The sequence below is a fragment of the Perognathus longimembris genome, chromosome 21 (assembly GCF_023159225.1).
Source record: "Perognathus longimembris pacificus isolate PPM17 chromosome 21, ASM2315922v1, whole genome shotgun sequence".
Classification (NCBI taxonomy): domain Eukaryota; kingdom Metazoa; phylum Chordata; class Mammalia; order Rodentia; family Heteromyidae; genus Perognathus; species Perognathus longimembris.
The window spans coordinates 7,866,593-7,994,476 of record NC_063181.1 but is presented as its reverse complement, the minus strand read 5'-3'; the positions used below and the strand labels follow the sequence as shown (position 1 = coordinate 7,994,476).

At 53.2% G+C, this 127,884-nt stretch overlaps 5 protein-coding genes across 8 annotated transcripts; 3 read left to right on the top strand and 2 right to left on the bottom strand.

The window, feature by feature from the left end:
* Positions 1–7,594: 7,594 nt before the first annotated feature.
* LOC125339729 (tumor necrosis factor receptor superfamily member 10B-like) lies at positions 7,595–23,131 on the top strand. The gene is made up of 11 exons (XM_048330991.1): positions 7,595–7,831; positions 10,137–10,233; positions 12,796–12,909; positions 13,626–13,737; positions 15,404–15,654; positions 16,397–16,419; positions 16,829–16,999; positions 18,237–18,294; positions 19,278–19,561; positions 22,207–22,326; positions 23,009–23,131. The coding sequence occupies exons 1-11, from the start codon at positions 7,595–7,597 to the stop codon at positions 23,129–23,131; spliced, it is 1,590 nt and encodes a 529-aa protein (XP_048186948.1).
* Positions 23,132–23,157: 26 nt separating this feature from the next.
* On the bottom strand, positions 23,158–26,519 carry LOC125339728 (rho-related BTB domain-containing protein 2-like). Its single transcript, XM_048330990.1, has 3 exons — positions 26,368–26,519; positions 26,026–26,258; positions 23,158–23,923 (listed from the first exon to the last, which is right to left on the bottom strand). Exons 1-3 carry the CDS (start codon positions 26,517–26,519, stop codon positions 23,706–23,708), a joined length of 603 nt encoding a protein of 200 aa, XP_048186947.1. The 3' UTR covers positions 23,158–23,705.
* Positions 26,520–29,630: 3,111 nt separating this feature from the next.
* Chmp7 (charged multivesicular body protein 7) lies at positions 29,631–38,931 on the top strand. The gene is given in 11 exon segments (XM_048330886.1): positions 29,631–30,003; positions 32,114–32,285; positions 34,716–34,901; positions 34,996–35,098; positions 35,101–35,128; positions 35,911–35,959; positions 36,163–36,282; positions 36,531–36,629; positions 36,851–36,911; positions 37,311–37,490; positions 37,662–38,931. Coding segments are annotated over 11 exon segments (1,350 nt in total). The 5' UTR covers positions 29,631–29,704; the 3' UTR covers positions 37,715–38,931.
* Positions 38,932–43,748: 4,817 nt separating this feature from the next.
* On the top strand, positions 43,749–50,212 carry R3hcc1 (R3H domain and coiled-coil containing 1). Its single transcript, XM_048330989.1, has 8 exons — positions 43,749–43,928; positions 44,134–44,261; positions 44,633–44,770; positions 45,966–46,635; positions 47,443–47,615; positions 48,845–48,915; positions 49,131–49,226; positions 49,911–50,212. Exons 1-8 carry the CDS (start codon positions 43,749–43,751, stop codon positions 50,036–50,038), a joined length of 1,584 nt encoding a protein of 527 aa, XP_048186946.1. The 3' UTR covers positions 50,039–50,212.
* A 2,580-nt stretch (positions 50,213–52,792) lies between these two features.
* On the bottom strand, positions 52,793–114,071 carry Loxl2 (lysyl oxidase like 2). Of its 4 annotated transcripts, XM_048330880.1 has the most exons (15): positions 113,936–114,071; positions 101,467–101,887; positions 95,735–95,910; positions 84,570–84,781; positions 82,664–82,670; positions 79,715–79,933; positions 76,554–76,737; positions 70,865–71,016; positions 67,153–67,320; positions 66,372–66,531; positions 61,814–62,057; positions 56,893–57,008; positions 56,248–56,384; positions 54,226–54,337; positions 52,793–53,688 (listed from the first exon to the last, which is right to left on the bottom strand). In XM_048330880.1, exons 2-15 carry the CDS (start codon positions 101,828–101,830, stop codon positions 53,609–53,611), a joined length of 2,331 nt encoding a protein of 776 aa, XP_048186837.1. In that variant the 5' UTR covers positions 101,831–101,887; positions 113,936–114,071; the 3' UTR covers positions 52,793–53,608. The 4 variants fall into 4 exon arrangements, with proteins under 4 accessions (XP_048186837.1, XP_048186835.1, XP_048186838.1 ...); XM_048330878.1 differs by lacking the exon at positions 82,664–82,670 and having other exon boundaries at positions 79,715–79,943; XM_048330881.1 differs by lacking the exon at positions 82,664–82,670 and having other exon boundaries at positions 76,554–76,734; positions 79,715–79,943.
* Between the last annotated feature and the right edge of the window lie 13,813 nt (positions 114,072–127,884).

Genomic DNA, 127,884 nt, shown 5'->3' with positions numbered 1-127,884 from the left:
CCTGTTCCCCAGCCCTGGGGTCACGTGTGTCTGTTACGCCTCCCAGCCTGCCCCGCCTCCCAGCCTCGGGACCACGTGTGGCCAAGATGGCGCCTGGTGGTGAACCCGGAGGCGGTCCTGTGGGCTGTGACGTAGAGTTAGGCCGCCTCTTAGGATTGGTCCCTCGGCTCTCCACCCTTGACGGACAGCTCAGGCCTCCCTTCACAGTCCCAAGATAGGTACGCGTACACCCCTCCCTTTCCTGCCGCTATTTAAGAGCGGAACTTCTTTCAATAAAGCGAGATGTGCACCAGACATTCTCACGGACGCGTCTGATTGTCCTCCAGTGAGGGGGGGCTGGGTGCGGACGGTCCGTGGACCCTTCTCCTTTCTTGGCCCACCCCGGTGGGGGCGAGCTTCCCCATCTCTCCCACAGGTCAGGAGAGCGCTGGGGGCTAAAGACCCCGACACTCATAGTGGACGGATGCGTTGGTTGTGATATAACTTACTTACAAGACATGGGACACACGGCCTCTGCCAGTAATGGAGTTCCAAACAGCCTCCCCAGGTCCCTAGGATCAGGAGAAGTAACCATTTTCTTCCAACTGAAGGTATTAAAGGTCAACTGATCTGTAAAATTCTCTAGTCAAAATTGGGCTGAGACTAGAGTCAAGGACTGGGTGGGCTGAGTCTTAGCCCAGGAAACCCCCTTCCAGCTATCTTCAGCAGAAAATTATGTAGTGTGCTAAAATGTCTTGCAAAAACTAGCGAGCCCTGGTAAATGAGGCTGGAGAATGTTAAAGTCATTTGTTAAAAGTTTTGTCTTAAATCTTGGATGGTTATTGCAAGAATAAGATTGGCATAAATACCTCTTGCCGGGCTGGAAATATGGCCTAGTGGTAGAGTGCGTGCCTCGCATACATTAAGCCCTGGGTTCGATTCCCAAGCACCACATATATAGAAAACGCCAGAAGTGGCGCTGTGGCTCAAGTGGCAGAGTGCTAGCCTTGAGCAAAAAGAAGCCAGGGACAGTGCTTAGGCCCTGAGTTCAAGGCCCAGGACTGGCAAAAAAAAAAAAAAAACAAAAACCTCTTGCTACTGGATGATGTAAAAATGGGTGAGTTTAAGTCTAAACTCAAAGATCATCAAGTTTGAGCCTTAGCAAATGTTTTAAAGGATTAGTGCATTGTTTTAAAGAGGAACTATAGTTGATTTGCAGCTGAAAATATTTGGTATCTTAATGCCAAAGGCTTACACTGTCATCAAGTTATCTGATTTAACAAAAGGCATTGGGAACTTAATTTATTTTCCTCCACTGTTAAAATTTGGGGCTCAATGTCAGAAATTTGGATGTAAAGGTTTGATTATCAGTGTTAAAGAATTGCTTAGATTTCTGAGTCAGAGATCAAGAGAAAAGGACAGGAAACCTTAGGACAAGCCTGTGTGCCTATTCTCAGGAGTGAGGGGTGATCTGGCAAAGGTGCAGCTTAGCCAGTCCACATGGTAGGACAGGCCCTAGTGGGCGGTCTGCATGGTGGCACAGGCCCTGGAGGGAGTCCATGCATGGTGGGACAGGCCATAGAGGAAGTCCATTCATGGTGGAAGAGGGCAATCTGGCACCAAGGTAGTTAATCAAGCTCTTAACAGTCAGATGGTTATAGGCCCATTCTGTAGGACAGGCCAATGGAGGCCTTTCTTAGTCGCAGATGAACACTGGAAACCTGATGGTAAAAATGAATGAGTTGATTGGTATTTCTAAAACTGCCCCTTGAGGTACTAGGAATTGGAAAAGGTTTTTAGAAATGGTTAAAAAGTTTATTTACCTGATGTGATTTGATTCCTGTGCGATTTTTGCAATTTGGATGTACTGAAAAAGCAAAGATGCTGAGACTGGATTTCTTGTGTTTGTTATTCTGGTGAACACTGTTAAATGTACTTTTGTTAGAATTGTTTTGGGTATCAGTTTAATGATTCAGGTACTGAATTTTATGAGTGTATACTGTGATGTCAGAGTAATTGGAATTCTTACTTAAGGAAAAATTATCATTTGAGTTCAAAGGTCTTCATGCAGTAACTGGAACTGAAGAAAAAACAAAAAGGCTCTCAAAGGGTGGTGCCTGGTTTTGATGTGCCAGGAAGAGCCACCCAAAAACTACCAACAAGAGTCATTTAATTAGCTTGAGCCGGTTCCACAACCTCCCATGGTGGCAGCCAAGGGGTCGCGGGCCCCACCTTCATGCTGAGCAGGGTTTTTATTGACAATAGGGTAGGGGGAGGGATAACCATGACAATGGCTTAGTGATTGGGTGGGGGTTCGCGGGCTTACTCTTGACTGGCCAGTTAGTTCGCGGGCTTACACATGACTGGCCAGCGGCTCGCAGGTAAGCTCTGTCTCTGACTCATTGTCTAGGGGTGTGTTCGTTTCCGATGAGGGCGGGGACTTTCTATCTTAGTGGTTGTGGTATAAACCAGATAACCCCGTGAGTGGGAATCTTCCTAGGCCTCTGGGGGGGGGGGGGGGCTGGGGAGACAGTGGAAATGGAGTCAGCTTCTGTCCTCTTTTGTTGGCCAGATCTGACCCCCACATTACAGTTCCAGAATGCCTGTAAGCTTCAGAGTTTCTCCAATGCAGATAAAAGCCAAAGTGTAAGTGTTAAAGCAGAGGTTAGTAAAAGGCTCTGGAAATCAAGAATGCATTTCTAGATAAGAAATTTGGAAGTGAAATTGTCCTAAATGATTGTTGCAAAGTGACAAAAGGAAAATTATGGCTACCAAAACGAGTGTTTAATTGCCATTCCAGTTTGTTTGTAGGTTTTTTGTAACAGTTTCCAACAGGCCCACAGAGAAGGACAGACGATTCCTACAAGTTTGTCAGATGTAACTGTTGTGCCAAGTCCCGAAACAACCACCAAGAAGGCCACCAAGACTCAGGCATTCTGAAATGCAAAAGCAAGGCTTTATTCAGGTGGGCTGCAACTTGGGCCTCGTCCTACCCACCCACAGCAGAGGTTAGGCGGAAGCCCTGAGCTGGGATTGCACAGGGCTTATAAAGGCAAAAAACAAAGTTACAGCCATCAGGTGTTCAAGCAAGCAAGATTAGGACACGGGTACCAATGTGATTGGCTCAGGGCTCGAGGCACTCTGAGGGCATTCCCAGTGGATAGAGTTCTTGACTGGCTGGGCCCTAATAAGCTTGTCCTCGGTTTGCTCACAGGGCCTGCTTATCGCAGGTTCATGTGGTAAAGTGGGGTTCGTGTGGTAAAGTGGGGCCTGACTTCAAAGTCTGGCTCTTCATCAACAACTTTTGAGGGCTAATCAATAGAACAACTAGCCAAAAAAAAAAAGAGAGAGATTTATTAAAATAGCCAGAAGTAATAGATATTTATTTATTTATTTACTTACTTATTTTTGCCAGTCCTGGGCCATGGACTCAGGGCCTGAGCACTGTCCCTGGCTTCTTTTTGCTCAAGGCTAGCACTCTGCACTTGAGCCACAGCGCCACTTCTGGTAGTTTTCTATATATGTGGTGCTGGGGAATCGAACCCAGGGCTTCGTGTATACAAGGTGAGCACTCTTGCCACTAGGCCATATTCCCAGCCCCAGAAATAATAGATTATCAGAAAAAATAACCATCTTCACTTAGTATACATTTATGTAAAGAATGTTCATTCTATCTCTTTGAGCCTGCACTCTCCTTTACCTTTTTCCACTCAAGGTTGGAGCTCTACGGCTTGGGCCACATCTCCACTTCCGTCCTTTGGGTGGTTCATTGGAAATAGTCTTAGGGACTTTTCTGTCTGGTGTGGCTTTGAACTGCAATCCTCAGATCTCAGCCTCCTAAGTAACCAAGATTACAGGTGTGAGCCACCGGCCCCTGACCACAGTATCTACCGAGTGAATGATTACTGAAAAACCTTCATAGAGACACATACACCCCAAATAAAAACATCACCTCTTTTTTTTTTTTTTTTGGCCAGTCCTGGGCCTTGGACTCAGGGCCTGAGCACTGTCCCTGGCTTCTTCCCGCTCAAGGCTGGCACTCCGCCACTTGAGCCACAGCGCCGCTTCTGGCCGTTTTCTGTATATGTGGTGCTGGGGAATCGAACCTAGGGCCTCGTGTATCCCAGGCAGGCACTCTTGCCACTAGGCTATATCCCCAGCCCAAAACATCACCTCTTAAGTGTAGGTGATATTGGTAAATTCTATGAAACACATACAGAAGTATTACTGATTTTGTACAACTCTCCAGAAAATGGAATTTATTTAACAAAAGTCTGAATAGGGATAATATATGGACTATACAGAGATATTACAGAAAAAAATCATAGGCCAAAGTCTGGTGAATAAAGGCACACAATATTAAGAACCGAATACCATCTGGGTGGTAGTGGATAATATTTATAATCTTAGCTGCTCAGGAGGCTGGGATCTGAGAATTGTGGTTTGAAGCCCACCTTGGGCAGAAAAGTCCATGAGACTCATCTCCAACTAACCACAAAAAAAGTAAGTGGAGCTGTGGCTCAAATGATAGAGCCCTAGCGTTGTGCAAAAAAGCTCAGGGACAGCATCCAGTCCTTGAGTTCAAGTCCCTAGACCACAGAACTAAAGACGAGAAAAGAGGAAGGAAGGGAGGGAGGGAGGGAGGGAGGGAGGGAGGGAGGGAGGGAGGGAGGGAGGGAGGGAGGAAGGGAGGGAGGGAGGGAGGAAGAGAGGGAGGGAGGGAGGGAGGGAGGAAGGAAGGAAGGGAGGAAGGAAGGAAGGAAGGAAGGAAGGACGGAAGGACGGACGGCAGGCTTGCCAGCCAAACCAAATCCAGCAATATGAAAGAAAATAATCCATTATGACAAATGAAATATAGCCTAAGAATTCATTTAACATTTGAAAATCAAATTTATTATTTTAATAGCACATAAGAAAAGGAAAACCCATGTAATATTTTGACAAATTTTAACCAGCTTTCCTGGTAAGAATTCTTAGCAAACTAGAAATGGAACTAGAAATTTAATCTGATAAAGCTTGCTTGAGGAAAAACTACTATGAACTTTGTATCCAATTGTCATATTTTCTTCCTAAGGTCAAGAGTCAGATAAGCATTCTGCTTTGCCCACCTTGCCAGTCCTAGGGCTTGGACTTTGGCTTCCTTTTGCTCAGGGCTAGCACTCTACCTCTTGAGCCACATTCCCGGCCTCTGTTTTGCCTCTGCTACATGGAAATACAATGCAGTTTAGTGGGAGCTGGGAATATGGCCTAGTGGCAAGAGTGTTTGCCTCATATACATGAAGCCCTGAGTTCAATTCCCCAGCACCACATATATGGAAAACGGCCAGAAGTGGCGCTGTGGCTCAAGTGAGTCCAAGGCCTAGGACTGGCAAAAAAACAAAACAAAACTGGAGTTTAGTGCACTGTTTGTTTTTTATCTTGTTTATATTTTGTATATTGTTTAAAATTTTGTATGTAAACTATGATTTTTTAAAGTAACAACAGTGACGGATTTCTGAGCAAGACACACTTTGTAAATAAATTTCATTCAATTCTACTAATCAAAAGTATTGAGGGGTGTCTTTACAAAACTGCAGACATTTGCAAATCTATCCTGAAAGTTGAGAGAATCTAAATACATCCATTTGATGATCTGGAAGGCTCAATATGGTGAAGATGTTAATTCCTCCCAAGGATTTCTACATTTCACACAATCCCAATGAAAAATCCCAGGAGGACCCGTGCCAGAGGTTCACACCTATAATCCCAGCTACTCAGAAGGCTGAGTTCTGAGGACTGCAGGTTAGATGACAGCCCAGCAGGGAAGCCCAAGACATGAGACTCTTATCTCCCCCAAACCGGAAGTGGAGGTGTGGCACCAGGGGTTGAGAGCCAGCTTTGAGGGGGAGAACTAAAATGGACACCCCCGGAGCTCAAGCCCCAGTACTGGCACCCCATATGTGAAAAACCCAATAGGCGTTTACAATTTGAACACAATACAATATTCTTGATAAGAAATGAATTGTATATGGAAATACAAACTACAGGAAAGGAGTGAAGGCCCCTAACTGCCTACTTCAATAATGACTATCAATCTCCAGAAACCTGGAGGGGGGGGGGGGGACTTGGAGAAGATGCACGGGACTGGGCCAGGTGCTGACAGGGACCACAGGGGCAGGGAGGACAGCAGGAAGGCTGGGGGTGGGGGGTGCAGAGGAGAGAGTGGTGTTTGGATTTTTCTTCCCCTTTTTCAGCACTGTGACAAGAACTGGGTAATGTGTTGGAAGAAAAGTGTGAACCCTAACCTGGCCCCCTGTGCACATGGGATGTGTGTGACTTGTGGACCTGCGTGCTGTGGTTGGCATCCCTTCCTGGGGGGCCCTCCCCTCCCTTTCTTGGGCTCGCCCTAGCCCCACCCCTTCCTAGTGCCCATTCCACCCTCCTTTGTCATCAACCTAGGGCCTTCTTGGGAGGGGCCCAGCAAGAGCCAGGGCTGTGTGCCTTGATCCTCTGCCCAAGTCCATCGGGATCAGCCCCTGGTAGAGCGCCAGCAAACCCCGGCATCACCAAAACATGAAGTAATAGAGCTGCAAGAAAAAGAGCCCTCAGAAAACGGGGGTTTTCTTGTGAAGACTCCACTGGCAATTTGTGTGAAGATGACGCCGACCCCAGGGCGTGGGCGACCCACAGGGCTCGGGGAAGGCCCTTTGATGGTCCTTCCAGCGACTGGCCAACCTGGCAGGGTAAGGAGGAAGGGGATGGCTCCGCTGAGATCAGAGCCTCTTCTTCCTTGGAAGCGGCTCCACTGAGATCAGAGCCTCTTCTTCCCTGGAGGAGGCGTCCTAGCAAAGTCTGGCCACTGCCAGCCCAGCCAAGAGGACAACAGGGGTGGGTGTTTGAAAGAGGCAGGAAGGCCATTCAAGGGTTTTTGGTGTGGCATGTGTGTGTGCATGTGTGCTAAGATGTGTGCTCCCGGTTGCCTTGCTTTTCTTCCTCCTCCTCACAATCTGGCGCTCGACCACTTGAACCACAAATCCACCTCTGGTATTTTGCTGATCAGCACTAAGAGTCTGGGGCTTCCCGGTAGGGTCTGACCTCAGATCTGCTTCCTGAGTAGCTGGGGCGACGGGTGTGATCCTGTGGATGGATGGATGGATGGATGGATGGATGGATGGATGGATGGATGGAAATGTATGTATGGGTGGATGGATGGATGGATGGAGACAGACAGACGAGAGGGAGAGGAGAGAGTCACAGAGAGAGAGAGTCGGTCCCTGGGCGGGCACCTGTGGCTCAGGCCTTGTGATTCTCCCTTAGCCACTCAGGAGGCTGAGATCTAAGCAGGGGGTTCAAAGCCAGCTGTAAAATGCCACAGGTGGAGCCCTGGCTACTTCAGCCCTGGCCTTGATGAGAAAAATCCACGGGACACCGCCCAGGCCTAGTGTGCTGACAGGAGTGGAGGGGGGGCTGGAGAGGGGGAGGCTGGAAAGGGGAGGAGGGGGGAAGCGGGGGGGGGGGGGGTGCTTCCAGGGGCCTAAAGAAAGTGAGGAACTTTCCTGATTGTTGCAACACTTTCCTGTCCCCGCCCCTCCCTCCGACTATAAAGTCCGGGCTCTCCCAGGGCTCAGGGTTCAAAATGAATTCCTTTGCCCGACGTGCCCGCGCCCGCGCCCGCGCCCCGGGGCTCCGGGCCCTCCGCCTGCCCCGTGGGGACCCGCGCTCCGCGGACGCCGGGCCCGGAGCGCCCCCCGACCCCGCCGGGGAGCCGCGGGTCCCGGAGCCCACCGCCCCGGGCGCCGAGCCCTCCGCCGGGCCCTCCGGAGGCCCGAAGACCCTCACGGTCTTGGTCTTGGTCGCCTCCACCCCGCTGCTGGTGAGTCTGGCTCGGGAGCGGCCCCGCCGCCGTGGGGGGCGCGAGGCGAGCGCGGAGCGGGGACCGGGAAGCGCCGGGCCCGGGGTGCCCGCGACCGCCAGGCATGTCCGCGCAGCGCGGAGGGAGACGGCCGTCGAAGGGTGCCGGGCGGGGGGGGGGGGGGGAGGAGAACAGCCCAGCGGGGAGGACGAGGGGCGCAGGGGCGCAGGGGCACCCTGACACCCCCACCTGTGCGCGGGCTTCCCGCCTGGCCGCGATTTCACAGCCTCCCCTCCCCCCCAGTCCTCCCCGCAATGCCAACTGCTGGGGAGGCCCTGTGGGGGAGGGGGGCGTGAAGGGCCAGTGTGTGTGTGTGTGTGTGTGTGAGTGTGTGTGTGAGTGTGTGTGTGTGTGTGTGCGCGTGCGCGCGCCATGCACCTCCACGGAAGGCTTCTTGCCTATTGTAAAGTGGAGAGAGATAGGGGGTGCTGGCCTCTCCTCCCGACAAGATTTGGACATCCATCTATCCACCCACCCACCCACCCCTCCCTCCCTCCCTCCCTCCAGAGCTCAGCTTGGTTTGTTGGTTTTTCTTTTTTTTTTGCCATGACTGGGGCGCGAACTGGGGCGAACCGAGCCCCTGGCGTGCTTGCTTTGTCACTCAGGATCCGTGCCCCATCTCCTCTGGCTGTTTGCTAGTTGCTTTGAGGTCCCAGTCACCTGGAGGACTTGTCTATCCAGCTGGCTTTGAGCAGGAACGTTAGATTTTGTCATGAGAGCTGTGAGCCACCAACACCTTGGCTAAGTTTCATATTTGTCGCTTAAAAAAAAAAGCCTGTGAATTGTCGTCATAAATTGACACGTTGAATCGAAGTCACCTTGGACAATTAAAACTTTCTCAAAAAACATTTTTTTTTTTTTTTTTTGGCCAGTCCTGGGCCTTGGACTCAGGGCCTGAGCACTGTCCCTGACTTCTTCCCGCTCAAGGCTAGCACTCTGCCACTTGAGCCACAGCGCCGCTTCTGGCAGTTTTCTGTATATGTGGTGCTGGGGAATCGAACCTAGGGCCTCAGGTATACCGAGGCAGGCACTCTTGCCACTAGGCCATATCCCCAGCCCCTCAAAAAACTTTTTAAACCCGCCGCCCCCGCCCCCACCCCCCAAAACCCGGAAGGAAAGGTCTGGCCTGGGGGGAGGGGACACAAGTGAACCCCAGAGGCACTGGAATGCACTGGGGGTTCGGCCATCTTATCACTGGTTAGGGCAGGGTGGGGACTGGCAATCTGGTGACCAGAAGAAGACTTGTGGTTTTGTGGGCAGAAATGAGTCGTCAGGCCTTCCAGTCAGTGCACACAAACAAGGATCCCTCTCTTGATTACTTTACCTAGAACGAACCAGGCCCCCCTGAGAACTTGCCTCAAACCCAAAACTAGTCTGAGGAATAAAACACCAGCCGTAACTGCATGAACACTTTCCACTATATGAGCTAACAGAAAGTAAGCTTTGGGCCCACGGTGTGAAGAAACAGTCATTTAATGAATGTACACTTTCAGTTTCACATAACAAAACGGCAATCCAGATATTGTGTTTTCATTAATATGTGAATGTACCATATATTTATAATGATTTAGATGGGAGTTTTGTCTAATGTATATTTGACAGCAAGTTTTTTTTTTAAGTGTATTTGTTTGACACAGAGAGACAGCACGTGTGGTCAACTAGTAGAACTATATATGATAATACTCCATAAAATGAAATTTCATTTGTGTTACTGGAGATTGAACTCAGGGCCTGGGACTCTAGCACTTATGCTATGCCCCTGTCGTTTTGGTTGTTAGTATTTACTTATTAATTTATTTTGTTGATTGTGGGACTTGAACTAAGGGCCTAGCCACCGCTCTTTTGTTCAAGGCTAATATTCTACCACTTGGAGCCACAGCTTCACCTTGAGTTTTCTGGTAGTTAATTGGAGATGAGAGTCTCTTGGACTCTCCTACCTTGGCTAGCTTTGAACCATGATCCTCACATCTCAGCCTCCTGAGTAGCTAGGATTACAGGTGTGAGACACTGGTGCCTGGCTAAGAATTATTTTTCAAATGAGAAGAGAAAATAATAAAGGGGAGTGTCTATAAATTGATTAAACCTAGAGAGGCAAAGAGACAAATAAATGACTGAAAGTTTTAGAACTGGGAAAAAGATCCAAGTTCTCTGAGATGGTTTTGAAGGCTGGGGGCGGGGTGAGGGTGAGGGCAGCCATGTTGTGAGGTGGAGGTTATGAGGGGAGGCCTGGAAGACGCTAACACCAGGCTCTGTGTTTTCTCCACAGATACAGCCCGGCCCAGCCTCAGCTGTTACACTGTCCCGTCAACCAGCTGCCCTGCAAGACATGAAGCAGAGACCTGCCGAAGTGTCGTGTAAACCAGGTGCATCCTAACTCTGACCCCCAGTTCTTCTACGCTACTCTGGCTCCATGTTCTTCCAGTCTCTGTTCCCAGCGGTTCCCATCTCCTTTGTTCAACTGGCATTTATGGATCCAATGTCAAATCCAGGGTTATGAAGACTTATCTCCATGTCTTCTGCTAAGATTCATCTATTTTGAACTTTTGTGTGTGCACGTGTAGTATCAGCTAAGAGTCTAGAACTTTTTAAAATACTTTAATCTTAATTCCTGTGTGTGTGTGTGTGTGTGTGTGTGTGTGTGTGTGTGTGTGTATGAGCATGCTAGTGGTTGTACTGAGGCTTGAACTCAAGGTCTGGGTACTGTCCCTTCATTTTTTAAGCTCAAGGCTGGCACTGTACTACTTGAGCCACAGTTCTACTTCCAGCTTTTTAAAATTTTTATTCTTTTATTTTTGTCAGTCATGGGCCTTGAACTCAGGGCCTAGGCACTGTCCCTGGGCTCTTTTTGTTCAAGGCTAGTGCTCTACCCCTTTGAGCCACAGAGCCACTTCCAGTTTTCTGGTGGTTAACTGGAGAGAAGAGTCTCACAGACTTTTCTGCCTGGGCTAGCTTCAAACTTTGATCCTCAGATTTCAACCTCCTGAGTAGCTAGGACTACAGGCAGTGTCTGTTCCATGCATACCTTTTCAAGGAAAACAGTGTAATAAAGAGACTGCTTGGTAAGGGTTTTGGTTCTTGAATGAAGTACTCCATCCTGTCTGCTTGCTCTGCTACTTAGGCAAAACATCAGCAGACAGCAAATTTTTTATCCTTATCAAAGGCTAGTTTGTTCCATTCTAGTAGAAATGGCAAACTCAAGAAACTTTTTACTATTGTAATCCATAATTCAAATTGCTTAATGAACCAAATAATAAGCTTCATCTAATAGCTCATTTTTTAAAAAACGTATTTATTTTGCCAGTCCTGGGGCTTGAACTCAGGGCTGGGGCACTGTCTATGCGCTTCTTTTTGCTCAAGGCTAGTATTCTACCTCTTGAGCCATAGCACCACTTCCAGCCTTTTCTGTGCATATAGTACTGAGGAATTGAACCCGGGGCTTCATGTATGGTAGGCAAGCCCTCTACTACTAGGCCACATTCCCAGCCCCCTAATAACTCATTCTAAGGCAAAGAAAAAACACAGGAAAAAAAACTATCCAAATAAAAAAGTGACTGCCACCACCACCCTAAGATTATTCTCTCTTCAGCATGTAAATTGTAATCAGAGTTCTACCAGATCAAACATAAGTGTGTCTCCCCCCATCCCCCAAACCCAGGCAGAGGCTTGACCTCAGGGCCTGGGTGCAGTGTCTGAGTTTTTTATTTCTGTTCAACGCTAGCACTCTACCGTTTGAGTCAGCCACAGCTCCATGTCCAGCTCTTTGCTAGTTACTTGGAGCTCAGGGCCTCATGGACTTTCCTGCTCAGGCAGGCTTTGATCTCAGCTTCCTGAGGGGCTAGGATTACATTGTGAGCCATTGGCACCCAGCTACCTGATCCTTTTTAGCAAGAAGTTGCTACATAGTTACAGTGACTGATTTTACAGGTGTTGAGCCCCTGGCACTGGTCAGAAAATATTGTTTTTTAAAAAACTAGGTATGTTCTAGGAAGTTTAATGCAGTTATAGATTAGATTACAGATGGCCGTCCTTAATTGGATGGGGCACTGAATAGGCTAATTATGGTCACTTAAGTTTCCATCTCCCTTGATCAGATCCTAGATATCTGTATGGATAGTATTTCATAATACTGTGCAGCCTTTCATTTTTGTGATTTGGTAGTGATGGCCTTCCTCTTATTTCTGATTCTAAAAACTTGGATCTTTCAAAATTTTGGCTGATGTCAGTTTGTTGATCTGGTCAGGAAGCTAACTTTTTTTTTTTTTTTTTTCTGGCCAGTCCTGGGGCTTGGACTCAGGGCCTGAGCACTGTCCCTGGCTTCTTTTTGCTCAAGGCTAGCACTGTGCCACTTGAGCCACAGCGCCACTTCTGGCCATTTTCTGTATATGTGGTGCTGGGGAATCGAATCCAGGGCCTCATATATATGAGGCAGGCACGCTTGCCACTAGGCCATATCCCCAACCCCAGGTAGCTAACTTTTGGTTTCATTAGTTTTCTTCGTTGTTTTCCTAGTCTCTCCTTTGTTAATTTCTGCTCCAGTCTGGGTTATTTCCTTTTTCACTGCATCGAGTCTTTGCTTATTTTTTCACTGTGTTACACTAATTCTTGGTTGACAATATCATGAGTAGATTCAATTTTGAAAATTTAGAGTTGAAAGAAAAACCCTCAGTGTTTAACTGACTGTATGTTTACATGGTAACATTTGGGAGATTTTAGGTCAAACAATACATTGTGAAGTGAACTTGGCATTTTGTGCGTGTGTGTGTGCACGCGTGTGTGCGCGCATGCGTGCATGTTGCTACAGACACTAGGAATTTGAACTTCATGTGTCCCTTGCCTTGTTTTCTGGTCCGCAGTGCTTTCGTCAGGTGTAGAGTAGGTGCAGAAGCCATAATCTGCTCACTCGCTGGTTTTCCCTTGCTTTTCAGGGTTCTACCTCTCAGTGGAGTGCAAGTGCTGCTTGCGCTGTGAGGCTGGCATAGAGTTCACCAGTTACACGAACTCCCTGCCTACCTGCATGCGTTGCTCGGAGTGTCGAGAAGGTAAGAACTGGAGGCCCCGGGGCATGGTGGGAGTGGGAATCTCATCTGATGTGTTCTCAGAGGCCTGGGTTCCAGCTTACCACAGGGCAGGCAGGCAGGCAGCACCCCAGGGGGCCCGGCTGTGTAAGGACGGAGGCAGCCGCGGCGTGGGTTAACGTGGAGGGACGCTGTCCAACGTGGCCAAGGCAGGCTGCGGTGGCAAGGACAGCTCGATGGATCAGGGCATTCAGAAGCCATGCCCACGGGACTCGATTCTGGATCTGCCACGAGTCTGCCGCACTCTGCCAGAGATTTGGGATCCATTGACAGCTTCCAAGTCACCTCCAACATTGGTCTGCTTTGCATTTGACCCCAATCCCTTTGGACACAGAGGGGAGGTCAGAGGGTGATAGAGGCCAGAGGGAGTCACTGCCTCTCCTCTGTCCCCGCCATCAGCCTCCAAGTTCTCAGTGGATACTACCTTTTCTTTCTCTGTGGGATCAGGCTCTTGGCTGGCGCTGGTGGCTCGTGCCTTACAATCCTAGCTCCTCAGGAAGCTAAGATCTGAAGATTGCAGTTCAAATCCAGCCCAGGCAGGAACGTCTATGCGACTCTTAGCTGGAAGTGGAACTGTGGCTCTAGTGGTTGAAGGCTAATGGTTGCCAGGCTCTCTGCCGTGAGGAGGGCCATCGAGGCAACCAGAGAAACTCATCCTCCCTGCTTTGCTCTGTCTCCAGATCAGGAAGTGAAGACTGCCTGTACCACAACCTCGAATACAGTGTGCCAGTGTAAAACTGATACTTTCCGGACGACAGAGGCCCCCGAGTTCTGCCAGCGATGTAGAGATAGGTAAGATGAAGGAGCTGGGAGTTCCCAGCAGCCCAGTAGAATCCTATAAGACTCACATCTCCTTGTACCCCTTTCCCTAATCCCATGGAGTTCTTCTGAGCCTAGAACCCACCCACCTGCCATTTCCCTCTAGGCCAAGTGACTTGTTCCTTAGCTACAAGAGGCTAGGACTTAAGGCCCCCTGAGCTTTGATGGGCCCTCAGACGTGGTTTAATTGCTTTCTAAACAGAATGCGTAGAGCTGGGCACCACCTGTAGTCTTAGCTATTCAGGAGGCTGAGATCTGAGGATTGTGGTTTGAAGCCAGCCCCAGCAGAAAAGTCCATAAGATTCTTCAGGCAACCGCCAAAAAGTTGTGGCTCCAGTGGTAGAATGCCAGTCTTGAGCAGAAACAGCAAAGGGACAGTGCCCAGGCAATGGGTTCAAGCCTTAGTACTGGCTGGCATGTGCATGTGTGCACGCGCACACACACACACACACACACACACACAGACACACACACAGAGAATGAGCCGAATGCTGCTGGTGTTCTGTTAATGTGTATACCAATTCCACAGGAATGTGATTTTTTTAACTCTTCCTTGTGTACAGAAGCCTATAAAAACAGGTATGATGTAAGTCGTAACAAAGCCTTGTGTTTACTTCCCTCAAGGTTCTCAGCAGCACCTGATCAGGTGAGCCAGGCTCACTCCAGACTCCTGATGCCTTCAAAAGAGATATCTTATCCCTGTGTTTACTTTAGGGGCCAACAGTTCATTCCCTCTTTCTTGACCCCTCGGTGTTTACTCTGATTGGTAGGAGAATTGGTTGTATTAAAAGTTGACTAGATCGGGGCTGGGGATATAGCCTAGTGGCAAGAGTGCCTGCCTCGGATACACGAGGCCCTAGGTTCGATTCCCCAGCACCACATATACAGAAAACGGCCAGAAGCGGCGCTGTGGCTCAAGTGGCAGAGTGCTAGCCTTGAGCGGGAAGAAGCCAGGGACAGTGCTCAGGCCCTGAGTCCAAGCCCCAGGACTGGCCAAAAAAAAAAAAAAAAAAGTTGACTAGATCAGCGATCAGAGAATATTCTCTAAAAGGACACCTGTCAGGAGCTGTTAATATCTAAAAATTGGTCTTTAATATTCAAAGAAATATGAATGTGAATAAAAATAAGATTTGGTTACATGTGCAAAAAAAAAAAAAAGTTGACTAGGGCTATGCATCAGGGGCGCATGCTTGCAATCCTAGTAGCTACAGGAGGCGGAAATCTGAGGGTTGCTGTTCAAAGCCAGCCCCGGGCAGGAAAGTCCATTAACTCTAACCTCCAATTCACAAAAGCCAGAAGTGGAGCTGTGGCTCGTGTGGTAGAGTGCTAGCCTTGAGCAGTAAAGCCCAAGGACTATGCTCAGTCTCTGAGTTTAACTCCCAGGATAAGTGCACATGCGCGTGCGCGCAGCTTCGAGTGTGCTGCAGAGAAGGAACCAAAGCTTAGGAACCCATGGTGCCCAAGTCCCGAGGAACTCAGACCCTGCTTCCTGAGTCTTGGGGGTCGGGGCAACCTGCAGACAGGAGGAGTCTGCCCCTCCTCGTATGGACATTGGGCAGGGAGGGTGACGTTCTCTTCTGTCCCACTTGGCTAATCTTTGCTCATGGAATCTCACCATTTCCTCCCTGTGTGTCCCCAGGTGTCCTGAGGGCGAGGTTGAGGTGGTCTCTTGTGACTCCTGGCATGACCGCAAGTGTGTGCCCAAGGCTGCTGGGGGGACCGGAGCTCCTGAAAAGCCAGTGAACACCACCACGGAGCCTCCTACTTCTACTTCTTCTCATCTGGGATGGGTGATAGGAGGCATCCTCGTCTTAGTTATTATAGGGTTCTGTGTTGTGGTATGCATTTGCAAGTACCGGAAGAAGAAAACAGGCATCTGTCCAGGTCCAGGTAAGTGTTGCTGAAGTGCTCTCTCTCTCTCTCTCATTCTCTCTCTCTCTTTCTCTTCCTCTTCTTTGCCCCTCTTCCCTGCTCCTTGTCTCCCCCATAAATATCCTCTCTTTTGTCTCAAACCTATGTCCTCTCAGCCTCTCTTTTCTCCGTGATTGGCACATAATCACTACCCAGGAGACACTGTACCAACACCAGAATCTCACCAGACCCCCTCTCAGGGCCCGCAACTCCTTGTCTTTCAGCCAGGACTTCGGGGGGTAGACCGCAGCCAGGTCAGAAAAGTGGTCAATAGATAAGGCAGCTTTGCTCAAAGTATACATTGGGCATGTGTTTATTTATCATTTATTTCTTTGTTCGTTTGTCAGTCGTGGGGCTTGAGCTCAGGGCCTAGGTGCCATCCCTGAGCTTATTTTTACTCAAAGCTAGCACTGTACCACTTGGGGACACAGCTCCACTTCCACTTTTCTGGTGGTTAACTGGAAGTAAGAGTCTCACAGACTTTCTTGCCTGGGGCTGACTTTGAACCTAAATCCTCAGATCTCAGCTTCCTGAGTAGCTAGGATTATAGGTGTGAGCTACCAGTGCCCAACTGTAGATCAACTGGGGCTTGAATTCAGGGCCTTGTCTTCTCCCCCCCCACCCCCCCCCAATGGACTCTGTCTAGGGAGGGGGGCGGGGTCTGCCGAAGCCCCGCCCACTTGCTAAGCCCTTCTTCTTTCCCCCACCCCTTCTGTTGCAGGTGGTTTAGCAGCCCTCAAAACGGTGAGTTTGTCTATGCATCTAATCCTGCATCTGGGGTGTGGGGCTCAGGAACCGCTTCCCGCCATACATAGCACAGTCAGCTCTGCGGGAAAAGCCGGAGACTCTGCAGCTCCAGCCTCGGCTCCGAGGAGGGCCTAATGCCGGCGCCATGCCCCCCCTGTCTCGCGTGGCCTGAAGCTCGGGAGCCTCCCAGCGCCATTTTGAGCTCCCAGCGGCTGTGGTCCTGTCCTCTTGGGATGGGGGAGACACTGGGACACAACCTTGCCCCTGGGAGTAGGGGAGGGAGGGGTGCTGGCTCCCCTTGGCACAGCCCCCGGGGTCCCCGTGCCAGCAGCAGATTGTGGCTGCCGTGGGGACCCTGCAGGGAGCCGGGATGTGGACTTCTGAGTCACCCCTTTGCCTTCCCAAGGCCTTCTCCAAGTGTTCCACAAGACCGGCTGAGGTTCAGGACAATAACCACAATGAGACTCTGAGTCTCGGACCTCTCCCCTCTACCGTGCACGTGGAACAAGAAACAGGAAGACCAAACCGGGCGACACGTGCCGACGCGCGGTCCCCAGGGGAGGCCCAGTGTCTGCTGGTAGGTGGGGGACAGGAGGTGCTGGCTTGTCTGCAGGCAGGGGAGGGACGCGATCACCGGGTCTCCTGACTGGCCGGGGCGGCTGCAGGCGGCGTAGCGGGCGGCCCAGCAGCTCTGCAGGACCATCCACCTCCGGTTTGTCCCACGCCTAGAGCAGTGCACACATGCAGTAGCTCTGGGTGTTTGTTAATCAGTTCATTAACGCTTGAGTATTTGTCTTGCAACTCAGTGAACCCTACCTTATAAAGCTAGATATATATTTTGGGGTGTGCGCGTGCTGGTACCAGGTCTTGAACTCAGAACCTAACACTCTTGCCAGGCTGAAGCTCTACCCCTTGAGCCACACCTACAGCCCAGCATTTTGCTGCTTATTTGGAGATGAAATCTGGGACTTCTCTGCCGGCACGTGCTTTAAACTGAGATCCTCTTGATCTCAGCCTCCAGAGGGGCAATGCATGAACCACCGTGCCTGGCCGCGACTCAGAAGTTTACTCCACGTTTACAATTTACTCATAAGGTTTTCTCCATAATAATAATTAGAATTTTTATTGACATTGACTTCAGTGTAACAAAAAGTAGTGTAGGAATCAGAGGGCTCTTATCCATTTTTAATATTTTTCTTATCACAGAAGACAGCATTTAAAGAATAAAATTACAAATTGTTTTTTTTCTATACATAAGTCATTTTTCCTTGGCACTTTTTTTCTGTATTTATTGTATAACTTCCTTTTGTTGCCAGCAACTGGGGTGCTGCCCCTTAGCGTTTTCTACTCAATCATTTGAGCTATAGGTCTACTTCTGGCTTTTTGTGGTTCATTGGAGATAAAAGTCTCCCAAACTTACCTTCCTGGGCTGGCTTTATTTGTTTTGTTTCTGTTGCCAGTCCTGGGCCTTGGACTCAGGGCCTGAGCACTGTCCCTGGCTTCTTTTTGCTCAAGGCTAGCACTCTGCCACTTGAGCCACAGCGCCACTTCTGGCCATTTTCTATATATGTGGTGCTGAGGAATTGAACCCAGGGCTTCATGTATATGAGGCGAGCACTCTACCCCTAGGCCATATTCCTGGCCCAACTTTGGGGATTTTTTTGAAAGCTACTGGGCAGAACGTTTATCTCTGACTCCAAGGAGCCATTGGAGAGGAAGTTCATATTCCAGATCTCCAGGCTGGCTGGCTGTCAGGGCCAGGCCTGGGCCCCAGGTCATGTGACTAACCAGACCATCTCTGCTGTTGGTTACAGGAGGGACCTGCAAAGAAAAGGTTGCTTGTTCCGGTGGATGGTGTAGACCTCATTGAGAGTAAGTGTTCTGCCTGGGACAATATAGCAGGAGTACAGGGAATAAGAAGTGTCCCAGCCCTCATGCCCATGGCTAACAGGGCCCTCCATGACAGTCAGTGCTGGTGTGAGGGTCCCGTGCTGGACTTTGGGAACCAAAAGTCTCCTGTCCTCCTCTTTCTGGCCCCCTCCAGCTTCTCATTTCACCTTTCCCCTGTGGTTTAGCCTCAGTGAGAGCTGCTCAATTCTCTCTGGTATCACTGTTCCCCAGGAGGCTTCTGAGCTCCTGACCAACCTGTGGCCAGGCCCAGTTCAGGGAGCTGCAAGGTAACCCACAAAAAGAAAGAAAGAAAAACCACCACCTGGGTCACAGTGCTGCTCCTAGGATGGAATGATCACACTTTGCACTGTTGAGTAAAGCAAGGCGTCAGATTCAGATGAATGCCAGTTGTTCCCTGGCCCTGGTTCCGGGAGGCTGTGGGAAGATGTCAGCTTTGTGTCCATACCCTCAGGGGTTTCTGACTTCCCCCGAGTCTCATTTCCTCCACACTGAATGCCTCATGATCCCAAACTAAGCGGACCACTCAACAAGGGGCTCGAACTCAGGGCCTGGGCGCTGTTCCTTAGCTTTTTCAGTCAAGGCCGGCACTCTACCACTTTAGTCACAGCTCCACTTCAGCTTTTTGCTGGTAACTTGGAGATAACTCTCTCATGGACTTTCCTGCCTGGGCTGGCTTTGAACTGCAATCTTCAGATCTCAACCTCTTGATTAGGTAGGCCTGAGCCACCGGTGTCTGGATACACAGCGCTTTTTGTATGTGTGTTTTTTCCTTTTTAATGTTGTCCATGATTCTCGGGGCGCGATCTCCTCAGGGGTTGGGTGCAGGTGTAGCTGGGGAAGAGGTCGTGTCATGGGACAGTGGGTTCAGTGTCTCACGGCACCTGATTTAGCACCCTCCACCCACCCTTAGATGTGATTCCAGCTCACCTGTGTGTTTCTCCTAGCCCTGAAGCTGTCCTTCATCTACTTTCAATCTGTCATTCCCTTGAAGTCGTGGGACAAGCTCATGAGGCAGATGGGCCTGTCCGACAACGACATCCTCCTAGCCCGAGCGGTAGCACCGCACGACGCTCTGTACGAAATGCTGCTCACGTGGCTGCAGAAGACAGGACGGCATGCCTCCCTCAACACCCTGCTCGACGCCTTGGAAACCCTGGGGGAGAGATGCGCCAGGGACAAAATTGAGGACCACATGGTGCACTCCGGGAAGTTCGTCTACGAAGATGATGTGGCTGGGCCCAGGGCCGGGGGCTCCCACCCGTGCTCCCAGCTGAGAGCTGAGGACCACGGTTCAAAGCCAGCCCAGGCAGGAAAGCCCGTGAGATTCTTATCTCCAATGAACCACCAGAAAACTGGAAGTGGCGCTGTGGCTCAAGTGGTAGAGGGCTACCAGAGTTTAAGCCCCACAACCGACCAAAATAAAACAAACTAAAAACCATGATGTGGCCAGGTATGCAAAGTCACAGAGGTGATAGAATTTCTTAAGCACACTCTCTTGTTTGCCTTTTTTTCCCCTTGGATAAACCAAAACCACTATAAGCACTTATTTATATTTATATACAGGTGTATATATATTTATGTGTAGCATTAATATATTTACTGTTGAATGTGTTACATGTTTTTTAATGAATGCTATTATTATTATTATTGCTACATTATTTAAGTGGTTAATTTGCTGAGTGAAGTAACATAGAAACAAGAAGTACAAAAGGAAGATGGCTGCTCTGGAATATCTTACTGCCTTCGTCTGGTTTCTCCTGTATCTCAGCTAGGCCGATGACTGGAGTGCAGTGTTTACAAGCCTGACAGTTTTGTATTGTATTTCTTCTGGGTTGGGGGTGCCAGTGCTCATGTTCTTCCTACCTCAGCCTCGCAGGTGTGGTGGGATTACAGGTGTGCATCACCATTCCACAAAACATGGTGTGCTATTGGTTCACTACCCCAGAGCGAGCTGACATAACTTGAACTCCCACCCCTCCTTTGTTGCTGAGCTGGGAGAATGATTGATCACAGGTGCTAAGGAAACTCCGTTACCTGCTGTTTCTAATGCACGTTAGTGAACTCAGTCCTCTCTGGGCTCCAACAACTGCCTCGGTCTCAGCGGAGAAGCCTTGTCAATGTGAAGCATTTGCCAATACAGGACTAGGATGGTGCCTCCCATCTGAACCCTAGAGCCATATGTGAGGGGATCATAGCCCTCTGTAATCATGAAACTCTGTGAACACTGAAACACCAATTCTTAAATGCTCTGACAGGAGGACTCAGAATGGTGCACGTGTTCAGATACTAACCAGTTTTGCTTTCTCCTTTTATTTGTGCCGATCCTAGGGCTTGAACTCAGGACCTGAGCATTATCCTTGAGCTTTCTTTTGCTCAAAGTTAGCACTATACTACTTGAACCAGAACTCAGAACTCTAATTTCAGCCTCCCCCTCCTTTTTGAGCCAGAACTCTAATTTGTCCCTCCTTTTTGTGTATGATTAATTGCAGGTTCTGACTTTTGTGTCTAGGCGGGCTTTGAACCTCAATCTTCAAATCTCAGTCTTTAGAACGCTAAGAGTCATGAGCCATGAGGCCCTGGCTCTCACTTCTATTTTTACATCTCATTTAGCACTACCTGGAATCCTTGTACGCTGGAGACAGATCAGGACAGGATGGTTGCTTGAGGCTAGCCCAGGCAAGCAATGAAATGAAGCCGGACACAGTGGTGTATACTTGTGGCTCAAGTGGTAGAGAGCAGAGAGTCGGCCTAGAGAATTCAACTCCGGATTCAAACCCTAGTATCACTCTCTTAAAATGAAATCTGCGTTCGGTATACCAGCCGTTCTCGTGGTCTTACTGTTTCCTGGAGATGCTTTCCCAGGGCTTGAGGAACCTTCCCAACCCCAAGTGTTCAAAGCCTGGCCCAAGCTGGAAAAGGCCGACAAGATGCGACCATGAAACAGTATTCGCCTCCGTGGTTGTTCATGCCTGATCAAGCCTCGTGCTTCCCTTGGGAACATGTCCAGGATGCCACACAATACAAAGGAGGCCATTTGTTAAAAAATATGTATTTAGGAAGTCATGACCAAATTAAATATGAAACCTTATATAAAAAGAAGTGTGTTTTTTGTTAATTTTTTCCCCCAGCACAGAGTCTGGGGGAGCCGGTGTCCTGGTGGCTACTGTTCCTCCCCCCCCCGCCTCGCCCCTTTGTCCCTTGTGTCCCTCAGCCTTGCCCTGCACCGGGGCATCTTCTGCTTCTGCCTCCCTGGAATCGGAGCACCCATTGCCGGGGGAGATAGAGTTCCGCACCTCCTCTCTCCCCGCTCTGGCTCCCCGAGGTGCAGGTTGGCTCTGGAGCTGGGGGCGGGGGAAGAGGGTAGTGGGTTCCTGAGGGGGCGAGCTGGCCCCGGTCGCTGGGTGGATGGGGAGTTTTATGGCCTCTTTGGCTCCTGTCAACCGTGCTGACAGCCGGTGAGTCTCCATCTTCATCAGTGGTGCCAGGTTGCTCAGTCCTGCAAGCACCTGAGACCAACCTCCACTCACAACTCCTGGAGGCCAGATGTGTCCCCAAGTCCTCCCCCCCCCCGGGGAAGGCATGGGTGCTGCACTGGTCTCCTTCCTTCCCCCAAGGTCCTGTCCCCTGCCTTGGGTCTCCTTGAAGCCATGGGCAAAGTACACCCGCAGGGAGGCTGACCAGCCAGCAGAGGGCAGCACACAACCAGCTCCGCAGCCAGCCAGCTCCGGACTGGGGAGGCAGCTGTAAGCCTTGCAGAGTTCCCTGCACAGCCACTGCCACCTGCTTAACCAACCACCACCTAGTCCTTCTCCCGACAAGGCTTTAACCTCTGACCTCCAGGTCTTGGCACTACATGCTTCTTGTGTTTCTCAGTCTGCTCTTCCTAGACCAGCCGATCCAGGTCTAGGATCCAGCCTAGTGGGCCTCCTGGGCTGGTACCCACTGCTGGCGGGGGCTCCGTCTCCTGTGTCTCAAAGGATGCTGGGTGGTAAGGTGTGGCTCAGGAAACTAGGGAAAGGTCAACTTTAGCCCTCTTCGTGTCCTTCGATGGCTCAAGCCTCCCTTGTGACCTTCCAGTCCCACCCTGCCTCCTCTTCAGACTAACCTTGCTTTCCTTTTCCTCCTGCCCAGCTATGTCCTTTCTGCTGACATCTGACCCTTGCCCCGAAGTGTATGCCCCACAAGCATTGTGGGATCACTGGAAGTCGGGGTGGGAGTGGGGATGGGGGTGGGGGGGCTGAGCCTGCAGCAAGATGAGCAGACAAGGGTTGTTCTGCTGCTCTGAGCCCGGAAGTCAAGCCTCCCATTGACCCTTGCCGACCTGGTGCCCCAGGAGGCTGAGGCCCGGATCTCAAGTGCCTGAGGGCTAGGCCTGCCGCAGGCCCCAGGGGTGACAAGTCCATCCCGGGGGAGCAGCTGCCCTCATCGGAGGCCTCTGATGGGCTTCGTAAACTTGTGAGCTACACTGGGTCTTCCTTCTTTGCGGAAACAGAGGGCAGAGCGGTTGGGTTGGTGGTGATTTTGTGTTTGGTTTTCATTTGTCTGTCCTTGGGAATTGTGGTTTTTTTGCTCATTTTCCCCCACCTCCTAAGGGGGGGTGGGCCGAGGTGTAGGAAGGGCCCGGAGGAGCCTGGGATTGCTGTGCAGACCCCACCCTTCTTCCTCTCCACCCCAGCTGATTCCTGCCGCCATCCTGTCCACATGTGAGCAGTGCAGGAGGGGGACACTGCACCGGGGGGTAACAGTACCCCCCTATACCCCCCATACCCCCCCATACTCCCTGGGCCTGGTGCTCTGACCATGCCTGCCACCTCCCCCGGCCTGCCGGAGCCGCCGCTGGGAAAGCCGAAGGCGAGTCTTCCACGTGTCCTCCGGCCGCCATTCTCCAGCACGCGGGGCTCCGCCTCGAGCTCAGTCGCCTTCACCTCTCGCCGACTGCGTGGACGTGCTCGCGGAACCTTCCCGACCCTCACGTCCACGGACGGAGAGACACGGCGGGGGGACGGGCCGGATGGTCGCTGCTCACGGGGAAGGGGCCCGGCCCCCCTGCACCAAGCAGAGATCCAAACAGCGCAGCCGCCGCCGGCCGGAGCTCTCGCCCTCTCCCCACGACGGCTGCGGCAGGGCGCCAGCGCTCCGGGCTCGTTCCCGCACCCCGCTTCCCGGCAGGCGGCTCCCCGGCCTGGATCTGGGGGCTGCGCAGGCAGCGCTGTGGGGATCCGGCTCCCCGCTGGCTGGCGAGGACGGCTCGGCCCCTAGGGTCCCGGTTGGGCCCTTGCCGTCGGGTGGAAGGGCTGACGCAGAAGAGCAGAGGGCCGGGGCGGGGGCGGACGAGGACAGCAGCCGCGGGGTCCGGAGGAGGGGGCGGCGCCTCAGACCACCGCCGAGGAGGACGACGGGGACGCCGCGCTGGCGGCGGCGGAGGATGGCGCGGAGGGACTGTTCCAGAACAGCCAGCGCCGCTTGGGCTGCCGCCTCAGGTGCAAGTAGTCCTCCTTCTCCCGCTCCCTCCGCGCCCGCTGGTAGTGGTCCTCCTCTTTCAGGTACCAGACGGGCGGCCACCGGTGCTTCTCGAAGTACTCCTGGTTTTCTGGGGGCGGGAGGCAGGGGGATCGGTCAGGAGGACCGGAGGAGGAGGGGCGGGGAGGAAGAGCACCGGATGCGGACGCGCGCTGCGCGGCAGCCCTGCCGCGGGACCCCGGGCTGGCCCGGAGCCGACCCTACCCCGATCCGGGCCTGCAAAGGATGTCGGGAAGCGGGAGGCACGCTCTCCACGGGGCTGTGCACCTTACACCGCTGCCCGCCAGGCAACCTCTGCCCTGGGTCATGCCCGCAGCCCATGCGCGGTGGAACATGCGCTGAAACCAGGCATGGTCATCACTGCCAGCAAATCAGGAGGCAGAGCCAGGAGGAGCTCAGTCCAAATCTGGGCCTCAGCAAGCGTGGTCAAGATCCTATGTGAACAACAAACCCAACACAGAGGTACTGGGGCAGAGTGCTCACCTAGCAATCCCCAGTACCAAAGACAGAAGAGAAGGCCACGCAGCGCTCCCCTCGCCCATGCGCACCCTGGCTTAGGACAGTTCCCTCGAGAGCATCCCTGGATTCTCCTGGGATCCCAGGAGCCCCGTGGGAGCCGTGGCTTCGACCCAGCATCACCAGAGAGGATCAGACCCCGCAGGGCAGCCTGGGAAAAGATCCAAATTCAAAGCACAGTCTCCACTCAACTCACAGTGCCTGCGCACCATGGGGACCTTGGCATTAAGGACGAGGCAGGCTGCCAGGCACTAGCAACTCACGCCTGCAACCCGAGCTACTCCAGACGCTGAGACTTGACGGTCAAAGCTACCTGAGCAGCAAAGTCCCCAAGACTCTTTATTGCCAATTAACAAGCAAAAGGCCACAGATGGAGGGGCGGCACAAGTGGCGGAGCATGAGCCTGGAGTGAGAAAAACGAAGGAACAGCACTCAGGTGCTAAGTTCAAGTCCCAGTACTGGTACAGAGGAAGGAAGAAAGGAAGGAAGGGAGGGAAGGAGGGAAAGGAAAAGGGAAAGGGAAAGAGAAAGGGAAAGGGAAAGGGCAAAGACACAGCAGAAAGGAAAGGAGCAGCCAGGCACTGGTGGCTCATGTCTATAATACTAGCTACAGGAGGCTGTGATCTCAGGATCACGGTTCAAATCCAGCCCAGGCAAGAAAGTCCGTGAGACTCTTATCTCCAATTATCCACCAGAAAACTGGAAGTGGCACTGTGTCTCAAAGTGTTAGAGGGCTAGCCTTGAACTGAAGAGCTCAGGGACAATGTCCCAGGCCCAGAGTTCAAGCTCCACAACCAACACCCCCCCCCCCCCCCAAAAAAAAGGAAAGGCCAGCAAAGCCAGCAGAGAGACCATAGAATTGGAGTTTCCAAACAGAGCACAGCTTCCTCGGGAAATCCAGAGGCACAGGCAGTCAGGAGATTGCCAGCTCAGAGATAGGGCTGGTCTGAGTCTGGAAGACCCAGGAAACCATGCAAAGCACAGAACCAAGAGTGCAGTATGAACGCACCTGGACTTCAGTGAAGGGAATTCTGGGAGAGTTGTAGCAAATGGGGAGAAAAGGAAAGAAGACAGGGAGAGGACAGGGAGGGTGCAGTGCAGCCCTACAGAGGGGAGAAGGGTCAGAGCCGAGTGGGGGGGGAGCCCCATGGAGCCCTGAGGGGCATCTCTCCCTGGAGCCCCTGCGGGTCACTTGAGAGGTTCATTAAGAGGAGGAAGAACAGCACTGGACCAGGGAGGACATCCGGACTGGCAGGCCAAGCTGTGGACCGTGCCCATTCTGTGGCGGGAAAATCCATTTAGCGGGTGGCCATCTAACACTGCTCAGTGCTTTCTTTCCCGCAGTGCGTGCCCTAGGCCAGATCAATGGATCAAATGGATCTATCTGCAGTGTCCTACTCACGAGTCTGAACATGCTAACAGGACACCCCCTCCGGATGGGTAGAGTGCGCAGCCCCAGGCCCACCTCCCGGCTATCCCCCCAGGGCTCGTCCTGGGCCCCCTCTGCTTGGCTGGAGTCGCCTTGGCAGAGGCCAATGAGGTCCAAGGATCTCTGGCAGCTTTTAGGTCCCTGGGGTTCCGCCAGCGCTGGGGACCAAGCTGAGGTCCCTCCCGCAGGGGCTGGGGTCCCAGGGTCCCCGCGCCGGCCCTGCTCACCTGGGGACATGGCCTTCATGTCTCGGGGGAACTTGCGGCACACGTTGTTGTAGTTGGTGCAGATGTGGTGGAGACACCAGTCAGCCAGCTGGTAGGCACAGTGGAACTGGGAGGGAGGGAGACACCGGTGAGCTGCGGCGACGCCTGTGGTCACCCTCGGAACTGCAGCTCGGAGGGGCCGGGCAGGCCAGTCAGTGCTCGCCCAGAGGTGAGAAAGCCCATCTGTACCTGATCTGGGCTCGGGAGCATCAGTCCCAAGCCCTCCACGGGCTCACCCCGGTCCTGCCCCCGGCGCCCACAGCTCTGTACGGCTGCTGGGCCTCTGCCCTCCTCTGTTCTCACCCCACACTCCTCCCGTCAGTATCTACAGCCGTCTGCACCACGCTGTGGGCATCGGGGCACACAGAACCGAGCTTCCCAGGTCGGTCTATAGGCCTGGCACCAGCCACAGATAAATAGAGACGGAAACGCGGTGGGTGCACCCGCTGGCACATTTTGTTTGGCAAGAAGGGGTTGGTCAGTTAATTTCCGAGGGAGAGTTGATTTCAGGGGTCCCCCCACTCTCAGACCCATTACATTGTGGTCCCCTCCCTTGGGGGGACCCCCATTACATATTTAACTTAACATGTCATAACAGTGCAATGTCTGATGCTTCTCTAAATTCATCTGAGCTAGAACAGATAAAATCAACTAATTTGAATGAATGATAAAAGAGATGTACATTTTATGCATAGATTGCTTAGGTCCAATGTGTATGAAAGTCAAGATTTCAAATGTTGGAGATTACAAAGGATCCTCAGACTCGTTAAAAAAAAAAGGAAGCATGCAATGCATGGAAAATAATAAAAAGCTAAGTTATTATGGACTTTAGTACTATCAGTCATTAATATACAACAGACAGCACACAATTCTGGGAAAAAGTGAACTTCAAATTTCCCCCATTTTTACTTGTGTAGTACAATCTGCATGGCATAGCATATTTATTTAAAAAAGGGATAGACATTACTAAGAAACAGACACTATTTCTAAATCTTGTAAGGAACAAAAAGGTGCCCTTGATGTGAGGTTGTGTTCTGTCATCAATGATAGTCAATTCGGAGTTATTTGGCATGTATTCTAAAAACCACTATTGTGGCTTTATGGACTACGAACAAGACACATTTTTAATAGCATTTCTTCATAGAGGTCACTCACTGTATATGTTGATATTCTTTTCCCACTTCTAGCTAGAAGTTGCTGGGTTTTTTTTTTTTTTTTTGACAGTCCTGGGGCTTGAACTCAGGGCCTGAGTACCGTCCCTGGCTTCTTTTATTGCTCAAGGTTAGCACTCTACCACTTGAGCCACAGTGCCCACTTCTGTTTTTTTCTATATATGTGGTACTGAGGAATTGAGGTACCCAGGGCTTGCGAGGCAAGCAGTCTACCAGTAGGCTATTCTGCTAGCCCTAGTTGCTGTAAGTTTTAAATGAAATGTTGATCATCAACGTGCTTGGATTAGAGCACTGTGAAATCCCGCACAAGCTTAGCGAATAGTAAACAATCATATTCCTCCTCCCTCAAATGCTTGTTCAAAACTAATGACTGATAACATCTAGTGTACCACACCCTACACATTAGGAAGTACAGTAGTCTTGAAAAGGTTACGGGTTGGTTGTGGTCACGGTCAGTGGTGGCATATAGACGAATATTTAACTATAGTTTCTGTTACTTAAAATGAAAGTAACAAGGAGATTCCTTTACCTACTTTTTTTTTTTTAAGTGTGAGCTGGTTTGTTTTGTGAGACAAAGGGTGTGACAATGTGGTTTAAGCTGGCCTCAAATTGTTCATCCTCCTGAGTCCATCTCCTCAGTGTTGGAATTACATGTTGCACCAGCATGCATCACACTTTTCCAACGGTTCTGTTAAAAATAAGTAAATAAAACCAGCCAAATGCCGGTGGCTCATGCCTGTAATCTCAGCTACTCAGGAGGACCGAGATCTGAGGGTAGCAAAGTGGGGTGAGACTGGCCTCTAATTAACCGGCAAAAAAAAGACAGGAGGTGTGGATCAAGGGGCTGATTTTGAGCAAAAAAGCCAAGAGCGTGAAGCTCTGAGTGCAAGTCCATGTGCACACACGCGCACGCACGCACACGAGCACTGGGGAGAACCAAGTGTTTTCAACACGGAGTACAGATCCACTGCTCTGCAAATGAAGAGCGTAGAGAATAAAATTGTGACCAGTATGCCCCTAACAGCTATTTTGCTTCTGTACCTTTGCTTGCTAACCCATGGGGAAGTGGAAAAATACCAGCAGTCTTCCTATAGCTACTCTGTAACCGCGCGCGCGCGCACACACACACACACACACCGCACCCCGTGAACTCTGTACTACCCGAATCTGAGCACAGGAGCTAACAACTATCTGGCGCCAGGAAGTGATTGATTGTCCATGCCTGGAGCCCACTCAAGGTTGGACATGACTAAGTGACCGGTCTCAGACCCCGGCCAGGATCTGGGCACAAGAGACAAGAACCATCTGGCTCCAGGAATGTGGCCACGTGACCACTCCTGGAGGCCCACCCGAATCTGTACCCCAAGGTTAAGGCGTCTGGCCCATACGATCAGCGGGAAAACCCAGGCCAATCCTGAGGTGACCAGTAAACTAGGGCAAATGTCAACCAATCATGTACTTGTAACTAGGGGTCTTCCCCAACCTCCTAGTACTTGTCTATAAAAGCTGTGCTGGAATTGTGCTCGGGGCCTCTCAGCGTCACTGGCAACCAGTGCGGGGGGCGGGGGTAACCGGGTTTGAACTACTAGTAAACGACCCTTGCGGTTTGGCTTTGACTCTGGACTCAGATGGTTGTCTTTGGGGGCCTTGAAATCTGGGCATTACACAAAGCTCCCGGGGATGGCTTTATCCGGTATGCACAAGCTCCACCGGCTCCACCCTTCCATTGAAGGCCCGGGTGGCTGTGGTGGTCCTGGTCCTGAGCCTGGGGGAAACTGAGGCAGGCACCAGGGGCAGAACGGAGAGGGCAGGACGAAGCGTTGGAGGCGGGCTGTATCTCAGAGATTGCATAGAAGACATCGACCCAGAAGAAGAGAGCCGAGGGACCCGCGGGGCGCGGGGCGGGCGCCGGAGGGGGGGGGGCAGAGGCCGAATGGTCTCCACACCTGACAAACCGCAGGCCCACTCAGCCGCACTCCGGAGCGGACGGCAGCTCCTGCTAATCCCACGCCCACCGCGTCAAGAAGACACCGTGGAAGGGTAAAGGAATAAAGCTGCCGGATGGCTGGACCAGGAGCGTGCAGAGGGCCGGGATGCACCTGCGCGGTGCCCGCGCCTCGCCGCCCGCAGCCCCCCGACGCGCTCGGGCGCCCAGCACGCCCAACGGCGCGGCTCGCGCACGCGCAGAGTTCTGCTTGACTCACAAAGGCTGGGCGGGAAAGGGTTCTGCGCAAGCGCGCTGGGTCTCCCGGGCGCTTACGTCATCACCCTGACTCCGGGCACCGGGAAGGCAGCGCGACGCCTGCGCCTTGGGCCCTCGCGGGACTTATTTCACGCGGCGGGCGGCGGTGACGTGATGACCGAAGGGGCGGGAGTCTAAGAACGGAAGCCGGGAGGGACCAGGAGCGGAAGGGGCTCAGGGCCGGGGTTGTGTTCGCACCCTCGGCCGGGCTTGGGGGGGTTTCCCGATGTGGTCCCCGGAGCGGGAGGCCGAGGCTCCGGCCGGGGGAGACCCGGCGGGCCTCCTGCCCCCGGAGTGGGACGAGGATGAGGAGCGCATGTCCTTCCTGTTCTCCGCCTTCAAGAGGAGTCGCGAGGTGAACAGCACCGACTGGGACAGCAAGATGGGCTTCTGGGCGCCGTTGGTGCTGAGCCACAGCCGCCGCCAGGGGGTGGTGCGCCTGCGGCTCCGGGACTTGCAGGAGGCCTTCCAGCGCAAGGGCAGCGTCCCGCTGGGGCTGGCCACCGTGCTGCAGGACCTGCTGCGGTGAGGGCCGGGGCCGGGGGCGCGGGGCCGGGCGGGGCGGGGCGGAGCGGGGCGCACCCCCACCCCCCAGCAAAGGCGCGCCGCGCCCAGCCTGGGGTCTGGCCCTGCGGGAGCGTGCAGGGGGTTCCGTAGGCGGAGGAGGAGATGGACCTATGCCTGGCAGGGAGAGCTAGGGGCCGGGGTGGTGGTGATTGGTGGGTGGCACAGTCCCATTCGGTGGGTGGCAGGTGAAAGGTGACGAGGACTCGCTTGTGTGGACTGGAATCCCGTTATATAGTTACTGTAGAACACACGCAGACACACACATCGTGTTTGTGCAGATGTTATAGTTATGTAGTTATAAGGGTCTCCAAATTTTGGACCACTCCTGGAGCAGCTCTACCAGATGGGGCATTTTTCACTAAGGATCAGAGCTAGCAGACTATTCAATAAGGAAGAGGGCGACAGGAGAGCTAACCCTTGGCCATGCGTCTGGCTTTGCCTAGATAGAGGCTGTTTGGAACAGAGAGGGGGTAAAGCAGGATGAGGTCTTAACTGAGGTTCCTGAAAAGATCTTTAGGCGATAACATGGTCTTTGAGGTGCTTGAGGAGGTGGCATTGCTACCTAGTGGATGTACAGAACTTCTTTGTATGCTGGCACTTTGCACATCCCGTTCCTTCTGACCTCTCAACACTTGTAGCCGGATAATACAGTTATCCTCAGCAGAAAAGAGGACTGACTTTCAGAGAAATCAGGTGCTGTTCACAGTTAGAGGTATCCTTGGGACTGGACCCCTGGTCTTTGGATTCTAAATGACTTGCTTTCATAATGTATATATCACACCAAAACCAGCCCCCAGCCTGCTGCCTCCTTCAGTGCATGAAGGAGAAAGTCAGCTCTTAATGGCTTTATGCTGGCTGTTCTTTTCGGATTAAGTGATCTCTCATCCATTTCTGTTCCTAGTACCTTCCATCGAGTGACTTTGACACAGAAGCCTGTCTGAAATTCTGAGAAAGTATACTGGGGGAAAAGTTCTACTTCATGTAGGAAGTGGAGGACAGGAGACATAGTTGCTGAAGGAAGTCAGTGATGGTCATGACCAAATGACCCTCCTTATTACAGACATTGTCCCCTACCACTTCTAATGCAGCCCTTCAACATCCTGGTGCTCCTTCTCCTGACTGCTGACTCTCTATTCACACTTCCTGGTACTGGACTGGTCCCGAGGGAGCTATTTCACTATGGAAGCAGTATAGATTACATAGCAGTTAAGAGCTTTGCCTGAGGACCACAGGGCTGGCTCTAGTCTTGGGCTTTTCCATTTGCTAAGTTATGTGGCCCTGGATAGATAAGGTTCCAGCCAAGGTGGTGCATCTTTAAACTTTAGTCCAGCCAATTATGAAAAGGTGGTGATGATGATTCCTAGATATAGTGTGAGGATATGATGGTCTTCTTTATATTTCCCTTAATATTGTGACTGCCTCAGCAAGTATTCAGTAGATGTAGCCTCCGCTATAATCCGTACCAGGCGATATTTAGGTCTTATCTCCAGAAAGCCTTGCTTTGGTCATCTTTGTGTTCTTCCTTGGGTTTTGCACTTGATAGCAGTCCACTGCTCTAATTTTCTTTGACACAGGGTCTTACTATGTAGCCAAGACTGGCCTAGAACGAACTTTACAATGTGGCCCAGGCTGACCTTATACTCACAGCTCTCCGGTCTCAGCCTCCTGTGCTGGAATTAAAAGCATGTGTTGTCATGCAAGGCAATTTCTGTTATTTTTATTTGGTTGTTTTCAGCTTCATTTGTAAAAGGAAACCTCAGCACAGGCTCCACAGAGCCTCCTGTGTGTCTGTAGTCTGTAGTCTCAGCAATATGCTGTGTCCAGAGACATATTAACCGTAGATTCTACTGGGCCTCAGTATCCCCACTCGTTGACTTGCTGAAGACAGAGCAGTGGTGAGGCTTAGAGCTGGAATATACACGGCGCCACCTCTGTTGCTGGTGCAGGGTAGATGCCTAGCAAATGGGCATTACAGCACTGGTCAGATGCCTCTCAGGGCGAAGGGGCAGGTGGGGATGAGTGGGCCATTGCATTGCTCCTACATGCCTTTCTCCTCCTCTTCCTGTAGCCGAGGGGAGCTGCAGCGAGAATCCGACTTCATGGCCAGTGTGGACAGCAGCTGGATCTCCTGGGGGGTCGGCGTCTTCCTGCTGAAGCCCCTCAAGTGGACTCTCTCTAACATGCTAGGGGATAACAAGGTTCCAGCCGAGGAGGTGCTGGTGGCCTTGGAGCTGCTGAAGGTGGGTGTGCCGGAGGGCAGGCGTGAGCATGGCGGTGGGAGGCTCCACACACATTCTTGGGAGAAGACGTCTGTTTTTATAGTAACAGTTACAGTCTTCCACGACTGTAGCATTATGTATCTATTATGTCTACGTTTCACGGGTGATACCTTATCTGGGAATTGCCAGTGAGAAGCAGTCGATGACTTGCAGTCCTAGGGATTAATGCTAGGCCGAGTTACTTAATTTTTGTAGTAAAGCAGCAAGTTTATTGAGTGTGAACGAGTAGACTCTCTGTAGAGATGGACCCCCGAGCCGGGAGTCTGTTCTGGCTGAGTTTAGAAGTACTTTGCCTGAAAGTAGGGTTTTTAATTGTTGTTTTCTTCTTTTTTTTTTAATGCCATTCCTGGGGCTTGAACTCAGGACCTGAGCACTCCCTGAACTTTTTTTGATCAAGGCTAGCATACTACTACTTGAGTTAAAGCTCCACTTCTGGCTTTTTGGCTAATTTTTTGGACATAAGAGTCTCATGGACTTTTCCTCCCAGTCTGGCTTTGAACTGCAATCTTCAGATCTCAGCCTTGTAAGTAGCTAGAATTACAGGCATGAGCCACTGGCACCTGGTTGGCCCCTGTTTCCCCCCATCTCCTTTTAAAAAATTTTTTTGAGATAAGTTCTTACTAATATTGCCTAGGCTAGCTTTGAACCGTGAACTTCCTACTCCTGCCCCTGAGTAGCTAGGAGTACAGGGACGCATCACTCATATTTCCTTGGGTACTGCTCAGGCATCCCCAAATAACATGCCCAAAGCGGAATGTGTCACTTTCTTTTCCTATAGGCTGTCTTTCCTGCATTTGTGCACTGAAGTACCGCATGCCAGCCACCCGTCATTGAAGTCAGAAGCTTTTCCTCTTTCTCCTTTGATACTATTCGCCATCACCATGGGCTGCAAGGTTTTCTGGGGGAGGGGTTTGGCTGTTGTTTCGGCAGTACTGAGTTTTGAACTCAGAGCTTCACCTTGGTAGCAGACACTCGGGACTTGAGCCATTCTGCCAGGCCTGGGCTGCCGGTCTATCATCTTGTCAGTTTTGATTTCGCCTTTTCTTTTTCAGGTTTCCAAGATTCTCTAGTTCAATCGCATCTCTTCTCACATCAGTGGCCTCCTTGCCTCGAGTCCTAACTTTGTCTCATCCTTTCCACAGTTAGCTGGCTCTCTGTTAACCCCGCCATGGCAGTGCCTCCAGTGATCTGCCGTTTGCGGGACCCAGGCTGGTGTTAGTGTGGGAGGGGCCTCCCCTTGCCCCCCTCAGGATTGTCCTCTGTGCAGAATGGCCCTCCACCACTTCTCACAACCACCCTCACAACTCTGCGCGTGTTTGTGTGGTTTGGCTTTCCAAGAAACCTCTACCTCCCGGGTTTCCTTAGACAGACAGTATCTCATGCATACCTCAGGAAACACTTGTTCCTGGGGGCTGTTTCTCCTGCTTCTTGCTCTTCCTTCCTTCTTCTTGCCATCCCTCCTTTTGGCCATATACGTTTCTCAAGACTCATGTCTGTGGTATTGCCAGTTGGTATGAAGTTGGAGACACTGGGGTGGGTAGCAGGGAGTAGGGAATTGGGCTTCACCCTTGGGTGAGCCTGACAGGTGCAAGGTTTAGGGCCGACTGGGAACCGTGCTGGGTCCTGGGCTCCAGCCCCTTCCTCTACTGTCTTGCCTCGCCTCCCCATGCACATGACAAGGAGAAGCGAACGTGTAAAGCTCCCGGTGGGGGTGTGCGCACGCAGCTGCTCTTTATAACTTCCTGTCATGCAGGCACCAGCTTTCCAACAAGGTTGAAAACACAGGCCTGTTAGCTGGGCCTGTAATCCCAGCTACTCAGGAGGCTGAGGCTGAGATCTGAGGATCGAAGTTTGAAGCCAGCCCAGGCAAGAAAATGCATGAGGTTCTTTTTTCTTTTTTGTTTTTTTTTTCCTTTTGTCAGTCATGGGGCTTGAACTTGGGGCCTAGACACTGTCCCTGAACTTTTTCGCTCAAGACTGGTGCTCTACCACTTTGAGCCACAGTGCCACATCTGGTTTTCTGTGGTTAATTGGCACCAAGACTTTTCTGCCTGGGATCCTCGGATCTCAGCCTCCTGAGTAGCTAGGATTACAGGTGTGAGCTACTGGCACCCAGCTTTCCGTGAGATTCTCATCTCCAATAAAGCCCCCAGAAAGTCTGAAGTGGAACACTGGCTCAAGAGGTAGAGTGCCAGTCTTGGGCATAAAAACTCAGGGACAGTGCCCAGACTGAATTCAAGCCTCGGGCAGCACAAAACAAAATCCACAACCTCTTTCCTTTTTAAAAGGCAGCCACGTTAGGGCTGATGGGTTGGCGCTCCCAGGCTCTAGCTGGGTGCAGTGCCCGTTCTGAAGGGCATCACGCCTCACGAGCCGCCCTGCCGTCCCTAGGAGAAGGCCGAGGAGGTGTATCGTCTGTACCAGAACTCGCCCCTGTCCTCCCACCCCGTGGTGGCTCTGTCGGAGCTGAGCACCCTGTGCGCCAACTCCTGCCCAGACGAGAGGACCTTCTACCTGGTGTTGCTTCAGCTGCAGAAGGAGAAGAGAGTCACGGTCCTGGAGCAGAATGGGGAGAAGGTAGGGGCGCAGGGACTTGTTGGGCCAGCCCCTGGTTGCCGCCGTGTCTGTGGCGTGGGTGGCGGGGCAGCAGTTGTTTGTCTCTGTTCCCCAGATTGTGAAGTTTGCCCGGGGCCCGCATGCCAAGGTGTCGCCGGTCAACGACGTGGACGTGGGCGTCTACCAGCTGATGCAGAGTGAGCAGCTCCTCTCACGCAAGGTGAGTCCTTGTCCCAGGAAGCTGAGAGGTAACCCGCCCCTCCCGCCCTCCAGCCAGCACGGGGGTGGGGGGGGGGGCTCTATCAGAAGCATAAAAGGAGGGGCTGGGGATATGGCCTAGTGGCAAGAGTGCTTGCCTCGTATACATGAGGCCCTGGGTTCGATTCCCCAGCACCACATATACAGAAAACGGCCAGAGGTGGCGCTGTGGCTCAAGTGGCAGAGTGCTAGCCTTGAGCAAAAGGAAGCCAGGGACAGTGCTCAGGCCCTGAGTCCAAGACCCAGGACTGGCAAAAAAAAAACAAAAACAAAAAAAAAGAAGCATAAAAGGAGCTTAGCTTCAGACTGCTTGCCGAGCGTGCTCAAGTCCCTTGGTTCAATCCCCAGCACTGCAGAAAGAAAACACAAAACAAAAACATGTTACAACAGTTCTCACTGCTCACTGCCGAAACGTTGGGAAACACAACTTGCCACAAGGGAGAAAAATTATGAATCCATTCTCCCTCCAGACATTTCTGTCACCAGTACCTTCCTTCTTTACGCTCTTGTATGCCAGCGTCTGTCCAGGCGGTGCTGGTCGAGGCTGGCATCAAGCAGGCCAGGGCCGCGCCTCCACAGAGGTCACCTGCTCCGCCCTTGGCCCCTGGGAGTGGAGGACGGACAGACAGCACTGGATTAGCACTTGCTCGTCTCAGTGGGAAGGTGCGGGGACCCGTGCATGCCCGTCCCCGTGGCCAGCCTGTACCAGGCTCCATGCCAGAGTTTGGCCTCGGGGAGGCCAGGGCCCCACCACCCGTCCTTTCTTTCCCAGGTGTAAAGAAGAAGCCCGACGTGCATGCCGAACGGGAAAGAAGCAACTGGTGAGTGCTGCCCACCTCCCACCCGGCGGCGTGGTGGCGGCCCGGGCTGTCGGAGCAGCCTGCTTGGAGCTCGCGAGGAGAGCGCTGGCGCCCCGCTTCACGGCTCTTTACAAACGAGAGCAGGCCTGGGGTAGTCCTGCTGTCTTCCTCCTGCCTTGTGGGCTACCCTTCTCATCCTGGCCTCCGTTTCCCCTGTCCCCTAGGCACTGAGGTCTCTCAAGGCTAAGCAACGGACGGAGAAGCGCATCGAGGCCCTGCACGCCAAGCTGGACACTGTACAAGGCATCCTGGATCGAATCTACGCCTCGCAGACAGACCAGATGGTAGCCACCCCGCCGCGCTAGCCAGTCTCTCCGCCACTTGCTGCTCTCCTATGCCTGGGTTCTTCTGGGGGGGACAGGGGTGGGGGGCTTTACCTTCCCAGTCCGAAAGTTTGGCCTCAAACTTCTTTAGAGAGGCAAATCAACCTTGAGCGGGCAAAACAACAGAAATCTCTTTCCGAGAAGGAGCAGTAGCGAGTGTGTGTTGCCAGATGTCTGTGGTGTGCGCTGACCACCTGACTTCCCTTTAGGTTTTCAATGCCTACCAAGCGGGAGTGGGGGCGCTGAAGCTCTCCATGAAGGACATCACCGTGGAGAAGGCCGAGAGCCTCGTGGACCAGATCCAGGAGGTACGGGGAGGGCAGGGAGGAGGGCCAGGGGAGGGCCGGGGGAGGAGGGCCGGGGGGACAGGTGCAGAAGGAAGCCGAGGAGGACAGGTTTGGTTCTGTCACAATCCGCTTTCCCCAGACTCGCTCCTAACTTGGCGAGCTGGAAGTTTCCCTTGGTCCTGGGACGTTTGTGCACACCGGGGCCGCGGTTCCCAGTCCAGAGCTTTGTGTTTGTCTTCCAGCTCTGTGACACCCAGGATGAAGTCTCGCAGACTCTAGCTGGCGGCGTAACCAACGGTTTAGGTGAGTCCCTCCCCTTCTCTCCCCTGCCTTCCTGCCTCGCTGTCTTGGCGGTCTGACAAGGCGACACTCCCTTCCCTTCCTGGGCTGTGCCTGGTTTGGTCATGGACTGGCCGCCCCTCTGTGGGGTGCCCTTGCAGGAGAAGTTGGGGGGCTGCCATCCCCTCCCTGGCCACTTGATCCACCAGCTGCTGACTAGCCGCTCCTCCTCCTCGAGGGGCAGAGCGGCCAGTTTGTGGGGGCAGCATGCATCTGCGGAGCCGCCCTCTGACCCCCCACCCCTGACTCCCACGGCCCTGACGCGGGGCGGCCCGGGCAGCTGTTCGCTGAGCTGAGTGCGGATAACCGGACTCCTCCGTGTGCTCACTCAGAGAGCTGATGCAGGCCATCTCTGTGTCGTAGACTTTGACAGTGAGGAACTGGAGAAGGAGCTGGACATCCTCCTGCAGGACACCACCAAAGATCCTCTGGACCTTCCCAGCAGCCCCCACGAGACGCTCTATACCAACAGTGTGCCTAGCCCGAGGATCTCGGATGCCGAACTTGAAGCTGAACTTGAGAAACTGTCCTTATCAGAGGGAGGTATGGAGCTGTTTTCCAGGGTCCTCTGGCTGACAGAGGAGCCAGGCACCGGAGGAATGGGCTCCTGCCCAAGCACTCAGTTTGCCTGGGTACCGAGGACAAAGGGGTTGTTATTCCTCTGAAGACTCAGTCCCCTGTCGTCCTGCTTAGTGTTGTCATTTCCTCTTGCAGGTTTGGCCCCCAGCAGTAAATCTCCAAAAAGGCAATTGGAGCCAGCTCTCTGAAGCCATCGGAGGACCTCAACGGAAGGACCTCATGTACTAGAGACAGCTCAGTGTGTGTACATAGTAATTTAAATGAGAAGCACTCGGAATCTGTGGGGAGAGGAGGAAGGAGAACCGCTTGGATGTGTCTGGATGCCGCCACTCACGACTGGACAGATAGGATTTTGGAAGCGATGCCGCTAAGGTGTGCTCCACCTGGTGTCCCGGACCTGCCTTCTTGTCTTCTAGTGCCACCGTTGATACAGTTCTGTGTTCGCCCTGTCGTCTCGCATCGCCTGCGTTCTTGCCCTGGGCTCGGGTTTGTCTTCACCCACCAGCCCCGTTCCCGCCAGTGAAGGTGGACGGTTTACCCCTTTGCCGCCCCACCGCCCTGCCCCCCACCCCCAGGCATTCTGAGAGGCATCTGCCATCTGTCATGCCAGGACAACCGCTCCCCCCCTCCGGTCCCACTCTTGCCATTGGCAAAGAGAAGAAGGTGTCATGAGTTTCACTCGCAAGAGGGACTTAACAGCTGCTACTTCGTGGAGAAACACACAGTGCTCCTGATTTTCCTGTAGGGTTGCCCGTCACCTTTTTTCACGTGTGCAGAACGTGGTCAGTCCTGCGTGTCCCTAGCCACAGGGTCAGGAGAGGGCTCCTGGTGGTCGTGTCCATCTTACCCAGAAGCAGACCTACCGATGGGGGCAAGGATGAATCTTGGTCTCTTGAACTAGAGTGGGGAGAAAGCCCAGGTAACCGCGGGGCCCTCAACCTGTCCAAACCATACTTTTTTAAAAGACCTAACTTTTTTTGGCCTGGGTCCTGCCGTGGAATAACTTAATATACATATATATATATTTTTTCCCCCAGAGCAAGCCACACCATACCACACCCCCCTTCTTGAGCAGGGCAGACCCCGACAGGCTCCCCGCGTGGTCCTGCTCAGGGCAGGGGGTCCGAGCCAGAATGTGCAATAGGAGCCGCCAGTTGTGGCCGCCCTCCCGCTCGCCGTGCGCTTCCTTGGGCCCCGTTACGCACGGGGCCTTGCCCGCTGCAGGCTCGTCCTCCCCTTCCTGCTGGGGATGGGGGGGGGGGTGTAAAGGGCAGACGGGAGGGTCCGAAAGTTCCTGCAATGTGGAGAAGAAAGACGACAGCCACACTGCCGCGTGGCTGCGGGAACGAGGACCGGGCCCGGCCGCCCCTGCCCTCCCCTCCCCGGCAGCCCGGAGGACCTGGAGGACCTGGAGGACCGGCCCAGGCCGCCCCCGCCCTCCCCTCCCCGGCAGCCCGGAGGACCGGCCCAGGCCGCCCCTGCCCTCCCCTCCCCGGCAGCCTGGAGGACCCGGAGGACCCGGAGGACCGGCCCTGGCCGCCCCCGCCCTCCCCTCCCAGGCAGCCTGGAGGACCCGGAGGACCCGGAGGACCGGCCCAGGCCGCCCCCGCCCTCCCCTCCCCGGCAGCCTGGAGGACCCCCAGGAGGACCCGGAGGACCGGCCCAGGCCGCCCCCGCCCTCCCCTCCCCGGCAGCCCGGAGGACCCGGAGGACCGGCCCAGGCCGCCCTGGCCGCGGGCGCAAATCAACGAATGCATCTCTCCACTCGACCCTGGTAAACAGAAAGGTTGGGGGTGAAGAGAAACAATCACTATTTTTTTTCTTTTTTATCTGGTGAATAATTAAAAGATAGAACTCTACGGCTAGTGGGTGTCTCTTCTTTAGGGCTCCTGCCCACCTCCCCCATACGGATGTCCATCCCCTGGCTTCAGAAAGTGACTGAGGGAATGGCCGTCACCCTAACCCATCCCTATGGAGTCAGCTCTGTGGGTGACAGCGACTTCTCATAGGATTTGGTTCCCTCCCCCTCCCCTCCTCCCCCCCCCCCCCCCCCCCCCCCCCGCCAGGGTGCACCTTGTCCATTTCAGGTTAGTCCTTCCATGGGATCTGAGCCCCTGGAGACCCACTTCTGAACATTGCCTTGCCGAGCAAGCTTCAACACCTGACTTTGGAGTGTGAGGCCCTAAGTTCAAAACCCCAGTACTGCCAAACCGTAACAGAGAGACTCTTAGGTGATTTTTTTTCAAGGAAAAGCATGTGGGTTCCAGACGAGCATGGGCAAACACACGGTTGTCCCGTGTTTCAAAGCATAGCCTCTTGATACTCCTCCACTGATGGCAAGGACTCATGTCTAGGTTTTGTGGTGGGCACCCTTCTCGGAGTGCCCTCCTGTTACTTGGGACAGGAGTGCTCAGGAAGGGAGACCTTGCGCATTCCTAGTTTAATACACAGTTAATCTAGAAAACATAGCCTGCATCTGGGCATCAGTGGCTCACGCCTGGAATGCTACTGGGGAGGCTGAGAGCTGAGGATCGCAGTTTGAAGCCATCCTGGCTAGGAAGGTCCAGAGACTTTTGTCTCCAACTAACCAGTTAAAAACAACAAGGGGGAAGTGGGAGGGGGGAAATGAGGAAGGAGGTAACAAGTAGAAGAAGAACTGTACTCACTGCCTTTCATATGAATCTATAACCCCTCTGTATCACACTTTGACAATAAAAAAACAAAAACCCTTCAATGGTCAGCTAATGAGAGTAGGGGCAGGAGAGGCTGAGAAAGAAAGTTCTGAGATTGGGTCTTGTGGCACTTATGGGTGTTTTCAGTTCAGAGAAAAGAGAAAATCTCAAGGGATGAAAACCCAGAACGTACGAACAGAAGAATTTAAAAGCCAGCAGGGCATATAAATTAGCAACCACCTAGGGACAGGTGAGTACAATGGTTTGTGGGGGAAAACAACAATAAAAACAAGTCTAACACCAAGATTCACCTATTGCTCCCTCTGGGTTCGTAGGTGAAATCTTAACCTCCAGCCATGGTAATGACTAATGGGGAGGCTTGGTGGGAGGGCGTTATCTCATGCACCGGTTGGTGGTATTATAAAGAAGGACCTTTCTTTACCTCCTCCAACTGTTTGAAGACACAGCTAGAAGGTGCCATTTATGAACCAGGAAATGGAACCTCACCAGACACAGAAACCGCTACTTAGCCTTGTTCTTGGACTTTACAGACTCTGAAAGTGAGCAATGAAGTTTTGCCATTCGGAAGACACACAGTCAGTGGTATTGTATTACAGCAGCCGGAACAGACTACACTACACTACAGTGTGAATCTTACCTAACTTATCCCATACATAGGACTTAGACAAGTTTGTGTGAGTGTGCTCCCAGGGCTCACACTCAGAGTACTATATCTCTGAGCTTTCTTGCTTAAGGCTAATACATTGCCACTTGAGCCACACCTGCATTTCTGGCATTTTGGGTATTTAATGAGATGAGAGTCTCACAGACTTTCCTGCCTTGACTGCCCTTATATCTTTTTTTTTTTTTTTTTTGGCCAGTCCTGGGCCTTGGACTCAGGGCCTGAGCACTGTCCCTGGCTTCTTCCCGCTCAAGGCTAGCACTCTGCCGCTTGAGCCACAGCGCCGCTTCTGGCCGTTTTCTGTATATGTGGTGCTGGGGAATCGAACCTAGGGCCTCGTGTATCTGAGGCAGGCACTCTTGCCACTAGGCTATATCCCCAGCCCCTGCCCTTATATCTTAGCCTCCTGAGTAACTAGGATTGAGGCTTGAGTCGCCCAAGCTCAATCTCAGATTATATTTTTGTGAGAACACAAGAAAACCTCTATAACAGTGCTCAGAGATATTTTAGCTTATCTCTGTCTTTCCCTGAGGTGGGGTTTAGCACTCAGAGTCCTCCAGCCTCATTCTCTTATCTTTTAGTTGTTTTTTTTTTTTTAAACTAGAGAAGCCAGATGCTAATAACTAGCCTTGAGCAAAAAAGCTCAAAGACAGTAAGTGCCCAGACCCTGAGTTCAAGCCCCAGGAAAAACAAGACCCAAGAAAACCAAACCCAAACCTTAACTAAACGAAGAAAAACTGCTGATACCTGTTGTGCTGTATTTTTTCCCCAACTGAAACCTTTAACCAAAGGGACTTCCTGGGGCACTACAAATGTTTACCATTCCTGACTGACAGTCCTTTTTTCCTCCTTGTCCTCTGATGGGAAGATGGAGTTTGCACAGGGCAAACGAAAGCTGGGTTTGGAGGGAAGTCCGTCTGCTGTAACCTCAGCATCTGTAACCGTGGATGGCACAACTGCAGAGTGTGTGGGTGTTCTTTTTTAAAAAAATATTACATATGTCCTGAATGTGTACAGAGCTTTTTCTTGTCATTGTTCCCTCAGTCATACAGTACAGCAAGTAGTTACATAGCACTTACATCACATCGTATGTAAACACCATTTTATAGAAGGAGTTTGGTGTCTGTGGGTGTCCTCACCATCCATAGACACTGAGGACTGACGACAGACAGCCCCAGCATCTGAAAAGTCAAGAAGACCCTGGAAAGAGCTTAGAGGCTGAGATGGGGGCGGTACTGACCCCTGCGGCCCAGTGGGGAGACTCCTAGCCCTGTAGGAAAGGGCTAGAACTCAAGCAAGGCTAGGACTGCGGTCCTGGTGGGAATAAACCACCTGATATTTAGAGGGTGGGGTGGGGATTGTGTACGGTCTCCTTCTGGGCCCTCAGCCTCTCCCAGCTCTTCCCCATACTTTCCTAGTTCTGTCTTTCCTCAGTCTTCCTCTACCTTCTGTCCATTTCTCCTCAAGCCTCTGGGAAACAGATCTTGCGTAAAAGAGTTTCTTGGTTAACAAACAAAAATATCCTATAGAATTCAGGATAATTTGGCCTCATCAAATTTTGGAACTTCCCACTTTTTATTCCTTTTTGTCAATTGACTTTTTGCTAATAACAGGCATTAGCAGATACCCTTGCGCCATTCCCCACTTAATGTGTAGCTATATATAATGTTTCTCCATTGAACATGGTGTGGTGTGTTTGGTACTGGAAATTCTATCCACTCAATGTCAAAATCACAATGAGGACAGGTTTTGGAGAAAAGGAAAAAAAGAATTATTACCTTTGCCAGGCAAAAAGAGAGTGGTATGACCTGCTATCTCAAACAACAACAACAAACAAACACAAAAAAAAACAAAACTTGAGCAAACAAGTTACAGTTCTACGCTCAGGAGGGGAGGAGAGTTTCAAATCAAACCCAGAAGCCTTGGCTTTGGCCTGGGAAAATGACTTTGGGTGGGAGGAAGGCCTTGAGGCTGCCTGGTTCCCGGTGTACTGGGCAGTCACTCCGCCATTCCTGCAGTCAGCGAGATAAAGAGAGCAGGGTGATGGCCTTGCCCAGAGCCACAAAGACTTTTGTCTTTTCCTCTCCTCTCTCTCTCTCTCCTTTCAGTACAGTGTCTTGAACTCAGGGCCTAGACACTGTCTCTGAGCTTTGGTGCTCTACCCCTTGGACAACAACTCCACTTCCAGCGTTTTTTGTGGTTTAATGGAAGATAAAAATGTTATAGACTTTCCTGCCCTGGCTGGCTTCAAACCGTGGTCCTCAGATCTCAGCCTCCTGAGGAGCTAGGATTACAGACACGAACCATTGGCACCCAGCTTTCAACAGAGTTTTGGTTTTTTTTAAGAATACTTTTCAGGCTGCAGGAGTCCAGTTTTATAGCCTCCTAGATTACAATGGCCAGCCCCCACGCTGTCTGCAGACAAGCTTTTCAAGCCTTACTTAGGGAGGGTGCTGGGATGATTTCTGAGAGAGGCAGGGCAGTACCCACAGCCCAGCAACTAACCAACCACTGCTCATGGCTGCTCAGCCCAGCCGCCCTCAGGCTAGGCACACTTTGCCAGGGGCCTTGAGCCGGAGCAGGCTCCAGTTCTTTGCAATTCCCTATCCAGAGATGGACCCAGGGTGCTGCTGGATTGTCCATTGCTGAGAACTTCCTTCCTCTTTACCCCTCTGGGGAAGGGAAACCTACATACACTATACCGTCACCAGTACCCAGCACCTAGCAGGTGCTCCAAAGTGTGTGAGCTTAATCCATACTAGAAGACAGTGATTGGAGACCCACATTTGCTCACACATCTCAAAATTGCCATAGGTACAGGTTTGGGGTCAATCAACCCAGTTTACCCGCCCCCCCCCCTCCTCCCGCATGAACGACAAGAACACGCCCCCTCCGCCCCCCACCGCAGGTGCAGTTCCTCCTCCGCGCCGCGCGGGGGCGCCGCGGCCCCGCGGAGACCTGCGTCTGCGCCGGCCAGGGGGGTCGCTCTGGCCCCCGAGGACCCTGACGGCGGCGGCGGCGGCGGCGGCGGCGCGTTGCGCGGCCGCGGTGAGTGCGGGGTGCGGTGGGCGGTGCCGGGGAGGAGGGGGGGGGGTGTCCGCTTGGGTCCCTCGGACCCCAGGTGGGGAGGGCGAGCCTGGGGTGACACCCGGGGCGGCGGGGGCGGCGCGGGGCGGTGTGGGAGGGGACCCCGGCCGGTCCCCGGATGTGCGCCCCGGTCCTCAGCCCCGCCGGCCCCTCTCCTCTCCCGCAGGCTCCCCCACCTGTCACCCTGGCCCTCCTCTGCTTGGACGGTGTCTTCCTCTCCTCGGCCGAGAATGACTTCGTCCACCGGGTCCAGGAGGAGCTGGACCGCTTCCTGCTGCAGAAGCAGCTGTCTAAGTATGAGCCTGGGAGTCGGAGGAGGGCCGGGGTCTGTCCCCTCCCCCGGGGGCTGCCCAGGGACTGTCCCCAGGGGACTGCCCCCAGGTGACTGCCCCCCAGGTGACTGCCCCCCAGATGACTGGCTGGCACAGGGCCCTGACTTCAGTCAGCCTCTTCCAGCCATGTCTTTTGGTGATGCTGTTACCCCAAGATGGGAAGGGGCTCCCGGTGCTGGGGGGTGGGGACCTAGAGCTCCCTGAGGTTCACTTTGTATGTTTGGGGCCTGCACCCACTGGGGCAGAAAGGGCCTGAGTTAAGCCACACGCCCGCCCCCCCCTCCGCCTCCCCCTCCCCCCGCCTCTTAAGCCCCGCTTCTGGTTCCTTCCCAGGGTTCTTCTGTTCCCCCCATTGTCCAGTCGCTTGCGGTACCTGATCCACAGAACAGCGGAAAGTTTTGATCTCCTGAGCAGCTTCTCTGTTGGGGAAGGCTGGAGGAGGAGGACAGTCATCTGCCACCTGGACATCAGGTGTGTTCCTCCCTCTGCCTTGGGAGGTGCTCAGGGGTGGGTTGCGTGTGTGGCTGGGCCAGCTGGCTAGGCCCCAAGAGGCTAGCTTGTTAGAAATGGGGGGACCAGAGTGCCGCCCCCTCCCCCCCTCCCCCCCCCCCACCAATCTCACCATAGCCTGTTTCCAAGTCAGCTCTCTGTTTAGCGTTGGCAGTGATACAGCTATGCCGGGCTGGTGGATTTCACCTGGCGATTTCAGACCGAAAGGGTTGGGGAGAGCACCAGGGAAGTACCTGAAGGGGGGTGTGCCTCGCATGCTCCCCAGGGCTAGCAGCCGCCTGTCTGCCGTCCTCTGACGGTTGCTGTGTGAGTCTCGAGGGATGAGGACCTTATCCCGGTGGCTCCAATCGTCGTGTTTAAAGCCACGTGGTTGTGCTGGGCGCTGGTGGCCCACCAGTCGCTGTCATAGTCGCTGCTTGGGAGGCTGAGATCTGAGGATCCTGGTTTGACGCCAGCCCGGGCAGACAGCTCTGAGGGTTGTCTAACTTCAGTTAGCCAGCAGAAAGCCACAAAAGGGACGGTGGCTCACGTGCTCCTGTGGGGTGACAAAGCCGAGTGAGATGTGGGTCCCCAGAGATCGAGCCCCAACACCAGCACCCTCCCCCCCAAAAAAAGTGTCATTTTTCCCCCTAAGAACATAATTTCTGAAATACCAAATACTTACTGTACTTCATATGTAACCAGATTCAACTTTCTAATTGATTAAGTACTCAAAGCTGAACTGCCTGCTTTGGGCTTGCAGAGGTGCTGTTCTGCCTCCACCATGGTGCTTTTGTAAGGGGTGTGTGTGTGTGCGCACGCGCGTGTACACACATCCTGGTCCTGAAGTCAGGGCCTGGGAGCTGTCTTTGAGCTGTTTTTGCTCAAGGCTGGTGCTCTAACTCTTGAGTCACAGCTCCACTTCTGGCTTTTTGCTGGTTGATTAGAGATAAGAGTCTCGGATTTTCCTGCTCAGGTTGGCCTCGAATCCGCAGATCTCAGCCTCCCGAGTAGCTAGGATTACAGGCGTGAGCCACCAGTGCCCGCTGTAAGGGTCATTTGGCTCTGTGCTGACATTGCTGCAGACTCAAGAGCATCACATCTGCTGTTTCTCCAGTAAGCCGTTTCCCTGCGAGCCCAACCACGCTCTGATGACCTCCCTCTGTTCCTGCTCCAGGGTACCCTGTCCAGATGGGCCCTCTGGCCCCTGCCACCCTCCTACCTCCCACCCCAGCAAGTACCGCGGTCCAAGGCCCACCTCGAACCAGGGAGCAGCGGCTGGTCCCCGAGGTGCGCGGGCCGGCCGGTGGCATCGCGGGCGCAAGCCGGACCAGCCTTTGTATGTCCCCCGGCTGCTGCGCAAGCAAGAACAGGCAGCGCCCTCCACCCCAGAGCTCAAGGCAGAGGCCCTAGTTGATGGAGTGTCAGGAGAGCCCGCAGGTTCTGGTGCGGGGGACCCTGACACCGATCGGGGACTCCCCGTATCAGTGGCTGAAGGAGCAGAGGACCCGAAGAGCCCAGATCAAGGCCCCGGGAAGGACGTGGAGCTCCCAGAGCCTGCAAGTCCCCCGGGGACGGCGCACGGCCCCGAGTCCCTTGGAGTGGAGATGGCCGCACAGCTTGCGCTCCATCCACAGCCGGCCTTGGAGGAAGAGGAGGGGAGTCAGCTGGAGCAGAGCCTGCTGAACAGAGAGAAGAAGGAAGAGGAGGAGGTGAAGGCGATGGAGATGGCGAGGGAGACGGGGATGGTGAAGGCGGCCCCCGAGGTGGAGGAAGATGAAGAGCTGAAGGAGCATCACGGCCCTGACAGCTGTCCCGATGACGATTTCAGTGAGCTGCGGCAGGAGGTGATGAGGCTCTTGAGCCCCGGAAAAGGGAGGGCGGAAGTGAGGTGGGTGAGGCCCCAGGTGGATGGGGACCAGGGGTTTGGAGGGTGGAGGGTGGGGCAGCGTGCGGGGTCCTTCTGGAACACAGGGGGAAAGGAGTGGATTTAGGGCCCAGGGCCCTGGGCAAGTCATTCCCTTTCCTCAGTCTCAGTTTTCTCATCTAATTTTTTTTTTTAAATGATGACACAAGCGAGCATTTTGCCATCTGCTGTAGAAGAGCACCTTTTTTTTTCTTGGTCTGGATCTGTGTCTGACCTTTCCTTGGAAGCATGTGTCTGTCCCTGAGGTTAGTTGTGGGTCAAGAAGGGAGACGGGCATCTTTGGTTATTTAAAAAAGATATATGATTTTGAGATAGAGTCTTGCTATATATATAGCACAAGCCAGTCTCAACTTTCTGTGCAGCCTAGTCTGTCCTTGAACTCCAGCCCCTCCTGCCTCAGTCTCCTGAGCACTAGGATTACAAGCGTGGGCTTTCATAACTGAACTAGACCAGCGCTGTCTGATTGACCATCTGTGTACTTTTTTGCCCCTCAGTTTCCCAATCTCGAAAGGGTCTGTGGACCTCCATGTGTACAGATACCTTCCTCTAAAACTCGCACGTCCTGACCATGCTGGCTCAGTTGGGGACCACCCTGACTGTTCTAGCCCTGCCGGAGAGCCCCTCTTCCCTCCCCAACCACCCCCCCCAGCTGTCGGAGACGTTTTGCCGCTGTTTTGGGGGCCCTGGGCGTCAGAGCTCCCTTGCCAAAGGATCTGATTGCTTCCAGATCACAGCCAACCTGACCGAGAAGGAAATCCAGATCGAGAGGATCCACGTGGACACAGCCTCCTTCATGGAAGAGCTGCCCGGGGAGAAGGATTTGGCCCACGTGGTAGAGATCTACGACTTTGAACCCGCGCTCAAGACCGAGGACCTCCTGGCCACGTTTTCTGAGTTCCAGTGAGTGCCCCGCGCGGCGGGGTGACGTGGGCCCCTTGCTCTCTGGAGGGGAGCTGGGGTAGCATCGCAGGCTCCGGACGCGTGCCTGTGCGGTGGCGTGGGGGAGGAAACCCAGTGCTCTTCTCCCTCAGGCCGCCCCCTGCGGGCCCACACACTTGCGGGGATTCCCCAGACCCCCTGAGCACCGCGGCCCGCGCGCCCCCCTGCGCACCCCCCTGCACAGCCCCGCCGGCTGCCCAGTGGGGCTGCAGCAGACACGGGAGTTGGTTTCTGTGTGGAGCAAATTGCCTTGGAACCAGCAGCTTGGCGGAGGCCACATTCAGACACAGGACTTCTTTGCACCCAACTGCTTTTCTTCCTTTTCCTTTTCTTTTTAAAAATTTTCTCTTTACCACTTCTCTACTTTGCTGTGTGGGACACTTTTTTTTTTTTTGGCAGTCCTGGGGCTTGAGCTCTGGTCCTGGGCGCTGTCCCAGAGCTTATTTTGCTCTACCATTTGAGCCCTAGCGCCACCTCTAGCTTTTTCCGATAGTTTATTAGAGATGAGAGTCTCACATACTTCCCCGCCTCGGCTGGCCTCAGATTGCGAGTCTCAGATCTCAGCCTCCTGAGCAGCTAGGATGCCAGGCGTGAGCCCCTGGGGCCCGGCTTTTCTTTTCTTATTTTTTTTTTAAAAGGATGGAGAGGGATATGGCGAAAGAAAGGGGAAGCATGCTGTGGTTTTATTTCGGGGGCAGTGTCTCATTAACTTCAGTGGGCTGCCCTCAAAACCTCTAGCTCTTCCCGTCTCCACCTTCTGAGTCGCCACGCCCTGCCCGCGTGGCCTTCCCACTCTGTCCTCCCTGTGCTTCCTGTGCCTGAGCTCACGGGGCTGTCGGGTGAGCAGGGCCAGCAGGGCTGCCGCTGCTTCTGGCCTCCTCCAGGCACAGAACTCGGCGACTTTCTAAGGAGGGTACGCTTATGTTTGGTCCCGTCTCCCCCATCCCAACCCCTACCACACAAGCCCACTGGCCACCGGCCTCAGAGCCCGCATCCAACTCGGCCGTGGCCACCTTGTCGACAGGAGGGACCTTCCCGCCCTTTTTCTTTCTGAAGCTAACTGTGTTGTCCGGAGAAAGCTGGCAGCCTGTGGTCCACTCCCTCCCTGCCTTGCTGGAGGATCAGAGGCGGGAGGGAACTCGTAGAGGCTCCACGGGGATTTGGGTAACTGCGTCTTCGCCCCCACACAGGGAGAAGGGGTTCAAGATCCAGTGGGTGGACAACACTCACGCCCTGGGCATCTTCCCCTGCCTGGACTCAGGTGAGGCTCGCGGCCCTCTGGTCTCTAAGAGGGTGTGGGGGTAGCGCTACTGCTAGGGACTGGGGGGGGTGGCACCCTGGTTTCCCGGGTGGACCGTGTCCATGTACAGGGGCAGCCCATACTGAACCACTTGGGATGAGGGGTGTGCTCTGGGACTCCCCCCAAGGAGTCCCACACAGAAAGGGGACCGCTCCACTTCCGCTTTCTCATTTCAGCCACCGAGGCCCTGACCAAGGAGTTCCCCACGCTGAAGATCCGGCCCCTCACACAGGGGAGCAAGCAGTCCAAGCTCAAAGCCTTGCAGAGGCCAAGTAAGGCTGTGCCTGTCCTGGGGGGGGGGGGGGAGTTTGCATAGAGCCAGGCAGAATCTTCCAGTTTGCTTTTTTGGGGGGGGTTCCCTGGTGGAGCTGCTGTGGCCAGTGGCTCTCCCTGGCGGCCCCTGGGTGGGGTCCCCCTCCCCTGGGCGGGCTCGCCCCATGCCACGGCCTCCCTGGCACCGCTCGGGGAACGCGGTCTTCCCGAGGTCTGTGGCATCCCTGCTCCACGCGCGTGGGAAGGGCTCGGGCGCTGCCGTCCGTCCCGCTCACCGTGGGCGAGCGACAAAGTGGGAGGCCACTTCTTCCCGTGTAAAGTAGGAGGATTTGACGGGGAAGTCTGAAAACGAAGCCCCCGCCCGGGCCGAGGGCAGAGCAAAGGCGGCCCGGAGCTGGCGCTTCCCGCCTTTCCTCCTCTTTTTCCGAAGCCTGCAGGGGCTTTGAGAGGCCAGCTTTCCACGACTGCAAAGTGGTGGCCAGCGAGACAGGCCTAGGGGAGGCCTGCTAAGGCCATCGGGCTGTGGAGGGTGGCGTGGCCCCTGTCCTAGGCCTCTTGGGAGCAGTGGGTTTCCTGTATCCCTCCCCACCCTAATTGGCTTCCAAGGCTGCTTGCTCTTCCCCCGGGAGCAGAGGCAGCCATAGCCTGAGCCCAGGGCCCCGCCGGCGGGGCTTTCCTTTCAGAGCTCCTGCGCCTGATGAAGGAGAGGCCACAGACAGATACAGCAGTGGCCCGGAGGCTGGTAGCCCAGGCCTTGGGGCTCCAACACAGAAAGAAAGAACTGCCCGCCGACCCAGGTGTGCCTCCCTGAGGCCCCGTGCCGGGTCCCCTGGGCAAGCTGGGGTCCCAACCCCAAAAGCCTTTTATGGACACGGGACAGCCCCTTGCCACCGCCTCCCGACCTCCACCCTGGGGCCTGGGCAGGCTTCAGTTGTTCTAGTTCCAGAAATTTAGAACACAATAAAAGCTTTAAAGTTGTCCTCTGCGTGCTTGGGAAGGCGCAGGTCTGTGGAGGAACACTAGGGGGTGCTGTCCCGCTTCCCGCCGCGGCCTTGGGTCCCAGCAGGGCTTTGTGGGCACGTGTGTGAGGCTGGCGCATGCTCCGTGCCCCCCCCCCCCCCCCCCCCGGTCCTCTGGCAGTCAGAGCCGGGCACCGAGGTTGTGGGCTGGTTGCAGTGTTACCTACTGCTCACTTGAGGGCTCTCTGCAGAAGTAATGGGGACAAAGGCTAGCAGTGAGCGCTGATGGAAGGCCAAGTTTGCCCCCTCCACAGGGGCAGGCGTGAGGGCTTCCTCCCTCGTGGAGCAGGCCCACGCCGTGCCCTCCTCTCTGGCTTGGCCGGCGAGTTGGAGGCACAGCGACCCTCTGTGGGACTTGAGGTATCGTGGACCTGATTTCCTGGGCTGCAGCATGCCCCTTACCCAGTGGGAGCCCTGGGGTCTGAGGGAGAGGGGCAGGCGTGGGCTGACCACCCCCCCACCATTGCGGGGAAGGGCTTTGAGCCCCTGCTCTACAGGCGTGCACCCCTTTCTTTGGGCCTTGTGGCCGAATTTGGCTGTCCCATCCAGTCCCGATGGACGTACACAGTGTCTCTGCTAAGTTTCAGTGTAAAGCAAAAGGAGTTCAAGCAAGGCCATGCCTCCCTCTTTGTGGATTTCCATGGCTTCCCTAGGCTGCTGCTCAGACAGCTAGACTTGCTCTCTTCGTAGTCTGTACTGGAGGAGCCCAAAGCCACGTTGGGCTGGGGGCGGGGGGTACATGGGAACCCAGGGCCTGGCCGTGTTCAGATGCAACCTAGGTGCATATCCTGACTCTTTCAGTCTGCAACTCAGTAGGTGAGGATGTGTGTGACCAGTCCCATGAGCATCCTTGCTGCCCGGGGCCGAGCTGTCGCACTCCGAATCATCCCCCCACAGAACTGCAGCTGTCAGTCATTGCCACAGATGGGCTCCATTTCCTTTTCAGCTGGGTTTTTGGTTTGGTGTTTTTTGTTTTTTTTTGCCAGTCCTGGGGCTTGACCTCAGGACCTGGGCACTGTCCCTGGCTTCCTTTTGCTCAAGGCTAGCACTCTGCCACATGAGCCACAGCGCCACCTCTGGCCATTTTCTATGTATGTGGTGCTGAGGAATCGAACCCAGGACTTCCTGTGTGCTAGGCAAGCACTCTACCACTAAATCACATTCCCAGCCCCTCAGCTGTATTTTTAAAGGCCCTGTTTCCCAATGGTAAATGCTCCTAAATAACATGGTGTTTCAAAGGCCGAGAGCATAATAATAGCCTGAAAAAGAAGAGCGTGCGGTGAGAAGTACCTGCGGTGAGCTCACCTAGGCAGGAGACATGGTAGCCTGGCAGTGGTCTTCCCTTGGCTGACAGCTCACTTTCCCGTCACTTCTCAGTTATTCTAGAAACAATTGGCAGCGAAGTGGGCAGGGTGATGGGGTCTTGCACCGCCCTGCTGTGCCGTCCCTTTGATGTACCCACGCGGTATACGCTACCCACCTGCTCGCCACACCTCCATTACCAGGCTCAAGGTTCAAGGAACTCTCACTTTGCCTGCTAATGGCCAGAGAGCACAAGGGTACTGAGGACGGCAACTGTGATATGCCAAAGAAGCTGGAGAGCGCTTCCTTTCAATGAGCAAGACAGAGGTATTTTGATAGAGACCACATTCAGGTAATATTTATTACAGTATATTGTTACAACTTTTATTCTATTAGCTATTGTTGCTTATCTTATGGTGTTTAAATAAAACTTTAGGTGTGGAGGTTAAACTTTTTTTTTTTTTTCCTTTTTTCCTTTCATTGAATGAGGCTTGACTTCAAGGCCTAGGCAGGTAAGGCTTTGCTAGGCAATTTATACCTTTATACTTGAGCCACACTTCAGATGCTGGTTAATCTTGACTGTCCACTTGTTTGGATGGAGAAGCACCTAGGAGATTGGTAAAGCACACATCTGTGTGTGTGTGTGTGTGTGTGTGTGTGTGTGTGTGAGTTGGGGGAGGGGTTTCCAGAGGACCGAACACAGGGAAGCACCTGAATGTGGGCAGCACCATCTTGCAGGCTGGGGGCCTGACTGGAAGGAAAGGGGATGAAGGAGACCCCAGTGCTGCAGTCTCCGGCCTGTACGAGGCCAGCTGCTCTGCTCTACCTCACGTCGTCCACCATGATGGTCTTGTCTCGCCACAGGCCCTGAACTCACAGCCAGCTGACCGTGGATGAAACTGTGAGCTGAAAGAAACCTTCTCTACGGTTAAGCTGTTCCTCTCAAGTATTTGTGACAGGAGATTGGCACCAGAGAAGCGGGGTCAAGGCTGTGTGACCTCTGGCAGTGCTATTTAGGAGAAGCCTTTGGAACTAGCTTGTGGTGGGAATTTGAGGAAGTTTGGAGAAGTGACCTAGGGAAAGGCAAGAGTGCTGTCAGCAGAGCTGAATAGGTAATTCTAGTTGGCGCTCAGAAGAGCAGAATTTTAATAGAAATGCGACAGAAGACTGCTCACGAGGGAGCAGGACTCCATTGGAAACTGGCCCAGGTGCTGGATTCTGGCAAAGAACTTGTCTACATTTTCCCCATGCCCTGAGACTTTGTGGGAAGTTGAGTTTAAAGGTGATAGACTAATTAAGGCAGAGGAGATTTCAAGGCAGCCTAGCGTCCGGGCTGTGTGGCAGGGCTAATTGTGGCCACTTCTTGCCAGGTTTACAATGAGAATCCTTTAAAGCTTTCGGTCAAGTATTTGTCACAGCTAGGAAAAGCAAGCTACCACAGTATGTCTGTATAGGGACAGCATCACAGACACAAGGCCTGGCACTATACACGGATGCAGGCACCCACTGGGCGGCCTGGAATGTATTCCCTGTGGATAAGGAAGGGGAGATACTGCTCTTAGAAGCCTGACTATAGCTGACTAGAGGAGAGGCAGTTATTTTCATTGGAATAGAGGTCTAGATCTTCAAGTTGGTCAGTAATGACCTAAGAGGATGGAAAAGAATGGGATCCAGCTTGACCACCTCTGGGACCGATCGCCTCATTTTCAACATGCAATTTCTGAACAGAATGGCCCATCTGTGCCCAGCCTGGCATGTGGGACCCAGGAGGGGACCGTAGCGTAAGCCGACAGTGGCTGGGTGTGTCCTGGGCGAGCCTGGCCCCCAGGGTCGCTCCCACAGCCCTGTGGACAAGCCCCGCCCTCAGAGGTCCACCCCTGGACTCCAGAGGTCGGGGAGCGGTTCCTGGCGAGCGAGAGCCCCCCCTCCTGAGCCAGGTCTCCTGGGGCGTGGCCGTCGCCTGTGGGCGTGGGAAGGGTGGAGTGGAGGCGGTCAGTCTGCAGAGGGGAGGGGAGGAGATGCAGCATGACTGGGAGACAGGAGATGATCCCGAGGCTTCCTCACTGTGTGGACAGCTGGTTATTCAGGAGGCCGCTGAACTGCTCAAACTTTTGTTCCGTCTCCTCACTGAAGGAGCCGCCTGCAGAGGGGAGGCGGGGGGGGGGGGGAAGTTGGGCATGCGTGAGCTTTGCCGAGCCGGGGCGCCGGCATCGGCAAGGCTGAGGCCCCACGGGGGCAGAACCGGGCAGAAGCCGGCTCCCGGCCAGGCACCCGGCCGGTGCCCTGCCGAACGCCAGGACGCGTGCCTCTGGTTTTCACCATCCGCGACAGGCGGGTCTGTTCTTTCCCTTTTCTCCCCGGGGTGATACAATCTGTGGAAAAGCCTCTACCGGGGACTAGAAGTGAGTCACTCACCCTTAACCCACCACGGGGGAGACACTTGGCCCTCGAGCCCGCGCGCTGCTGCGCTGGGGGTCACAGCCCTTCCGTGGCATTAGGCTCTGCTCTCGCTGGGCCGCCCATCCTGCATCCTCCTCTTTCCCCGACCCCAGCTGGCTGAGGAGCCCCAGCCGCCGCCACCCAGGCCTCCAGCCTCTATGACTGTCCTAGAGCTCCCCTCCCAGCTCCTGGGCTCCAGGGAGGGCCGGGCGGGCAGCGGCGGGGCGGGCGGGCTCACCGATGTGGCAGTTGTACATCCAGATGCGGTAGCCATCGTAGCGCGTCCGGCACTTCATGATGTTGTTGGAGAAATCAGACTCGGGGACCTCGTAGTTGGGGTTGATGACGACCTGTGAGGCGTCAAGGCAGGGGGGCTACCAACTCCACTCCCGGCCACCCTCATTCCCCCACCCCCTGCTGCGGCCAGGCGGCCTCCGGGGCTCGGGGAACCCCAGTGAGGAGGAGCAAAGCAGGCGAGCAGCTGCGCAGGGTCTGCTTCAGTGTTAACACACACACACACACACGTGCACACACACACACACGCGAGCCTTCAATCATACCTCCAGTATGCACTGGACCTTCCCCAGGAAAAGGAGGAAGCAAGCAGCTGAGACAGGGTAGGGAGAAAGGGGGGGACGTGGGACCAGGAGAGAGGTTCCCCGGGGTGCCAGCTACATTACTACATGTGTTCCCCACAACCCCACCCAACTCTCAGTCGATGGCTCTAAAGCCCAGGGGTGCAGACGAAGGGGCTGCAGTCCCCGGATTCCTGTGACTCTGCACAGGGACAAAGCAAGGGCCAAGAGAAGCCTCCCGCCCATCTAGTCTGGCACGGGTTCCCAACTGGAAAGCCGCTTCCTCCCGTCCCAGCAGCAGGCTCTGCGCTGGAAGCCAGCACTCGTGTCCAGTGGGCACGCGGGCCAGGGCTTGCAGGCACCCACAGCTCCGTGCGTACATTATCACGTCCTCAGATAATGTGACCCCCCCCTTCCCCCCAATGAGGCCTTTTGCTGTTCTAACAGTCCAGGCTGGGTCAAGAACACAAAATGGAGTTGGAATGTCCTGAGATGCATACGGCAGTGCTGCCCTCTTCTGGGAGACTCGGTGCCCTCATTCACCCGGCCACAGAGGGCCTGCCCCATCGCTGAGCGTCACACATTCATCCATGAAGTGACAGCAAACCGCCAGCGGAAAGCACCAGGCCGGAGGCCCGCCACCCTCGTTCCCCGCCTCTCCACACCCCCCGTGGGCAGTCTGCAGGTGTCTGTCGCCTCCTCGGCAGAGTCTGAGGCGGGGGCCGCGGGCCAGGCCTTGGGCTGGCTCAGGGCCCGTGTGGGAAGGCTTTCAAGACGGGGTAGCATATTTCTGGTTACCTGCTTTGCCACCCTTCTGGACAAGCTCAGAAGGGACATGGGTGGGGTTGTGTGAAATGAAGCTTCCACAGCCGTGAGCCCGGAGGAGACAGCGGGGATACAGCGTCCCCGATCTCCTACGCCCAGTGGGCCCTGTCCGCAGAGGGTGGGAGTCAAAGGCCTTTGGCTTTTCCTCGAGGTTGGTCACCCCTTGAGCAGGACAAATGCAGGGCCTGGGAAAGCCCTATGTTACATTCTACTGCTATAGTCACAGTCCCTCCCTCTCTTCCTCGTTCTCTCTCTCTTCTCTCTCTCCCTCTTTCTTCTTTCTCTTTTTCTTTGTCGGTTGTGAAGCTTGAACCCAGGGCCTGAGCACTGTCCCTGAGCTCTTTTACTCAAGGGTAGTACGCTACTACTTTGCGCTATAGTACCACTTCTGGCTTACTGGTGGTTCATTGAGATAAGAGTCTTACAGACTTTCCTGCCCAGGCTAGCTTCGAACCAGAATCCTCAGATCTCAGCCTCCTGAGTAGCTAGGGTCACAGGCACCTGGCTATGGAGTCATTCCTTTGCATGAGGACGGCTCTTCTGCCGGGAGGTTGATGAGATTGCTCTCAGCCTGGACGACCCACAGCGAGGCAGGGCGAAGGCACTGGGGACTCGGGGGTGGGGGGGGAAGAAGCTCAAAAGGAGGTCAGGGTGCAGGCCACCGCCAAGCCCACGGAACTGGTTCTGGGCGTGAGGACTGCGGGCGCATTGGGGGTCCCCGCAGGCCCCCCACTCTTTCCAGTTCTCAGGCCCCTGGGCTTCGCTTTCTTAGGGCAGTGGTCACACAGGGACCTGCCTTGGGCCAGCCCGGCCTCCCCCCGCGCCTCGGCGTCGGAGCCTGGCCTTTCCCGCGCCCTCACCTGGAACAGGTAGTCCCCGGGGGGCACGTCCGTGATGTCCACCCACTGGCAGTCGATGTCGTGGCGGTACATGTCCCAGCAGCCCATGGTGATGCCCTGCTCGCCGAAGTTGGCGCACTCGTAGCTCTTCTGGATGTCTGACGGTGGGGACCGAGGGGCGCCGTCACCGTGGAGCCCTGGCCGCCGGCCTCACCTCACCTCCCTCCCTTCCTCCCCCGCCCCCCCGGAACCCACTGCTGCTTTTCGGTGGGACCCCTCGCTCCAATCCACCCCATACACGACCCTTCCCTGCAGGCCTGGCGCAAGGCCTCCTCCTCTGTGAGGCCCTCCCTGGCCTGGGGGTGAAGGCGTGCGTATCTGGGACATGTCTGGGGTGCACGCCCCTCGTCTGCAGTGCCAGCGCGGGAGTGTGGCTCCTTCCGACGTGCCTCTCAGGTGCTGGCAGGTCCCTACCTGTGCCCATCCGCACGACTCTGGGGGACAGGTGACGCTGGAGCGAGATCCAAGCTCCAACTTACGCCCCAGCAGCAGGCGGGGGGGGGGGTCGGGGGTCCCGCATGGAGAGAGCCCACGCCGGGAGTCGGTCGTGGAGGGACCGGCCCCCGCCAAGTCCCCAAGCTCTCCCACACCGCGAAAGAGCCATACCTCCCTCGCACTCCGTGTCCTCCAGGCAGAAGCTGGCCTTGTGGCCCTCAGCCACCTTGGTGCCGTTGAGGTTGAGCAGGTCGTAGTGGGTGAACACTTCCATGCTGTGGTAGTGCCTGGGCGGGGGGGGGGTGGGGGGGGACAGGACAGGGCTGGAGGTCAGCACGGGACGGAGGGGGAGACACGGAAGGAAGGCCGAAGCGATGCTCCGGAGAAGCTTCTGTGTCTCTGACCTCGCCAGGCCATGGGCGGGGTGGGGGGGGGGGGCGAGTGCGCATGGAGCAGCGAGCGAGCGTGGCCAGCGTGAGCAAAGCCTGCCAGCCAGCGGGCTCGCCAGGGCCTCCCGAGTGCTGCCTGCTGTGACCAGCTCAGTCCTCAAGGTGGCGCTGTTGAGAGGCGGTGCACCCCAGGGAGGGGATGCTAACCTGTGCCAGGTTCTTATTAAGCCTTCGGGAGCCGGTGAAAGCCACCCAGAGGGACTGGACACCCCCAGGCTCTTGCTCTCTGCTTCCTGGCCCGAGTCGTAAGCACTCACTTTTACACATGTGTGCACCCACCCCGACGGCCCCTCGCCAGAACTGAGCCCATGTGGCTCTGAACCTCCGCACCTGTGAGCTAAGGAGGCAACCCTTTTCCTAAGCTTGCTGCCTGGGGTATTTGGTTGTAGTCACGTGAGACTGACTGACACGGCGGACTCTCAAAAAATCCCATCTTCTTGTCTTTCGGAGACATTTTAAAGTGGGGATGTAGAAGGAAGAAGAGAGAATGAAGAGGGGAAGGGGGAAATCAGAGTCACTGAGAGTAGGTCACCCCCGAACCCTAGTGATCGGGGAACACTTGAGACCCTGAGGGGTGAGCAAAACAGTGCCCCTCGCAATGGAGTTGCGATGGCAGTGTGGGAAGGGGTGTTGGGGTCCGGGGGGGGAGCTGATGGAGGGGGGGCTGTGCACATAGGCCACTGTCCCCGTGGCTGATGGTTTACACCGTTGTCTGTGTCTACACTTGGGAACAATTGAGACCAGATGCGGTCTTGGAAAGTGAGGCACTGGGCTCGGAATAAACAAGGGCAGCTGAGGGTTGGCGGGGGTGGGGTGTGCTCCAGAATCTTTCTCGCTGCCCAGGCCCGGGGCTGCTCCCTTCCTCCCGGACGGACTGACCGACACGTGTGCATCAAGCACCGGCAGCCATTCCCACAGCGGCAGCGACAGGAACACAGAATACGGGCGGCACCGGAGAGCCAGGCGCCCTGGGCCTTGTGTCCTTCCATCGGAGGGAGCGAGAAGCCTGCTGCCTCCCAGGGCGATGGAAGGATGGAAGGAGAATCGGGGAGGCCAGCCCCGTTATCCCCACAGGGAGGGAAATGGGGGATGGAAGGGATGGGGTTTCCAGAGGAAAGCAGAGGCTCCTTTTCCTTCCTCCCGAGTTTGCTTGGGCTGCGAATAACATCAGCCATGGGCCGAGCTGGGCTTCCCCCGGGTGTCTCGGGTTTCGGGGTGAAATGGGACACTGGTTCACAATGCACACGTTGTGCCAGTTAGAGGGATGACTTCGAGAGAGTCTATTTTGGCTTGCTGCAGGAGCCTAGTGAGACGTGAGGTCTGACTCACCGCCTAAAATATGTCTGCTCGCTCAGAGAGGGGCCTGTGTGACCCCGCCGGCCGGCTGGAAAGACTGAAGAGGAGTACGTTTATGTTCCGTTGTCTAAACAGAGTTCAGACGGAGCCACAGATGGGCTGTTGTGAGGTGATCTCTCCCCCTCCCCCCTCCTCTCCACCGCTCCCAACCCCAGACCTGACTTCAGTCTCCCCTTGCTCCGGTTTTTCCCCTAAGAACGCTGGGAAGGGAGCCCAGCCGCTGGTTTAGGCCTCCCGGCGTTTGTGGCTTCTGAACCAGGGCGTCTCTGCTTTACCTGTGCTGGGGGCGTGGGTTTCCCCTGGACACCCAGGAAATACAGAGCACCCACAAGGTGGGGGGGGGCGGGGGAGAGTTCTGGCCCCCGAGGAGGCCCTCGGGAGTTTAGGAGGGGACATGCGGGCTGGGGAAGAAAGTCCTCAGCCCTAGGAGCGGTGGGTGCTCCGGAAACCCTTAGGCAGCGAAGGGGAGGGCTTCGCCCACGTGAACGGACAGTGGCACCACACAGCGTGGGGGGCAGCGTCCTGCTCTCCTTTCGGGGGTATCGCCCAGTCCCTCCTGCGGGCTCCACCCCGCCGCCCTCGGCCTGCAGGCAGCCTCCTGGCAGGAGCCAAGCCGCCGTCCCCTCTGGGCTCTGGGCATCTGTGCCGCTGCGCTGTCAGGGCACAGGCTGACGGAGGGCGCCTCCGTGCTCCAGCAGTGCCACCTCGACCATGGAGGGCTGTCGCCTACGCCGGGGCCCGCTCCACCGAAAGTCAGCTCCCTACCCCTCACGCCACCCCAGGCTCCTCAGGGAGGGGGGGGGGGCTGGGTCCCCGAGACACGGCTAGGCATCTGCTCCGGATCGTGCTTTGCACCGGCGCCCAGCTCTGTCTGGGCCTCGTCATGCTGAGACGTGGCAGGCCAGGGTGAGCAGGTGTGAGGCGTGTGAGCAGGTGTGATCAGGGTGAGCAGGTGTGGCGCGATTCCCTGGGGTTCCAGGGGCAGGTGACAGGATGCACGAAGGTTATTGAGCCAGGGAGCAGTGCACTCAAGAGAACAACTCTGGGTATTTTCCTCTATGCCTCGTTGGTAAAGAAACTTCCAATCACTCCGTGTGTGTGCGTGTGTGTGTGTGTGTGTGTGTGTGAGAGAGAGAGAGAGAGAGAGAGAGACAGAGAGAGAGAGAGAGACAGAGACAGACAGAGAGAGAGAGAACACGTAGGGCCTTGGAAGGGCACGCCCATGCTTCTTAGTGTAACCTCAGTGAAGTTGGGGTGGTCTTTCTTCCCTTTCACACCAATTCCAGTCAGGGCTCCCTAGCTTGGCTCCATAGCTGGCTTTCAGAGTACCTGCAGATCTGCTGAAATGGGGTGTTAACTATTCTAGAGATGCATTTTGAGGGGAGGGTCAGTTATGGGGCTTGAACTCAGGGCCTGGGTGCTGTTCCTGAGCTCTTATCAACTCAAGGCTAGTGCTCTACCACGTTGAGCGGCAGAACCACTTTCGGTTTTCTGGTGATTATTAACGGACTTTCCTGCCCAGGCTGGCTTTGAACCGTGATCCTCAGATCTCAGCCTCTTGAGAAACTAGGCTTTTTTTTTTTTTTGAGGTGAGGAAGGGCTAGCTTTTATCAGCTTCCCACAGGAACCCCACAGAGACTCTACTGAAGGCACATGGTATGTGTGTGCGTGTGCGTGCATGCGTGCGTGTGTGTGTGTGTGCGCGCGCTGTATAGTCTTAGGACCAGGTCCCAGTTGTGGAGATACAGACCGGGAAGAGCAGCCTGAAGGCACCCACATTTGGCCAGCACCTCCTCCCTTCCCCTCCCCTCTCCTCTGCTCCCAGATGTTGGGTGGTAGCATCTATAAGCCAAGGGTAAAAACAGACCACAGAAAAAGTGGGGGCTCCAGAACACCGCCATGATGTCACCACGTGGCTATTCTTAGAGTAGAACAGAGTAAGCATATGGGTCCTGGGTATGCCTACCATGTAATCTCTGGGTGGGCCGCCATATGCAGGGCTGGGATGCAATTACCTTCCACTTATAGACATAGGCACCGTCAGCCCGCTGCCCCTGGCTTCCAGACACGTCCTCTGAAGGAAACCAGACACCTAGATTGTCACAGCTTTAATTCTCCCTTGATTGATGCCCTCAACATGGAGGTGCTGCAGACTAGAACTCTGGGGTCATTGGGACTCTCACAACAGTCAGTTGTTCAGAAGGCAAACCAACCAGCACCTCTAAATGCTAGCATAGTGTGTGTGTGTGTGTGTGTGTGTGTGTATGCTGTGTGTGTGTGTGTGTGTGTGTATGCGCGCGCATCAGGGTTTGAACTCAGGGGCTTTCCGCCCTAGCTTGGCTTTTCAGCTCACAGCTGGCACCCTACCATCTGAGCCACTCTACCAGAATGGCATTTTGCTGGTTCATTAAAGTTAGAGTCTTGGCAACTTTTCTGCCTGGGATGGGTTTGAACCGTAATGTGCTAAGTCTCAGCCTCCTGAGTAGCTAGGATTACAGACCTGAGCCATTAGTAACCAGGGAATCCTTCCTCTTGAAACAGATGGAGGGCTGGGAATATGGCCTAGCGACAAGAGTGCTCGCCTCGTATACTTGAAGCCCTGGGTTCGATTCCCCAGCACCACATATATAGAAAATGGCCAGAAGTGGCGCTGTGGCTCAAGTGGCAGAGTGCTAGCCTTGAGCAAAAAGAAGCCAGAGATAGTGCTCAGGCCCTGAGTCGAAGCCCCAGGACTGGCAAAACAACAACAACAACAACAAAAGAAACAGATGGAAGGAATCTGTCCTCAAAGCGATTTGGATGTGGCTAGAATGCATGCGCATGGTGCTTCTGTCACCGAAGCTTGGGCTGGCTGTAGAATTTCTCAACAGGCGGATGATCCCACCCTGTCTTCCTAGAGATATTCAAACCACAAGTGGGTCGGCGTATTTCTACACGGGCTCCAATGCAACGACTGCAGATCCGAGTCTCCTGCGGAGCTCGAGGTTGCTGTGTGAGCACCTGGCTACCTCCCAGGGCCCCCAGGGCCCAGCTCCGGGAGCGGTGCGTCTCATCACCCGAATCCCAGCGTCCGAAGCTCGGAAGCCAGGGCCTCAGGGAGGGGGGAAGGGGTGTCACCCCCCCCCGCCCCCGCTGGGACGGAGAATGGCCTCTGGAAGTGTGGAAGGCCAGCGTGTCCTCTCTGTTCTCTCTCGATGACCCTGGCCATCCTGACACCCCAATCCCGGCCCCTCAGGACACGGGGCTGAGCAGCCGGGGGCCCTGGGACGGCGGGAGGGAGGGCCTACCTGTGGCAGTCGTGCCAGATCCAGGCATGGCGGCCGTTCTTGGGCCGGAAGTCGGACTGGCCGTTGTTGTGGATCTGGGAGGAGAAGCGCAGCAGGCGGCGGTAGCCTGTGGTGGGGTTGGTGCTGGCGGCCGAGGCCGCCAGGCAGTTCTCCTCCATGGCGCACTGCAGCATGAACATGGGCCGGTCCTCCAGGTAGGCACTCTGCTGCACGATCTCCGCATTGAGCACCAGGTCAGGGGCCGCTGGGGAGGGGGGCTGGGTCAGCAGGACTTCCTCCCCCCGCCCAGGTCCCACCTCCTCCCTCTAGGACAGGCGTGACTCCCCCACCCTCTTTAGTGACCAGTACAGGTGGGCAACACGCTTGATGCATGTTGAGTCTGGGCACACGGGAGCTTTTATGTAGATGTGCTGGGGCTGGGGCTTGAACTCAGGGCCTGGCTGCTGTTCTTTAGCTTTTTTTCACTTAAGGCTAGTGCTCTACTACTTGAGCCACAGCTCCACTACCAGCTTTTTGCTAGCTAAATGGAGACAAGAGCCTTATAGACTTTCCGGCCCAGGCTGGCTTGATCCTTGGATGGCCGCCTCCGGAGTACCTAGGGCTGCAGGTGTGAGACACGGTGCCCTGCACACCTCACTCTCAAGTGGCTTCAGACTTTCCATAATATGAGAAGATCAACCACAACGATGAGAGAGCAAACAGCTCACCCCTAGGGATTCTTTTGCAAATGACACAGTTCCCAACGTGCAGAATGTTTAGATGGACAGTTTGCTAATACTGTTTACCTTAAAACACTTTTTTTGGGGTGGCACTCTGCTACTTGAGATGGACTTCTAACCACGAAAACAAATCTTTGACACTTGAAGTCTATTCTGTATGTTCATTTGTGGTTACATTATATTTCATTCATGGCTCTACCTTGCCTGTTGTTTAGATACATCCATTGGCGGTTTGAATTTTTTAGCTAAGGACAAATCTGTAACAAACATCCTGAGTCAAATCCATATATAAGAACTTTGAGGGTATTTTTTGTTTTTTTGGAGACAAGGTCTCACAATGTAGCCAAAGCCGTCCTCAAACTCAAGACCCTCCTGTCTCAGTCTCCCTAGTGCTGGAATTACAGACGTGCACCACCACACCTGGGTAATCTTTTCTTTAGGTTTCTGCTAGTGAAACACACATAGGTTTCTGTTAGTTAGGGGAGAGAGGGGCAGGATATTGACTTTAAGGCTCTGCTGGGACACCTAACTTTGACAAAAAGTTTGAATTCTTAGTACAGTGCGCACAGCAGGTGCTAAGAGAATGGCCGATGGGCAGATCCAGTCCATGGAAACTCAGCCACGCAGCAGAAGGCTTAGCTTCCTTGCAGGATGAGCCGTAGGTTTCCGTCTCTACCAGATCCTCGGCTCTGTGTTTCACTTCAGTTTCTAACAGTGCTCTCCAGAACCGCTTCTCCACTGACCCTGCCTTCTTTTGTTGGCTGGCAAGTTGTGTGTGAATGTCTCAAGTGGGCATCCAGAGTTCATGGGGACCTGGGGGGAGGGGCAGTGACTCACCTGTTTCCCCCCTCCCCGCCCCCAGCTGCCTTGGTTCCCAGTGAGTTCCCAATACCTGATGGGGCAGCACCTCAGGAAAGAAAATCCACAAGAATCCAGTTGGGGAGGGGAGGGGGAATGGAAGACACTGGGGAGCCAGAAGACTTCTTTTTGCTGACAAAAAGAGAGGGCATGCCTGGCCTCTTTCCTGCTCACATACACAGTTTTTTTTCCCCCCTGGGGGTGTGGCATGAGTCTCGTCTGTGTTTTCTGTGTCCTGGTGTGCACTCAGGTATAACCCTACTACCAGCCCTGAGCTCGGCAGAGGCGTGGGAGCCCTGGAGCCCGTTGGGGACCGTGACCGGCTTTGCTTGGAGCATGAATGATGCCAGTGGAAAACCCTGGTTGTATGGTTGTCTAGCCTGTGTCTCAGTAAAGACACAGGGCGATGAGCGTCTCAGCTTCCGTGATAATCCTGCCACAGACAGGAGTGCCTGTGTGTACTTGACCCTGCGACTCCCAGTATCCTGACTGCTTACCTTCACACTTCCTGACTCCTTGTTATCTACCCTCTTCTTTGTGTTCCCCATTAACTCCCTTAAGATATCAATGAGCCAATCTAAACCAATAGAAAAAGCGGGGTTTGGGGGGGAATCCCCATTTTAACCATGTCTGCTGGTTAACCCATTCCTCGCCCGGTGGTGCCAACAACATTGCATGAGCTTTTCTCATCGGTTGCCCTGGGATCTTCTGGTCTGGATTTGGGCCCCCTGGGCCATAGGACCTTAACGTCACATGGTCTGTGTTCAACTGATGGCACGGGACCTGCCGTGGAACACTGACTTGATGGCCTCCATAGCCAACATGGTCAGAGGCACCTGAAATGCCTTGTTTCCCACCAGGGCTTGAACTCAGAGCCTGGGTATTCTCCCTTAGCTTAGTCTACTTGAGCCACACCTCCACCTCTGGCTTTTTTTTTTACACTGGTGAACTGGAGATAAGAGTCTCATGAATTTGTCTGCCCAGCCTGGCTTCCAATCATGATGATCTTCAGGCCTCAGCCTCCTGAGTTGCCAGGATTACAGGTGTGAGGCAACCGGTTCAAGTACCATAAGGTGCTGCCTGTAATCTCAACACTAAGGAGGGCTTGCGGCAGGGTGCTCTAGCAAGAGAGACAGACATTAGCCCGTGTCCATTACCTAATTACATTTCCAACGAGAGCTTGCAGTGGAAATATGGGGCTGGAGGGGAATGAAGTCAGGGGGATGTTCCGAGAGAGTGATCAGAGGGACTGGAGGGAGGATAGAATACTTCAGGTAAAACGAGTGGTTTGTGCCAGGGCCTTGAGGCACAAAGCAGCTAGCTCATGGTGGTGGGGACACGAGGATAGCAGGAGGTGGCCCGAAAGGATTATAGGAGCCCCGTGCGTGGCCTTTGGTTCTCTTAAACGTGGTGGAGACATCGGGTGGGATTTGAACACAGAGAGTAGAAGCGGGGCCAGTATTGGCTCCGGCCTTGTGGAGGGAAGGGATTGGAGAGCATTGGGGTTCCATGAGAAGCCACTGCAAGGGACAGCAGGGAAGGTGGCCACGTGGGCTCAGGCAGTCACAGGACAGAAGGACGTGGGCATGGTGGGAGAACAACAAGAAGGAAGGCTGTAGATTTGGGGTGCATGCAGCTGGTGGGTGGGAAGAATGATAAAGGCTGCCTGCAGAATGACTTCCTCTTCCCAAATAACCTCACGGGCACTAGCCAGATAGGTAAGAGCCTGTTTCTGCACCTTCTAGGGACACATGGAGTGGGGCCTTCGGCTTAGGCTGGACGAGTATGCTTAGCAATGGGCTCTTAAAACTCATTTCTGCCATGGGATATGGAGGCTATTGTTCATCTCCAAACTCTCCGTTCTCTTCCAGAGGCATTCCCTTTGATCTCAGTATCCAGAATAATGGACTTCGATTGTCTTGTAAGTTAATTTTCTATTTCATGGGTACTATAAATGATTAGTGAGCAGTTTTCCCTCTTTTCTTGGGTTGCTAGGAAGCCCACTGTGAAATTAACAAGTGTACCCATGGTTAGTGTACAGGATCTCCATGGTACACAGTTTTAAAATCCACGAGATCCATTTGTGTCAGTTCTGATCTCCTTCTACCTGTTTTTCAGCTTATGCTGTCTTGAATTTTGTTCTGGTTCATATGATCTTCGTTTCCTTTTGGAAATAATGGGGTACTGCAAACATAAGTGAAAGGATATAGACACAGCCCTGGAAGAGGTGTGACCATGGCTCTGTTGGCCACATTCCTCCAGGGGAGTTGTAAGGGCAGTGACCTCCTCATGGCTCTTCTCCAACAGGAAGAAATAGCTTGCGATCTGCCCAGGCTATGTGTAGGAGTAGTGGCAAGCATAGTCCCCAGTGGCTAGCTGAGATGGCAGGCCAGCTCCTGGCCATGTGACAGAAGTGGTTTCATGTAGAGCAGAAGACAGGGTTGGGCTCTTTGGGCAAGGGCGGGGACCTTCCTGAGCTGTGACAAGACATTCTATCCTCTTACAAATGCCCCATCTCCAGGGCCCCAGGGAAGTACTAGCTGGCTCCTGAGCGTGAGAACAGAAACTCAATGATCCACAGGGCAGGCTGGAAGGAGGGACGCTGGCCTACCAGAGCGCCCACTGTGCCCTTGATCTGCATCCTGAACCCCAGCCGAAGGGTAGTCTTCCCCACTTACCTGCACGAAGAGGAAGCCCTCAGCCCCGGAATTCTGAGCTCACTGACACAGTCAGCAGAGATCCTGAGACGTGAACCCAAGGCTCCCAGACGTCCCTTCTGTTTCCTCTCCATGTCATCAACCAAGGTCCTATGGTTGCCGCATGAGGCTCAGTTATGCCTTTTGCACCCTGGTTCTTTCTACTTCGTCAGAATTCATGGTGAGGCCTCAGAGCCTTGGGAAGAATAACTACCAGCTCTGTGGGTTCCTCTGGAGGGGTGGAGGGCAGAGTGGGGGGGGGAGGTGAACCCCAGGAACTCTTACTTTCTGAGCAGGCAACTCCAGCACCGTACTGCACCCCGCCCTGGGGGCAGACCACATCCTCATCATGGCGACAATGGGCCAGGGACAGCTCCGTTCCCGAACACTTCACCCCGCTCATGACCACTTTGTTTGCGATGTTTCCATGCCAATACCAGGTCTCCTGGGGAAATCAGCACATGACCCGGCCAGAAAGTCAGCTCGAATGATCACTTGCACATAACGTGTCGATCGACAGCCTCACAATAATCCCAAAGTGTTATTATTTATGATCCGCTGTCCAGATGGAGACAGTGGAGACACACCAGCCATGAAGAACTCATGAGTGAGCGCCTGGCCACCTGACCCTGACCCTTGGTTTCTGCCCCTTTCCCCCAGGGAAAGCAGAACCAAGACTGCAACTGATCTTAAGCTTGCATGCTAAACTCATCGTCCTAACTTCCCTCTCTTCTCCTTTCTCCCTCCCCTCCTTGGAAAAACTTGTTTTCGTGAAGATGGGGCCTGAGGTCAGGTTAGTCCTCGAGGTGGGTCTAGAGCCAGGACACTGAGGACTGGAGATTCTTCATCCCGTGTCACAGGGAGGAGAGTGGAGGCGTGGGAGGGAGGCCATTACGCGGCTCCTGCCGGAACAGGGAGGGCCAGCCCTCTTGACGGGCAGGGGAGTGGGGCCTGGGCCCATCCTGCCCCTGTGGCTGGGGAGGGCTGAGGGATGACGGGGAAAGATGGGCTGGATGGGGCTGGGGGAGGAGGGGGAAGGGCTGGCTCTGAGGCCCGTGCTGCTCACCTGGAAGGCACTGCTGGCGAACCCCAGGCCTAGCTGCCGGCAGACCACCATGGCTTCCACGATGCCCCAGTTCTCGCCACACACCGTCCCCCACACCAGGGACCCGTTTCTCTCCGCCAGCACCTCCACTCGGCCCTCGTAGGGATTGCGGCCCCCGTTCAGGCGCAGCTGTGGACGAGAGGAAGCGGTGCGGTCAGCGGGACGGGAGGGAGCTTCCCGCCATCCTGAGCGGCCGTAGCTGCCCTTGCAAAGCCCCCCGGGGGGCAGCACCGTGCTAGCATGGCATTGCGGTGAGACCCCACTCAGACACCCGGACCACCATACACCACCTTCTTTTCTCGCTGGTCCCGGGGCTTGAACTCAGGGCATAGCGCTGTCCCTGAGCTGCTTTTGCTCAAGGCTAGTGCCCTGCCACTTGAGCCACACTCCACTTCCAGCTTTTTCTACATAGTTTATTGGAGATAAGAGTCTCACTGACTTTTCTGCCCAGGCTGGCTTACAACTGTGATCCTCAGATCTCAGCCTCCCGAGTAGCTAGGATGACAGCCTTGAGTCCCCCCCCTGTGCCCAGCTTCTCCTCCGTAGGCATACTGGACTCCATGGGCTACGGTGGCGTTTCCCTGAAGCTGCTAGATCGGGTGTGTGTTCTCTGCTTTGTGCCGGATCTGGTCCATGGCACGGAGCACACAGAGCGGCACACTCTGCTCACATGAGACACGGCACGCTTGTCCTGGGCAAGGCCCTGCAGGACACGCGCCTGCACGCCTCGCACAGTCACGTGGCGGAGGGACGTGTGGTCAACCCCAGGACCGATCAAGGAAGCCCTCTTGCTACCTCACCTCCAAAGCATCTTGCAAAGCCAGGCAGTGCTGAGCCAGAGCTGCGGCCTGGATGGGGTTGCCAGGCTAAGCCCCGTCCTCGGTGCTCTGCGCCTGGTCTCACCATGGCACTTGATTTTATCCCTCTCAAAGCCCTCTCTCTTGTCTTCAATGGCAGCTCTCTTTACAAGGCACAAGTCAGCCAGCCTCTGGTCTCCATCCCGGTCCACTCCCCCGGCCAACCTCCTTGTGGGCCAGGTGAGGCTGATGTCCAGGCCAGGCCGGGCACCGGGGCATGGTGACAGAGACTGTAGGCATTCGCTCATGTTAGCTTTGGGATGAGCCCTCCACAAACCTGACCTCACCAGCCACAATAGAACTGTGAAAGGCCTCGGGGTGGAAAGCACCTTGTCCATCATCACCCGATGAGCAGGCCAGGGAGGGGAGGCCTTCTCCAGGCCTCCTGTGACAGCCGGGACACTTCTCTTCCCCTGTGCCGTTGGCTCTTGGTGACAGCAGTTTGGGGCTTTGAAGGTGGGAGTGAAATACAGGCAGCCAATCTTTGAACATGAGCTGGGAACATTAAACACTTCCAGGCTTCACCATGGTTTTCTGTTTGTTTTTGTGTTTCTGCTGGGGCTTGAACTCAGGACCTTGTTCTCACTTGGCTTTTTTGCTCAAAGCTGATGGAGCCATAGCTCCACTTTGGCTTTTTGGTGGGTAATTGAAGATCGGAGTCTCAAAGACTTTGCCCAGGCTGGCTTTGAACCGTGATCCTGAGATCTCAGGCTCGTGAGTCACTGGGATTACAACCCGGCAAATGATCTGCCAAGGTTGTGAGTCCAGGCCCTTGGTTCTGCAACATGCACTCAAACCTCCCATTGTCACTGGATTTTCTCATAATCCCACGCTGTGTATGACCCCAGGGTGAATTTCTGGGGAGAATGATCCGGTTTTATTCCCAAACTAGTCCATGCCTGGTATGGGAGGCCGTGGGGAAGGAAATCCAACCCAGATGCTAACATGTAAGGAAAAGGAAATATCCCAGCTCACACCATACAAGGCCAGGCCACAGTTCAGGGTGAACTGAAAGAGTTGCAAGTCAGCTGTACACACACACACACACACACACACACACACACACACACACACACACACACAGATTGCAGAGAGAGCCCCCTGCTGTAACTCTGCTCCGTCTCCCAGTAAGGAAGGAAATCAGGCTTGGCTCTGGCTGGGACAAAAGAAACTCAAATCATCAGTGTTCACCTGCCATTCGGTAGAGGTTTCAACACTGAACAGGGCTGGGAGGAGATTGACGACTCAAAGACAAGTAAATCAGCTAGTTGGAGACTGTGAGGCCTGATTGTGTCCCCGGCAGAAGCCTCACTTCCAACATGAGACTGTATTTGGAGAAGGGGCCTTTAGGAAGGTAATTAAGGTCACATGAGGTCCTATGGGCGGGCTCTCATCCAACAGGACTGATGTCCTTATAAGGAGAGGAAGACACCAGGACCGCAGCAATGCAGAGCGAAGGTCCTTTGAGGACACGGAGGAGAGGATGGCCAGCCTGCACCCCGGTAGCTCATGCCTGTAATCCTAGCTATTCAAGAGGATGAAATCTGAGAATCCCCATTTGAAGCCACTTAGGACAAATTGGAGAGACTCTTCCCTCCAACTAATCCACAAAGAGCTGGAAGTGGAGCCGTGGCTCAAGTGGTAAAGTGCCAGCTTTAAGAGGAAAAAAAAAAAAAAACTGAAATGAGAGAGCGAGGCTCTGAGTTCAAGCTCCAGTGGTGGCACAAACAAACAAAAACAAGAGAAGGTGGCCATCCACGGGCCAGAGGCACAGAGGCCTTGGGAGAAACTGACCCTGCTAATGCCTTGACTTGGGTCTGTAGCCTCCAGAACTGTGAGAAAACCAACGGCCATGGCTCGAGCCCCAGAGGGTGCTAGTTTGTTCTGGCAGTGCTTGCTGAGATGGAGACAAAGCTCAGAAGCACTGACTGCTCGGGGCTGCTGCTGACAGGCTTTGGAGGCCCTGGCTGGCGGCCACACTGGAGTACCTACATCTACCTAGAGGTACACCTTCCGGAAAAGGCATCTGGGAGAGGACCCGGTGCACGTGAAGAGTGCCATCCAAGCAGAGAGCCAGCTGGGGAAGCACCTTGCAGCCTGAGGTGTCTGCATTTGCTCACTGCTTAAATAAGCACAGCCAGGGGGCCAGCTCTGTACCACATGGTGCATGAGACCTGATGGTTTGAGGCCCGGGAGAGGAGGGTTTGGTAGGATTTCCTGGGCATGTCAGTAGCATGGGATAGACCTCCTGCATGACAAGGGGGAGTTCACCCTGCTGGCTACCTCCAAGGACAAGGCCACCCACCGCAGAAGACACGGGGCAGGCTTTAGAGGCCCTGCTGCCGGAACACAGGGCTGTGACCTTGGTTGTAATGCTGTTGATCCCATTATTGTCGCCTCTGCTTGCCCAGTGCTCTCTGCACAGTGCTCACACTGGCAGCCTCTGCAGGCGGCCTGCTATCTGTGTGGATAGCAAGGTCCTTGCAAGGATGCGTGCCAAGCGCATCCCAGGTGTGGTGGACGGTAAGTCCCTTGCAGAGAGGAAAGACTTCCCATCGTACTGCAGCCCAGAGCAGCCATTACCCAGCCCCAGCTGCAGGCTCCATCCTTGGCCAATGTGGAGGTGGTGTTTGTTCCTGTGTCTTCTCACTTGTCACACTTTCAAATGTGAGGGGACAAATGATACGAACAGAGATAGCCGTGTACCTTGAGCCCCTACTGGGTTTATCTCAGAGCATCCTGTAGGATGCTTCGAAGCATCTAGATGCCCTGGGGGTTTCACTGCGTAGCCACTTCTGGGCACTGGGTGTCCTCACCTTCTTCTGGAAGCCCATGATGGGGATGTTGCACCTCACGCCAGCATCTTCCTCGTGGTTGCAGCCCTGCGACTCGGTGTTGAGTTGGCAGTCTATGATGGACTTCTCAGTCCCTGTGCACTGGACCTCGTTGAGGTGGATGGGTCCGATCCCTGGCGGAACGGAGGGGAAGAAACATACACTGTAAAAGCATCTGAAGAAAAGTGTCTGAAACCAGTAAGAAAGTCCTAGACAATAAGAAGCCACCTCTCCCATCCTCAGAACTCTAACTGCCTCTTATGGCTACTTGTTTGAGGACTGATTCACTCTCGCTGTAAGAGCAAAGAAAGTTCTCTCATCAGTGTGACCTTAGCCAGGTCACTCGCCCTCACTGAACATTGACTTCTTTACATCAACAAAGGGGTTGGACCTGTCTAAGTTTCCTCCCCAACTTCAATTCTCCGAGCATTTATGAGGGTCCCTACAGCAAACAGGCTTACACGAAGTGGATGGTTGGAGTCAGGAAAAGGGAGTTGTGAGATGACGGTAGAGATGGAATGCAGGAAATTCACAAAGGGCTAATCGCAGCTGGGCTCAGAGACCGTTCAATGCCCCAGTGCCTCCGCTCTGCCCGGTTCCTGCCAGCTCTGTGTGCACCGAGCCCAGCCAGGCCTGCAGGTGGACATCCCAGGTAGGCGGTGGACCGGAGGGGCAGATGGGAAGACGCTCAGACGTGGCCCTCAGCGACAAGGGAAGGAAGCTTTCGTTGCTGATGCTGGGTAACAGAGTGAGCCTGCCACCGCGGGGGCGAGGGGGGCCCAGGCCCGTCCACTCCATCAGCTCAGCTCACAAAAGCAGCCGTCTGCTGAGCCCCTCGCGCCCGGCCACGTCTCGTCCTTCTCGGGGGCTTGTGGGTACACCAGCCCCCATCGTCTCGGACTCTGCTCTGCCACTGACTCTCTGTCCTTCTGATCTCTTCAACACCTCCTTGTTGGGGTCCTGTCCCTCATCCTCTAAACCTAATTTTCATTACGGTAAAAGACAAGGATGATAAGATTTAACCATTTTAAAGTAGCAGGAGGGTCCTTCTCAATGTTGAGAAACCACTGACAGTACACAGTTCTAGAACTTTTTCACCATCCCCCAAGGAAACCCAGAACCCCATTAAACAGTCACCCGCATTTTCATCCTCTTCACCCCATTCCCTCACTGGGGTTGTGTCTCTCAGTTCTGGCAAGTTCCTCCCATCAGAACAAACTCCGGGCAAGTGTTGCCTGTTGTTTTTTATCCTCTCTGTCATCTTCCCGGGCTGGATTCCCTGCCAGCCCCTCCCGTTCCAGGAAATAAGTGGTACCCTTCAACCACCCAGCTATTCTTTCTTGCCAGCACCCAGAGGTCAACTCTGGCTTCTCCTTCTTGACCTCCTCCATCCTAGACAACCCACCCATCACGTTCCGCTCACTCTTCCAAATCCGAGTGCTCTGTTTCTCCTCTGCTCGACCACAGTGACAGTTCATAACCCTGTCATCTACCTGTGCTAGGACAGCCTGCGGCCTCCAGGCTGTTCCAACGGCCTCGGGCACATCGCCAGCTCTTCACCACATAGCAACCCCAGAGAGGCTTAAATACACGTTGGATTGTTGGGGATTGTGGGATCGTGTTACTCCTCCTCGGGAAGTTTCCCCGTGGCTTCTCGTTGCCCTTAGGGAGAAGTGCGCAGGCTCCGTGGGCATTGATGGTCTCTGTGGCCTGCACCTTCTGGCTCCCCACTTGAATCCAAGCTCTGGCTACTCCACACAAGGCTTGGTGGCTCCTCCACGGACCCAGCCCTCCTTCTACCAGGCCACTCTGCCTCCCGTGGACAGCTAGCTGATTCCCAGTAGGTCTTCATTTCCTTCCAGAAGCTTCTGGCCCCCACCGCACTTTACATTAGGGCTGCTCTGCTTTACGCTGGCCCCTGTCATTGAATGTCTATCTCCCCAGGTCTAAATGATTGGGAAGGGAAGGGACCCTGTAGGTTCCCTTTGTATATTCCCCGCCAGTGCCTGCCAGACAGGAGATATTCACATAGTGTCCACACAGATGAAACTGTGTGCTAGCTGTTGGGAACTGAAAGGTAGATTGAGGCAGGGACAGTGGAAATCAAGACAATCAAATGTAGACAGCTTTTGAACAGGGACAGTGATGTGGAAATCAAAACAAGCTAGAAGTAGGGGTGAAGACAGAAAACAACGAGTACTGCAAGATTGAACACTATTAAACAAAGCACACACATTCCCCACCACCACCATGTCCCATTCTCCATTAATTACAATATGTAGAAAAACTATTTCTCTGATCTTGTCCCAGATGTACAATTGTAAGAATGCCTCAAACAGCCATTCTTCTGCCTGAAGACTGCCCATAAATGTTGTAAGAAGCTGGGTGCTGGTGGCTCACGCCTGTAGTTCTGGCTATTCAAGAGGCTGAGATCTGAAGATCATGTTTCAGAGTCAGTCTGGGCAGGAAAGTCCATGAGACTCTTATCTCCAGTGAACCACCAGAAAACCAGAATTGTCCCTGTGGCTCAAAGTGGTAAAGCACTAACCATTAAGTGAGAAAGCTCAGGGATAGCACCAAGGCCCTGGGTCCAAGCCTCATGACTGACTAAAAAAACAAGTTATAAGAAATAGGTGCTCAAGTCACAAGCTCCTCTGACTAGTCAGATATCCTAACAGCAAAAATGACTTGAAGATGCCAGGTCTTAACACAAAGAAACCACCTGTGTGGAGGAACCTAATTTAGCAAATGTAAGCAACTCCAATGGAAGAGCCACAAATTGTGTCCCCTCCCCCTCCCCCGAAGGGCATTCTCCTCTTTTGCTTCAGTTTTGTGCATGACAGGTTTGCCACAGGTATTTCTCTTCGTGGGCAAAGGGTTGTAAAGTCACTCTGCTGGAGTTGCCCTGCTCAGTACACTGCCTGTGTTAGCTAGTGCAAACACGTGCCGTCAGTGGAAAATACACACCAGATTTCCATGGCTACAGTATAAAAACGTGAGCAATAGCCTTCGTTACATGTTGAAATCATAATGCTTTGAATAGACTGGGTTAAAGGAAAGGTACTATTTGTGTGTGTATGCGTGCGTGCGTGTGCACGCACGCCAGTCCTGGGGCTTGAACTCAGGGCCTGTGCAGTCCCTTAGCTTAGTTCTGTTCAAGGCCAGGCCTCTTAAGCCACTGCTCCACTTTTGAATCTTTGAGGGTTACAGAGTCTCATGGACTTTTCTGCCTGGCTTTGAACTGTGATCCTCAGATCTCAGCCTCCTGAGTAGCTAGGATTACAGGCATGAGCCACCAGCCCCTGGCTTCCTTTGTATTTTTATGTGACTACTAGAGCATTCAAAATTACATACATGGCATGTGCTATATTTCTTTTTTTATTTTTCATGTTAGCCCTAGGGCTTGAACTGAGAGCCTCTCATACTTGCTCAGCTTTTTCATTTACGGCTGGCACTCTGCCACTTAATCCAAGCCTCCAGTCCATTTCTATTGGACAGAGCTGTTCTAGAGTACTGGAACTTCTTCACCGAGTGTTTCTTCAGTGGACCCAACTTACTCCATGGGAATATATTCATTCACATCATCTCGGTACATCTCGGTTACATCTCGGTAACAGACATAGGCCTGTTCTTGTCGTGTAGTTTAGTCTTAGGGAGAAGTAGATAGAGCAACAAGCAATTGCAGCCCCGATGAAGGGTGTCCCGAAGTGCAGAGGTAGAGCTGTCTATGACTAAAATCTGTCCTCTCCTGCTGGAGCCAGAGCCTCACGCACATCACCCATCCAGACACCTGGTTTTACAGTAGAGAGTCCAAGGTCTAGAAGACTGCTCAAGGTCACCAGGAAAGCAGGTAGCTGGGCCAAGACCAGGACTCAGATTACTCAACGTAGCCACTACCTTGGGTGGGGTCACTTGGTCTGTTGGCGACAGCCAGCACCAACGGACTGACCCTGAACCCGACATTGCCAGGGGGTACTTTTCCCATTCTGCCTGCGGGAGTTGCCCACCCAATGTAGCAAGAGACGGCAAATCATTAAGACTTTTTGCAAGGCCAGCACCGCCCCCACCCCCCAAAAGAAAAGCCCAATTTCCCAGCTTTTGGAAAACTTCGGCTGCTAGAGGCAGTGGAACAATGAGGTCACAAAGGCCCGCCCATGACTGATGGAATGTTCCTGTCATCCCAGGCTTGTTTATCCCTCAGAATGCGTGGGCCCTGTAGGCCTTGGGAGCGCAAACACCCACAACCACCAGTGGACTGTGGGGACACAGGAGCCCCAGGACCCCTGACTTACTCACTAGAACGAAGGAGAAAGATTACTACTGGTCCCTGGGCATCTTGAAAGCTGTCAGGTGGCCCAGTGAGCTGCCCCGGGCTCACACCCTTCAGCGCACATTCCCGACCTTTGCCCAGGCTGAAGGATGGAGGTGGAGAGAGCTCAAGTATGAACAAAACTGGGCTAAGAAGCCCTAACTCTAAGACGTAGGGTGTCAGTCTTTCTCTCCGCCAACTATTGGAGAAGTCACAGGTAAGTGCTCCTGAGTCTCAGTCCCTCATTTGGTGGACCAGAGGAGTCGAGGTCCTGTCTTGCACTTCTGTCTATGACCCAGGAGGGTCCCCAGCCCACGGAGTCTCCTCACAGCTCGGGGAGGCATGGTAAGGCTGTCCGAGGCGTGGCCTGCTGCAGAAAACCAGCAGATGGCACTGGACAGATGAGCTACAGGGGAAAGGCTGTGTACTCTTGTGTGAGGCTTGAACTTGGGGCCTGGGTGCTCTCCCTTAGCGTTTCCACCCTATCACTTGAGCCATAGCTTCACTTCTGGGTGGTTAAGTGGAGATAAGAGTCTCTTGGATTTTTACTGCCGGGGCTGGTTGTTGAGATCTGAGATGCTCCGATCTCGGCCTCCTGACTTACTAAGATCACAGGCGTGAGTCACCGGCACCCAGCTGCTGACTGTTAACTGAGCCGGGGGCTACGGGGTTTAACACTGGATCGCAGAGTGTCCCACAGGGAGTAGGGATTATGGTGGCGAGTGAGGACTATTATTTCCCCAGGCTGTGGTCAATGTCCTCACCACCCTCCTTTTTATTTTGGGGGGGTAGAGGTGATAACCCCACATCTGATAGCATGGAACACCCTAGCCCTGTCGGAGGCCCAAACACCTTCTCCCCCACCCCTCCCATCGGCTGCCACTTACAGCTTGCTGGTCAGCTTTGGACAGATACCTTGTTCACACAGAGCTCTCCGGGAGGGAGGGGGAGGGCTGAGTACTCATGGGGCCGGGGGACTCATGCAGGTAGGGGAGGCGATCTGCTCCGGGTCACCTTGAAACAGCAGCATGGTTCCAAGTAGACCTTCCCCCTCACCCCTCCCTCCTCCGCAGCAGCATTCCTTGCTCGGATGAAAGGTTCGGTCAGGACACCTTGCACACGTATTCCTTCTCTGGGCCTCAGCTTCCAAATCCATAAAATGGGGGGGGGGGCTCAGTGCTCTCTACTACCCCTTTTAGCACTGACTGGCGAGAAGCGGGGGTCCTTTCATGGAGGGCCCACTGCTGAAGCGGGGAGCGGAACAAGATGAACCCAAAGAAGTCACAGCCTTTGTGGCTCCAGGTCCCGGGGCTGTATCTTCCCGTGAAGAGCAGCTCGACCAGCGGCCGTGCCGTTCCTTACCTTGCCCCAGCCGGGAGCCAGTGACGGCTTCTTTGGCAGTCCCGAAGCCCAGCTCTCTGCAGACCACGCTGGCTGACACAAGGTCCCACTTGTCATCGCAGACGGTCCCCCATTCTCCGTTCTTGAGCACCTCCACGCGGCCCTCCCCGACCTGGGCACCGCCTCTAAGCCGCACCAGGGGCTGCTGGAAAGAGACAGAGTTCCGGGTCCTTCCCCTGCTCTGCCACTGGCCCGCTCCCCAGTCTAGAAGCTGACGCAAAGCTGGATTTGGGGGGATGGGAGAGGCGGAAGGAAGGGGCTCACACTGCGGTCCCATAAGCCCCCTCTGCAGCTCTCCTGGGACCACCAGAGAGCCCACCAGCGACCCCCATCAAGCCATCTCCCAGCTCATGCCTGGCTCCTGGCTCCCATCATCCGCCATCTCTCCACCCTTGACCCCACAGCTTCCAGCAGTTGAGCTAACGGAGAGAAGCTTCTACCCTACAGGCCTGCGGATCCCAAGTGAATCACAGTCCTCCCCTGCTCATGGTTGTGCAGTGCACCCTGGCAGGAGGCCGGGGGGACCTGGGGCGTGGAGCCTGCCAAGAAAGCCAGACCTGCTGCTGTCCTAGGTGACCGGACCTTCCCTACCTGAGAGCCACATCTGCCCAGATGCTTCCGCATTGAAGCCCAAACCAGCCTGAGTCTTCAAAAGATGCAGTCCCTCCAGACAGGAAATGTCCCTAGTGCTCACCGGTGGCCCTCATCTCCACACGAGGCAAGCCCCTGCGGATTGGGTCTTGTAGGCTACAAGGAATGGCTGCATCTGTCCACTCTGGTTGGCATCGTTTCTCTGTGTGTATGTGGGGGGTAGGAGGGGGGAACCTCAGAAGTCTCTGAGGCTCTGGGATTCCTGACACCTACTGTGTTGACGGCTGTAGCTCTTCTAGTCAGATCAGACTGGAGTCCGTGTTCTTTCCTGGCCCAGGCTGTCCTCAGCCCATGAGTTCCTGGAGTCCCTCCCCCCCGCACCCCACCCCACCCCCGGTGTCCAGGACCAGGCAGGACTGGCTGGAGGCGGTCGGTTCCACACATTCGCATGCACCAGCCACCTGCCTACCGGGAAGGTGGGAACAAGGCCTGTCCCCCATCCTCCAGCCTTATCTGAGAGCACCTCAGGACTGGCCCGCGGGGAAGGGGGGGCGGTTTGCAGCTACAACACCCAGGTTCACAGACCTCAGGGGCCGCCCTGACACTGCCAGAAGGGAGTGGTATAAGCCAGCCAGCGTCTTCAGGAACATTTTACTTAAAAAGAAAGAACAAAAACTAGAGGCGTGGCTTAAGTGGTAGAATGGCTGGGTAGCAAGTGTGAGGCCCTGAGTTCAAACCCCAGGACTAGCATCCCCCAAGGAAGCCCAAACAAAGCAAGAAGGAAAAGAGAACGTAGTGACTAACAGTGCTGGCTTCAGCCCATCTTCTGCAGAACCGTGACCTCTCCCCCCTCCTTTCCCAGGCTGTGGAGTGGGACGCGGGGGCCCCCTCCACCGACCCCAGACGGATGTAGGTGGGGTGTCAAATAACTACCCCAGCCCCAGCCCAGGCCCCGCAGGGGCCGGGCAGCTGGCCAGCCAGCCCAGCAGGGAAGACAGAAACCAGGGAAAAGGTGATGTCAGCTTCCCGTGTCGGTCACTGGTTTGGTATGAATCGGATCACTTTGCTTTAAACCACACAGCAGAGGCGTTCCAAAACAGTAGGCTCTGGTACTCTGGGTGACACGGGAGGCGAGCTGGGGACTCAGGCTCAGGCCGGGGAGGGACGTGGCCACCAAAGTGAGGGGTGGGGAAACGGCCCTGTCCAGGGGTGCATGCGTCTGTACGCTTCTGAGGGCCCCCGGGAGATGAGGGGGTTCCAGCTATTGCTTTCCGGAAGTGCCGGGAAGTCAGGAGGTCACTCCGAAGAGGCCCATACCCGGGCTGTGCTCCCAGAATGCCTCTCTCCCTCCCGCCTGGGTTCCCATCTCTGTGGGTGGACATTTTACCCTAGCCACCCCTTTGCCAAGACTGGGTTAGAGATTAGCAAGCAGGAGGGGAGGGGAAGGATGGGACGGCGGGGGGGGGGGGGGAAGGAGCCACAGATGAGAGTCTGGAGAGGGACGACCCCACTGCCTGCACCCACCTCCATTCCCCCCACCCCCTGCGGAGGCTCGCTCTTCTGCTCCCGTCTGCCCCTGGCCTGGAATTCACCGTGCCTACGTGAGGGCAGGCCCAGGAACCCTGATCAACCGTCCCCCCCCCACTCGCTCTCTTCCCTCTGAGGAGTGGTCCCATCTACCAGTTTGGACCACCGCCTCCCCAGCCAGTTCCCCAAACAGACACTTGGGTGGATCTATGAAAAAAGAAGAGGGGAAATAAGAAAACCTGCCACCTCCAGTCTGTCATCTCAGCTACTCAAGAGGCACGGATCTAGAGGATCTTGGTTGAAGGCCAGGCTGGGGGGGGGGGGGGGGAAACGTGAGCAAGACCTCATCTCCACCAACAAGTATGGTGGTGTCCATCTGTGATGCTCCCCATGCAGAGGAAGGAGGGCTCTGAGTCTGGCAGGAAGTGCTGGGGCCAAAACGCAAACGTCCTGAACAATAACCACCGCAAAAGAAGGCCCGTGTGTGTGGCTCCAGTGCTAGAGTCCTTGCCTAGCAAGCACGAGGGCCTGGGTTTAAACCTCAGTATGGTTAAAAGGAAGAGAAGAGAAAAAAAAAAATGAAGCCAGTGGGTCAACCTTCCACGGCTGAGACAATTCACTTGTCCTGAGGAATCAATGGGATAATGGGGGAGACAATGGGGACCCCCCCATTTCTGTGATGCCCACGCCCGCCCCCACATTGTGCGGGGCTCGTGCGTACAAGAGGGCAGAGGACCTGGACGTGGTCGGGGCAGGCTTTCTAGCTTGGCGGAAGCTTGGAGCTCCGGTCATTATCATCTCCCCTGCTGTGAACTGAGTCACGCGCCACCTGAGGACAAAGTGGCTGCCTTGCACACGGTGTCTGATCTGTACAGCACCCTCCGCCATGGTGGTCTCGGCTGGCCCGGGCTCTCCTCGCTCTTGCCCGGGGTTCCTCCTGTTCTCTGGGACCCCCACAGCCCCACCCCGGCGGCGAGCGGCCGTCCTTCCAGCCCTGTCCTCACCTCTGGCTTGTAGGCCTTCCGGAATCGCGAGGGTCCCTCGGGGCTGAAGACCTGGCCGGGCACGCAGCTGACCACGGCGGGCTGCCCGTTCTCACAGGAGGCGTTCTTCACGGGGTCCCGTGACACGGGGGCCCCCAGCTTGCAGCTGGAGATGTGGGCCTCCGTGCCCGTGCAGTTCATGGAGAACTGCCAGTAGCGCGGCTTCCTCCTCCTCGAGGCGGCGAAGGCTCTGCGGGGGTGGGGCAGGGTGAGCGGCCTTCCCGGTTCCCACCCGCTCGCTCCCTTCGGAGTGGAGGGGGCTTCATAAGACCGTTAGGTATATTTGTCTGTTTTCCGCTACTACAGCAGGCTATCACAGACTAGGGTAATTTATAAATAATACAAGGTTTATTTAGCTCACAGATGTAGTGGCTGGGAAGTCCAATAGCATGGTTCCAGCATCGAGCAAGGATATTTGTTGTCTCATTGCAGGAGACACGTTGTTGTTGTTGGTCATGGGGCTTGAAGTCAGGGCCTGGGTGCTATCCCTGAGCTCTTTTACTCAAGACTTGCACTCTACCACTCTACCACAGCTCCAGGTCCAGGTTTCTGGTGGTTCGTTGGAGACAAGAGTCTCATGGACTTTCCTGCCAGGACTGGCTTTGAACAGGGACCCTCAGAGCTCAGCCTCCTAAGTTGCTATGATGACAGGCGTGAGCCATGGGTGACTAAATCCCATGAGACTTTTTACTTCCAATCAATTACCTAAAATGCTGGAAGTGTAGCTGTGGCTCAAGTGGTAGAGTGCTAGATTTGATCAAAAAAGAAAAGAAAAAAGCTCAGGGATAGCATCAGGTATTGAGTTCAAGTCCTGGGACCAGCACGCACACACACACACACACACACACACACACACACACACACACACACGGAGACACGAAGGGAGGCCCTGCAGGTGGACTGATGAGGACTACTTCACCCAAGGCTCTCCGTGTCCGTGGGCCTTGAATGATGGAACAGTGTGTGAAGGAGGAGGCTCAGCGGTGGAGCTCCCCCCGTCCTCTGATGCTGTCCGGGAGAAATCAGGACAGCCCTCCGTGGGGGAACCACTGTGGGGGGGCTGACCCTGGGAGTGGCTGCCCGCTGACAGAGCGCCCCGGAGAACTGCTTTGTCTCCCAGCAAACGCAGTGAGGGCAAACCCTACAGACCCCCACCATCACCCTGCCTTAACGTGGGAGAACTCAGGGTGTGAGTGTACCACAGTGACATCACAGAGCGGGGAACCCCACAGTTCCAGAACACCGCCCCCCTCCCCAATCCCAGCACAGCTAGCTCCTCTGGCTTCCTCCCACCCATCTGAGGCCCAGGGCCCCATCAACAAGGGCCCAGGCACCCCTAGGAGCCTCCTGTTTCCAGCTGTCAGCAACCTCCAGCCTCTCCAGAAACAGATGTGCTGAGCTCTTACTGGGTAGGGGCAGGGCCCCAGCACACAGAGCTGCCTGAGACGGCTGGATTCCATCTGACATCAGCCCCCAGGAATGCAATACCCAAGACCCTCTGCGGGGGGGGGGGGGCACCCCTCCCCCACGCTGGCGTGATTCCCTCCATTCACTGGCGGGAGAGGCCTGGGCGCTGGCCCCAGGATTGCAGAGATGAGGTGTGTGTGGTACGTGCTGTGCGGACGGGTGTGTGTGTGTGTGTGTGTGTGTGTGTGTGTGTGTGTGTGTAAGGGGCAGCCCACCCCAGGCCTGGAGATCGAAAGGATGACTAGATCTGGGGGAAGCCCGCTGAGCCGGAGCAGGAAATGAGCTGCAGTGATTACATGAAGCTTGAGTGGAGAAGCCTAGCAGCTCTCCCTGGCTGGGGAGAGGCCAGATTGGGGGCGACCTTGCCAGCTGCTGAGGATGTCTGTTCCAACTATGTTCTCCAGATCCGGGGAGATCTCAGGGGTGGGTTTTTTGTTTTTTTTTGAGATCCATTAGAACCATGTGACTTCAGCTGAAATGTTTCAAGTCCTCCTCTGACTATGGGGACGAGAGGAATGAATGTCTACGTGGCCTGGAGCAGTAGTGCCCTCAAGGTCTAATTACTCCGTCCTTTCCACTGAGAAAGTGCCCCTCGAGGGAAAGGCTGGGAGAAAAAAAACAGGACAGGGTTTTGGCAGGGCAACTAGGGCCCCACTAGGGGATGGGACCTTTCATCCTGGAGTTCTGTGTTTGCAAAGTGCTCAAATCTGGCGATTGGTTGGGGTTATGAATATATATATATACACACACACACACACATATCCAGACTTGTTTGCTTGGCCGATGTATCTACTTAGGCAGATCAAGAAGTCCTTGTAAGGGCTCAGGCCCTGAGTCCAAGGCCCAGGACTGGCCAAAAAAAAAAAAAAAAGAAGTCCTTGTAAGAACTGAGCACTGGTGGCTTACACCTGTCATCCTAGCTACTAAGGAGGCTGAGATCTGAAGATCTCAGTTCAAAGCCAGCCCACGCAGCAAAGTCCATGAGACTCTAGTCACCAATTAACCACCAGAAAACCAGAAGTGGTGCTATGGCTCCAAGTGGCGGAGTGCTAGCCTTGAACAAAAGAGCTCAGGGACAGCACCCAGGCCTTGAGTTCAAGACCTACAACCAACCAAAAACAGAAAAAAGAAGTACTTAGTAGGCCTTGCATTCCGGGAGCACCATACTCAACCAGCCAAGGACAAGTTCAGCAGGAGTCAGATGCCTGTGATGGTCCTTCATGGAACCATGCCCCTCGTACCTTTGGTTGACTGCCACCACTTGGCCCCGATACCCCTGGATTACTACCACTGCGGTGAGATTCTCCAGTTGTCACTCACACTGTGAAGTGTGACCTTCGGAGAACAGACCCCTGTGAGGAATCGAGCTCCCTTCACAAGTAGGGTGACATCGGTGCCTTCTAGGTCCTCCCAGGCTGGGTGACAAGTCTCTTCTGTCCATCCAAACGCCCTCTGCCTTTGGAGCCCAGCGCTGTCAGAGGCCCAACGCCCCAGCCGTGATGTGAACTGCAGAACCACTACCCAGTACGCTCAAAGCAAAACAACAAAACACGCTGATGACTCTAGAGCTTGTCCTGGCTGGTGATCTTGAGGTGTAAAGCGTAAACAAACATTGGCTTCTGAGTACTATCACGGCTCCTCTGTCTAGCTCAGAAGCCTAGATAAGGAAGAGCTCAGATCTGTAGAGGAAGCTGACCGTACTTGCAGTGAAGGTGTGGACACCCAAGCTTTGAGGTGCCAGCAGGTAATTGGGGGAGCTGAGTGAAACAAGCTATATTAGGAGAGAGGACAGGTACCCATGGGAGGTGAACGGGTCACCAGAGAGGCACGCATGAAGACAGAACAAAGACACCTGCTGAAATTGTCTTAAGAAGAGGGGAAGATAGACGAGGGAGAGATGGAAGAAGAGGTGAGTTGGAGCAGGGCAAATTGTACGCAAACATGGAAATGTCACAAATGGGAGGCCCTGTGTCAGTAATACAAACAAAAAGATCTCATCGTATGATCATCATCATGATCATCATCATGATCATCATCAAAAGAACCATGTTTGGTATGTGGTAAGCCTGGGGCCAGCAGGACTTGGTACCAGTACAATTATGTAGACGAGACAGGAAAAACCTTGCTACAACCAAAGTCGGCTGGACCTCTGTGCTCTGGAGTTCCACGTCCTCAGATTCACTGCCCGTTGAAAATACTCGGGGAGGGCTGGGGATATAGCCTAGTGGCAAGAGTGCCTGCCTCGGATACACGAGGCCCTAGGTTCGATTCCCCAGCACCACATATACAGAAAACGGCCAGAAGCAGCGCTGTGGCTCAAGTGGCAGAGTGCTAGCCTTGAGCGGGAAGAAGCCAGGGACAGTGCTCAGGCCCTGAGTCCAAGGCCCAGGACTGGCCAAAAAAAAAAAAAAAAAAAAAAGAAAATACTCGGGGAAGAGAAGTCATGGGTACCGAATGTGTGTGGGCTTTTTTTCTAGCCATGATTTGCTGAATAATATAGTATGGTCACCATTCCCACGACATCCACATGATAGTGGGTATCAGGAGCCAGCTTTGAATTAGAGGCATGGCTTAAGTGGTAGAGCACCTGCCTACCAAGTGTGAGATACTGAATCACACACACACACACACACACACACACACACACACACGACAACTGTTTTTCTTTTTTCTTTTTGTCAGCCACAGGGCTTGAACTCTGAGCCTGAGGACTGTCCCTGAGCTCTTTAGCTCAAGGCTAGCGCTCTACCACTTGAGCCACAGCTCCACTTCCAGTTTTCTGGTGGTTAATTGGAGATAAGAGTCCTCACGACTTTCCTGCCCAGGCTGGCTTTGAACCTGAGTAGGCTAGGATGACAGGTGTAAGCCACCAACACCCGGTGCAACTACTATTTTTATATAAAGGACCTTGTGATGGTATGTTACTATTTCTTTTCTCCCTCATCTTGGGAACCACAACCTTGCCAGCTTTAACGGGGTTCCTGGAAGTGAACTGAGTTGATCATTTCTCAATGACAATATCCGGATTGTTCAGAGTCATCACGGCGGAGGGCAAGGAGACATTTCCTCTTAAAGTCACAGCTCTCCTCGCCCATCCCAGTGGAAGGCCCTTGTGCAGCTTCTGCGGCCCCTCCTGGTCCCTGCCCTGGTGAGCTGCCTGTCAGACTGCTACGCCTTCCCGTACTGTACACCGCTCCGTGTCAGAGCGGGTCTCCTCCTGGAGGGATGCCAGCCTGTCCAGCCGGGACAGACCACGGACAGCCCATCACAGTCACAGAACTGACTTGGACCAGACAGGGAGGGTAGCAGCCCAGCCCTCCCCCACCCCATCCTACCCCAGCCCTCTTACTTGTAGGCTTTGGTGTTGTACATCTTCTCCCCGGGGAAGCCGAACATGCCGCAGACCACGTGGGAATTCTTGGCAGTCCAGTCCTTGTCGCAGATCTGCTTCCAGTTCTTGCCTTCCTTCACCTCCACGTAGCCCTCCGTCACTGGGGAGCGATGGCGGAAGGCTGAGAGGACGGGGCGGATCCGGATGTCCTCCACCTGGATGTTCAGGCTCTGGGAAGGAGGAGGCATGCAAGTGATGGGTTATACCTGTCACCCTAGCTACTCAGGAAGCTGAGATCTGAGGATCACGGTTCCAAGCCAGCCAGACCTCCCCAGCCTCCCCAGCTAATCACCCCAAAGCTGGAAGACAAGCTGTGGCTCAAGCAGTAGAGTGCTAACAATAAGCACACAAAAAAAATCTCAGAGACAGAGCCCAGGCCCTGAGTTCAAGCCCAAGGAGAAGCAAAAAGACAGGGGGGGTGGAGAGGAAGGGAGAGAGAGAGGGAGAGAGAGGGTGGACATCCAGTGTTGAGAATGTCATGTGTGGGACCCAGAGCTGGGGACCAGGGGGAGTTAAGTTGGAATATTACTTGGCCATGTCAAGGCAACATTTGGAATGCTTTGTAGGCTGGGGGAAGTCTACCCTACTTGTCTTTCTGGGCCAACTGGAGTGGAGACTGGGGTGAGGGCTGTGAGGGGCTCATGGGCAGATCATTCTGGAAGGCAGGGAAGAAAGGTTGGAAGGTTCACAGGAAGCCACTTGCTTCCTGCCGGATGGACTCTTCTCCACACTGGGGTGGAACGTCCCAGCTCACGCCATGCCTGGGTCCCAGGAAATACGGCAGAAGGAGTGGAGTCTCCAGAGGCTACGGTGGATGAGAGGAACTGGGGACGGGGCTCCCTGAGTGCCACAGACAGTTTGTGCTTCTCTGAGGCATGACACATGTGTTCCTCAACCCTCAGGAAGCTCACGTCCACCCATCATCTCACTTCGACCCCACCCGAGTCAGGTCATGGCCAGCTCTTGTGATTGTCCTCAGTTGAGTCCCTGTCCCTCCTACCACAGGGCCAGTAAGCAAAGAGCACTCTCTAAAACACCCATGGCATCTGTCCTACCACGGCGACTTCCGGAAGGCCACAGCCCTTCCCCGTGGCCCTTGGGCCAAGTCTTGTGTGCGTGTCCTCTTTCTTAACCCCCGAGCAGCAGAATGAAACGGTTGTCCTTGACTACAAGTTGCTCTTCCAGGCCGCCCTGGGGGACCGTGTGAGACGTGCCATGGGCCGGGCAGAGCCGGAGAGACGGGCTGGGGAAGACCGAGGCTGGAAAGAGGAGCTCAGTGACCCGACGGTCCCACCCATGTCCAGCCAGGATGCAAATGAGCCACGACACTGAACGGTGCCATTCTTTGGGTGCCCGGGGATTCACGTCGCCTGCTGCCAGCTTAGGGGCCAAAGCCAGGCGCTGCTCCTCGCGAGGCGGCGGAAAGAATGTGACCTAGAAATGATGGCATTTGGCACGGGTTCCCTTCCACGCGGAGCGGAAGGAAAGCCGCCAGGGGCAGGGTTATGTCTTCCAGCCTGGGTCCTGGATCCTTTACAGCCCTCACCAGGCCACAGGACTCGTGCCACGGAGACACGTGGGCCAGGGTGAGCCCACAGCCCAGCCTCCTCCTGCCTGTCTCCACCTCGGAAGACCGCTGGCATCCCGGGCAGAGGGTGGCATGCCAGGCGGAGCGGTACCGTCGGAGTGCCAGTCCCTGGCAGGCCGGGCTGACCTCATTCCATTCACAGATCCCTCTCCCGGCTTTGTGCGGAGGCTTGCTGGCGGGAGGCGTGGCCCTAGCGCCGTCCTATAGGGAGAGGAAGGCCAGCTCCGGAGCCCAGCAGGCTCCCCAGGGGAGAGCTGCGGCAAGCACCCGGCCTGAAGCCAGAGTGCGCGGCCACATGGGCCGGAAGGCGCTCTCCTGGACGGACAGGTCTATCGGGAAGCTCTGTGCCCAGGTCCCGGGATGCCTGGGCTCCAGGCAACGCAGCCTGGGCAAGAGGAAAGGGTTCCCATTGCCGCCGTACTCATTCATTCCCGGAACCCCGGCCATTCGCGCTTGCATATCTGTGTGGTGAGCGTGGTGGTGTGTGTGCCTATCTCGTGTGTGTGTGTGTGTGTGTGTGTATTGTGGGTCCATGTGTGAGTCTGTGTGCTTCTGGGAGCCAATACCAGTGCTGGTATGTGTCTGTGCATGATGGTGGGTGCAGAATGAGGGTGTGTGTGTGTGTGTGTGTGTGTGTGTGTGTGTGTGTGTGTGTGTTCCTGTCCCATGGGTCTCCAATGATGATGATGATGATGGTGATGTGTGTATGATGTGAGTGTCTGAGGGTATCGGTGTCTGTGTGTCTGAGGGTGGAGGAGAGGGAAAGAGACACGCTCTCTCCAACGCGTTAGGAGTTCAGAACAGGCTCTGCCCTGGTTCCACCAACTTTGGATGTGTCCTTATCACTCGAAAGAACCAAGTCCTTCCCATTCTATGGGGCTTGAATTCACTCATTCATTCATTTGTTCATCAAAAGTACCACCTCACTCCTCCAAGGACCCTGCCAGGCTTCTTCCCTACATCCGTCACCCAATAAACATGGTCACCACTGATCCGAGGCTAATCAAGTGCACACCAGGCCCTGTGCCCAGGTCTCGATGCCCATGTCCTCACTCCCCAGGGCAACCGAGGAGGAGGCGGCTAGGGAAAACACTAGAAAACTTGGCAAGGTTTTCCAGCTTCTTAAAGCTCGGCTAGCCAATCAGCAGGTTAACAAAGATGCCCATCTAGTTCTGACTCCACGCCTGTGGTCCAGGCTCCGGCGGAGCACCGGTCTCAGAGCAGCCGCCCTCCTCGAGGAGGTGGGGATGTCTTGTGTGTGGCCTTGAAGGTGGTCCACAGGGGGGGAGGCCTGGATCTCAACTTCTGGGTGGCCCCTTCGGGGTCTGCCTGGCACAGTGGACATTGAAAGTAGAAGGCCACACCCCGCGGAGGAACTGTGAGTCAGAGTGGGCTGTGTCCGTGGAGGCGGGGAGCCGGGCCTCCTGCCGATCTTGAACGTGGGCCCACAGGAGGCAGCCGGCAATGGTCGGTGGGGTGGCACGCCGTCCGCCCACGTGCGAGCTCCCGGCTCCCCCAGCCGCGGGCAGATGTCCTGCTTAGAAACCACATGCACGCATGCACGGCCTCCCTCCTACCTCACTGCCGTGGAATCCTTCCCTAACCACAAGGGTTTAGATTAGCTTTTTTTTTCCCCCACAGAAGTTTAGCTCCAAAGGAGAAGATCTGAAAGGTCAACACAGAAACACAGTTTTCGTTTTCAGCGTGGGGCTCTCAGGCAGCGTGGGGCTCTCTGGAACTCCTGCTAGCTCAAAATGAAGTCCAGGAGCCCAGAAGCTGGTTCATCACGGGACACACATTTCAAAGTAAAACCTGAATGCGGTGCCCTTGTCACAGACAAGAGGCCCACGCCTGCCAAAGGGAGGCTCCCAAGGCCTCTCTGAAGCCCTGGACGTGTCCTCCACAGGTCTCACCCATCCCAGCATGCAGCGAGGCCCTGGGAGGGACTAGCACCCACTGCTAGCAGGGAGACCCAAGGAGAGCGGGGACAGGGCCCTGCTCTCTGGAAAGAAGGGGTTACAGGAGGGAGCAGTCAGACCTGGACTCCCCCCGCCCCCCCCAGTTGCATCTGAATGAATGTCCCTTAAGGTTTGTAGCACCTGCCAATGACTTGTAAATTCCATCACCTATTTGGAAAGTTCATCAAGGAGAGGAGAAAGAAAGCCAGGAAGAAAGAGGCCATTGGGCGTCTATTTCCCACAGTTCCTAGAAGCTCAACGTCAGTCAAATGGCCTAAGGCACACTGGCAAGGCAGGATCTTGGTCCAAGCTCCGGGCTCCTCCCCTGTGCTGCAGAAGTCACAATTTACTAGCAGTGAGCAGTGTGAGGTGCGTTGTATGTGCCACACTGGTGACCAGCCAATCAGAACTCATCGTTTAAGAGCCTGCCTTAAGGAACTGACTTCCAAGTGGGACAGATGGAAGACAGGGAGGAAAGGAAGGCATTTCAGTGATGTATTCTCCTTTTGTGCTGACGCTGGAGCTTGAACTCAAGGCGTCGCGTTCTTGCTGGCTGGTGTTCTACCACACGAGCCACGCCTCCCTTCTGCCTTTTTGCTGGATTTGTCTGCCCAGGCTGGTTCCCAACATGCCTCCTGAGTAGCTAAGAGGACAGGCATGTGCCACTAGTACCTGGCCTTGGCGATTGTGTTGTTGCAGTTGCTTTGGATTTTTGAGACAGGATCTGGCTAGGAAGCCCAAGCTGGCCTTGAACTCACAATCCTCTTGCTTCCTAAGTGCTAGATCACAGGCATGTATGGCCACGTCTGGCTCCATTCCTGTACCTTCTGTTGCTCGGCTTGGGAGTGGTGGGGACGGAGGGGGTGGGGTGTGGTGATGTGGAGAGCTGAGGTCACACTGATGTCACCAGAGGAAAAAGCTGGGTGCCTGTCTGGACCTCCTCTTATAAACCAGGAGCTTTTGCAATACAGATGGAGAAATCAAAGGCTCCCGGTTGGATTTTCCAATCTGGATGCACTTGGGTAAGTAACAGAGGCTGCCTCTGTGGAGAGCGGGCAGATCCTGCGGCGGGCAGGCAGCCTCCCGGGCCCTGCGGCGGCTCTGGCCCCTGGCTGGGTGTTGGAGGCCACAGATGAGGCAGATCCCAGAGGGGCCGGAGCATCTTACCACGCACAAGACCTCTCCCTACAGCCCTCACCATGGAGCAAAGCTGTGTGTCCCGAGATCATTCTCCATGGCTAGACAGGTCAGAAGGGCAGGACTGTCCATTTCACTAATCCTTTCATCCTGTGCGCACATAGCACCGGGAGCTCAGTTACGCTTCCCAGGAAGCTGGGTGCTGGTGGCTCACGCCTGTAATCCCAGCTACTCCGGAGGTTGAGATGTGAGAATCTCAGTTCAGAGCCAGCCTGGGCAGGAAAGTTTATGAGATTCTTATCGCCAATAAACTAGCAAAAAAAGCCAGAAATGAAGATGTGGCTCAAGTAGTAGAGTGCCAACCCTGAGCAAACAAACAAACCAAAAAAGCTAAGGAACAGTGTCTAGGCTCTGAGTTCAAGCCCCAGTACCAGTGTAAAAAGACCAACAAAGCAAAAAACCTGAGCGAAGGCATGCATGACGGACGCTTGCGTTGACTCCACGGGGGGGAGGGGGGTGTGGAGGGGGGAGGGGATTCCTTAGCATTGGCCACCAGCATGGCTGAGATACCTCATATGACCCACGTGGACCCAGAGCAGAGCCAGGCTGGACCCCACTAGCCCTGTCCCAGTCATGTCACCAGCCTGCCCTACAGGACGGGGCTGTCACCCCAAAGCAGGGAGGCGCTTTCTCCCACCAGCTCAGCTCCATTTCCAGGGTGCCGATTTCCCTCTGATCTCGCTCCGCATTTCTCTTCTCAGCCAGCTGTGGTGGCGAGCGCTTACCATCTCAGCGGCTTTCGAGGCTAGATAGGAGGCCTGGCCCAAGGCCGGCTTCTTCGGGAGGAGCCACATTTCTGAACTTGCTAGGATGTGCACGGCTCCTAGTATCTGTTCGCGGATACCCTTCTGCTTTTCAGACACTCAGATCCCCGTTTGGTGACTCTTTTTTCTTCCCACCAGAGCAGAGCCTTCCACCTGTTCCGCAGTCACCAGGGGAGAGACCCCCCTAATGGGGGCTTAGGGGAGCCAGAACCTTCTAAATGACACGCCGTCGGTGCAAAGCAGACCCCCTTTCTTTCCTCAACCTCCCAGTACCTCCTGACACGCTGTCTTCCCCTGTGCCTGAGGAATAGACAATGTGAAGTGCTCGATTTCTAGAATTCTCTCTAAAGATCTTTTCCTGGTGCCTCCAGCTATCATAGGCAAAGGCAGCTGTTCCTGGAGGCCCGCGTGGAAGCATTTAGCAGCTGACTGTCAGTTATAAAAGCCTGGACATGCGGAATTAAAAAAAAAAAAATTAAAGCAGGGCTCAGTCCCTGTGGTGAAAGGAAAAGAAAGTCTCTTTCAGGCCACAGCGCTCTTCTAGAAGAATGTGAGCGTGTGGAGGAGGGGCAGGGGTGCGCAGTTCCCCCCCAGAGCTGGGCATCGAGGGGCTGCCCCGGGCTCCGCCCTCCTCGGCCTCCACTTGGCCCTCGGGCCTCCTGGGGTCACACGGGAGAAACCCACGCGCGGAGGTCAGTCAGAGATGGGCCACAGGGGAATCTCTCCGCGCGGGGTTTCCAGTAGTCTTCCAACCGCTGTGTGCAAAAGAACTTTCCAGAAGTGAGTAAAAGGACAGTGGAGGGAGGGGCCGCAGCCAACGTCTGTGTCTATGGCCCTTCCATGGCCGGGTGCCACCCTGCGGGTGAGCAGGCTGCTTGGAAGGCCAGCTGCTTTTGTCGTCGGTCCTTATCTAATGTGTTTCCCAGCTGGTTCACTCACTCCGCCCACCCCCACCCCACCCCCCAGACAGGAAACAAAGCCTCTGGATTTAAGAGGCTCTGAGGTGCTGGGGTGGGTAGGGGGGAGGGGGGGAAGCTCTGGTCACTGAGTTTAAAAACGATCTGTATTATACATTACATGATTTGTTCCTGCCTATCTCTTTTTCTTAAAAAGTTTGATAATTGACTCGAGACTCTATCCCGAGATGCATCTGAAATGTCTGTTTCGCAGTGCAGTGACTGGCGGCGTAAGCACAGCCAGCCGCTCTGGACACATAGCTAGCTAGCTGCAGGTCTCAGCCTCTGAGGGACTGGAACCCAGGCCTTCGACCTGGCCTGGAACTGAGGACCTGAAGGTTGGGGGGGAGGGGTGGGTACACTGTGTTGGGTCTGGTGGCACAAAGCGATCATCTCAAACCAGACGGAGCCACAGGTAGAAGGATGTTGGTCCCAGGGATAAACAAGAGCCCTATCTAAAAACTACCTCATGCAAAAAAGGGCTGGGAGCATGGTTCAAAGGATATCGTGCAGAAACAAAGCCCTGAATTCAACTCTTACTAGGGTCAAAAAGAAAAACAGGGGCTGGGGATATAGCCTAGTGGCAAAAGTGCCTGCCTCGGATACACGAGGCCCTAGGTTCGATTCCCCAGCACCACATATACAGAAAACGGCCAGAAGCGGCGCTGTGGCTCAAGTGGCAGAGTGCTAGCCTTGAGCAGGAAGAAGCCAGGGACAGTGCTCAGGCCCTGAGTCCAAGGCCCAGGATTGGCCAAAAAAAAAAAAAAAAAGAACTCCTAGGGGAAGGGGTCCTAGGGTCGTTGGTTGGAATAAAGTGCACTTTCTCCAGCCTCTGGGGGGGAAATCATTGAGGAGCTGTGGCACTAGGGGTGTCTCAGGCAGAATCACCGGGGAGGACCAAGCGAAATTCCATCAGTCACACTCCATGATGTAGGCTCAAGCAGGTACCCACCCGGGAGGGGATACACTTAGTCCACAGTTACAATTTTCCCTGAGTCTCTGCCTGGAGATTTCTAGTGTACCTGGGGAGGCACTAGCCTGTGTGGCCATCTGTAATTCTGTGATCTGTCCCTGACCTGCAGGAGTCAAGGACAGTGAAGGTCACAGAGCTTGACCACACACACCCTTCAGGCTAGTAGTGGGAAGACGTCAGAAGATCCTGTCACTCCATTAGCCCAGGGGTTGACAGCTGGGTCACAGGCAAGAGAGTGCATTAAGAGACAGCTTCCCTTTTGATCCCTCTTCACTCCTGAATGGTATTGAATTTATAGATCCAAACTGGATGCTGTCCATCAAAGGCTTTAACGCTTGATGAATTAACGAACCCTTGGTGAACCCTTGCAGCTTCATGGAAGGTAAGTGTATCATGACTTTCCTGCCTGGGCTGGAATCTGACTGTGAGCCTCAGATCTCAGCCTCCAAAGTAGTGGCATGAGCCACTGGCCCCTAGCTTCCAATCAATTCTTGATCTATGGTGAGAAAGTGGTCACAACGCGGCGTAGCACGCCATTAGAGACCATCCGCTGAGTGAATATGAAGTTAGTCACCCGGTCTCCTGGGACTCCATTACTCACCACTCTAGGACACTACTCAACTGCAGGTCGGACGAAGCTACGTCACTTCTTCTTGTCCACAAAAAATTTAAATGGGGCTATGTCTTTAGTCAACAAAAAGGATTCCATGACTTCATCGGCGAACACAGGCATTCCATGAGGTATTTCAGAGAAGTAGCTCAGCATCCCACAAACATCCTCTGTGGGAGCCGGCGGGGGGGGGGGGCGGGGGGGCAGGGGGAGGGCAGGCCACTCTCTCCCCATCGGGCCTGTAATGGCTTCCTTTCAATAGACACTCAAGGGAGGTCCCAGGATAGCCCATCCTCAGGAAGTTCCTTCGGTGTCTGTGTCTGCCTCAGGGAGCCCCACCCTGGCTCGCGGTCACCAGTGTGGTTTATGAGACAGAAATCAAAGGAGCTCCTGGAAACAGAGCTTCTAGGGAAATGTCAAGAAGTGTGCAGATGTCACTCAGTCCACCAGATCTGTGCCCTGGCAGCTCCCTGGGCTGTTGGAAACACAAACGATCCTCTGGTGTCAGAAAAATGAATAGACACACAAGAGCTAGAAGAGGATTCGCCAAGGCATTTTACTTCTGTACAGAAGGGGGATCTGCCGGTCTCCCCAGACACACTGGGTGGGGTGGTCTGCTCGGTTCTTATTCTAAACCATTGGTGATGTCATCCCTTCTCCTTGTCACTAGGAAGTCAGGTCACAATTTTCTACAGCTGGTTACCAGGGTGATGAGGTGATGCAAGGAAGTGAGAACCATCCATGAAAGGTCCCTATTGGCGCAGGTAGAGAGAGAGAGACCATCCTTTTGGAGGCAAAGGCGCACTTTCTTCTTGTCATGGCTGGCTGGGAACCCGGCTGGGAAATGGGTGCAGTGGGAGGAGTTGGTAAACTCAGTGGAAAGTTCCCACTCGAGTTCCCATCCGAGGGGCATCTATTCTTCAACTCTTCTGACATAGAATTTTATATGCCTGATATGACTGGCATGTCACAATCCACACAGATAGTTACAATCGAAGTCAAGAAGCAAATCAGTCCAGCAAATATCAGTACCAGGAAACACTGGTATCCAGTGGTGACAGGTTACAAGATGAAGACGTTTTAGTTTGATGGGAAAGATTTCCTCTTGTCTCAGGGTGACATTAGAGGCCCTGGAGTGATCTCCCAGCCTTTCCCAGCACAGATCACATCTTCCCAGGTCCTAAGGGCCACACTTCCTTCCTAACTGCCAGCCCAGACCATGGTGTGTACAATTGGCAGCCCCATAATGCTCAGGGTAAAGGCAAGCGCTTCCCTTTTCTACTAGGAAAGCTCAGCGCTTGTGAGAGCAAAAAAGTTCTCACAGAAGCCAGGCGCTGGGGGCTCATGAATGTAATCCTGGCTATTCAGGAGATCTGAAGATTGTGGTTCAAAGCCAGCCTGGGCAGGAAAATCCATGAGACTCTTACCTCCAATTAACCACCAGAAATCTGGAAACAGAGCTGTAGCTTAAAGTAGTAGAGCTCTAGCCTTGCAGTGCCCAGGCCCTGAGTTCAAGCCCCATGACGGACCAAAAACAAACAAACAAACAAAAAACCAGGAAAGAAAAAAAGTTCTCAAAAACTTCTTTTCAGACTGTCTAGGCTTTTTCTACCCACGGAGGCTCTGCATTTGATAGGGCCCATCTTAGTTTCTTTGCAGTTGCTAAGCACTCAAACTGGTACCGAACTGGTGCTCAAGAAACTTTTATCTAATAAATTATCACATGAAGACCTTTGTCAGAATCATTTTTTTTCCTAGTATTACATGAATCTTCTATTTTTCAACCCCAAACTGACTGGCCTTCTGGCCTATTTTACTTTAACCCATTAATGTTTTTCTTATGTAAGGATCCTGGCATTCTGCGTGGATTATCTTGATGGTCCACCCTCAATGCGCTTGCTTAGTGACTTACTTCTTAGCCAGGGTGACACACTGAAGGAAGGATTTGCTATGTTCTTACCTCTGTTAAGTGTAATATTTATTTCTGGGAGAAAAATGATTATTAGGAAGAGAAGAAATCTGGGAGTTGGAGACAATATATTCATGAAGTATCTAAAATTGTATCTCTTGGATACAATGATTATTAAGATGTAGGCCCTGCCTTCCAGAACTTTCCTTCTCATCTCATTGGAGACATGAGACATGCACAGGTGGATGCTACTAAGTGTTCCATACAAGGCTATAACAAGTAGCTATGGCATGTTCTGGGAAACTGGGCTACATAAGCCCCATAACCCATGCTATCAGCTCCATGATGAAGCAAAGCTATCGTCAGCAATACCAGTTACTAAGAGAGGGAGAAGGGCAGTGCCAGACCTAACTTGGAAGTGATAGGCCGCCATTTCTGCCCAGTCCTCAACAATCACAAGAGGCGGCTATGTTACCGGGCTCACCCTGGGGGCTGTGTTCTAGAAGCTGAGAGAAGGATGGGCCTCCTTCTATGCTCCTGGTGGGCTGGTCCCTAGCACACGTGCTGTGCTCTGGGGATTCTGAGGACAGGGGTGGACCCCAGTCTGGAAAGAACATCCTCTGGGGCTCTAAACCAGCTGGGATGATTTTAACTTAAAAAAAAAAAATCCAAGTAATTCCCCTAGGAAGTCAAGGAGGAGACCCCGGAATCTGCGTTTGTAAGGCAACTATGATCTCCAGATGGACTTAGGGACAAGGACTCAGTAGTTGTCAGAATCCATGGGCCCCCCCCCACCCCACAATGACCCCTGCCTTGAGGAACGGTGGCATGTCATTTCCAAGATGAGGTTCTGAGTGATGGCTGGCTTCTGCCTGGGCTGCCTCTCTTGTTCTCCTGTGGAGAACTCACTCTGTGTCTCAAGGACCCGCACAGCCTATGCAGAGGCCACGGAGGGAGGAACGGAGGGCTCCAGCCCAGTCAGCAAGGAGCCCGGCCTGACAACAAGACCGCGAGTCAGCTCCCAGGATTCACCGCCCCGGCTGACAGCTTGCCTGCAGCTTCGTGAGAGATTCTGAGCAGATCGAACGGTTCAGCTGCCCTGGCTTCCTGACCCTGGGGGACGGGGCGAGGCACTAAGAAGGCAGAAAGCAAAGAGCACATGACTTGCCTCTATTTGGTTGATCAACGAATTGTCGAACTTGAAGCCAGGAATCCTTTTGTCACTGCACACCACGCCGACGTCTTCTGAGTGCTTGCAGTCCGTGACGCCCCAGCCGTTGGAGGAGCAGGCGGCCAGGGTCGCCTCCTTCCCAGTGCAGTGGACGTTGTCCAGCCAGATGGGTCCTGAAGGAAGCGGAGGAAAGTCAGTGCGGCCTCCTCAGGTGTTTGCGGGCACCAGAGCGTTTACACAGAAAGAGAATTTTCTCCGACTCTTGGCACACACACATGGCCCTCAATGGCAAACGCTGCCTCTAGACCTGAACTCCCAGCTGCCCCTGCCAGAGCTGATGCAACCGGAGAGGAGGGAGGCAGAGCGCCATGAGGACAGGAATCAGATTTACACCGAGAAGACGTGTGGTGACCAAGAAAGAGCCAGCACACCTTGGGGAATAGCTGGAGTTGAATCTGGGTCAGCTACTTATTATTTCTCCTCTTAGCCTCGTGACTTTGGTGAAAGCCCCAGCAAAGCGGGGGCCACGGTGACCCTTTGACCTGCAGAGGTGCGTGCGGTGGAGAAACAGCACGTGGCGGATGCTTGGTCTTCTCGCTGACCCTTGGGCAGCCCACAGTGGTAGCCATGAGGAGCTGAACTCAAGGAAATGCTAAGGTTTTCCTGAGGGTTTGCGGGTTTGAGGACCCAGAACACATTTACCCTCTCTTTCTTTTTTCTAGTAATGACTGCTTCTACCATGCGAGGGGGTAAAAAAGAATTAGGAAACTGAGGCAGGAAGCTAAGGCTCTTACGGGTCACGGAGGCCCCCGGGTCTCTGCCTCCTGACTCGCAGGCCTGGCTGAAACGTGTCTGCTCTGATTGCTGGCTGGGGCTCCGAGCAGAGCATCTCAGAGCATTGTGGGAACAAGGAGTTGATGGAAAACATCTGGGCTGAGGTTTTGCAACTGGTTTCCCAATCTGGGCAGGTTGCCAAGTCGTCCGGCTCCCCCACCACACACGCTCCCAAATCGATAGCTGGTTTCTACAACAAGCCCATGTTTGTCTGGCTGAGAACTAGCAACGGAAGAGACCTCCACCCCCCCCCCCACCCCCCCCTCCCGCCAGCAGGGCCTCTTCCTCAGAACATTCTGTAGCCGACTGCTGGAGGGCAGATGGGGGAAAAGAAGCCGTTCCCTCTGCCCATCTGCAGTCAAAGAAACTACTCTTGCTCCAAGCCAGAAGGAGGTTAGCTGGAGAACTGAAAGCAGGTCAGTGAACCTTTAAAGGGACTGTGAAGAGGCTGCGCGCCTGTGATCCTAACTACTCAGGAGGTTGAGATCTGAGGCTCACGGTTCGAAGCCAGCCTAGGCAAGAACATCCCTGAGGCTCTACATCTCAGTTAACCACCAAAAAGCCAGTATTGGAGGTATGGCTCAAGTGGTAGAGCACTAGCCTTGAGTAAAAAACAGCTAAGTTCCCCTCCTCCCCCAGCCTGAGCTCAAGTCTTAACACTGGCACCAAAAGCAGCTCTGGGAGGCTGGCTTTACTTCTTGGTAAGAAGCATGTGAAATGAGGATTCTGGGAAGAAGTGACTCTCCTGTACCTTCAATGGCTTCCACTGCCAATAATTCTTCTTTCTATATCTGATTCAGCCAATGGGTGGGGGAGATGTAAACTTGTACTTAGTGCAAGACATCACCTTGCCCGCTCCTCTTTTTGTACCAATACTTTGTCTTTTTCATTTATTTTCTTTTCGGCTCTGGGGCTGGAACTCAGGGCCTGGCTGCTGTCCCTGAACTCTTTCACTCAAGGCCTGCACTCTACCATGTTGAGCCATAGCTCCCCTGCAGGTTTTCTGGTGGTTAATTAGAGACAAGAGTCTCACAGACTTTTCTGCCCAGATTGTCTTCAAGTTCAGATCTCAGCCCTCGGAATGGTCAGGATTACAGGTGTGAGCCACCAGTGCCTGCCTTGTAACTTTCTAAAAGGGCCTAGAGATGCTTTACGAGCCCTTTGGAGCAAATGTACAGGGCCCAATCAGCAGGTTCGACTCTCTGTGGGCATCCCCGGGGCACTGGCCACGCTCTGTGGTCATTATATCCTGAATTATATTATTTTTACTGACTATGTGTTGTATTCTCCCACATCAAAATGCATCAGTCAACTAATACTGGGTACCCACACACGATCCGTGGTAAGGAGAAAAATCGAACAGAGTATATCTCAGGTTGCAAACCAGGTACCACTTTATACAGGTGGCCTAACTCTTAAAGCCCTGGACTCACACCATTCATTCTGTCTAACAGGTTTCTTTCTGTCCTCTCCTGTGTTGTCTACCAAAGTCCACACCGATGGCCTTTCCAGACACATAGTTCTCTCATGGGTTCTCTCTCCCATGACGTTTCTCCACCCAACTCCAGCTGCTCCAGGGTCATAGCTTTGCACCAATTATTACCAGTAATTGCAGCCTCCCCCATCTCCATCTCCCGCTGTGCCTACATCCCCGTTCCCACCATTTTCCTAGCATAGTCCTACAGGAGTCACGATCTCAGCAGAGAACCCTCATCCATCGACTGTAGTAGCTTTCCACAGTGTCCAGTTCCTCCGCGTACTACTTTGCTCCTTTGGGTGCTAGTCCTGGGGCTTGGTACTGAGAGCCTAGGCCTGTCCCTTAGCTGGCTAGTGCTCTGGTATTTGAGCTACAGCTCCACTTCCAGGTTGGTTTTGGTGGTTAATTGGAGATAAAAGTCTCACAGACTTTCCTAGCTGGGCTGACTTCAAATGCGATCCAGAAATGGCAACTTCTTGAGTGGCTAGGACATAGAAGCATGAGCTACCAGCACAGGCTTGCTAAATCTCTTGAACTCTTCACTCCTCATCATTTTCACACAGCAAATCCCTCCCCACTCCTCCAGCCCAAGAATGCCCATCCTTCCATCCTCTTCATGTCTGTTCCTGCTGGGGGGGGGGGGGGAAACAAAAACACAACTATCCTGCCTGAGGACAGAGTTTAAATATGAAAGCAAAATGTGTTGCCATCAGAGAGTACTTGTCATAAGATAATGAGGAGCAGAGAGCCTGGCAGAAAAGACAAGACTCTGATGATAGCTGCAGATCACGCAAGGAAGAGTGCTGCAAGTTTTATCAAAGAAGACAGGAAGTGCCGGCTGCATGACTCTGACTGCACCTGTAATTGGGAGGCTAAGAGCTGAAGGTCACAGTTCAAAGCCATTCCAGACAGGAAAGTCTGTGAGACTCTTACCTCCAACAAACTACTAAAAAGACAGCAGTTGAGCTGTGGCTCAAGTGGGACAGCGCCCAGGCGCGCGCGCACGCACACACACACACACACACACACACACACACACACACACACACACACAAAGGAAGACAGGAAATCGATTCTCAAGGCCCCAAGTCTGTCAGCCCCTCTTGGCTGATTTGGGGCTCCCTTCTCTGCTGAGGAGCCCAGCGCGAGCTTCTGGAAATATCTGACTGTAACGCAGGCTTGTGAGCCAGTCCTCCCAACAGGAAATTTTCCATCGCGTGACGTGGTATATTCTGTCTTCTGTAATCAAGCTCCAGGACCAGCACACAAAAAAGCTCCCCTCAAAATGATGCGTTCTAGTGGATTCCAGCTGGCCACTGTCTCCTGCCAATAATCTCACTTACTCCAGAGGCACCAAGGAAAGGCACCTCTGTAAAGCTCTTATCTCCAATTAATCAGCCTAAGTAATGGAATAACAGAAAGGATTGGAAAGCGCCTATTGTTGTCACACACACACACACACACACACACACACCTGGCTACAAGCACAGATACAAGCCCATCCAGACCTCTGACCCAGAATGCCATGAACGGAGCCTGAGAGATTCTGTATTTTTCTCTTTTTGTAATTGGTTTTGATTTGAATTCAGGGCCTTGAGCATGCTAGGCAGGCGCGCTACCGCTTGAAAGGTAGAGAGTCCTGTTTGCCTCTCTCCCTTTTCTTTTTGTTATTTTTCAGGTAGGGACTTGTACTCTTTGCTCAGGGTTCATCTTGGACTTCCATCATCCTACCTATACCTCCTGCTTAGCTGGGGTTGCAGGCATGAGCCATGGTGCTCATAGTCCTACACAGTTAGCATGTCCTGGCCCATCATTCAAGCATGGGAGTGTGAGCGCCTCTCTACAGTACGGCAGCCTAAGCAGGGCAGCGGCTTGAGAACAGCTCAGCCAGAGGGAGGCGTCTCTGTATTCCCAGCCCAGGAGTAGGGAGGGACTCAGCTCCTTGAAGGACATGTCTTACAATAGTGGCCCTGACACACACCTACTTTTCCAACTGGGAATATCGACTGTGGGTTTCAAGAGTTCTTAGGGAGCCCAATGTGCAGATGGGGAAACAGATCACAGAAGGTCCCTGTCTTCCTGAGGCATCACATAATAGCTGATTAGTTAGCCATGAACCACACGGTGGCGGTCCATCCCACACAAGTCTCTCTTGTCACCCAGTGACCTCATAGCTCTCTTAGCTCACATGGATACACTCCAGGATGCTGCACAATGACAAAAGTCACCCGACGGTCTCTATCTCAGACTTTGGCCTCGTTCTTCAGCCTTGTACCAGGGCTGAGCACAAGATTCAGGACTCTAAGCCCGGCCCTCTCTCCAAGCTCTTGCAACTCTCTTTCTTTTCAGATAAATTGATTTGAATCTAATAAGGGAGGAAAGAAGAGGCCAATCCAAGGTGACAAAGACGAAGCATCTCTGTTCCTGATACTGTTAGTGTTCAAATAATGAAGCAACCAGGCACTGGTGGCTCACACCTGTAATCCTAGCTACTCAGGATGCTGACATCTGAGGATCGCAGTTCAAAGCCAGCGCAGGCAGGAAAATCCACGAGACTCTTATCTCCAAGTAACCACCAAAAAGCTAGAAGCGGAGTTACTCAGTAGTAACTCAGTAAGTAAGTAGTAAGCTCAGTAGTGGAGTACTAGCCTTGAGCAAAAGAAACTCAGGGATAGCACCCATCCTTGAATTCAAGCCACAGGACCAGAACACACAAGAAAGCTCTCCCCCCACCCAAAAAAAAAAAACCCACACACATCCATCCAATGAATTCCAGTGAATTACAGCTGGCACCATTGTCTCATGCCTATACTCTTAGTTACTTAAGAAGCTGAGGTCTGAGGATTGAGGTTCAAAGCCAGCCAAGGAAAGGCACCTCTGTAAAGCTCTTATCTCCAATGAATCAGCCTGAAGCTGGAAGGGGAAGTCCGGCTACAGCGCAAAGCACCAGTCTTTAGCAAAAGTGCCAACCAAGAATGCAACACCCTGAGTTCAAGCCCCCGCACTGGTACACCACAAAATAAAACCCAGTGGATTCCCTGTGGGCAGAACAGTAGCCTGGGGGGTGGGGGGGCCCGGAGCCCTGGTGAGAGAGAGCACGGAGCTTAGCTTCGAGGATCTGGCGAAGGCACGACTTCTGCTGGGATGCTGGCCCAGCTCTTAACCAAATTACGTGGCTTGGGGAGATCGACACCCCTGCCCGGGGTCCCCAGGCATCCTGGTTTCCTGAGAGGTTCACCCAGGCACGTCCTGGGTGGGTGAGGGTGTCTGGTCTCTGTCCCTCCGCCCGGGGCCTCCCCTCCCCGCTCCTCCGCGCTCGGGATTGCGTTCCCACAGCCTTTGTAGCCTAACCTGCCCACGAGCACACTTGGTCCGGCCGGGGATGCTGAACTTGATCGCAAAGCGCAGGGCCTCTTACCTTCTCCCTTGCCGTAAGAGGAGCTGGCCGTCCACGACTTGGCCTCCACGTACCCCAGCTCCCGGCAGACCACGTGGGCCGCGTGGATGGAGAAGTCATCGTCGCACACGGTCCCCCACTGGCCCTCGTAGTACACCTCCACGCGGCCCTCGTTGTGCTTCCTCTTCTGCCCCGCCAGGCGCACCTGGATCTTGACCACGTCGGAGGGCACCTGGGGCCGGTGGTACTCGGGGGCCGGCTGCTGGAAGTACTCGGGGTATTGGAACTGGTAAGGCCAGCTCTCGTACTGTCCCAGGCCCGGGAAGGGCAGGAGGGTGAGCACAGCCAAGCAGACGCAGAGGCGGCGGCCCCGATGCCTCTCCATCCCGGTCCTGTGGCCGGAGCAGCGGGGGGACCGGGCACCAGAAGCAGCAGGCACTTCCTGGAAGGAAGGAGAGGGTCGTTAGGGGAGGATTCGTGGCCACAGGCCCCTGCGACATGCTCAGCCACCTCGTCCTCCTTGGCTTAGCAGCTTCCAGATCTCTGTTTCCATCCACCTCCCCTCCCATCTGAACTTCGGGCTGCGTGGGCCTGCGTGTCCCCAGCCCACTTGGCCACCCACCCTTCCATGGATCGTGATGCTTTCCCCAGAGAGCAGGGAACACAGCACTCGAACTCAGTGCTAACAAGACCTTTCCCTTCTTCCTCCCTCCCTCCCTCCCTCCCTCCCTCCCTCCCTCTCCCTATCACATAGATACAGTCATGCAATGCATGCTCGCTGAGGCCCTGCTCAGGCGCGGCCCAGTTCTACGTGAGCACGTGTGGCTGGCGGTCTAGTTCCGTGTGCCACAGGGCATCAGTGAACGCTCGGGATGGAAGGTCCCAGTCAAGAAGGCTTCCTGACCTGCATCTGGGAGAGTCTGCCTCTTCTCTTCCCTTGCAAGCTCCCTGTGGTTTCATTTTGTTTCGTTTTGGTGCTGGTCTTAGGGCGGTCCCTGTGCTTCTTTTGCTCAAGGCTAGTGCTCTACCTCAGCTCCATCACCAGCCTTTTTTTGTTTGGTTTTGTAGTTTATTGGAGATAAGAATCTCATGGATTTTCCTGCCTGAGGTGGCTTTGAACTACGATCCTCAGATCTCAGCCTCCAGAGTAGCTAGGATTATAGGCAGAGCCACTGGCACCTGCTTCCTCCTTTGTTTGTCTGGGGAAAGATATCTTGCCACGTAGCCCAGGCTGGCTTCAAACTTGCAATCTTCCTGCCTCCACCTTCCACGGGCTGAGATGACTGCCCAGCACGCTACATTTCCCTTTATCCTCATCTTTGTCTTCAAATTAAAGACAGAAAGCGCATAAATTGCCAAGTCAAGCGGAATAGTTTATAACGACTAAAAACATGCTCTCTGATCTCAACAGGCGCAGCTTCAGTTACCTGTGGTCAACCTGAAAAACACTAGAAAGAATCGCTGCTTGGGATTGGGCAGCAATGCCATCTTGAAACCTTGTGCTCCTGTCCCATGCATCCAGCTCTGTCGTGAGTCCCTGGATACAAAGTGTCCCTTTGTCTCTCCTGCCTTGGGTTTGGCTCTATAAACTGCCTAGCCCTTCGTTAGTAATCAGCCACTGATACAGTGGGTGCATCACCTAGCTTCTCATATCACTGATGGGTTATCCTTTTCTTGTTCCAAGTAACCATTATTTTACTTCATCTTGATCCCAGAGCATACCAGGAGTAACACAGTAATTCAGGTACAACATGGAAAAGGGATTTTTTTTTTGTTTGTTTAAGATACTCATTACTTTTCTTAAACTTTTCTGTGTAGTCCGGGGGTTTGAAATCAGGTCTTTGTCCTTGCTAGGCAGGCACTCTACTGACCAAACTATACTGCCAGTCCCTGTTCTTCAAAATAATAATAATAATAATAATAATAAAAGCAGTCATAAGCTGAGGTTGCTAAAAATCAAGTGGGTGGAGGGAGGAAGATTGTAATATATCAGACCCAGCTGAGGAATGTGGTTCAAAGCCAGGCTGGGCAATAAAGTCTGTGAGACTCATCTCCAATTAACCACCTAAAAACTGGAAGTGGCACTGTGGCTCCAGGGGGTAGAGCACTACCCTTGAGCAAAAACGTTCAGGGACAGGGCTGAGAATGTGGCTTAGCAGTAGAGTGCTTGCCTAGCATGCATGAATCCTTGGGTTTGATTCCTCAGCACCACATACACAGAAAAAGCCGGAAGTGGCGCTGTGGCTCAAGAGGTAGAGCAAAACGGAAGCCAGGGACAGTGCTCAGGCCCTGAGTTCAAGCCCCAGGACTGGCAAAAAAACCCCAAAAAACTCAGGGACAGCACGCCCAGATCCTGAGTTCAAGCACTAGGAAGGACACACACACACACACACACACACACACACACACACACACACACTTTATTGTAGAAGCTGCACATGTTGTTAATAAAAATCAGAAAAAAAGGAAGAAAGTAACTTGTAATAATACTGTTGTTGGGGAAAACTATTATCAAATTTAGAATTTGGAGGACTATCAAATAGCCTTCTAGTGTTTTCTCTGTACAAATTTGCTTTAAAAATTGGAATAATTTCCTACAGATTGCTGTGTAAACTGATTTTTCTGTTGGATCAAATACAGGAAATATCATACGCACTGACCGTTCTTTAATAATCTTTGACTATACAGCATTTGGTCATATGATTCAAGAAAAATCACATTATTTTTTGTTCCAGTACTAGGGTTCGAACTCGGGGCTTGGTGCTCTCACTTGGCTTTTTCATTCAAGGTTGGTGGTACTCTACTACTTGAGCTATAGTTCTACTGCAGGCTTTTTGTTGGCAAATTGAAGATTAAGAGTCAGCGATTTTTCTACCCAGCTGGCTTTGAACTTCAACCCTCAAGTCTCAGCCTCCCAAGTGGCTAAGATTACAGGCAGGAGCCACCAGGACCAGGTGGTCACAATCACCTTTCTACATCTTTCACAGCTGTACACATTGTAAAAATGGAAATATTTTGTTGCTGATTGTGAGTCATCTTCAGATAAATTCCTAAAAGGAAAATGACCAAATGGTATTTTATCTTAACTACGATTACTTTGGTTACGAGAAAGTCAGAGCATTTCCTACGGCCTTGTTGCTGCCTTTTTTGTACTCGTTCTTGTTTTTGTAAGATTTTTATTTCCACACTGGCATCTACCCAAACCCACAGGAGGGAGGATCTGCCAGGCACACCAGGGACTCAGCTTTGGGTGTGGTCCACTAATGCTGGGCCTGCTGCTCCCAAAAGAAGCTCCCTGGGTCTCCTGCCTTTTCTGATGCCTAAGCACAAGTAAACTTGGAATATTTCCTGTTGTCCTGTCTGGCCATTTGAGGACATCTGGATAGATGGACAATGCCTCTGTCTTCTCCATACTTAATCCACCTGTCCTTGGTCAGAGACTATTTCACAAAAGAAATTGAAAGCCAAGTGCCTGGGGCTCACACCTATAATCCTGGGTATTCAGGAGGCTGAGACCTGAGGAGTGAGGTTCAAAGCCAGCCCAGAGCGGATAAGTCCTGGAGACTCTTACCACCAATTAAGTAACAAAAAGCTAGTGGTGAAGGTAAAAGGGACAGCAGCTTGGCTCTGAGTTCAAGTCCCTGTATTGGCACAAAAAAAAAAAAAGAAAAAGAAATGGAAGGACCTGGTTAGAGACAATAATCTGTGCCATCATCTGGAGAGCAGTTAGAGGTAGGAGGATGAATTGTCTGTCGCAGGGAAGTTGCATCACCCGTGTCATGGAATTCTAGACCCTTGACCCTGAGTGCAAGCAACAGCGCCAACTGGATCAGCAGAACACAGCAGATGAAGGCGGAGAATTTGGTTCACACACCCAAAGCCAGACCGAGCTTTTCCCAGGCCTGTATGTGTGTGTGTGTGTGTGTGTGTGTGTGTGTGTGTGTGTGTGTGTGTTTGCCGGGGGGGGGGGTGTGGGGGAAGGTCAGTCTCAGAAGAGGAAGCCTACCTTGGAGAATATTCCATGGAAACATCCCCTCCCAGTAAGGCCTGAGCACTTGGGGGGCTGGTTATTATCAGGGTCCATCTGCCTAGGGACCGAGGTCGCTGACGGATGGGGAAAAGCCAGTGACTGCCAAGAAGTTGGCCATGACTGGGGAGAATCAGAAAGTGCTCAGTGTGTCTCCGGTGTATTTTCTCATGGGCTTGTTTGTGACTAAGCAGTTGACAACATTCTTTCATTGGATTCAATCCGTCTGAGGACACAGTGGTCCCACAGTTTAAGGCTGTGGCAGTTTAAGTGGAGCGAGCTTAAGCCAGCCAACACCCCAAGGGCCTCAGGGAATGTGTGAGGCTAGAGCTTGCTGCCCAGTTGCACATCCTTCCTCCCCAAGGAGCAGGAGGGCTGGCTATTGATGGGAGTACCATGGACTGGGGTTTTTATAGTCTCATGGCACAGAGTTCAAATCCCATTTCAACCACTGATTGGCTCAGGGACCTCACCCATTAACAGCGATAATACATGCTTAGAAGCAACTTCTTAGGGGAAAATAAATATCTGCGTTTTAGGACTGTTGTTTAAAAGTCAAATTGAGCCAGGTGCCAGTGACTCCCACCTGTAAATCCTACCTTGCTCAGGAGGTTGAGATCTGTGGAGGTCTGAAGCCAGCCGGGGCAGGAAAGGCTATGAGACTCTCAACTCCACTGAACAACTAGAAAGCTGGAGATGGAGCTGTGGCTCAAGTGGTAGAGCACTATAGCCTTGAGGGAAAAGGCTCAGGGACAGCGCCCAGGTCCTGAGTTCAAGCCCTAAGAATGGCACAAAAAGAAATAAAGTGTCTTAGCTAAAGTTATCAAACAGTTAAACAACCTTACCAACCGTTGAGTTGGGTGTGCCTATGAAGGAACACTAAAAAAAAAAAAAAATTCCCTAAACGTCTGAGCACTGAGATTTCTCGGAGGCCACTCACTCTCTTTTCTTGGGAATCATTTATTCCCCTTGTACAAAAAAAAAGGCCTCTGTCCAGGTAGAATTCACTTGAGATGCTCTCAGAAAAGCCACGGAGCCCTCACTTAGGGGAGTGGGGTCTGGAGCTCAGCAGAAGTCTCCCACCAGACAGAACGCGCTACTCTACTCCACATCTCTACTTGAGTCGGACCTGGGCGGGCGGATCGCTCCAGGGGACCCTTCCCGCCTGGGATTCCCACTGAGGCCCACTATGGAATGGGACCCCGGGCTCTGCTTCTGGCCACAGGAAGCACATTGTTTTGCAGGAGGCAGTCCAGGGTGACTGGGATGTGCTCCGAGGATGGACGAGCCCGCCTTTCGGAACCCCACCCCCCCGAGAATGGAGGGTTTGCCGCTCGTTTGGCTGGGCCTGCCTGGTCCCTTTTGATCCCTGGCCAAGGATTCTTCCTGAGTCCATCTATTTCTGGTCACAGGGCAGGAATGTTGGGAGGACAATCAGGTGGGAAGAAGGTAGCCACCAAGCTGAATAATTTCCCGCCTCCCAAAAAGAGGCCTTTGTTGGCATAATTGGTTGTGACGAATCAAGGTTCCCCACAGTCCCCCTCTGGCTCTGAGTGGAATTCTGTTTTGACCAGGCTGTTTCCTGCGGAGGCTAAAGGTGAAGCAAACAGCGAGCCAGAAGGTCCCTGGGTTGCCAGGGAAATAAATGGGCATGGCTCTTCCCACAGATGGCCTGTCCCGACCTCCCAAAAAATGATCATCTGGTAGCAAGTCCACCTAAAAGGGCTCAGAAAGACGATGGTAAAATTCCTGGGGCCAGACGAGCTATAGTCTATACTGATCGCCAAGGGGTTTGTGTGGCAAGCAGAGCCCTCCACCACCTGGAAAGCATGGGCAGAGGGCTGGAACCATACCCTACAGGGACCTTGTGGCCTGCGGTGCCCATGACCTCAGATAGAAACAGCTCGATGTCTATAAGGAGTCTAAGCAAACTGAGCATGCGCAGATGCACATCACTAGACAAGCTGTCAATCGACCTGCCCACCAGAATTCTTGGCAGCCCCCAGACAAACAAGCATCGGGGCTCTGGAGCTTCACTGCCTTGCACTATACCCTGCTTTTACCTGAATAAACTCTTGCTATCGTTTTCCAATTATGCTTCATGCCTTGCTTGGATTCATCTGAAATGCTTATTCTTACCGAGGGGATGGGCATTCTCAGGCAGGACCTTTGCTGTTGATCAGCGTTGTTGCTAAGTCGCTTCTGGTCTTGTTCTTTTGGAAATTTTCTTTTCTTTGTTGGTTGCAGGGCTTGAACTCAGGGCCTGGGCGCCATCCTTGAGCCTCTTTGTACTCAAGACTAGGGCTCTACTATTTGAGCCACAGAGCCACTTCCGGATGGGGACTTTTCTGCCCTGGCTGGTTTCAAATCGTGATCTTCAGATCTCAGCCTCCCTGGTAGCTAGGATCACAGGCGTGAGCCATCAGCACCCAGTTCTCCTGGGTCTCGTTCTAAGACTCATTGTAGTATTCACTGCATCTTCAGATATGGCATGGTTCATCCTGCCAGCTATCCGAGAGCTCTGCTCTCTTCAGCATAACAAGGGCCAACTTCAGTCTGCTACCCTGAGCTCGAATCATACCTGCTCACTGACTCACCAACCGGCTGGTGTGCATCTGGTTGAACCTGCTATTGCACCTGCCAGTCTTTGGATTTGCCATTTCCTAGTCTAGAACACTACACATGTTCCTTGTCAGTACCTACCCTGTGCTAAAGCACGTACTGACATACCTACATTTAGAAAATCCTAACCAGGCACCAGTGGCTCACACCTCCAATTCAAGCTACTCAGGAGGCTGAGATCTCAGGATGGTGATTCATAGCTAGCCTGGACTGGAAAGTCCAGGAGACGTATTTCCAATAAACTACTTAAAAGCAAAACCAAAAGTGGCACTGTGGCTCAAGTGATAGAGCACGAGCCTTGGGCAAAAGAAGCTCAAGGACAACACCTAGGCCCTGAGTTCAAGCTCCAAAGTTGGCACCCACCCCCCAAAAAAAATCCTAAGCTAGATGCTGGTGGCTCACATCTGCAATCCTAGCAATCTGAAACCTAGAAGATCAAAGCTCAAAGCCAGCCTTAGCAGAAAACATCTGCAATATTCAATCTCCAATTAACCAGCAAAATGCTAGAAGGAAGGAAAGAAGGGAAGAGAGGGAAGGGAAGGGAAGGGAAGGGAAGGGAAGGGAAGGGAAGGGAAGGGAAGGGAAGGGAAGGGAAGGGAAGGGAAGGGAGAAAGTTAGGAAGGAAGGAAGGAAGGAAGGAAGGAAGGAAGGAAGGAAGGAAGGAAGGAAGGGAGGGAGGGAGGGAGGAAAGAAAATTTACTACTAGTCTACGCTACCAAAAAAGGAGCAAAAAGTGTAAATTACTCAACTCTATGCTTGTATTTACTTTCAGAATGTTTCAGAAAAGTATCTGGAAGACACTGAGTCCTGCCCTCTGAAAAGCCATGCTGTGCTTAGCCATGTCTGCCCCCGGTGTATCAGGACAAGGGTGGGGGCGGACGAGGCTCATGGATCCAAGTTTAAGGCCATTAGAGAGAAACTGTGCATTAAATTGTTCACGAACGGTTGGCACGTTCCCTTCTCATGAGGTGTACATTTGATAGGAAATGCCACTGCATTTGTGGAAGACAAGGCTCCCATTATTCTGACCACACACTAAGGGTGGCAGAGGAGAACTGTTGCCCAGGGTATAGAGTGAGACTTCTCTCCCTAGGGCACTGGAGCCGAGGCTCAGCATTGCTAAATGCTGGTAAACCCCGTGGGGCGCTGTTGAGGTTAGCTGTGTGTTCCCTGTCAGCCTCAAGTGAAGGCTGTCAGACCAGCAGCACCTGTCCTAATGGCAACCCAGCCCTTTAGGACACTACAGTTCCTCGGGAAAGAACTCCAGCTGTGAGGACCATTGGGGGAAATCCCACTGCAGGAGGCCTCGGAACACAGCATTCCCAGGAAGCCAGGCCTCTGTGAGCTTTAGTTGACCTTACAGCCATTCTCATTTAAGATGGGAGCAGGAACATTCTTTAGCACCTGGACAGGGAGCCAGTGACTGGTGCAATGTGGGACTCGTGCTTATTAGCCCTCATGAAAGGCGGCCTGTGATTGGTCCCTACACAGAGGCTGTCACTGGTGACATTTAGAAGCCACGCTGTGGTTGGCTGCGAATGCAATCCATGTCACACCTGCCTTCCTGGCTGTAGAACGGGGCTGTTCGGCTCACTTTGCCAATCGGGCAAGCGCCACCGTCCTGTGATGTCTATGAGCATTCAGCATTAGGCCCCACAAAACGCTCCTCCCAAATGGCTTTTCTTTTCACCCCAGCTCTAGTGGGCTGAGCTGAGGTGACAGCACGGAGCAGGAGGGCAGCAGTACAGGGGGCGGCAGCAGTTCCCGCACAGTGGCTGATGAGTTCCAGAAACTGAAGTATGCTGGAGGTACCCAGAAGGTGAGGACAGGCTAAGAGCCAAGGGTGCAGGCGGCAGGAGAGGTGGCAGGGAAGACCGCAGCCCTCGGTCCCTGCAAGTGTTCCTGGGAGTTGGCAACCTCTGAAGGTGAAGGGTGCCAACCCTTGAGGCTCAGGAGCTGCCGAACGAGCTGCTGTAAAGGCCAAGGATCTCAATATGCAAGACTGAGGAGCTGCAGCACTCGCTGCTGCTGTAAGTGATTGCTACTAGAGCCAAGGATGTTATCACCACCCAGGGCTGGGCTGCTGGCAGCCAGAACCCAGAACGCTAAGCCTCTAACCTGGTTACCTAGGACTGTAAGTCTCCAGCTTTTACGCCCTAGAGCCCTAAGTATCTAGTTCTCAAGGCTTGGCACTGTAAGGCTCTAAGCGACAGAATCTGTCAGCCTGGCCCATCAACCTCGGGCATTCAAGAGCCCAGGACTACTGATATTAGAAGAGTTCTCCATCTACACTCAATGATTTCCATCTGGGTAGACAAAAGGACTCTGGCCAGCTCATGGGTAACGACAAGAGTAGCTGTCTATGCTTGTCTGACATGAATACTGGGAATGAAAAAACTAAAGAGAAACCGTCTTGCCATTTGCAAATAATATTACACAGTTGTTTCTCAGTATTCATGAGGGATTGAGTCCAGAACCTATCTCAAAGACCGAAATCCCTTGTACAAAATGGCAGTGTTCGCATATAATCCACATATGTACCCTCTTATGCTTTAAATCATCCCTAGATTGCTTACAATACTTAACACAATGCCGACATATCACTTCATTCTCATGGATGTACCACAGAACACAGTACATGGCAAATTTTAGAACTTTCCAGAATTAAAAAGAAATTTCCTCCCTGGTTAGTCAAAGCTGAAAATGTAGAGCCCACAAATACAGGGGACTAACTGTTATTAAATATACTACCAAAAGTATTTCCAGTGACTGGATCAAAATTTTTTGCTGAGCTTGGCACAGTGTCTCCTGCCTATAATTCTAGCTTCTCAGGAGGCTGAGATTGGGCAGATTGCATGAAGTGTCATTGGAGGAATACTGTCCTAAAAATAACCAGAGCAGTGGTTAAAGTGCTAAGTGAACCTGCCGAGTGAGCTGGCGTGCACTGTGCTCTCAGTTCAAACCCTTGTACCAAGGAAAAAGAAAAACCAAAGCTAACAACACTTTTGATGAAAGCATCAAGTTGCTTTTTGAGTTCACTTATGTCAAGTGCTAAATGGTTCCAAAAACATTTCTGATAGCAAGTGCAGAGAAAGGAACTAAGCCAAGTTCTACTCTTCAGGAAGCAGCTGAGTCATCGGCCGGCAGCTGCAAGTCAGCTTCGGAACTCTCCAAGTTCCTTAGGGTAAAACAAATCCGCCGCTCACCTTACTGCTGTCTGTGTGGGGACTTGGTAAGCAGATAACAATGGGAACAAAAGACATTGTACAATGCAACAAGACTCCACTCCACCTCGAGGACATTTAGGGCAAAGTTGGAAAACTTTAAAATATACACTGGGTAAAAGATGAGATCAAAGAAATGTTGTTCGTTTTCTTAGGTGTAATAGTGGTGTCATAACTATTTACTAGCTTCAGCCATCACACTGAAATATACAGAGCTATGACTTGGTATCAGGCATCCATAAAATGCATCCATAAAAAAAGAGAAAGGGACAGGTGATGAACACATTGTATGTACATGTTGATGTAGACGTTGTGAGAAGTATCTGAGGAGTCATTCTGGGTACCTCTCTATTTAAGTGTATATTTGAAAATTTTTCAGGATAAAGTGATTCCATAAGTGGTGCTGAATCTTTTTAGGATATTGGTGAGCTTTCTGATTGTCAGGTCCAGAGGACAGAAAATCTTTCCCTCACACAGCACTTCTCCAACTGGTCCTCCAGAGGTCAGAGGGCATAGGCCAGGGAAGTCATCATGAGAGGCCAGACAAGGGGCCCAGGGGTAGCCTCACAGTCTCTTGGGACCATCGACGGGGCGAGTAACATGTAAGGGCAAATGCAGGCTCTGTCTTCAGATCCGTTTCCTATTTGGCTTGTGACTTACAGCTAAGTGACCTTAGATAGAGTTACACAAAGTCACAAGGAGACAAGCAAAGGCAAGCACAGTGCACGAAGACTGCCAAGAGCCAGTCCACCCGAGGAAAAAACCCTGCGAGCCACCAGGTCCCAAAGGATACCTGCATTTGGTCATGGGTGGTGACAGTCATCCACATGCTGGAGCCCAAGAAGGTGAAGTCAGGAAGGAGATGATCCTAGCTTACTCAGGAGGCTGAGATCTGAGGATCGAGGTTCAAAGCCAGCCTGGGCAGGAAAGTCTGTGAAACTCTTATCTCCAATTAACTACCCCTCCTCCCCCCCCCCCAAAAAAATCCAAAAGTGGGTCTGAGAATGTGGGTTAGTGGTAATGTGCTTGCCTTACATCCATGAAGCCCTGGGTTCGATTCCTCAGCATCACATACACAGAAAAAGCTGGAAGTGGTGATGTGGCTCAAGTGGTAGAGTGCTAGCCTTGAGCTAAAGAAGCTCAGGGACAGTGCCCAGGCCCTGAGTTCAAGCCCCAGTACCAACACACACACACACACACACACACACACACACGGTCTAGTGAGTCAGGTATTCAATCCAGGAACTAAGTGGGGAGATGCATTTTTTTTTTATCTTCCATCCCATGTACAAACAGCACATGAAGGACACAAGATGGCATAAGTAAAACAGGGCACTGGGGCTCCCATCTACAATCCCAGCTACTCAGGAGGCTGAGATCTGAGGCCCAAGCCAGCTGGAACAGAAAAGTTATTGGGGCTACATCTCTAATCTACCAACAAAATGCTAGAATATGGCCTAGTGGTAGAGTGCTTGCCTGGTGTACATGAAGCCCTGGGTTCAATTCCTCAGCACCACATATATAGAAAAGGCCAGAGGTGGCGCTGTGGCTCAAGTGGTAGAGTGCTAGCCTTGAGCAAAAAGAAGCCAGGGACAGTGCTCAGGCCCTGAGTCCAAGGCCCAGGACTGGCCAGAAAAAAAGAAAAAAAAAAAGCTAGACTGGAGTGGTCAAGAGGGCATCACCTGGGAGCCAGCAAGCAGAACAAGAGCACAAACAAGTCCGTGAGTTCAAGCCTCAGTTCCAACACCCATGTCATGAGTAAGAGATTCCCCAGCGGAGGCCCGATGGGAGAGGTGCGGTCTCGGGTAAGGGAGGGCCGGGCCATGGAGATGGATTCCGGGCGACACTGACCATCCCGGTAGCCTTGCAGCACGTTGCCTCTTCTGGAAAAAGTCAAGTGTGGGCCGATTTTAAGATCTCTTCAGCTGCAAGGCTTGAGGGGGGGATAGCACACCAATCTGGGTGACTAGAGGAGGGTTCAACTCCACGGGCCTGGGTGGGGTGGGCTGCGGGGGTGGGAGTGGGCGGGCGGTCTGGCACGACCCGACCCCCACCCCCCCCCCCGTGGGTTGGCAGGGGTGGCTGCTTTCCTAGCGTGGACTCCCAGCGATAACCGTGGGACCAGCGCCCCGGTGCCCCACCAGCCACGGCGGCTTCGTGTGAACGCTGGGGAGAAAGCCCCGGGGCGGGCTGTGCGCTCCGGGGTTCCTGGGCGCTGCCCCAGGGGTCCTCGCCGTCGCCCCTCCTGGGCGCCCCCCCCTCGCGTGCGCATGGCCGCTCACTGCCAGAGTCACAGCCAAGGGGACACCCACCGCCCCGGCCCCGCGCGGCCCCTTCGTGCGCCCTGGGCGCGCCGGGAACCCCGCGCCCCGCTCCAGCCCCGGCGAGGCGGGGCCGGGCCGGGCGCCCCGTCGCGGGGGAAGCCTTCACCCCGCGCGTCCGTCCGCACCGCGCTCCCAAGCCAGGAGCCTGGGATCCCAAGAAGCCGCCCCGCTCCCAGGAATCCCAAGAATTCGCGCGGGGCCGAGGCGGCCGGGCGGGGAGGGAGGGGGCCCGGACCCCGACCCGGACGGCCCGCGCCGCGTGGGAACGGGGGGCCCCGGGAGCGCGCGCTTACTTGGCGGCAGGAGTCCGCGGTGGCCAGGCCGGGCTGGGCTCCCCACGGCGGCCCCTCTCCGCGCCGATCGCCCCCGCGCCCCTGCGCCCCTGGCCCGGGGCGGCGCCGCCAGTGAAGTTGCGCGGAGTTAGCGGATTCGCGGGGTTCCCTCCTCCCTTTTAACCTGGGCGGGCGGCGAAGTCCGCCCCTCGCCCCGCCCCGAAGGAGGCCGCGGGCCCAAGCCCAGCCTCCCGCAGCCTTTGTTCGGATTCCCGGGAGGCCGCGCCCCCGGCCCCCCCCCACCCTCCCCGGGGCTCTGCGGGGGGCCCAGCCTGGACATGGGGTCCCGGAGGGGGTGGGGGACGCCCAGGTTTCGGCAGACCCCTCTGACCCCACCCCTCGGTGCCCAGGGATGGAAACCTCCCGCGTCTTCATCTGCTAGCATCAGGGCGGGTGCCCAACCAGCTTTGTGCAGACACCGGTGGGGCCAGGCCTGGGCAGGTCTTGGGGGCTGGTCTTAAGGCAGGACTGAGGGAGGGGGGCTATCAAGCACCAGCCATGGTGTTGCCAAAGGAAAGCAGCCAGATCTAAAAAAAAAAAAAAAGGGGACCATTAAAAAAAAATTATATTGCCAGTCCTGGGGCTTGAACTCAGGGCCTGAGCACTGTCCCTGAGCTTCTTTTGCTCAAGGCTAGCACTCTACCACTCGAGCCACAGCACCACTGCGGGTTTTCTGTGTATGTGGTACTGAGGAATCGGACCCAGGGCTTCAAGCATGCTAGGCAAGTGCTCTACCACTAAGCCACATTTCCAGCTGGGTCTGTTTTTTAGAAAACCAGCCTGTGCAGGAGAGGCTTGCCAACTCCTCTTGGCCAGATGCGCTGTAACTTTAAAGATGGGAGGCTTAGGCGGGCGCCAGTGGCTCAAGGCTGCAATACTCGCTCTTATCTCTGATTAGCCACAATAATAATAATAATAATAATAATAATAATAATAATAATAAGCAGAAGCAGAAGCAGAAGCTAGAAGTAGAGGTGTGGCTCAAGTGGTAGAGCACTAGCCTAGAGCAAAAAAGCTAAGGGACTGAGCCCAGCACCTGAGTTCAAGCCCCAGTCCCGGAACAAAAGAACAAAAAATGTACAACTGAAGATCTGTGCATAGTCTACTTGTTAAAATATAAAAGAAACTAAGCAAGCAAGTAACTATATGCTGGTCCATCTATTTCCTTTTTGGTAGATTTTGCTTGGTTGTTTTTCACTCTTTTTATGTAGAGTCTTACTATGCAACCCAGGCTGGCTTTGAACTCCTGATCCTCCTGCCTCAGCCTCTTGAGTGCTGGGAGTACAGGCAGGCTCCACCACACATCTGGCTGATCTATCTGTTTGTAGTGGTGATTTGTAAATGATTTTTAGCAAAGGGTAGGGGGGTCTTTGTCTCACCTGGCCTGAGAAGGGGCTTGTGGTTGGTCACATCACCTATGCCACGGTCCTGGGCTGACCAGCCTTGTTTCTGCTGCTGTGTTTCGAACCTACGCACAGCCTTTGCCACACATAGCTCCTTTCAGAGTAGGCTCCCAGATTGAGGAGGGCAGCGCCCTGCTAGGAGGCCTTGCCCCCTAGTGGTCATGGCCCCTCATAGCAATGAGCCTTCCTCTTGGCCAGGTTAGAAACGTCCCCAAGTTTTAAGGGAATAGGAGACTTTACAGGATGTCTGTTGCAAGCATGCGGTGGATAGACATGGAGCCTGAAGCTCCAAGAACTGCCCACCGCAGGATGGCTCCTCAGTGAGTTTAAGAGCAGCACGGAGACCAAAGCCAGAGGAGGAGAATCCAAGTCTGCCGGACAAGAGCACCATGTGGGTGCCATCGGGTGTGGTTAGAAATGTAACATTTTACATTACAATTTCTAAGTGAAATTTACATTGCACTCAGGTAAGAAAAACACTTGTCACATTCCCCCGTCTCTCCCATTTACTGGTCTTAATCATTTTTTTTTAATAGTCTCACTCTGTAGAAGTTGGCCTTGAACTCTGAATCCTTCTGCAACTGCTTCCCGTGATGATTACAAGCATGTACCAGGACTTTGGCCTTTGGTCTGAGTTTAATCATCACCCGCAGTACCATGTTTAACAGTACAAAAGCGTTTATTTAGAGGAGGCCCAGACTCTCACAGTCTTCTCAAATGAAGAAAGTGAGACAAGGGTGTTAGGAGTTGGATATGAAGTGCCTTCCCCTTGTATGGAAAGCTTAGTTCCCAATTGATGGCATTGGTTATAAAAGGTTCTAGAACATTTTATAAAGTGGATCTAGCTAGAGTAAGTCACTAGAGGGAGGAGTAATGCCCTTGAGGACTATATCTTGAGGGTTGCACTTTGCTCTTGTCTTCCATGAAGTGAATAATCACGACCAAATGGTTCCGCCTCATCAGTAGACCAGAATCAATGCACCCAACGACTATGGGCTGTTACCTCTGAAACCTCTCCTTCCTTTAAGTTGTTGCATTTCCTCACAGTGACAAAAAGCTAGTGCAAAGATGATGGTTACAGTAGACAAGGAAGAGAATGTGGAAAAGGCGGAAAAGCCCTCTGTGCCTTTAGGCTCCGTGACTAGCCGTCCGTTCCTCCTGCCCTGCCGTCTCCAGCTGGAGCTGGCTGCTACTTCTCCTTGTAATAACATCTGGGGTTTGGAGCCCCATTGGAGTTCAGTTCTGTTCAATGTCACCCAGTACATCTGCCATCTTGAAGCTGGACGAGTGTCAGTACAACTGGAGCAACATGGAGCCCAGTTTCATGGTTATTGATCCCATTCTACATAGTGTATGTTTTTTAAGTTATAAGTGTCTGGGTTTTTTAAATTTATTTTTCTTTAAGTTTTCCTCTTTGGCCCTTTCCTGCTCGCTGTCAGCATCCTGTCCCTGAGTTCAAACACCAATACCAATACTGGCTGTATACATATAATACACACTAGGGAAGGGCAATACAGAATAATAATATAGAATAATGTATGGTTAAGAACATAGTAACCCAAACTCCACTGTGTGAGGTTGAACCTTGGAACTGAGCCCACTCTGAGCCCATGCCACACGCTGGCCCTCAGAGGCTTCAGCCTTGTTGTAAGGCTGAAGCAAGTTCATCGGTGTGAGGTTCTGAGGGTGAATCTGGCATATGGGAAGTGCAGCTGGTTTTATTTACCTGCAATTAGTCACTGATTAGACACATAATCACTTTAAGTGGACAGCTTGTTTTCTAGTTATGAGTCTTAATTTTTAGAGCAATTTTAGGTTAAAAGAAAATTTAAGAAGGTACAAAGAGCTACCACACATGCCCTTTCCACAGTAATTTCCCCTTATTAACATCTGGCATTACAACTAGTGCAGCAATATTGATACATTTATATTATTATTATCATTAAGTAAAGTCTGTAATTGACACTTGGGTTTATCATTTGTCCCCTGTGTGCTATGGATTTGGATGAATGTACAATGTATCCATCATTACGTTTCATACAAAATAGATTAAATGTGAAATACAGTATAAAACATAAAACAAAATTGAAAGTATGAAATAGAATACAATTCCCCCGAGTTCCGTCTGTTGATCCTTTCTCCCACTTAAATCCTGGGCAAACTCTGACCTTTTTGCCATCTGGTTTTGATTTCTGCAGAATGTCACTTAGCTGGAATCGTAAGTATGTGGCCCTTGCAGTCTGGGTTCTTTCTCTCAGAAAAATGCAGCCCCATAGCTCTTGTTTTATTATTGAATAGCATTCTAGTGTGTGGTGTGTCCTGCCTTATCTATTCACCTACTGGAAGATGTTTGGGCTGCTTTTCCATCCCGGTGATGCTAAATGAAGCTGCTATAAACAGCCGTGCCTGGGTCTTTGTGTGGGTGGTAGGTGTTCGGCTCCTTTGGGTCAGTGTCCAGGGGTGCAAGTGCCGGAGCTTACGGTTAAGAAAGTGTTTCGTTTTGTGAGACACCAGTAAACTGTCTTCCAGAGGTACTGTGTGACACTTTGCACGCTCACCAACAGTGGATGAGCGTTCCTGGGGCTCCACGCCCTCACCAGCACTTGCTGTTGTCAGTGTCGCTCAATTTCCAGTTCTCTGTTAACAGGGTATGCGGCATCTTCTCACGGTTGTTGTGCATCTTGTGTCCGCCTTCTTTGGTTGAGTTTCTCGATGATCATTTGCCCATTGGCAAATTGGGTGTTGGGTTGTAAACTTTTTTTTTTTTTTTGGTATATTTGGGACACAAGTCCTTTATCAGATGATTTATGTTCGCCAAGATTTCCCCCCTCCAAATAGTTTTGTCACCAAGCACCTAGAATACCAGTGTGTGCACGTAGGTACATTCATGTGGGTGGGCGAGCGGGCACTCAGGTGTCTGTAGAGTGCTCAGCCTTGGGAAGGAGAGGCAGAAGGTACTAGAAATTAATATGGCTCGACAAAGTCCTCAAGAGGCTCACATTTTGATTTGGGAGAGATAATCCCAAGGAATAAGAGATTAAATAAGAAAAAAATAAAAGCAGTATGAAAGAGTCAGGGCACCCGGGCAGGGAGAAATGATCCGAGGGGCTGGAGGTGACAAGGAGGAAAACGGGAGGTGAACAGGCCCGGGAGAAGGGGCCGCATGGCTGGGCAAGGGGTGTGTGCGGGAGCCGCAGACCTGGGGGAGCAGTGATCCTCGCTCAGGAGGAGTCGTGGAACCTTTGAGAACAGGGCAGGTGGGGTGGGACAAGGGTGGACTCTGGCAATCTGGAAGGGGCACAGAGCACGGGGTGGCAGGGTCTGAAGAGAAGCGTGGCTAGCACGATAGCTTTGCTGTTCCCCGATTCTTTCTTGCCCTCTCTGGGCAGAAGGCCTCCCACAGAGGAGATGGAATTCTCATGGAGAATAGTCATTAGTTGGGGTGGGGAGGGGTGAGATTTAAAAAGTAAATTCATTCCCAGACACCTGGCTGTGGCCAACTCTGACCACCTTTTCTCAAACATGGCACTGGGACCAGGGGAGGAGAGCAGACAAGAATGGGAGCTTTTCTGCAGAGATGGGCTGGCATTTGGCAGGCCGAGCCAGGGTTCCAGGATTCGGGCCAGCGAGCCTCGCCACTCGCCCAGAAGGTAAGCCAGCCGCTTGCCCAGGTGGCTGAGGGTTGGCTGAGGACAGGGCTTGGCTCTTGCCATTCCAGCTGCTGGTATTTATGAGGTTCCCTCGTGGCCAGAGCCAGCTCAGCACCACGGGGCAGGCGGGCCAGCTGCAAATCCCACCCCACCCAGGGCCTAGTGCTCCTTTGGGAGAGCCCAAAGCGGGCACTTGATTTATTTTAAGTAGCCAGCCAGCCAGAAGCGGGAGAGGAAGGGAGGTTCAGAGACAAGCCCCTCAAACCTTCACCTCACCAGTCACCGCAGCAGGGACACGGTATGGACTGGTATGTGGTCAGCTCTGATGTTAATTAAAGCCCTGGGTCCCGGTGCCATGGTGTGTGGAGCAGAGACCTTGAGCAGGAAACCGGTGAGGTCCCCTCCTGACTGGATTTGTGGCTTTTCTAAGAGGAGGAACACACAGAAACACCTCCCACCCCATCTCTCTGCATGTGAGAGACAGTGAAAAGATGTCCCCCCACCCTGCCCCGTGAAGTGGGGGCTAAGCAGCATGGGGCCTCGAGCCTCATCTTCAGGCTCCTCACGAGGTGGTCACATCTGTGGCTGGCATTGTGACCCCACGGACTTGGCTTCTCGGTGCACAGTGATCCTCACCTCCCTTGCACCCAACCCAGCTCTGCCGTCTCCCCAGCTCCCGTTGTCTTCCCCGTCGAAGGAGTCTGCCTCTGTGCGTGTGTGCGTGTGCGTGTGCGTACACCCAGGACCTCCCATGCCTATTTTATACATAGGCCATGCTTATTTTAGAGATGGGGTCTCTCTAACATTGTCCGAGCTGGCCTCGACCTATGATTCTCCCGTCTCCCCCCTCCCAGGCATCAGGCCTCTTTTATAGGATGTTCCCGAGAGATGAAGCGTGTGACGTGGCTTCTTCTCAGCAACACCCCCCCCCCAACTTCTCTCCACGGGCCCACTCTCCTCGTGCCCAGCCATCTTCCTGCTGACTCTGACCTTTAAACTCTTCCTAAAGACCTCCTACCAATTCTCCTGGCTCTGCCTGCAGATAACCTCCAGAATCTCAAGCAGTCTCCCTCCTGGCTGGGTGGAAGGTTCATTCAAGTTTTCTTTTTAGACATAATATTAGTTATGCTGTTTATTTTCTTGAACCATTTTTTTTTAAATCAAGTTCTTTGAAGAACCAACTTCAGGTTTTGTTGATCCCTGATTCCTATTGCTGGTTCTTTCCTTCCTTCTAGTTATGAATGAGAGAGAGAGAGAGAGAGAGAGAGAGAGAGAGAGAGAGAGAGAGAGAGAGAGAACAAGGAAGCCACTAGGTGGCACCCCCTCTCTCTCCAGCAGAGCCCTAGGCTGACGTGGGTCCCTCATTGGGACACCCTGATGTCCTGCCGGGCCACTGTCCTGACAGGGTGACTGAGGCTGTAACTGAGACTTTCAAGCAAAGCCAAGTTGTTAGGACTAGGAGATGGAACCTTAGGTTGAATCCCCAGGACTTGTCCTGTAGTCAGAAAAGGCCATGAGCTGTAGGAGTTCAGTAAGCTCACGCTGGTGACGGGTGAGATGGGGCGGAGGATGGTCACCAGATCTGGAAGCTGTCCCACTGTTGAAAAACAGAGCGAGATGAGGAAAATGTTGATGTTGAGAGGAGTTAGCCGGTGTAGAGCCAACTTTCAGCCAACACTCAGTGCCACGGGAAGAATTCACCATGACTTCCAGATTCTAGAAGGTGCACCACGACTTCCAGGTTGGCTTAGCACAGAGAGGGAGAGGGGTATTTCAGGATCCTCTGTCACATGCAGTGGGGCTTGGACTTGGGGCCTGGGCGCCGTCCCTGGCTTCTTTTTTGCTCAAGGCTAGCACTCTACCACTTGAGCCACGGCGCCACCTCTGGCTTTTTCTACATATGTGGTGTCGAGGGATCGAACCCAGGGCTTCATGTATGCGAGGCGAGCACTCTTCTACTAGGTCACGTTGCCCACCCTGGAGCAGCACTTTGACTCTGCAAGCATGCAAGTGCACGCTGAATGATCCAGAGGGCTGGGGAGTGAGGAATCTGGCTCTCAGGCTTGGGTTCCACCCCGGGACCCTACCAGGCCTCTGTGGCGGTTGCAGGACCTAGTGCAGAGCTGCCTAGTGGAAATGCGAGCACCCCGGCCATTTAACACTGCCTAGTGCCCACGCATCCATTTCAAAAAGAAAGGCGTGGCCTGAGCCCAATAGAGTCACCTCTGCCCATGCCTGGAAGACACAGCTGAGAGACCATGATGGGTGCCAAAAGCCATAGCTAGTGCTGAGCCCTGTGTCTACTGTAACTATGCTTTGCCTATACATCCATGCCCATCAAAAGGACTTATTTATAAATCAAGAGATTAGCAACAGCTAAGAATAGACCGACCATAAAAACACACTATAAAATACGCTACAGTAGAAGTTACTCTAATGAAAACACTGTAGTAAAAGTACACTATCATAGAACTCTCTCAGCATTGTATTGTACTGGGTTTGGCCTTCCTGTGATGATAGGAGCCAATCCAGTGGGTCGCTGAGGAGATGAAGGTAGATGATGAGATGTGGGTTGTGTCAGGCTGCTCAGTAAGGGCTACACAAGCCCTGCTCCACTACAACTGTCCACGGTACAGTAGACGGCCACTGAGGGACTGGCAGGAGGGGTGTGGGCACACTGGACATCCTTGCGCAGGACAGAGGAGGGTCGCAAGAGACTTCACACTACTCAGAAAAGGGTATCGATGACAGCTTCTATATTATTTCCTTTTTAAATTTTCCATTTAATATTTTTGACTATGTGTAATTGCACCTGGTGGGGGGAAACAAGGCCTCAGAGAAGGTGTGTATCGTGGGGGGAGACTATTATAATATACTTTATTAACTCAATATATTCAAAATATTATATTTCATGTAATCCACAAATTGAGTTTCTTCACTTTTTCCCTGTACCTTTTATAGGGGTGAGGGGGAGTGCCAATCCTGGGGCTTGAACTCAGGGCCTAGGCACTGTCCCTGAACTCTATCACTTGAGCTATAGCTCCACCTCCAGTCTTTTGCTGGTTATTTAGAGATATGTCTTAGGGACTTTCCTGCCTGGGCTGACTTTGAACCTGGGTCCTCAGATCTCTGCCTTCTGAGTCGCTAGGATTGCAAGAGTGAGCCACCAGCACCCTGCCAACTAAGTCGGTCGTGTGGTGTTTATTTTACACTTAAACCCCATTTCAGTTCAGGCTTAATACACTGGCTCGTTTAGACAGCTGGGGCACATGGACAGCTACCTGACTCCGATCCCAGCCTCATGGCTTACGAACTCCCTACTTGGGATGCAATGAACCTCTCCATGTCCCTTTACGTGCTAAGTGAGGACAACATAAGCACCCACTTTGGATGTGGTCTTGGGAACACGCGAGCTAAGAGGGTGATTAGAATAGTGCGGGGCCCACGACAATCCATCTCTGTGCCATCATGACAGTTCTGTCAGCGACTCTCCTTACCACAAAGCAAGGAGAGTAGTCCTGGCCCTGCTTCACCCTAGGGTGGACTGCCAGCAGCAGGAAGCGTGCTCACAGCTATGACCTCTTGTTTCATTTATCCACAAACAGTTATTGAGAAGATACTGTGCAGACCTATGCCCAGCGCTGGGGACACCGCCTGCGAATGGGCATAGAAATCTGCCCTGTGGATTACATGGAGAGAGCTTCACAAAGGACTTAACGAATCCTCAGGGCAGGGGTGGGAGGTGGGAATTGAAGCAGAGTAAGGGGAATGGGAAGTGCTGGTGAGGGCAGAGGTGGGGGGGGGGGCGCTAGAGGTGTTGGTTTTAAGTAGCGGTCCTGAAGGGCCTTCATAGGAGAGTCACGGCACTGATAGTCAGAAGGCCGGGAGGGCTGGAGCCTGGCAGGGGAGGGGTTGGGAGCGGGGTGGGAAGGGGTAGTGGGAGGACACAGCTGTGTTGGGCCCCACAGGTCATCTGAGGGTAACTCTTCCTTCCCGTACAATTACAGCGCCTACTGGGAAGGTTCTTGCTCAACCAGCCTTACAATCTGAATTAAGTACACTTAATTCTGGTCACACTAGGAACACTACTAAAACCAAGAGAGACTTGGGCAAAGAAGTGGGTTGGTCACCCCAAGACAGAGAAGCCAGTCTTATCTTTTGCCCACCTTTCTAAACCACGTGCCCCCAGCAACATCCATCAAGGAACCGCTGAACCCCCATCCTGTAGTCACAGCGACACCTAGGAGGTTCATAGACGATTAGTTGCCCAGGAGGAAAAACCCCTTCTCCCTCTATTTCAATGAGCTTGTTGTTCAAACAAGAGCCCGTCCTCGGAGTCTATGACCACCATGTTCAGTAAGAAGCTTTTGATACGCTCCCTGGACACAAATCCTTCTGAAGACCTGTTCTCATTTCAGTTCCTTACATGCCAAGACTCAGGCTGTCGGCAGAAATGTTCAAGTGGCCGTGAAGTCTGGAGCCCTGTAGTAATTCGACAGCTGATCAGGACCAAGAGGGAAAGGCCAAGATCAAAGGGCAGCGCGCCCCATGGGGTCCCCTGAGGCAGGACCCTGGCACCCTTAATGGAGGCATTAACGGAAGGAGCGGGCATCGCAGTGGGGCAGAAGTAACCAAAAACAAATGAAAATACATCAACAAACAAACTCTTTAACAGAAGGCAGACAGAAGGTTGCGACCAGCAGGCTTCCAGACAGTGGGGCTGCTTGGGACTCTTAATGGTATTTTGTCTCCGAATCTGCCCAACTGTGCAGGGATTAGCAGACACCCTTTGTCTTTTGATGGCCTTTTTTTTTTTTTAATTCAAGAAGGGACTCTTAACTGACAGAGGCAAGGTGAACCTCTCTGATCTCAGAACAGTGTAAACCATAACTCGTTAGCACTTCACGACCAAAACCAAAACAAAACCTCCCCAAACAGCAAACTTATCCACTAAGTGCATTCCAAACTCACAGGGCAGGTGGGGAAGTTTCACACAAACAAAACCAGAGCCACGCCATTCTGATCTCCTAACCTGGCTAGCTTCTGGATGTACATATTTTCCTTCTACCAAGTAGAATAGAAATTAGAGATCTTTTCAGCTTTCTTGGATATTTGAACATATTTACCTTCAGGCACAAAGTCCTCTGTCATGCTGGCTCAACACTTAATTTAAGCCAGTTCTGTTGGTCTATTTGTCCTGTCGGATGCTTGAACAGTCTGCCTTCTGCTGTGCTCTCCATACCCCATCGCTTGCCTTTTCCTTCAGTTTTCCAACCTGGTGTAGGTTGTGATTTTATTAAGTTTTTTTTTTTTTTTTTTGGTTAGCAACTATTAGTTGTGCAGGGGGGTTTCATTGTGACATTTCCATACAAGAATATGCAGAACCCTCACCAGCCTCACTCCATTACTCCCCAAGTCCATTCCTGTCCACCCTCTCATCTACCTCCCTCCCGCAGCTGGCATCCACCCCCATGCCTGTTTCGCTTTGGTCATTCTTTTTCTCTAGTGAATATTAATTGTACCAAGGGGTTTCACCACGGTATTTTGCATGTTCGTGTAGTATAATCAGAATGACCTCCTTTGCTGCTTTCCCCGTGTCTCTGCCCGCTCTCATTTAACAGGATTCAGTGAGACCGCCTATGCCATCTTCATGCCAGTGTTTGTCCGCCTTACCCACTCTCCCCCTTACATCGCCAGTCCCGTCGTTACAATGCGCGGCTGGCCACTGTCGTCCCATTCGTCTCTATTTGTATGCATGACTCGGGTCCGCGTTCTTCCTCCACCGAAGACTCTATTTATATAATTTAAAAACAGCCCAAAGAGGCTTAGCTTCTAAGTTGACCTTTCTATCTAGTTATTAATATGAAGCCTTAAGCGTAGACGCAACTGCAAAATGGTATAATATAAAGTCAGCATTTGCTGTCATTATAATAGCAAGTGACTGCTGGCTGAGAATGAAATTAACCTATAAATAGCATTTATTTGGGGACCAATTAGGATTGCAATCTGGGCGGACCCAGATTTAAGCAGGCTGGAGAATGCGCTCTGCAATTTTACAAAATGGCAGCCGTATTTACAGCTTTTGGCTGGGGGGTTAGGAATGACATCGCTTGTTAGTCAGGAATTATGGCTGGCGCGTCTGCCATGTCAGAAGGCCGTGGGTGCGTCTCGGTCTCTGTGGAGTGGAGAATTTAGACAGAGCAGCACAAGTTAAGCTTTCCAGTACCTTTGGGTCGGCCCACTCCAGAGACTTCTACCTGCTCAACCTCCGCTACGCCATTGTAAGAGCCCCAACCAAGACTACTCCATAAACACACAGAAACTGGCTAATGCTATTTCTTTTTCTTGTCTTTAAACATAGTTAATAATGCACAGTTTGACAACTTGTTGGTGAACGTGGGTTAGCACTATGTGCTTGGAGCTGCAGGTGGCAGGGCCCGACCCTGCGGACCCCCCCCACGCGCCCACCCCCCAACGCAACCAACACAGATGGCGTGCAGCAGACTCCATTTATTTTGCTGAATTTAGGTTCAAATTCAACTCAGATCCAAACATCAGAGAGGTGTATCTGAATCACAAGGAAGCAAGCACACAGTCCACAGACCCTGCACAAAGCTTGGTGTTAGTGATTCCCTAAAGTGGAAAGTGGTAAGACACTCCCACCTCCCACGAGAATCATTCTTCCTCTGACTGGAAAAACATCACATTAAACAACAACCACTCAACATTTCAAGATGCTCCCTTACCGTCTGTACTTAACTGTAAAATGAATTAAAATATAATTTTTATTAGCAGAAAAAAATCCTCCTGGGTTGGTCACACATTCATTACTGAACACTGCAATAAATAAATAATTCACTTAAAGGTAGCTTTGCTGCATTGCACATGGCCACACAGAATCTGAAAGCTCTTTTTTTTTTTTTTAAAGCATGGAAAACTTATTTACCTCTTGAAGTTTCTTGCTAAGTGATACGTGCTCCTTATGAGGAAAACTACTGCTCACCAAGCGTTGATTACACTAGAGTGTGAATATGGAGAAGAGTGCAGGAGCGGCCTAGGCCTCCGAGTGACGCTGGGGTGACAGGCAGAACCCCCAAAACACTGGCCTAAAGCCCCAAGCAACATCTTCATCACAGAACCCCTGAGTTGGAAGCATCTGCCTCAAGTCAGCAGGTTGGGGGGAAATGTGTCAACACATAGGTACAAATGCACACTAGCCTTTTCCTGTGCTGTTTCTCAGGAGCTGTCACTGTCTGGAGAACAACCTCTGCTGAATAACACACCGGGAAGGCCGTGGAGATGAACATTCACTGCCGCGAGTCTTTCCATCAAGACTTCACACAAGACATGTCTCACTATCAAAGCTCATTAGCGGAGTTCCCTTTCTCATTTCTTTTGCTTCCCATTGTAAGTATGCCAGCCACCTTCTTAGCCAGCCTTTAAAGGGCTAGAATCCTGTCCAGCTAGGCTTCTCATGTGCTGTCTCTCACTCTGCCTGCGACGTTTACACAATTCCAGGGGGAGGGTCTCCTCCCCGGCACTAACTCAGGAACACAAAGCGCAGCCGCTGCACATACAAGCCAACAGCTGTCCCTGAGGGTGATTATTATTTTAATTTGGGAAAGATAGGTTTCTTAAAAAATAATCTACTATTCTTAAAAATAGTATTTCTTAAAATTAATGTTTTGAAAATAAGTAAAACTGGTGTTTTACAATGTTCTCAGGTTGGAGTTTGGTCCGTTCTCTTGCCTCTCTTTCTGAGTCCACAAGTCACTGGGCTGCCCGTCTCCGTCCTACATTGTCCCCCAGGCCAGTGCGATGGTGGATCTGTGCACAGTCGTTCCACAAAGCACATCGAAGTGCAAGTCTCAGTCTCCACCCTGGTGCTATGGGGAAGCGGGGAGACCTCCGAGAGGTAGTGCTCCTGGGTCTCTCAGGATTGGGGCCAGGTCCTTGAGGAGGATGAAGGAGCCTGGGCCCTTGTCTTCCTCTCTTTCTAGCTGCAGTTTTGTTCCACTGTGCACTTCACTATGATGTCCTCACCGTGGACCCAAAGCAATGGGCCACCTGAATTTCGACTGAAACCTCTGCAGCCTTGAGCCAAAACAACCCTGTTCTCTTTCTAAGCTGATTACCTCAGGTATTTGTTACAGTAACAGAAACTCAGCAACTGTAAGGGCCCTTTAGTAAGTCTTTTAGGCTTTCTTGGCCTTGTATAGTCTCTATTACATATTCTTCAACTGTTTTTGTTGTTGTTGTTTTGAGACTGGATCTTGCTGTGTGCTGGATCAGGCTGGACTTGAACTCACAATCCTCTTACTTCTCAGCCTCCCCAGCGAATGGGTTACAGGTTAACTTTTTAATGAAAAAAACAAAACACAACAAACACATTCAACATTTTTAAAAGGGTCTCGAAGCCCTGCTTCAAGGAGCTGTTAGAGGAGCACAGGTGTCATGGCGTACAGTACTTGGGGGTTTATTTGGGGGGGGGGGTCTCAGTAGCAAGGATCCTTAGGGTTGGCCAAAGAGCTCTTTGATTGGCTAATTTGGTCCCCCAAACGGCCCAGAGCTGGACCAAACTCACATCCCTCATCTAAAGAGGGGCTGTTTAAAGGACAGAGTCTTAATGAGGTTTTGCCTTTCTATTCCTATGCTGGCTTTCCTTTGTCTTGATTTTAAAGGCCCATTTTCTTTCCGCATGTTATGAGGCTTTATTATTCCAACTGGCTGGTAGCAAAAAGCTGAAGTGTAAACCTACAGCTTTTGACACTGATACCATCGAGGCCCACAGGGCAGCCTCTCCTGTGACTCCACGGGGCACGCTGGCCCTGTGGGCTGCGGGGCGCTGTGACGGCCC

Excerpts from the sequence above, each read along its gene's own strand:
- LOC125339729 (XM_048330991.1), top strand. The coding sequence starts at position 7,595 with ATGAATTCCTTTGCCCGACGTGCCCGCGCCCGCGCCCGCGCCCCGGGG. Across the intron at positions 7,832-10,136 it reads TCGCCTCCACCCCGCTGCTG|ATACAGCCCGGCCCAGCCTC; the intron begins GTGAGTCTGGCT and ends TTTTCTCCACAG. Across the intron at positions 16,420-16,828 it reads GTTTAGCAGCCCTCAAAACG|GCCTTCTCCAAGTGTTCCAC; the intron begins GTGAGTTTGTCT and ends TGCCTTCCCAAG.
- LOC125339728 (XM_048330990.1), bottom strand. The coding sequence starts at position 26,519 with ATGTGCCAGCGGGTGCACCCACCGCGTTTCCGTCTCTATTTATCTGTG. Across the intron at positions 26,259-26,367 it reads ACTGACGGGAGGAGTGTGGG|ATCAGGTACAGATGGGCTTT; the intron begins GTGAGAACAGAG and ends TCCCGAGCCCAG. Across the intron at positions 23,924-26,025 it reads CATGAAGGCCATGTCCCCAG|AAAACCAGGAGTACTTCGAG; the intron begins GTGAGCAGGGCC and ends TCCCGCCCCCAG.
- R3hcc1 (XM_048330989.1), top strand. The coding sequence starts at position 43,749 with ATGAACGACAAGAACACGCCCCCTCCGCCCCCCACCGCAGGTGCAGTT. Across the intron at positions 43,929-44,133 it reads CGGCGCGTTGCGCGGCCGCG|GCTCCCCCACCTGTCACCCT; the intron begins GTGAGTGCGGGG and ends CCTCTCCCGCAG. Across the intron at positions 44,771-45,965 it reads ATCTGCCACCTGGACATCAG|GGTACCCTGTCCAGATGGGC; the intron begins GTGTGTTCCTCC and ends TTCCTGCTCCAG.
- Loxl2 (XM_048330878.1), bottom strand. The coding sequence starts at position 101,830 with ATGGAGAGGCATCGGGGCCGCCGCCTCTGCGTCTGCTTGGCTGTGCTC. Across the intron at positions 67,321-70,864 it reads TCATGGGCTTCCAGAAGAAG|CTGCGCCTGAACGGGGGCCG; the intron begins GTGAGGACACCC and ends TCTCGTCCACAG. Across the intron at positions 57,009-61,813 it reads ATCTGGCACGACTGCCACAG|GCACTACCACAGCATGGAAG; the intron begins GTAGGCCCTCCC and ends CCCCCCGCCCAG.